Source organism: Leiobunum rupestre, chromosome 4, assembly GCF_980474605.1.
Source record: "Leiobunum rupestre chromosome 4, qqLeiRupe1.1.hap1, whole genome shotgun sequence".
NCBI lineage: Eukaryota > Metazoa > Arthropoda > Arachnida > Opiliones > Sclerosomatidae > Leiobunum > Leiobunum rupestre.
Window position 1 is genome coordinate 51830214 of NC_143387.1, and position 109683 is coordinate 51939896.

Below are 109683 nucleotides of genomic sequence, written 5' to 3' on the forward strand. Positions count from 1 at the left end.
TTGATTTGTCATTAATTTCATTTATCATTTATTTGATTTGTCATTAATTTCATTTATCATTTATTTGATTTGTCATTAATTTCATTTATCATTTATTTAATTTGTCATTAATTTCATTTATCATTTATTTGATTTGTCATTAATTTCATTTATCATTTATTTGATTTGTCATTAATTTCATTTATCCTTTTGATTTATTAATTTAATTTATCCTTTTGATTTATTAATTTCATTTATTCTTTTGATTTAATAATTTCATTTATCATTTTGATTTATTAATTTCATTTATCATTTATTTGATTTGTCATTAATTTCATTTATCATTTATTTAATTTGTCATTAATTTCATTTATCCTTTTGATTTATTAATTTAATTTATCCTTTTGATTTATTAATTTCATTTATTCTTTTGATTTAATAATTTCATTTATTCTTTTGATTTAATAATTTCATTTATCATTTTGATTTATTAATTTCATTTATCATTTATTTGATTTGTCATTAATTTCATTTATCATTTATTTGATTTGTCATTAATTTCATTTATCATTTATTTGATTTGTCATTAATTTAATTTATCCTTTTGATTTATTAATTTCATTTATTCTTTTGATTTAATAATTTCATTTATCATTTTGATTTATTAATTTCATTTAACCTTTTGATTTATTAAATTCATTTATCCTTTTGATTTAATAATTTCATTTATCATTTTGATTTATCATTATTTTAATTTTTCATTAATTTAATTTATCATTATTTTAATTTATCATTATTTTAATTTATCGTTAATTTAATTTATCTTTATGTTAGTTTATCATTAATTTATTTATTCAATTGAATTTATCTCTAATTTAGTTTATCATTAATTTATCTTTAATTTAGTTTATCATTAATTTTTTTATTTAATTTAATTTAATTTATATTCATTTAATTACTTATAATTATTTTAAATCAATTTAATTTATATTCATTTAATTACTTTCAATTCTTTTTAAATCAATTTAATTTATATTAATTTAATTAATTTTAATTATTTTTAAATCAATTTAATTACATTATTTTTAAATCAATTTAATTACATTATTTTTAAATCAATTTAATTACATTATTTTTAAATCAATTTAATTACATTATTTTTAAATCAATTTAATTACATTATTTTTAAATCAATTTAATTACATTATTTTTAAATCAATTTAATTACATTATTTTTAAATCAATTTAATTACATTATTTTTAAATCAATTTAATTACATTATTTTTAAATCATTTCAGTTTTATATTAATACAATTCTAAAATTAAGCTTTGAATTTTAACCTCAAGCCCCGCTAGATAGAGGACTCGATATTCCTAGAACAGACAGCGACGAAAATCTCTATATACTCTGTCTGCATATCCTGGGACCCAGTTTTTAGATATCCAAGTGTCGCTCTAGTCTTTGGCAACGGTGTCAACTAAAACGAAAGTAATGAAATTTGTCCATTTGTCAGAGCATAGCTCCGGCACCATCTTGGTAGCGCCGAACTAAAAAGGACCCTGATAGAACAGGGAAGGTGGCGAACAAGTGATTAAAGGGTCAAAGAGAGATGAGAAAGAGCGCCTTCTATTGATTGGGAAGAACAACTTGGATTATCATCTCTCGGCGAATGCGTGTCAGTTCACCATATTTGATTGATGACTTTTCGGAACTTTTCTCTTTCTCACTCCGCGCGTCCAATCGAGGAAACACGATTGTCGATTCTACGAGAGGTTTAGTTGACTGAAGAGGGAGTTAATGGAATATTCGAACTTGAGATACGGCTGCCGAAAAAAATGCCGACCTAAAATAGGTTTTGTACACTGCGTTACTAAAATTTTTAAAATTATAAAAATAAAATACATGATCGAAAGTAACTTTCTATAATAAACGGAAAATGGAAGTTGTAGTTGATTTACTCCACATAAAACGCGTTTACATTTAAAATTAGAAAAATGTTACCTCTAAAGACGAAGCGAATCTTTTTAATAACTTGTTCCGATTCCATAATTCTTCATTATTTCGCCAAAGTAAGCGTTAGTTTTCATTTTGAAAGCGTTTTAAATTCCGAAAAAATCTAAAAAAGCGAGCGAAGGAGATTTCGTTCCCGGAAGTATAGTTCCCAAAATCGTCGCCGGTAGGCGCTATTTCGATGCATTGTTACGTCACCCTGAAGAAAGGATGCGCCAAGTAAGGATTTAGTGTTATACTTACGTTTATAACGTGACTTATGACATTACTACCGGCACGCAAAGACAAAGAAATAAATTTACTTTTAAACGGTTTTCTTTCGCGGTTCACTATTAATTTGCATTTGTGGATTTAAGTTTTTCGCCAGCGTAACGCTATTTTTTAAAACAGACTGTACTGGACAACCGTTTAACCATATAATTACCAGTAAAAATACAGCGCAAACGCGCTACAACTTGTTTGGAAATTACCTATATAATCCAAAAACGTTTCATCTGCCGCTTTCAGAGTGAAAGTCTCCTCTTGGGTCACTTAATAATAGAAACAATTAAACGCTCATTGTTTACGTTCTTTTTCTTTCTTTTCCTACTCTCGACAAAAGAATGGCCCGAATCTGCCGTACGGCGAATACATTGTGAGGACTTGTAGTTTGGCCTATTTATAGAAAGCGTCATTTTGAGCCTAGAAATCCCATTTTCATTTTCTTCCCCGTTTTTGAATAGGCAGATGAGAATAAGACACCATATACGTTCATATTTATAGTAATCATGAAAGCCCAACCATAAGTTTATAATTATACTAAACTAAACGTAAGTGTGTCAATTCCCTGTATTCGGAGGGCCGGCGTTAGAGGGGGGTAAGCGGGTCAAAGGTATTAATACGCGCTCTTGCCTTGTTGTCATAGTGAGCGCTTGTTAATTGGTTTTTAAGTTGCGCATTTTACTCGCCAGAGATCAATTTCTGTTCACATAGCTATCATAAATTATTTAAACTTTGATACACTTATTCGAAATAATTATAGATTCGTGATCGAGGGCTCCAACATTCGTGCAAATCCCGTACATTCTAAAAAAATGATTTTAAAAATCTTGAAATCAACTTGAAATTCCTAGAATCGAAGCGAAAATCAGTTCCAAAAGCTCTAAATCAGCTCTAAATCTGATTTATAGATTTTTGAACACGAAGATTGTGCTCTGAAATTTCTAGTTTCTCATTTCTGAAATCACTTTGATACTGTATTAGCATCGAGCACTTTTTCAAACGCCCATTTCGCATCCGCCACTCGAAAGCGTGAAAATAAATCTAAAATATCTGTTTGAAACAGATCGACGCCCGACGCGGAAAGTGAAAAAGTGTGTAGCGAAAGCGGATTTTGTCGATTTTTACCCGCTACCAACGAGCATGAAAATGGGGCTTTAGGCCTCGCGCATAAAGCTTGGTTTCCACCAGCGCGCGTCAAAAAGCGACACTCAGTTTTGAAACGTGCTTTAAGCTTGGTTTCCACCAACGCGCGTAGGAGCGCGTCATAATGTTAATTTTTTGACGCGCGTAAGAACATTTGCACGTTTCAAAGCTGAGTGACGCGCGCTGGTGGAAAACAAGCTTAAAGCTTGTTTTCCAGTGGCGCGCGCAACGACGCGTTTCTCAGCTTTGAAACGTTCAAACGTTTTTACGCGCGTAAAGAAAATAACATTATGACGCGCGCTAGTGGAAAACAAGCTTTAAGCCCCATTTTCATGCTCGCTGGTAGCGGGTAAAAATCGACAAAATCCGCTTCAGCTATACACTTTATCACTTTCCGCGTCGATCTGTTTCAAACAGATATTTTAGCTTTATTTTCACGCTTGCGAGTGGCGGAAGCGAATTTTGCCGACTTTTATCCGCTACCAGCGAGCATGAAAATGGGGCTTTACGCGTTTATTTATAGGTTTTTCAAATCATAGGACTACAATCCGCTACATCTAATTAAAATTTTTGTCGGCCCCAAATTGGTCACAGAAAGAGCCCCACTAATAATTCATCATATGGGTATTATCTACAATTATAATTGTTTACATTTACTTACAGGTCCCGAAGGTTTAAACTGGTTTGAGCTGAACCAAGAACGTACTACAAGAAATGACGCAATTTGCGCATCGGACAATTTATGCGTTTCGTTTTCGCCCACATATTTTCTAAACCTATTCGCGTCTATTCAAATAATGACACCTTTTTTAAAGTCACGTAAAGGCCAAAACGCCTTTTTGTTGGGCGAGTTATTTCCCTATTGCCACATTTTTGTGTCAATATATAAAGAGACTATTTACACACAGCTCCCTAAATAATTAAAATTTTCTACATTTCGTAGTGATTTATATGTATTTCAAAGTAAAAACAAATTAATTTGGCATGTAATATTTCTTATTGACACACAAATTAGACAATAAATTTCTTATTGACACACAAATTAGATAATATATTTCTAATTGACACACAAATTAGATAATACATTTCTTATTGACACACAAATTAGATAATAGGCCTATATTTCTAATTGGCACACAAATTAGATAATATATTTCTAATTGGCACACAAATTAGATAATATATTTCTAATTGGCACACAAATTAGATAATATATTTCTAATTGGCACACAAATTGATTTTAATACATAAAAGGTTTCACCAGTCATTCTTACAATTACCAATGTAAATGAGTTGATGTATTATTTAATTGTTAGTTTAATCTAAAAATTTGAAGGATTTGGTAACTCTTATTAAGTACATGTTTAAATAACTGATCAATATATTAGTCAAATTCATGCGGATGTGAATACAACCTAAGTTCTGAGCTTCTATACATTCGGACTTCTATCGAATTTATGTAGGAATTTCAAATTAAACATCCATTCGCTCAGTCACTCTAGGAAGTGCTCGAATCAATGTGTCAGTAATTCGACCTTTAGAAAGTTCTAAATGTTTAACACTGTATTTTATGTTTTCCCCATGGCACCTAAACAAAACCTCGTTCATTTACCCGTAAATATTAGGGAAATTGGTGTGACATTTGTGAACCGTGATGGAAATTGGTGTGACATTTGTGAACCCTGATTACTATAAACGTTTTAAGTGCTCACCGAACGCAAATCGATCACCCACTTAATATTTTATAGTTACACAAATGTATTTTTGTTGAATAACAAAGTATTTATTTAGATACAGGCAATTTTATACGCAAAATTGTAAAACCCGTGTGTTAGTCACAGTACTCATTTTGGAACTATCGCCAAATGGAAATGGAGAAACCACACAATGAGAGCTAAATATCATTTGATAACACAATTAAAAAAAAATTTAAATCAAAGCTACGCGAGCCTTTGAAGGCAAGAAAAAAATTCAGCACCCGAAATACCACAGTATTTAGGTGCTTAGAAAAAGAGCTTGACACCAAAATCTGGCATTGTTTTGAAATAAAAATGATTTAAGTTCATAAAGTTGTTGTCTGTCAAATTAAATGAATACTTTCTATCTGGAGATTTCTTACTACAGTTGAAGCTAAACATATATTGCGCGGGAAATTATTACCAAAATATAAACTCTATCTTTTCCCCATTTTGATGATGCTAAAAATAAATAATATTACAGACAAAAAGTCGGACTGGGGGCTCGCGATCGGGCTTGGATCGTGGTTTGGGTGATATTTACAAAGTAATGACGCAATACCTAAAATTATCATCCAATAAATTTCGATCTATATTACGTAATCTTTTTTCTAAAAAAGTAGCGCAAATTGAAAGTTAGGCCACGAGAAAGAACTCGCGTGTTTCAAATTCGCATCTTCGCGTGCCTATATAACTTAAAAGAGTCAATCGCTTCCCGGATGAATTGGAAGTAAAAAGGGCCCGCGTGTTGTAATAGGCGCTTCAATAAAACATCCTTCAAAGAAATCGCCCAGAAGACAGTGTTATATCCGATTATCCGAGAGCCAGGAGATGCAAGTTACTGTTTATATAGGATAAGTTAAGAAATTAAAAAACTTACTAATAACTCGTACCAATAGGTCTTCGAGAAAACAAAAAACGCGAAACTCGGATCAAATAGATCTTCGAGTAATAAACTAAATTAAAACGGAAAGCCGAAAAGGGGGGGAGGGGTGGAGAATAGTATATACGATAAGTATATCTACTTGATCCGAGTTTCGCGTTTTTTGTTTGCTCGAAGACCTATTGGTACGAGTTATTAGTAAGTTTTTTAATTTCTTCAAATTTGTTTAGGATTTAGCTATATTATCCCTTTTAATTATGGACTAATCTACTTTTTCGCGTATTTTATCATCACTGTTTATATAGTGCTTGTTGAAATAATGGAAATTTCTCGCCTGTAAACAGAACGTTTTGTTTTTGTCAACTCTTAATTTATCAAAAAAAAAGCTAACTGGATAAAATGAAAACACTTGTTGCATACCGTACAGGTGAAATGTTTCCATTACTTCAACAAGCACTATATAAACAGTAACTTCTTGGCGATTTCCTTGAAGATGTTTTATTGAAGCGTCCATTGCGACAAACAAAAAACCTGTAATTTCGAAAAGGACCATTATAAAATACAATAAAATGAACCTTTGCTATCTACCTTTTGACGAATTTTTTTAACGGTTGGATTTATCTTAAAGGGAATATAACCTCTAACGCGTTCTTTACGAAATCTAGGAAGATGAAGGGTATACGCATCGGGGAATAAAAAATTGTATTCCCCCAATACGGGCTTCCCGATCTCTCAAACATTTGGACACACGATTTTTAGCGCCATCGCATGACATGACTACTTTTTTTTGGAATTTTGTCTGCTAGTTATTCTAAACTTTGGAATTTTGAATTTCTCAGGGAGGAACGGATTTTAGTCGCGAAAAAACTCTGAACGGATTTTAATGGTGGAAACAGATTCCATATGAGTGTTTAAATAGTTTAAGTAGAATCCATTAAACGTTAATAAGATGGGTAGTAAATACTATTCAAAGCAGCAACTATAGTTGTGTTCTTTTAGTAACTGTTCCAATAATCTATAACTATTAGTCTTAAAGTTTGTCCTTTTATTTATTTGTATGCCATGTTCGTAAAAACTCGAGAACGGTTAGCTCTAGAGCTTTGAAATTTTAACTCAATGTTCAGGGTCTGATTTCCAACTAAACGCGCCTAATTCCAAATACCTGACATGTTTATTAATCTAATTCAATTTTATTATTTTACCATAAGCCTATCATAAGGTCCCCATAAGCAAAGGTCTAGGCCAAATTTTTGACGCCGCGAGCCCTTAGCACCGTAGCCACGGCTTATTCGCAATTTTATCACTTTAAAACTAAAAATTAACACTCATCTTTGCAAAATGATTCATCAGAACCTAAAACTGCAGTGGCTATTAGAAATAAGAGACTTTGTGTTTCTGAAGGTATTTATTTTTCAAGTGTGAGATTTAGACGCGTTTTGTGTGGCATTTATCAACCCGAGCGTGGCTGCTCTACCAAGTAAGATCATATTTTAGATGTAGAAATTTTGAAAAAGAAGATGTCGCTATTGCCCTATCGTCGTAAGTTCATTTTCTCATCGCATGGACAATGCCGTTACCATGGGGCTTTATGCGAGACCTTTACTTATGGGGACCTTATGATAATCTTATGATTTTACTCATAATTCAATTTGATTTTACTCGACTTTGGACTTTCACCTCTTTTCTTCCCTTATCTATTTTTCCGGCTGGTCTCGGCTTCCAATTTTTTTCTCGACTTCCACCCCTTTGCTTCCCTTATCTGGCTATTAATTTTGTTCTCGACTTCCACCCCTTTGCTTCCCTTATCTATTTTTCGGAACTATTTGCGCCCGTCCCGTACTTTTTTAACGGGTTAGTGTGAAATTCGTAGAAGGGGAGTTATTGTGACAGAAAGGGACTTCGTAGAAGGGGAGGTTTAGTTGGGATTTTTAAGTAGTTCAGGACTTTTTGCTACGCGTGTTGCGTTTTTGCTACGATCGAGTGTTGCGTTTTTGCTACAGCTAAGCGTTTACCTATCTTAATCTAATTCATTAAAACTAAGACCCCGGGCGAAGACCTGTATTAAAGCTAGTATTTTATAAATAAAACCGCGCACCACGTTCAAATTAATAATCCGATAAAAACAAATAAACATTCCCACGTGTTCGAGACTAACAGCCCGATGAAAAGAACCGAAGCAGAAAATTTTAAAAAGTTGAAAATTTTCTACGCTAGATGTCAGTTTTTAACTGTCCAAGAGTTAAAGGTTGGCATTCATTCTGCACCCCAATTTCCACTATAATCCTCCTAGACGAAAGACCCCAGCAATTTTGGGGATGATCCCTACAATAAACCACTAAGCAGTGCCAGATTTATATGAGCGGCCACTATTGGAACTCTTGGGGGGCGACAGAGATACTAGAGGTTATATTCCCGTTAAAGTTCAACAAAAGCAGACTTGGAAATAGTGATATTTTTAACAGGGGTCCTAGGGGCTCCCGACCCCCATAACTTTATTTTTATTGAGGGCCACTGGCCCAAGGGGGGTTCAGAAGCACCGTAAAAAAAAAAATTTCCAGAAATGTCCATGATATTTGTAATATATATTTTTTATTTAATTTGGGAGCCCCGGTGGCTCACAACCCCTTTCGAATGATTTATTTTAAGGGCCACCTTATTTTTTTTAAGAGCCATTGGCCCCAAGACTCCCGCTATTTCCAAGTCTGAACAAAAGTATCGTGGGGAAAGCTACGCGGCAGAACATGCTCAAACCGCACAGTAAAAAAACAGTAGGAAATTATACCCAAATCATCATTGAAACTAGTATTTTTGGAGTAGCGTCAAAAGGGAACTTTCTTTAAACTAGATCATGCCATAATTTCCCGCTTTCGCTATTGTATGTCACGGTGCAGTTTGTGGGAACTCTCATTACTCATTCAAATGCTAGGATAGCATTTTCGTTAAAAGCTTCGAGCTTATATAACGCCATGTGCTATTAATATCCGTCAATTAAAGGGCAACGCAAGTGCTCATGCAGGGGGGGAACTATGTTTTCTTCAACAAGCCGTAAGTAGGTTTTCCAAGGATGATTTTATACAGCGCGAAAGCCTTATTCTCCTTGGTGTAGCCACGTGGCGCAATGTCGCTCTCATTCGCGAATTTTTCGATTTTCTTCGCTGAGTTTGCTCGCAGTTCTTTAGTTCTTTAGTTCAGTTTACGCCCGACAAAGGGTTATAAACCCATCTCGTCGAGACAAGGAGGAGCTAGTCGTACAGGTTCAGGTACGCAGCAAGGGCCTTTCGGAATTGGGCCCTGTTGGGGATATCTTTGAGATAATCAGGAAGGGAATTCCACTCCTGAACGGAGGAGGGAAGAAATGAATGCTTGCGCACAGAGAGTCGGAAGCCCGGAAGAATCATGGAGGTGGCACGATTTCCTCTGGGAGGGCGACGCCAGTCGGACAGGGCCACCGAGAGGGGAGCAAGCGCACTACAGGAGCGGTGAACCACACTGTTTCCGATGACGAGACGCTTTAACCGACGTCGCAAAGAAAGAGTGTTCCATTTTTTGTTCTTGAGTACGTTGGTCATAGATGTACTCCACGCGAAACCAACACTGGCCGCGAAGCGAAGGGCACGGCGCTGTATAGTGTCAACCGCGTGGGCGCCACTCACTGTTGACGGAGACCAGACTGCTGAGCAATACTCCAAAATAGGGAATACATAAGTATGAACTCCTAATGACTTTGTCGCAAAGGAACAGTGGGACAAGTGTCGGCGGATGAAGCCCAGGGCCCTGGCGGCCTTGGCAGTGACGCGAGAAATGTGGGTGGACCACTCCAGGGTATCAGTTAGGGTCACACCGAGATACTGTTGAGAGGAGACAGAACGAAGGTCAGCCCCTAGGAGGGCATATTTCACTGGGTGAACAGGTTGCCCAACTCTGTGAAGAGAGAGAACGGAGCACTTGGCTGAATTTAGCGGAAGCTGCCACTGCTCGCTCCAGTCGCCGATGGTGTTTAGGTCAGATTGGAGGACAACGCAGTCCTGTGGCGAGAAGATCGTCCTGGAGAGCGCTACATCATCCGCAAAGATGTAAAGTGTGGAGACGACATTTTCTCCGATGTCGTTAATGTAGATAATGAAGAGGAGCGGCCCCAGGACCGAGCCCTTGTGGGACGCCAGAAGAAGCCGGAAGCCAGTCGCAGCACCACTCGAAATTGCCTGTTTTCAAGATAGGCAGATAGCCAGTTAAGGGTACGACCCCTGACTCCGTATGAGTGAAGTTTGGCCTTGAGGAGCTCATGCGGAACCGAGTCGAGAAATATGATGTCGACTCGGCCAGCTTGTTCTAGCCCAGAAGTCCAGTCTTCGACACAACAGAGGAGCTGGGTTTCCGTACTGAACCCACTACGGAAGCCATGCTGGGACGGACTCATAAGGTTGTGCTGGATAAAGTGGGCCGAGATTGAAGAAGCAGTTACTTGCTCATCAGCTTCATCGGACGGTACTCCGCTGGATTTGACTTGTCACCACCCTTCGGGATCGGCGTGACGTTTGCCCGACGCCAGTCCTCCGGAATTTCGCCCGTATCATAGGAGAGCTGGAAAAGGGTAGTCAGAGGAGCGGCTAACGCATTAGCACACCTGCGCAGGATGACAGCCTGGATGCCGTCAGGGCCCGGAGCTTTATGTGGTTTGACCTTTTTGAGGAGTTGATGAATTCCTTGAACCGAGAAACTAATGTCAGGCATTGGCAGGGCCCGGGATTTCAAGAGGGGAACGGTCTCCACAGCATATGCTGGAAAGGAGCGTCGGAAGGTGGAAGCCAGGAGATTGGCTTTATCGGTTGCAGTGGAGTAAGTTCGCCCGGAGTCGGAGAGGTCAGGAACTCCAGTCACCTTCGCTTTCTTGAATACGAGCTGGTAGAATTGTTTCCTGTGGGTCGTGAGGTCGGAAGCCACCTTGTCCACGTGATGGGTTCGTGCAGCACGGAGGGCGTATTTGACAATGGCCCGATGCCGAGTGAAGGCTTGCGTGTTGGCAGCCGAAGGGTACTGTCGGGAGCGATTGTAGCGGCGCTTGGTAATTCGCATCAGACGCCGGAGAGCCGAGCCTACCCACGGAAGATTGGGACATGAGCCTCAACCGCCCGGGCGATGGCCGAAGTTAGATCGCTCCAAGCCGCAGCAATAGAAGTGGCTTTTCTCAGGTTGACAGCCGCCAGCGAGTCCGCTATCGCAGTGAAGTCGGCTTTGTTAAAATTTGGAACGGAGCGAGGGATGGTTCGAGGCTGTGGGCGAACGCCATGGATGTTGAGTAAGAGAAAGTCATGATCGCTGACCCCAGGAAGATTTGAGACGTCTTCGACGAGGCTGTCATCAGAGACTAGTACCAGGTTGATAATGTTGGCGACGGAGTCCTTGGTTCGGGTGGGTGCTGTGACACGTTGGGTGAGATGAGTGTTGGGTGTAAAATAGCGTAAACTTAATTTGTTTTTGTTAGCATATTTTAAGCCCTTTTAAAAATGACGCAAACGTAAAAAAACCAGAACATTGTGTAATTTTATTTGTATTGTATTTTTTAGTTTGTATATATAAGGCATTTTAAATTTAATCGTAGAGCAGTCTGGTCTGGTCAAGTCATGTATTCGTATCAGTAATGTAAATAATAAATTGTTTTTAAAAGTTAAGCTGACTGAGTAAATTATTCTTCTAAGTCCACGATCATTTTTGGTCCGTCGAGCCGGATACGAACGCATCGATTGAATTTACGCCTCAATCTCGTTGGTTCCAGCTATCATTTCGTGAGATACTTGGAAATCCTTAATTTCAACTCAGCAATCAGTCAAGAACGTTGCCAGTCATCATGGACGCAATCCTGAATAAACGTAAGAATATCAAAAGTCAAGTCACCCGACTGGAAAACAACATTTTACAACCATTGACCACGAGTGAACTGATAGCCCTGACTGACTCAGAGGTGCTATTTTATCTTAACAAGATACAGAAGCTGACCGCCGAGCTAGACAGAGTCCAAGAATTAATTATGCATAATTGCAAGCCAGACGAATCAGATGGTCACGATACAGAGTATAACAACATCATGACGAGATCAGAGACGATGGAACGACTCCTTCTAGATGCCGATGCCAAGAGATCAGCGGCGGCTTTAGCAACTGCTATTGTACCATCCAAGCCTACCCCCGACATTAGACTCCCGCCAATCGACCTTCCAAGATTCGGTGGTAATTACATCGAGTGGTTCCCGTTCCACGACTTATTCGTCGCCACAGTACATAACAACACGCTACTATCAGGGGCTCAGAAGTTGCACTATCTAAAGAATGCTACGTACAGTGATGCTGCGCTCCTTATTCAGTCGCTTCAGCTCACAGACGGCAATTATAATGAAGCTTGGGATATCCTCAAGAATCGGTACCACAATTCACGAGAAATCATAGAAGCACACGTTCGACGATTATTCAATCAGCCATCAGTGAAAGAGGAATCGTCCTCAGCTCTACGGCGGTTAATCGATACGACATCTGAATGTATTACAAGAACCAGTAGATCAATGGGATGCAGTACTGATTTACGCAGTCAAGGAAAAATTGGACTTCGAATCAAGGCGTCAATGGGAATTGTCGATGACTGGAACAAAACGTCCGAAGTATGAAGAACTATCTACGTTCCTAGAACAGCGGGCCCGAGCACTGGCTGCATCACAATCGTCCGCAGTAGCTTCAAGAACGAGATAATCTACTCATCAAAGGAAGTATATGACCTCTCATCATGGAGCCGTAAAGGGAAAATGTATCATTTGCAGCGATGATCACGCAATTTACAAGTGTCCCGAATTCCTGAAGGCCAACGTCGAAGAGCGTTGGAGCTTTGTGAAAAAGTACTCATTATGTTTCAACTGCCTACGGGGCGATCATCAGAGTAGCGACTGCAGATGGGGTACTTGTAAACTGTGCAAATTAAAACACAACAGCTTACTTCATCGTCCAAATCAAGAATCAAACAGTTCCAGCCCAGGAGTGTTCGCACATGTATCCAGGGAACTATCGTCATTATCAACTAAGAGGTCTGGATATTTTCAAGTACTCCTACCAACAGCGGTTATTCAAGTCGAGAATGACACTGGTCATTTTCAACCGCTACGAGCATTATTGGATTCTGGATCTCAAGTCACTTTTATCAGCGAACCAGGAATCAGAAGATTGCAATTAAAACGTACTCGCTGTAATCTATCTATCGGTGGCATAGGAGGTTCCGGCATTGGAACTTCACGGGGAAGCGTGAAGCTACACATCAAGACAAAGGCCAACCATATTTTGGAAGTAGAAGCCTTAATCCTAATGAAGGTTACCGAGAACTTACCCAGTCATTCGATCCACTCGAGTCATCTACCACACATAAAGGGTCTGAAACTCGCCGATTCAACATTCTGCGTATCAAGTCCAGTCGATGTCCTTCTAGGCGCTGATGTTTATTTCAACGTCATCGAAGAAGGGAAACGTCAAGGAAAACGACACTTACCAGTAGCCTTCAAGACTGTTTTTGGCTGGGCGATCGGAGGTTCATTATGCCAAGAAGAAGTATCGGTTCTGACGACGTCCATCCAAATCCATGGCTGTACCCTGGATGAGCAACTGGCGAAATTCTGGGAGATAGAGGAGGTTACGTCCCCGCAGCTACTGACGATCGACGAAAAACGATGCGAGCAGATCTTTGAAGCCACTTATACTCGAAACAAGACAGGAAGATTTATCGTTCGTCTCCCGTTTAAAACAGATCCAAAGGAACTCGGTAATTCTCGGAAGTCAGCAGTCAAAAGATTCCTGTGTCTGGAACGTCGCCTACAAACCAATCCAGACTTGTACAATCAGTATCGCACCTTCATGAAGGAATATGCAACGATGGGGCACATGAAGTCAGTAATGCCAAAGCAAGATACCGAGACGGCATACTACTTGCCTCACCATGCGGTCATCAAGAATTCAAGCACGACCACTAAACTCCGCGTCGTCTTTGATGCTTCCGCAAAAACTACGGCTGGAAAATCACTCAATGACACGCTACTGATTGGACCGAGATTGCAAGACGATCTCATCAACCTTCTACTTAGATTTCGTTCTTGGCCAATCGTGATGACAGCCGACATTGCCAAAATGTTTCGACAAATCCTGATTCACCCCGATGACACGACCTGGCAGCGTATCATTTGGAGAGACGATCCAGCAAAGCCATTAGAAGAACAGCAGCTCGTAACCGTCACATATGGTACAGCGTCGGCGCCATACTTAGCGACCAAGGTTCTTCAACAATTGTCACGAGATGTAAAAGACGGGTTACCTCTAGCATCAGCATCGTTGTCCGGTGACTTCTACATGGACGATTTGATGACGGGTGTCCAAACAAGATCCGAAGGGCTACAACTTCAGAAAGAACTCCTTCAAGCAACAGGAGATGCGGGTTTCGAACTCAGGAAATGGACATCTAATGATCCGGTACTAGTGGAGAATCTCCCACCGGAACTCCGAGAAAGTCAAGGGTCGTTGCTGCTGGACGGCGATGAAACCGTCAAAACATTGGGCCTACAATGGACTCCGACGCCAGATCATTTCACGTTCACAGTCACGTCTCCGGAAGCCAGAGCCATCATTACGAAACGCACCATCCTATCAGACACGGCGAAAATCTTTGACCCTCTGGGACTGCTCGCTCCAGTCACGATCGTAGCGAAGTTATTGCTACAAGACATGTGGCAGTTAAAGAAAGATTGGGACGAAGAGTTACCGATGTCCATGATTCGAAAATGGCAACTGTTCAGAGAGGACTTAACTAACATTGAACAGATTACGACAGCACGATATATCTCGCAGGAAGAAATACAAGAACAAAGTTTGCACGGTTTCAGCGATGCATTTGCGGCTGCAATCTACCTAAAAACTACTTCAAGAACAGGTCAGGTCAAAATCCAATTGATAGTAGCGAAGACGAGGGTCGCCCCGCTAAAAAAGACCACCTTACCAAGATTGGAGTTATGCGGGGCTCTCTTGTTGGCGAGTTAGAAGAAACCACCTATGGACTGTGAGAAGGATGATAAAATACGCGAAAAAGTAGATTAGTCCATAATTAAAAGGGATAATATAGCTAAATCCTAAACAAATTTGAAGAAATTAAAAAACTTACTACTAACTCGTACCCAATAGGTCTTCGAGCAAAAAACGCGAAACTCGGATCAAATAGATCTTCGAGTAATAAACTAAATTAAAATTAAATAAAATAGCCAGAAATTCCAACGGTAGACCGGTTTCGTTCTATTTGGAACTCATCAGTACCGTGCGGGAAATCTGGCTGGCGACTGTTAAATCTAAAGGAGAAACTAAGCCTAAACCTTAAAAATTTCAAAACGCGTTGCATATAGCAACGGAAAGCCGAAAAGGGGGAGTGTGGTGGAGAATAGAATATACGATAAGTTAAGTTAGAAGAAACCACCTATGGACTGTGAGAAGGATGATAAAATACGCGAAAAAGTAGATTAGTCCATAATTAAAAGGGATAATATAGCTAAATCCTAAACAAATTTGAAGAAATTAAAAAACTTACTACTAACTCGTACCCAATAGGTCTTCGAGCAAAAAACGCGAAACTCGGATCAAATAGATCTATTTCTTCAAATTTGTTTAGGATTTAGCTATATTATCCCTTTTAATTATGGACTAATCTACTTTTTCGCGTATTTTATCATCTCTTGTTGGCGAAACTAATCCAAGTCGTTCAAACCTCAATGAGAAAAAGATTCTCCACCGTTCATTGCTGGACTGACTCCACGATTGTTTTGGCATGGATTCTGTCGGCGCCACAACGCTGGAAAACATTCGTGGCCAATCGCGTGGCTGAAATTCAAGAGCTTCTCCCAACCGCACACTGGCATCATGTGTCCGGCGACTCCAATCCCGCCGATTGCGCCTCTAGAGGTCTCCAAGCAATAGAGCTACGACGACATGAACTATGGTGGACCGGACCAATATGGCTGCGGAGTTGGACACCCACAGAAGCTAGGGTATCAACTGCAGAGCCGACAGAATGCGGTGCAGAAGAGAAATCGATTATACCGATCGTCACTCATTGTCGAGTAAACAACGATCTCCTTCAGAAGTACTCCTCGCTAAGTATGCTGATCAACGTCACAGCGTACCTTAAACGAATAGCTCATAACGCACGACTTCGTCACGGCGTCAGAGAAGCCAAGCATACTAGACCATTGTCCACAGAAGAACGGAAAAACGCACTACTGTTTTGGATCCCACGAACGCAGCAGGAGACATTTGCTGAAGACTACGAGCGACTAAAGCAGAAGAAAGATTTGTCCAGGAAAAGCAAACTTTTGACATTATATCCATCCCTCGATCCGTATGGGATTATCAGGGTCGGAGGCCGTCTTCAAAATACTCAATTGTCGCCAGACAAGATTCACCCGATGATATTACCAAGACGAAGCTGTTTGACCGATCTCATTATCAACTACGAGCATGTAAAACAACTACATGGCGGTCCCCAACTATTAATGGCCTGTCTACAACGAAAGTACTGGATTCTGGGTATGCGGGATGCAGTAAGATTTCAGATTTGTCGCTGCGTTCGTTGCACTCGTCAACAAGCCAAAACAGCAAAACAATTGATGGGTAACTTACCGATGACCCGAGTCTTTCAAACCCGAGCCTTCCTGAACTGCGGAATCGACTACGCTGGACCATTCCAAATAACCATGCGAAAGGGGCGTGGTCAGAAGTCTCTTAAAGCATACGTAGCACTCTTTGCTTGCTTTGTTACCAGAGCGTTACACCTAGAACTCGTAAGTGATATGACGACTGAAGCGTTTTTAGCAGCCCTAAAGAGGTTCGTCTCTCGTCGGGGAAAATGCGCAAATATCTATTCGGACTGCGGATCGAACTTCATCGGAGCAGATCGCGAGTTGAAGAGTTTCATAAAATTCCTGTCTTCGAAGTCAACCCAGTCTCAGATAACCAGATGGTCAACGGAAGAAGAAATCCAGTGGCGTTTCAATCCCCCAGCTTCCCCTCATTTCGGAGGACTTTGGGAAGCTGGAGTCAAATCTATGAAGTATCATTTAAAGAGGGTTACTGGTAACGCTACACTAACGTATGAAGAATTTCAGACGCTGATACGTCAAATTGAAGCGTGCCTTAATTTGAGACCGTTGACGTCTATGAGCACGGATCCCAGCGACCTTTCTGCCTTGACGCCTGGCCATTTTTTGGTTGGAGGACCGTTAACCGCCATTCCCGAGCCTGATCTAACTGCAACTCCGATCAATCAGTTGTCACGATGGCAGTTCAGTCAAAGGCTGTTGCAACAATTCTGGAAGCGTTGGAGCCAGGAATACCTGTCCCGTTTGCAACAGAGACCGAAATGGGCAGCACCTCATCCAAATCTCAAGATCGGGCACCTGGTCCTGTTGAAAGACGAGAACATGATGCCAACCAAATGGAAGATGGGTCGAATTCTGGAGGTGCACCCGGGAGCAGATGACCGTGTTCGAGTAGCCACAATCAAAACCATGGATAGTCAAATCAAACGACCAATAGTAAAATTATGTCCTTTGCTACTTGAATCGAGTATTTAAAATCAAAATTTTCAAGACGGGCGGAATTTTGGGTGTAAAATAGCGTAAACTTAATTTGTTTATGTTAGCATATTTTAAGCCCATTTAAAAATGACGCAAACGTAAAAAAACCAGAACATTGTGTAATTTTATTTGTATTGTATTTTTTAGTTTGTATATATAAGGAATTTTAAATCTAATCGTAGAGCAGTCTGGTCTGGTCAAGTCATGTATTCGTATCAGTAATGTAAATAATAAATTGTTTTTAAAAGTTAAGCTGACTGAGTAAATTATTCTTCTAAGTCCACGATCAATGAGAGACCAAAATTGTGTGGAGAAAGCTGGAAGCCTCTGACGAGGGACTCTCGAGCGTAGGCCAGTCAATGCTGGGAAAGTTGAAGTCTCCGACTATGATGAGGTCAGACTGGCTCTCAGTGAGGCGCCCAAGGAGAGAGTTAAGTCGCTTGGTGTAGGAAGCCTTGGCTGACGGGGGCCTATAGATGCAGCATAGTCTGAGGCAGGAGGGACCGATGTTCACCCTGGCGGCGACCGCTTCGACGTCGGTGTTTAGGTCCAGGGGGTAAGACTTGAAGTCCCTGCTGATTGCCAGACATACACCACCGCCTTTCAGGTTTCTGTCCTTGCGGTACACTTCAAAATCAGGACCGAAGAGCTCAAAGGAAGAGATGGAAGCGTCCAATTTGCTCTCAGTCACCGCGATGAAGGGAGTACGGAGGGCAAAGTGTTTAGTTTTGAGAGAGTCAATGTTGGTGTACAGTAGGGAGAGGTTTCCGCGGCCGAGTCAATGAGCCGCGGGTCGGGCGTCAGGCAGGCCCGGTGCCAGACCCGTGGGCGCAGGGCGATAATAGGCGTGACAGAAATGTGGACTTTCGAGATTAGAAGTGTTTTTGAAATTTTGGCCGCCATCGGAGAGCCGTTTATGGCCATGTTGGTGCCCCATTTCATCGGGGGACGCAGACTTGAAGCTTTTTCACTTTTGGAAAAAGAAACTCCCTCTGGTCATGTAGTGGGGTCCAGAGCTGCGTCAAGCTGGGCGGGACTGACGTCAAAAAACATGTCTGGAAAGGTTGCCGATACAAGGTGCGAAGTCGAAGTCCGAAGGGGCTGATGCCGTGGCCTTCGAGGAAGGTCTCAAGGGCCGCGGAAGACAACTCAGGGTGAAGTCTGGAGACGTAGATGCCTATGGTCGCCTCAGCAGCCTGGAGAGTTGTGGTTCCAGTGGGAGCCGCACCTTGGATTGAGTGTCGGCGCTGCGGGGAAGCCTCGGAAGGCGCGGAATTAATCTGTTCCCGTGGGCGTCTCCCCTTCTTCCGAGAGACAACCTGCCAATCCTGGTGAGGGCCTTTCGGAGGGATGGGCGGGGCCAAACCCCGTTCGGTATCCCTCAGTGCTGCAGTCTGGCGAGGAGCCCGAGAAGAAGCACTGGCGGCACGTGCCGGTCGATAGCGGGCTGGGGGGTTGCCGCGAAAGACAGAGTCCCCTTTCGTAACTGCTGGGTTTCTAGGAGTTGTCGACGGAGAGCTTGGTAATCCGTTTCTAGGTAGGCAGGCCAAACGGGCAGTCAGCGTTGTGATCCGCTTCTCGAAGAGGCGAAGTTTCTTGGAGAGTTGATAGGGGAGGACCTCACAATTGGAGCATGCCCAGATGCCATGGACCTTGGTTTGCGGTCCCATGTTGTTGCAGGCCATGTGGAACCAACGACGGCAATATGCACATGCTAGCATTTTTCCAGCCTTTTCGTTTTTACGATGCATTGCACAATCTTGATAGCAATGGGGGCCGTCTTCGGGGGGGAGTGGCGGAGCGGGATCCGCCTCAGTATCCAAAGCGGCATCTTGATTGTCAGCTGCTGTGTTGTCAGAAGCCTGGCACTCCCAGCCGGGGGTGTGGAATCACTCTTAGCGGTGGTCGCAGCTGTGTGCGACATACCGTCTCGGTGACGTCAGCGGCTGGGAAAAGCGCGCGAAGAGAACTAACAAAGACGAAGAGGCGATGCACTAAGCCTAGGCTCGGGGGACGGAGGGGAAAGCTAATGTTTTAAGGATATAGCAACAGACCGGCACGCAGCGAAACACAGTGGGATAATTACCGATAAACTCAGGATGCCGAAAAACTAAGTTGAAAGCAACTGGAAACATTAAGACTTACGGAAAACTGGGAAATCGCGGAGCACAGAAAGACACGCGACTATCTAACGATTGGTTTTACAAAATACTCAAAAACGAAATCAAAAACGCAATCAACGAACCCAGGAATTTAGGCCTAGCTTAATTTATTTATTATGGAGAAAAGAACTGGGTTAGTTTCCGAGAGTTGGACTTTGATATTTTCGATTTAACAATGTTTTGGAATAAAATTATTTGTGAATTGAATATTTTTAATAATGGAAGTTGAAACATTAGGCCTTGGACGCAGTAAATCTCTGCCGCTAGCCTCACATTGGATTAAGAAAATTCAACACCACACACACTCCTATATCCCGTCTCCCTTAACAATTTCCCTATTATTATACCCCGACAGAATATTTATCTTTTTTTATTACATTTATTTTGTAGAAGTTTAGGATCCGATTTTGTCGGTAAGCACGGAGACTTCACTTTCCTCGGCCATTTTCGCGACTAAAGAATACATGGATTTTGCGTAAAAACCGCGAGAGGCGCATTTATACAAAATAAATTCGGCAAATATGGTTCTGCTTTTTTTACAGTCGTTTTTTTTATCTATAAGATAATTTACCCCCCTGTATGGTCACTTGCGTTGCCCTTTAAATATGTGATGAAATAGCAGACGTTTTTTGAATTTCAAGGTTTTTCGTTTGAACTTTCAGCTGTTGTGCAGAGATAATTTTGAACGAGCAGACAGTTTTCTTAAATTCAATTTTAAACTACACACGAAGTCCAAACACAGAAAAATTACAATGTGCCCATTATAGTTGTATTACGTTGTATGAAGTGCCAATTTCAATTATCATCTTACTACATGTACTGTTTTGTACTAATGCCCTTTTGAATGAACCGATTTGGGGCCACAAATATACGAATCACATTATCCACATCTGGTATCACCTTTGAATTGAAAACTATTGCAATGGAGTAGCCAAGGTTTTAAGTTTATGGCCGCTTAAACAATAAGCTAGCCATTCCTGCATCCCAAAAATAATTCAAGTAAGTTGAATTTTCACCTGTAAACAACACTTTGTGTTTTTTCTGAGCCCTATTAGATCCAAAAAAGCTACCTGGTTAAAAGGGAACCCTTGTTGCATACCGTATAGGTGAAAAGTTTCCATTATATATAAACAGTAACTTGCAGGTCCTGGCTCTCGGAAACATTACTTCTTGCCAATTTCCTTGAAGATGTTTTATTGCAGCGTCTATTGCATAATCCAGTAAACCTATTTGACTAAATAGTTTAATAATGAAATAATTAAACTTGGTCATTTTAAACATCGAAATCGAGTGTTTCGAAAATATTTTTATTATTAAAACGGGCTGGTGGCAGCCCTGCTAAACGTTTCGCGTCTCAACGTCACTGTCGTCTGCGTTCTAGTCTGCGATTTCTCAAAATACAGCTGAGAGTTGACATCTAGACATCGCTCGTCAATAAAAATTAAAAAATAGATAAACTTCAACTTTAAATTTCGAATAGAGTTTAAAAAGATCCTAAATTATAGAATAAATATGTCAAAGAGGAAAAACGAATCCAAATCGGAGAACTCCGCGAAAAGGCCGGCTAATCAACCTTGGCAAATGGGTCTTCTCGCTTCCATGAACGATCCTGAATTGAAAATCAAGGAAGACGATAGAATTGTCATCATTAAAGATAAGTACCCCAAAGCCAAACATCATTTCTTAGTCCTCCCGAAAGAAAATATCCAAAATTTGAAGTCTCTCGAGATAAAGCATCTGGATCTCTTGAAACACATGCACCGAGAGGGTTTGAGTGTGGCGGAAGAGCAGGGAGGCCAATTTCGATTGGGTTATCACGCCGTACCCAGTATGTCCCACTTGCATTTGCACGTCATTAGTACGGATATGGATTCTCCCTGCTTGAAAACAAAGAAACACTGGAACTCCTTCACCACCGAATACTTTGTTGAATCGGAAAAAATTACGAAAGAGTTGGAAGACCATGGTAAAATTAACTGCAACCACCCCGGTAAAGCCAAAGGTTTTTTAGATTCTCCTTTGAGGTGTCACGTTTGTAAAGAAACCCAAAAAAATATGCCTTCCTTAAAAATTCATATTAAAAAACATTTTTGAATTGAATGAACCCTTTTCCTCGGTAAATAAAGTTTTCGATTACCCTAATCTATTGGTTCATTTAACTTTTGTTCAGTGGCGTAGCTAGGGGGGGGGGGGCGGTGGGGGCGGTCCGCCCCGGGTGCCACCCGTTTGGGCGTTATTTGGGGGTGACACCCAACCGTGAAAAAAATAACTTACACAAACTAGAGTCTAGTAAGTAGCACACCATGATATCCGCCCCGGGTGTCACCCATGCTAGCTACGCCACTGCTTTTGTTCTTTATCTACCAGTACAGTTTCCTCATTCATGGTTATTGTCAAAGATTGTAAAAACAACCTTACGGTAGCGGAGTAACTACGGTGTCGCCCCGAAATTCGTTTTAGGGCCCCATTTTAAATTAGGATAATTTTTCCGGAATGTTTTTTGCGCCTCTTATTTTTCTAGGCCCGCCCGCGCTGTTATTTAACCTACTGACGGTTTACTTAAAACATTTATTGCGAACCACAAACCGTAGCGCGAATAAGCCAACACCCCTCCTCGAGCTAGGAAGAGCAAACGATACGCTATAGAGGAAAAACTGGGAGACGAAAACGCAAAATATAACGACAACGGAAACCGTGGCGCCATCTTTCGTTAACAAACTATTCCATTACAAAGGAGTGTAGAAGATCAAAATTAATTTTGAATCTTGAAACCAAAACTGATTTACGGGCTACTCAATGAAATTAACGTAATAAGTATTTCAGTAAGTCCTTTCTGATCTTGGAAATAAAATACAAAAATATTTCTAATATTAATATATGATTGAAATTATAATTGAACTGTATTTTTCACATTATGATTAGGGCTTTTTCACCCATACAAAACAGTACTATTCTTCATTAATTTTGTCCAGGAAAAAATCAAATTACATTTTTAGTCATGCAAGGTTTTCAATATCTTAGTTTTAGGGTTTTTTCATATTAGACAGATTAAGCACTCGCTAGAAAACGCGTAGGGAACGTATAGGATTGTAGCTTTATTGCTTACAGCCTGTTTATCCTTACGCGTTTTCTAGCTCTGGCAGGCCGACTACATAAATCTTCGGTTTACTCTGTCTTTCATTGGAAGTAGGCTTACTGCAATACACGTGTGCCATGCAGTCAGCCTACTTCCAGTGAAAGACAGAGTAAACCGAAGATTTATGTAGTCGGCCTTTAACATCTCTATTATTCCAGTACTTTTTTAGCAAAAGAATGATATTTACAAAATAACGACACAGTTATTCACAACGAACTAAAATGTTATACATGTACGATATATTTCGCAGAATTGGTATTTTTACAAACGTTTAAACCGAATCTCAAAAGAGTGAAGTACAATCCTGTACTTCTCGATTCCATACTCGATAACAATTTGAATAGTTTTGACGATTTCTAGATGGTTTAATTTAGTTAATTGGCCTCTGATTATTTTATTTTGGATAAGTGGAAGACAAAAACGTATCTTTAACAGACTAGAATGTTCTTAGTTTTAACGTTTTGAACTTATCAAAATCTTTAAAATCGAATTTTACAATGAAAACGCAAAATATTAATGATAAAAGGCTATAGTGTGAGACGACCGCCTGGTTGGATATCCGGCCGGAGTGGGTTAAGAAACGTGTTTTACTACTCTGATGAGTTTTGTTAATAGAATTATTATTAAATTTTGAAACATAATAAAAAATATTGTTATTTCTGATTAATCTATTTGAAATTTTTAACACAGTTTCGCATTTATAGTTATTATTTTTAATTATGTCATAGCCTTTCAATTGAGCTAATATTTCTAATTTAGAGAATGGGGAAATAATTATTTTCTAGTTCAGTAGTTAAGTGTAATTTATGGCACAGTTTATAGTGTAGTTAATTTTTTGCATTTTCAGTTGCGGTTCTCAATGGTATAATAGTAGAGCGCGTTTTATTTAAATAAATTATAAAACAAAGATGGTTTGTCCGTAAAGTTATCACGCGCGCAAAACACGAAAATGAAACCTAATTACAAAGATATTTACATTCGAAAATTCCGATCATAAAATAATACATTACTTTGTCCAAATGTTTTCGTTATATAATATGGTTAAAAAAATTCACTTTAATAAAAAAAAATCGAGAAAAACAATTATTTATATAATAAGGAAAGGCACAGGTTAGAGTTTCTGAACACAGCAAAACGTACTCTGTGCCTAGCGAATTTGATTTTTAGTCATTCTAAAACTAGTTAAAGCTGCCATATTTTACATTAGTTATCGTCAACAAATAGAGATGAAAGTGTTGATACTATCACGTATCAATAACCACAAGGTTATTCATTTGATATTTTGTAAACAAATAAGTAACAATAACAATAATTTCATGGTTTTTTGTTAAATAACACGATGGACTACAAATGAAGTGACGAGAACCCTCGGAAATTATCAATATCGTCCGCTCTTTAGCGCTAAGGATCGATTTTAAAACTACCTTTGACGATTTTAATTGAGATTTTTGATCTGGTAACCCTGTCGAAAAGTATGAAGCAAGCAGCGTCTGTTAGCATGTTTTCGTCTGTAATCCATTAGAAACTCGGGGATACAGTGGCGTTCTCCGAAATTTTATTTGGGGGTCATACTGTGTAGAGTTTCAGAGGGGTCGAGAAGAGGTGAAAATGTAAAACAGTCAAAGCTACGCCTAAGGGACAAGGAAGCCAGCCCTCCTGATACACTACTTCATGGATGAAACGTACGTTTTGAAAAACAATTTTAACGAGTCACCATGAAAAGAAGAACTTGGGACCATAGTTTACAGCTTCGGTGATATGCTGTTATACCGACGCCCCGCCCCATTTCAGACTCCATCTTGATTTTTAGGTCTAGAGCACCATCTCTTGAACGGAATAAGAAACATTTTTCCTAATAATTATTATTTTATTATAATGAAATTATATGTTATTAATACGTTATATATTATATTTGCATATCGCGTATAAATAAGATTGATAATTAAAAAATTTAATTTATATTTATGAATTATTTTGTAGTTTTTTATTTATAAGGTAATTTTATTCATTATTAATTAATATTATAAAAACATTAGTTTATAAAAATAATTCGTTACAGCAGCTGTATTTTTCAAAAGTATATTTAGAAGTAGCTACAAATTTTTAAAATTTAGAATTTGTGAAAGTTGCCATTATTAATACTTCCGATTCCGCTCACTAGATGGGGGCATCTGACTCTTACAAAAATATTGAAAAAATTGGTAGAACTACATGAAAATGAAAACTGTGCCGGTTCCAAGTTCTTCCTGGCCATGATGAATCCATGAACAGACTGAATCAACGCTTTCTCTCAGGTAACCAGACCATTAAAATTACAATTAAAACCTTCCATAAGCAGTTTCCATCGGTTGGCGCTACCATTTTCGAGTCAAATTCTGTTATTTTAAAAAAGCCCTCGTTAGAATTTCTAAAAATCAAATTTCTTCTAATCTACCCAATTCTTAATGAATTAATTTTTTCTTCAATCTATGTACACGAAATAATAACAAGGCGTAAATGTTAGCCAAGGAACAAAATTTGATGGGGAACCTCATTTTTGGCCGTTTTAGAGTTCAAAAGGTCCTTTCTCCTCGCCCTCACTTTTTAGCCAAGTTTTTGTGCATACATTGAACTAGGCCTACAGCAGCTAAGGCTGAACTATCTCGATAAATCCTCTCTTATCTCTTTCCGGGCGACTCCGCATTTGGATTTAATATTAATAATTATTTAATTCGTGCTTTCACTATCAACATTACGCGATAAATATTAATTTTAAACGGAGCGGCCGGCCGTCTCGATTCATTCGGAAATCGGGGTACGAAGAAAACCTGGTGTCGCCACCTCGCGGCGAAGGGGCGCACCCCCGCGCGCCGATAGAAAGCTGGGATTTCGATTAGCTACGACGTCACTCCTCGCGTAGGCGTGGCTCTCGGGGAGGGGGGTGCGACGCCTATTCCTATAGGCCAGTTTCTCTCACGCTGCTCGGAGGCACAGTTAACTGAAGTCCCATCTCGGACTCGGACGCCGTGTCGTCGTTTCCGGTAAAACTACCGCTTCCATTGACAGAGCGGTAAAAGTTACCACCGTTGACGTAACCTCCGTTAGGAAATTTGGGGTAATCGTCGGGATAGTCTATGTCACCGTCCATGTCGTCGTTGGGCAAGGCCAGTGGCACCTGGGAATCAGTGTGCTTGGGACTATGCGTCTCGATGCGATGTTGTTGCAGTCGAGGGCCCCAGTGTTCTGTTGGCTTGCTCAGCTTGACGATGCGCTAACGTAGAAAATAAACACGCGTCCGTAAGCCTCGGCTCGAAAAAACAACCATCGTAATAGTCCTAGTCGATACTACTCCGTAAAATTTTCCTTTGGCCGAAAAAAGAATGTTCGCCATTTTTGGTGTAATTCAAACAAAATAATTATAATATGGCAACACTGCAGGCTGTTAAACATTTGCCTGGCTGCCCTGTTCTTATAGAAGGAAAATGGCGGACGTTTTCGGCGCACAGTAAAATTAATTGAATTGGGAATAGTACCGCTAGAATGACCATTTCAATCTGCCTTCCGCGAAACAAATTTTTCAAAATTGAGAACTCTATCATTTGTCGGTGGCGCTATCCGCGGCGGGAACTATATCCCATACAATTGAATTAATAGTACTAGTGTACTTTGAAAGCGATAGATGGCGCCAGCCGTATAATGATAGAGTTGATGGCTGAATGCGCCGACTCTAAATTTCAGAATTTGTTTTGCGAACGCGCCTTTTTCATTCTAGCAGTACTATTCCCAATTCAATGGTAAAATTTATCCTAAGCCGTGATTCGACCAATGAGGTAGAATAAATACAGATCCAAATCCGCCTACCAGGGCCGACAGTTGGGTTGGTGAGTCAGGCCTAGTAAATGAACTTAATCAAATAGTGTTGGCGCCATCTATCGTGTTATTGGACAACTACACCTTAATATATTTTGCAAAAGTGTCTGCTTATAGAAACAGATGGCGCCAAAACGATTGGATAAAGTTGAGACTTAAGCCTAATTCTCCTACTCAAATAAAACGTGTCCCGTGAATTCCAGATATGTTTGTATCTCTAGTTCATATTCTACCTCATTGGATTCGGCGGCCTTTTTGAGCGTTATTTTTAATTATCGACTATGACGATAGCAGAAGCGAGAACCAACCTGCCAAATAGATCCTTGAGCCTCGTAAATCTTGAAGCAGGCCACAATAGGGATAGCCGACACGGAAGTAAGGGAAAACATCCAGCCGATCGCGGTCGCCCAAGGAGGGTAGACGTAACCGCCATACTGAGTGGGCTTCAAATCGATGCAGCTGAAGATTAGGATGAAGAGGATGAACACCGGGACCAGGTACTTCCAGAGCACCTTCCAGTAGAGACGGTGGAAGGGGTAATGACCCAGCATTACCTTCATGTCCTCCAAGAATCGGTCGATACCTTCAAAGTACCAGTAAGCGATGAATACCCATACGTCGATCAGGGAAAAAAAGGACATTGGATATTACCATAAATCCACGAAATAACGACGACTTCGAAAAAGCCAATGATCAGGGCCGAGAAGCTAGCGCAGTAGTTGTCCATCAGTTGAAGAACGTACATTCCTCCCTTAGTACAGATCGACAAACCACCAAAGAACATAACGATACAAACGCCTAATAGGACGAAAGACTTGCGATGACGCAATCGTTCGGGCCAGGTGTCAACCAGCGTCGTCACCACCGTTTCGATCAACGTAAACTAAATCGGTTGAAAACGGGTTCAGTATCTACGCTTTTTTTTTCTGAACCCTACGATTGACTCTTACCTGAGTACCGAGTCCCAAGGTCATGAGCATGAAGAAGAAAAGGATGGCCCATAACGGCGAGACGGGTAGGCGAGCCACAGCCTCCGGGTAAGCCACGAAAGCTAGTCCAGCACCTTCCGAAGCCACCTTAGAGACGGGGACGCCCAGTTCGTGGGCCATGAATCCGATGATGCTGAAAATGACGAAACCAGCGAAGAAACTGGTGCCGCAATTTCCGATTGATATGAACATCATATCCCTAAAGTAACGGATAATCTCGGGTTCATTTCAAAGAGGAATAAATGGCTCTTTTTTGGAAGCTTTTTGACAAACGCGTTTCCATCTCAACTGTTTTTGTTAGTGAAATGTAATCATAAAGGAATGTTTCCTTAAGCTCGGACATGGAGAAAAGGTAAGACAAAATAAGTTAAGGCGTCCCTGTAATAGACCTTTCCATAAAATGTTCGTTACGGTAAAAGTGGGAAGGAAAACTGTTTTTGCAAGGATGATTTCGATCAACGTTATATATATTACTCCTTGTTTTTACCCTGGCTCGACTCTTGAGCTCGGTATGTCGTCTGCTACCAAGTGTAAGTATTTACAAAGTAACAAAACACGGCGCATTAAAGTTAATCCAAGTGATATTAATAAATTTGTTATATCAAATATTTAAAGTATAAATATATTTTGTTTATTTAACTAGTCATAAAAGGAAATGATTTAAATATTTAAAATAACGAAAAATTTAGCACGGTATCGATGATGTTTAACAGTTGATGTTTATAGCCTTGTAAACTAAGGCTTAACATTTCATTGACAGCCACAGTAGTGTATCAGGTAAAGATTGTTGTTTATCATAAAATACTAGCTAATATATAGTATTAACAATACTTTAACAGAGTTGATATGAGTATTGCAATAATAATTAATTTAATTAGTATCAAAAATAAATTTAAATCAGTTTGAACTACGAAGTCATTAAGCCTAACCCGAGCTCCGTGAGTCCGTATAAAATGTTTGGGGAAATCTTACCGGAAAATGCAAAAAGTACAGCCAACTTTTTGTTTAGATTTAGCGAAATTGGTGGTGGGTGACGTAGAAATATTTTATGGAAAGGCCTATTACAGCGGGAGAATGGTGGCTAACTCAAAGGAGGTCAACACGGGTTATTTTTTCGTGAGTAAAGCAGCTGCGTCAAAGTTCCAAATTCGCCACTTAAACGTCATCATGGGTGTCGACTCCTTTTTGGTCAGCCTCCATTATCCCGCTAGTCTCCCCTTATTTTTACCATTCCTCAACAGTTCTTTTCTCCATGCATCGGTGTAAGTTCCGTACTAAAAATAATAATCAATCTAATTTATTTTGGTTTTACTTTAAGCGTACGTTGTCAAAATTAATGGAGATGATATTTATCAAAAAAAAAGCCTTCAAACTACATCGTGAAAGGCACTTTACTTGAAGCAGTTATTGTGAAATCGGTTGTAACTGGCCAAAGTGATCAATCCACCCCAGCAAGGAGACAAGGAGAAGAAGATCTGCATGGCCGCGTCGCCCCAGACTCGAGCCTCGGACAGTCGCTTCCAATCGGGGGTCAAATAGAACATGATTCCGTCGTAGGAGCCCTCCAGAGTGGCTCCGCGGATCAAAAGGATGACCAGGACCACGTAGGGAAAGAGCGCCGTGAAGTAGACCACTTTGCCCATACTCTTGACGCCCTTCAAGAGACAGAAGAAGACGATGCACCAGCAGGCCATCAGACAAAGGACCAGTTGCCATTTCAAGCCGCCCAGGTCGTGCAGCCCGTCCGTCAAGTCCAGGACGTAGTTGTGAAAGTACTCGTCGCTGGCCATCTTCGTGTTGTCCGTAGAGTTCTCCAAGGTGGCCCACACCTCCGGCGTGACTTCGCTCTTGTAGAAGCAAGTCCCGTTCGAGATCATGACGCCGTCGTGGGCTGTGCAATTCTTATTGTCGAAGCGACGACAAGCTAACGGAAATAGACATTTGTCAGCGCGTGTCAAACGAGAGCGACTCAACTTGAAACATCATCTAGAGTGCTTCAAGCGAAGCGTTTTTTCAACGTAAAATCCAGCAAGAACCAAACTTCGTGAAAAATATCCTCAAAGCAAAGAGTAGTACGTGAACTAGAAACTACCACAGGAATAGAAGGCCCTGCCTTTGTACGTGATTTACTAGGATGACACGGGCAAAAGGTTCTCCACTCATTTCCGGTTATCTCTGGTCCAATCAAAAAGAAGCTTTGGAAATGACGGCCAATTAGATTCAAGCGGAAATGAACCGAGAACCTTTTGCCCGTATCGAGCCCGTAACACTTTTCATCGACTCTTTCTATTCCTGCTGTAGTTTCTATGTGTTGACGGAGCCTTAGAGGGGGATGGAATGCCGATGTTTAAAACCCCAAATCACAGTACCGCAGCGCCACTACGGTAGCCTTCGGAGACGTTGCGCCCTTTAGTTATTGAGAAACAACTTAAAGAACGATTTATACCACAAATATTCCAAACCAAACTAGAAAAAAGAATGAAAACTAAAAGAGGTAAATATTAACGTACGAAAAGATTTGAATAATCGTGATTAGCGCAGAATCCGGTAGTGGCGCGGCACCCATCTAAGCTCACTCTAAGGCATTATAGATTACACCCTACCCCGCGATTTCATCTCTAGTACACGTACTCTTTGCTTATAGCCCGAAAGAAATGTCTATAAATTGAAATATAAGAATGTTTGAGAAGACCTATACTTTTCATATCAGTAGCAGTATTTCGGCAAGATTCTTAAGCCGCCATGAAGGTATATCTTGCTTAAGAACTGTTATTGTGTACAGGCATGACGTCATATCTTGCCGAAGTATTGCTATTTAGTACCACCACGACAACATATCTTGCCGAAGTATTGCTATTTAGCCTACTACTATCTTCTACCACCATGAAAGTATATTTATCCGAAGCACTACTATCTTGTACCGCAATTTAGGCATATTTTGACGAAGCACTAATTACTTGTACCGCCATTTTGGCATGTTTTCCCGAAGCAGTACTATCTTGTACCGCAATTTAGGCATGTTTTCCCGAAGCACTACTATCTTGTACCACATTTTCGGCATATCTTGCCGTAGTACTACCATCTTGTACCGCCATTAGGTTATAACTGTCGGAAGTACTACAATCTTATACCACCATTTCGGCATGCCTATCCAAAGTACCGCGATTTTAAAAATATATTCTTATATTTCGACCGTTGTGACTATATATATTTTTGTTTAAAAAAATTGATCCACGCTAAAAATTTGAAACGACTAATTAAAACGTGCGTCAGAAACTAATTAAACTAATTTTCGGTAACGTTTCAAGAAGCAAAGCGAAATTGTAACGAAAAAAAATCCGGAAATATTGAGAAAATCAGTCGATTAAAAAAAAACAATTTCTGTTACAATCTAACGCCCTTATTTCAATCTAGATTCTCAAAGTAAATTTAATGGTAATTACTAATATTACAATTAAATTTCAGCGCCAATCAAACAATAACGTCGTAGTGACGCCACTTTGTCTCAATATTAAAGTATTAATTGAATTCGTCCCTTATTTAAAGGAAAAGTCCAGGTTGGGTAAAACTTGGGTCTATTTGAAAGATCATGTTTAAATAAACTCAAAAATATCAGTCGTAAAATTGTATCTTTTTTTAATGACGAGAAATTAATTTTTAAACGAGCGAAATTTACCGCCAAGCGAGCTGCCATTTTCTTTCGCCTTCCCTCCGCAGACCGCACGCGGAGCAAGCGCGCGCGGGGAACAGAGAGCTGGTAAAGCCTGTTATAGCGCGAACAGCGCCTAAAACGTCACCCCGAAACAAAAAATGGCAGATCGCTTGGCGGTAAATTTCGCTCGTTTAAAAATTAATTTCTGGTCATTAAAAAAAGATACAATTTTACGACTGATATTTTTGAGTTTATTTAAACATGATCTTTCAAATAGACCCAAGTTTTACCCAACCTGGACTTTTCCTTTAACAAATCATAAATAATTAAATACGTTAATCACGTTTAAATAGTTATCTATATAATAAGAGTAACTACGCTTCGAAACTTGTCCGAATAATAAGCTGAAATGAAATCGAGCGTTAATCGTTCCGCTTGTTTCGGGAGATCAAGATATAGACCTAGTTGGCATCGTCGAAACCAGTAAAAACCGGATCACGAGCGAAAAAATACATTTAAATTCGAGAGTGAATTCGACCTCGACGTCTGGCGATACGCCTAAGTTCGCTTTCCGCCGCCGCCAGATCTAGTTTTTTGGAGACTAGAGGAATTCCAATTGAGAAAATATATTTACATAAGCCACTTAATTGTTAACGGAAATGAAACCAATTTTTATCTTTTACTCGCTCTCCGCTAGACTCGATAACCCGCCTTAGATATTATTGAGGTGGTTGTTTTTGGCAGTGGATAATCTAGGTTGAAGTTGTCGGGAATTCCCCGTCTAATGATGAAGGAGAGTTTCACCGCGAATGAGGTTTGTAGAGACACGCCGAGAGAAGGTAAAGGAGTCGTGCTGTAAAACAATTGGCGAAACTATGAAGTCCAGGGGGGCTGAAAAGATGGTAGTCAAGTAACTTTGTGGAGAACCGCAGCGCCATCTATCCTAAGAAATACGAACTATTATTCACGTTATTTTGCTAATGTTGGTTTAAATTTTGATCGATGCGTCTAAATTATCTGTTTATTATTATTATTATTATTATTATTATTATTATTATTTAAAACATTTTGTAATAGAAAAGTGTAACATAATTAACGTTTGGTTTGGTTCCAGCCTTACGCTGTTGAATAACAAAGAAGTACAAGTACACGAATTATTGCGTAAGTTTAAACTTACGCAATAATTCGCGTACTTGTACTTCTTTGTTAGAAAAGTGTAAGTTAATTAGCTGTCTGCAGTTTGCAGTATCTGGAAGGAATAATTTTTTTCTTTAACTTCGCACGGCCAACTATGAACACGAGTTAATGAATCGAAGTTGGCTGTGAAAAGGTAGTCACGTGATTTTGTTTTCCCATTTTAACAAGTTGGTTAAGACCAAATTTACTTTATAGTTTCGCCTATTCGAAGGCAGCCGGGGAATGAGGGGGCTGGCAGTAAAGGGGTCGACCCCGGGTCATTATAGGCACGTGACGTTGCTTGATGACGTCAAAGAAGTAAAATATCCCACCACTGGCTCTCTCTCTTTGACGTCATCACGCGCGAAAAATGACCAGGGGGCAGCCCCCTCATTCGCCGTGAACCCTTTAAGATTGTTTCGCTACGCGACCACGATAGGCACTTTTTACGCGACACTACAAATCAACCAATGACGCCATGGGAAGCTAAGGACAAAGGCTGATAACAAAGTGAACAAAGGGTACGATACCTTCGGTATTCCACCAGTTGTCGCAAGAGCTCCAAGGCAGATGCGTGGTAAACGAACTGCACAAGTAGAACAAGGCCCAGGCCAGGACCATGTTATAGTAGACGCCAACCAGTCCCGACATTAGGAACATGGCGTATCCGATGCCTACAAATATTCAAATTCACGCTCAAAGTCAAGAATTTTCCTATTCTTTCGAAATACCATCGAAAAAGCGCCCTAATTAAGCCACGCGTAAACCATTTCAAATATCATCTCAGGCAGATTTTAATGCTTTTTTTACGTATAATGGATTAATTAACGTATTTTGAATAAATTTCGACATTATACTTTTACATTGATCTTTTAACATTCGGCAATTCAAAAAGGTAATTTAGCTCGATTAAAGAGAAGTAACACTGTTGCAGTTTTAAAGTAATATTCAGATTTCTTTGTCGGCACTGTCAAATTACCTTTCATACCACGTAAATAAGATTAAAAATATTGAAGTGACGATAAACAGATGCGTATCTACCGGGTGCAACTTGGACCGGGCCAAACTGTTTAACGACCAATTTTGGCGATAAACGTAATTTGGTCAAGTATCTTTTTTAAATAAGGAGCGACATTCGGACAGGGGACCCTCGATAGGCCACTGAGCGTGTATACGAATACTGACCTTGAAAAAGCGGCGAGGCCTTCCATATCGTGATGGGTCCTTCGCTGGCGTACTGCCCGAAAGACAACTCCAAGAGAAACAGAGGCATGCCCACAAATATTAACATCAACGTGTACGGAATGAGAAAGGCACCTGCGCCCGAGATAAACCTCCGTTAGATCGCCGGACTCCGGGTCAGCGCGTCACCAACTGATTGCACTCACCAGGAGACTACCCGAGGTGGCTATCACCGATTTTGTTGAAACTCGCGGGTTAGGTAGACCTTATGGTAGTATGAAAATTTCCAAAGGGAACAGTTGCAATGGGCTTTAGTTTTCTTATGGCAACCGAAAATGTTTTGACCTCTCCATTTAGAAACACTTGTTATTTTCTCGGTTATCAAAATTTTGTTAAAATTTAACCAAAATTGATCAATTTTACTCAAAATCCTTGATCAATTTTACCTAAAATAGGTCAAATTTATCTTTTTGGGTAAGTTTTGAAAATATAATTTTTTTTTAAGTAAGTAAGTACCCTGTGAGAAAATCCCATGCTCTTTTAATGGAGATTTGTTTGTTTTGAGAGATCAAACACATTTTCGGTTTCCATGGGAAAACTAAAGCCCATTGCTACTTTTCCCTTTGGCAATTTTCATACTACCATAAGGTCTACCTAACCCCAGAGTTTCAACAAAATCGGTGCTAACCACCTCGGGTAGTGTCCTTGTGAGTTGGCAAATAGACTTACCTCCGCCATTCCGGTAGCACAAGTAAGGGAACCTCCAGATGTTGCCCAGGCCCACGGCGTAGCTGAGGCAGGAGAGCAGGAACTCGACGCCACTCGACCAGTTGCCTCGCTCTTTGTTCTCGTCGACGTCCACGCTCCGGGTGATGGTCACTTGAGGAATGTCCATCATCTGCGACGGATTGGGCATCGCCACTGACCGGTGCAGACCAGCATTTTTCTCCTGTTCGAATTAACAAATCGGCGAGGATCAAAGACAATGCGCTGACAGTGTTTATTCGAATTGTTTAGTTTTTTAAAGCTATTATTTGAACGGGCATTTCCTGTTTTGGAAAATCCATTATTCCCGAAATGATAATAAAGGAAGTGTTGAAATCATAGTCATTTGATCTAGTAATAACAGTTTTTGAGTTCTTTCCGCATTTGCCGCGTTTCGTATTTTAAGATACCGCGATGCTGATAGAGATGGCGTTAGTAGGCCAAATCCTGTAAATTAGCTTCTTTCTGAACGCCGAAACATCGCGAGTGGAACACTTCTACAGGCGGCACGCTGAAAGAGCTTTTTAGCTTATCCCGGGAGAAAATAGAAGTACTACGATCTCCAAATATAAATCATCACGTAGCGCTTGTTTACTTCCGAACATTATTCCTGTGCTTTTAATTTTTCATCATGGGACAAATATTCATTATTTTTCACAGAATGACGTGGTTTTCTTATACAGGGTGTTTCAAAAGGTTATGCAAAAATTTAAAGGAGTTGTAGGGGGTGAGTAGAGAAGTTTGCCTGTTTTTCCCATTTTCCTACGATGAGTTAAAAGAGCGCCAGAGAGCTTCAAAGTGTGGCCTATAGCCCCTGGAAGTAGGCTGCAACCAGCGCAAAACCAAGTAGCAGGGAAAGGCGAACATTAAGGTTTGGGTTCGTGTGATAGGTTAAAGAGGACTTAGTAAACAAATCGAGGTAACAAGCGTAAAAAAGTAAACTTAAACAGTATTTAAAGTCGTGATGGACCGCGATTTCTCATCACTTTCAAACTGCAACAATGACGTTCACTTCGGAAGAACTGGCGGATATTCATTTCGAGTATGGACTGGCGGATGGAAATGCTTTGGCTGCTAAACGTACGTCTCTACCAGGAAAGGTACCCGAACCGGCGCATCCCCGTCTCACGGACTTTTACCAATTTCCATCGTCGATTACGTGAGACCGGCACATTCTGGGTACGTTACTTAATTTTTTACTTGAACTTCTCCGCGACTGGTTCGTTACAAACGTATTGTTCGTTTTACAGAACAGGAACGGAGTAGGTCGACCACGGGTTCGAAGAAGAGGTGCTAGAGGCTTTCAACGACAACCCGTCAACAAGCACACGTGCTGTAGGACACGAAATGGGAGCCAGTCATTCGTCCATTTGGCGGGTCATGCACGAGAATCTTCAGTACCCTTTTCACAGACAGAGAGTACAAGCGTTAAATCCGGGGGATTGGCCATTGCGAGTGGACTTCGCGCGGTGGTTCTTGGAGCGTTCAGAACAAGATGTCTTGTTCCCTAAAAGCGTCCTTTTCACTGAAGAAGCTACTTTTGGAAGAGACGGCCCATTCAACACTCACAACCAGCACGAGTGGGCGCGAAAACCCGCATGCCACGTTTACACGTGGTTTTCAGGAGCGATTCTCGGTTAACATATGGGCTGGAATAGTTGGAGACGTCTTGGTTGACCCTTACACGTTGCCGCAACGACTCACTGGGGTGTCCTGCAAGATATCTTGCCTAATCTTCTGGACGACGTACCACTAGTGACTCTGCGACGAATGTGGTTGCAGCACGACGGGGCTCCTGCTCAGTACGCCTTGGCGGTCCGGGAAGAACTGAACCAGCGATTTCCACGCAGATGGATAGGGAGAATAGGTCCAGTGTTATGGCCTTCAAGATCACCCGACCTAACTGGACTTCTTCTTGTGGGGATGGATGAAGGATCTGGTATACGCCACGCCAGTAGACTTTGACATTGATTTGGTGGAAAGGATCCAAGTCGCTACCGACCAGATTCGGAACACACCGGGAGTATTTCAACATGTACGCGATTCCATCCTTCGATGCTGTCGTCTTTGTGTAAGAAGAAACTTCGAACATTTATTGTCACTTGTACAAAATACACATTTTCCTACTTTGTTCTTCTGTGTTTAATTAAACTCATTACGCATTTCTTATTTACTCATTTGTTTTTTGTTATTTATCTCAATTCCCACGCATTCGCAAATTCATCGTACCCCTGAAATCGCATTTCCCTGCTGCTTGGTTTTGCGCTTGTTTCAGCCTACTTCCAGGGGCTAGTAGCCCACCCTTTGAAGCTCTCTGGCGCTCTTTTAACTCATCGTAGGAAAATTCGAAAAACAGGCATACTTCTCAACTCACCCCCTACAACTCCTCAGTGATGGGCATTTTTCAAAATTGTGTGATAACTCTCACTCCACCTCATCCCCTTTTCTAAAATTTAAAAATCAAACTCATCTCCTCTCACCACCATAAACTAACTTTTTATCACATCTCCTCTCATTGAATTTCGCTAATTAATCTACCCTCGCGCGCACTCCCGCTATTTTTGTTGGAAAATCTGATCTCATCTCACGCTCTTTTCCGTTTATGGCAGTCACAAAATATCTCCTTTCAATCTCCTCTCTCTGAAATTCATACTTTGTTAAACTCCTCTCACGCTCCTCTCCTTTTGAAGTTTTGGCCATCTCACCTCCTCTCAGATTCTCACACTGTTCTCACAGGGGTAGAACAACGACCATCACTGGCCGGTGGCCACATTAGATTTACTGTTTTTAACTTCTTATAACCTTCTCACGTCAGTATATTATGTTATTGTACGTTTGGTTTTTGTTATTATTCAAAGTTACATAATTATTTCCAAGAAGGTCATGTTTTTATATTTCCTTTGTTTTGGTTTTCTTACATCTAAACTCAAACTCCCCTCCTCTCACCACCGCAAACTAACTTTATAGCTGATCTCCTCTCATCGCATTTCACTAAATTAACCTCGCTCATACTCCAAATACTTTCTTTGAAAAATATTATTTCCATTCACTCTCCTCTCACTTAAATTCATAGCTTGGAAACTCATCTCACGCTCCTCTCCATGGGAAGCTTAGAGCATCTCACCTCCTCTCAATTGCTCTCTCTGATCTCACGGTGAGAGGAGAGTGCCCATCACTGCCACTCCTTAAATGTTTTGCATAACATTTTGAAACACCCTGTATATGATTATCATATCAATATACGCCAATAATTATATTTTAGTTAATATAGTATTTGATTGAGTTGTATGTTGTTCTATTTTTAATGTAAGAATAATAATAATAATAATAATAATAATATTATTATTATATTATATAATAATAATAATAGTAATACATTATAATATAATATAATAACAATAATAATAACAATAATAATAACAATAATACATTATAATATAATAATAATAACAATAATACATTATAATATAATATATTATAATAATAATAGTAATACATTATAATATAGTATAATATAATAATAATACATTATAATATATTACAATAATAATATTTATAAAATATAAATATCCAAGGCAAGCAGATAATATAATAATAATACATTATAATATATTACAATAATAATATTTATAAAATATAAATATCCAAGGCAAGCAGATAATATAATATTAATATAATGTAATATAACAATAATATAAAATAAGAATATGTTTGTTTACACTTTTCCAAGGATTTGATACTTTTTCGTGAAAGAAATCGGCAACTTAAATAGGAGGTGCCAAGGGTTATTGCAACCCCCCCTCGTGGCTGGTTGTCTACAGGGGACGAAGTTTAATCGCGAGAGCAAGGTTCGTTACACTGTTTGACCCTTTTAAACTTTCGGGTAAGGAATCAAAGACGGCCGACCGCGTAGGTTCAAAGGCTTTTGTAATTTCATTTGTGATTTTATGAAGGTATAACATTTCTTTACGTAAGCGTAAAACCGAGGAGCGTATAATGGCTGAAGTATTTTTCGAAGGTCTTGGATATTTGGATCGAATTCAACTTTTAAATTCCGGGAAATGAAATTTCCGAAGTGGGAGAAATAAATTTAAATAAGCTTCTTTAATTCCGTCGTGATAGAAAATAACGGAAAAGTTTGAAACAATGGCGACTACTTGAACTAGAACTAAAACTGGGATGGGGTTAAAGAGTCGGGTGGCGCCAAGAACAAAGGGTAAAAACGACGTCAGAGATGCCCTTGAAATTCAAAACTTTTAAAAACAATCCCCGACAGAAAATGCACGAATAGACGAACGAGATTTTTAAAAGTTCTAGAATTAAATTTCAACTTTTTAACGTCAAAACAAGCGCCAATAACACGATTTTGGCCATAACTCAATCGAGGATGGGGGGTTGTTTAAAAATGGAAAACATTTCGTCCAGATGGCGCTGATTAGAAAAAAAAGGGGTTATGAGGGTGCGTGAAGGCCAAATAACGGAATGAAATCGTGGTGAGAAGCCAAAAGAAGGTTTTGCCAAAAATTCCAGACGGAAGAAGAAGACACGCGTTTGGTGTGACGAGGCTAAGCCGACGCGAAGGGGGTTTGGCGCGTTAGGGAGACGCGGAGGACGGCGGGCGTCGACGCGGGCTCGGGTTCCCGGTGGCCAACTTGGCGGCCTCCGAGGACGACACAATTAAAAGTGGAATAAAGCCTAGTTGCGAGATCCTAATTACCACAGCATCGCGACTCATTATTCCAAAATGAAAAAATATAAATTCTTAAAAATAGTCGCGCTCTCACTTTTCCACTCCAAATCGCATCGACGCGAAAAGTTCCCGGAGGACCATTCCCACCTATGCCCTACCTTCAGACTTACAATCATCTTAAGGGGGAAGACTACAGTGGCCATTGTCTACTTTTGCGCTATTTCAAGCTGAACTCTTTAATTTTTGTATTTTAACTTATAAAATTAATACTTCAGTGTAGAACAGCCTCTTGTTTAGTGACTAAAATAATTTTGACAATTTTAAATTTAAAAGTAATAAAGTTATTACGTTTTAATTCGGCTAAACAAGCTGGGCAAGCGTCCAAACTACCCTTTAGTTAGGACCTTATATTTCGTCAACTATTAATATTATAATTATCAAATTGTTAAAACAGAAACGTGCAGCTTGAACGAAAAAGAGGCTTTTACTGTATTCTTCCCCCTTAAGGCTAGAAATAAGGTTTGGTCCCATTCGACGGAAAGCGATTAACATTGAGTCCCATTCGATCGAAAATAGCCCAATTGCGCGGTTTAAATTCGAATTAATTTTTACGTTTTTCTTATTTTTTATAATACATTGAACAAGTAACCTTATCAAAATGGTATCGTACGCTAAGTATTGGCTGCGCTCTCGTGCCACCCCAACCCCATTCTTCCTATCACGATGGGCCGTCTACAACGGTCTACAACGCGACCTAGAGGACAGAATCTAGCCATATCGTACCGAGTATTGTCCAACCCAATATTAACCAAACCTAACCTAACCTAAATATTGTCTCTATTCAGAAAAGCTATTTAAAAATGTATTTACAATACAAAATCCCAATGAACCTAAACCAGCCAAATGGGATATATTTGAAGAAAAAAATTCAGTCGAATTTGAATATACCAGACATAATGTTCAGGTTTATTTTCAAGATTTCTGTTTAACTTATCCCGCATTCAAATATTTTCGAACAGTGGCGTAGGATAATTTGGGGGCACTCTAGGGTACGGGAGGGCAGGACCTCCGCGCTCTAAATACTTGGTTTTCGAAAGTAAACAACGTGTTTTAAAATACTTGGTTTAATTTAAGGTGATAATTAACAAGTAATAAGACAGTATAGTAAATTTCAAGTATATTTTTAATTATTTTTTTAATTTATAGAAAGTTTTCTATAGCAGACGACAAAATTTGATTTACTCCTTTACACCCGAGGGGCTGATCACTCCGCGTAATCGGTGTACAGAGCCGTACCTTTGACTGTACTAATGGGATTACGCGTAATCTTTGAAGTCCCTGCCTTTGGCAGTGCTAATCTAAGGGTAATCCGGTGTACAGACTTTCTAAGAGTAAAAAGAGTAGCCCTGATACCCCGGAACAAGTTTATGGGGCGGATCAGGCGAATAAAACGTTTTTAGTTAAAAAGAGTACACTTTTAGTCCGAGAAACCACCTATTGTGGTTACTACTTTAACCAGTTAATTCGCAGTTTGAAACCGACTGAAACGTCTCCGTTTTCCAAACAAATTGTCGATAAATTCAATGTCAACAAATTTCGCGTTTTAATACAATTCCAAAAATAAAATTAAAGTTATAGTTTAAAAGAGCGAGGATAAGTAGACCTTTGAACGTTGGATTTGCCGCGGTCCCAGAGTGAAAACGTAATCAAAAACATTCGATTTCAGGAGTTTACATTTCCTAGAAGTAAAAAGGAAGAAAACAGACGAGATAAAAGTCCAAACTGGATCAAGTTCAATGTTATCCGTTTCCTCGCGGAGGGGGGAGGGAAAATCCGAAAATGGCGTCGAAGCTGTTATCCTCGCTCATTAGAAATTTACATAATTTGGAAACTGTATTATCGTCTTGGGAAGCAACACGCGCGGGAGATATTCGACACCAGAAACATTTGAAATCGCGCGAAGAGGAAGTCGACGCGATTGAAACCGATTCTTTTGAACTATCTCATCAAAAAGTTCCGACTACTCTGAAAGATAATATAGCCAGGTTCACACTTACCCCTAAAATCACTTCGTTTTAGATAACTACTTTTTCAAAACCAGCGTGAGAAATTGCTTCGTGTTGGTTCGGGAAGCAACTCGTCCAAGTCGGTTCGCTTAGAATCGCTTTCAAAACGACCAGGCGGGGAAGTAAAATTGCTCGTATTTTCAAAAATAATGTCAAATAATATTACTGTATTTATAGTAAACGTGATTAACTAATTGTTTTGGGATACATTTTAGTATTTTCAAAATTCTGGTCATGATTTGAAATGACGTTAAGCCTTGGCTATAAGCGAACCAGGGTGAAGCGATTTCCAACGTGTGAACCAAGAATAGACCATTCTATAAAATACTAATGTGCTTATTTACTTTTGTGTATAGAGAGGCAGAAAGTTTGGCCCGATTTTTCATGAACCAGGGAGGCTCATAAAAGGATTATCTGGCAAACCTGCCAACCTAGTTGCCAGTATAAATAGTGGATTTTTGATCAAATTCCTACTCATTTAACGGTTATAGTTTTATACAAACCATTATAAATAGTTAATGAACTATATCTCATTGATTTTGTAAATAGTTCAGTTATGGAGTTACTATATTTTGAAATATACTATCTTCACGTAGGCTACCTCAGCTTTATTTTGAAAATCAACTTTATGAGTGATGTTTCAGAAAGTACCAATCAAATAGGAATGAGCAGAAGCAGAATTTTTTAAACCAAAGAGTAAATAAGTTTGCAAGTCCTACTACTGAAGTAGAGCTATGTTGTCTTTGTGAAAGTGTTTGGCCGGTTTAGCTAGGAATTTATAGAAAGGTTTATTATCGTCGGCTGTCAAAACTGGCATGCAAACCGACCTAAACTGGGTTTTAAACTCTAGTGCAGTGGCGCTATTACCGTTAACCTTAGTGTAAAAGCTATAAATATTTAAGAATGCAAACCATATTAACAATGATATTATTTATTTCGAAAAACAACTTTACAAACCGCTACTCGGGTAAGAATTTTGAAGATATTAAATTGAAAAACAAAATTCCGAGATCTAAAAGATTCTAACTAATGAGACTAACGAGTGTTCTACATTCCTCCATAGCTGTCGTAAAAATATCTCCCATAGATGTCGTCCCTATCAAAGCGTCTTATATCCCAGAATTCCTCGCAATATCAATCGTATAGAAGACGCGCATAGAGCTATCGCCGACAGCTGCCACCGTCGGCGAGGCTATTTCGGGACCCCCGCGACTAACTACCCCTACACTCTTGAGTGACAACTTTCGTGGGTGTGAGACGGGTAGCGGGGGGATTACGCCGACGTCATCGCTCTCCGCGAGACCTCACGTGGCCCGGGGGGTGGGAGTGGGAGACTTTTTTATATTCGTAAGAGCATAAGTAACATAATAACAATAAGTTTGACAATTAACGAGATTTACAACCAAACTGATTTTCATAGTTATTGCGTAATCAAGATGTTTTCTCAGCACAGAGCCCTCTAGTGTCTAAAATACGCGAGACTTCCGCTAAGCCGAAATATCTGGTTTCCGAAAGATAGGCGCAATATTAGGCTAAAATGATAAAAACTAAAAAAGTTTTTCTCGGCGCCACGAGCTCGTGTTTTTTTATCACGCGTGATTCGCGCGCGGGCTTCAAAACCAAGCCAAAGCCCCTCGCGACTCCAGAACGTGCTCTCCGATATTAGGCTTACATTTTTAGCAAAAGGTAGTCATCCAAAACGGTAAGTCGCCAGTCCAAGTCACAGCTTGAAGAGAGTATCAGTGCCAAAAAAAGGTTCGGTTAGAAAATTAGCATTAAAGCAATAGGAAGTGTCATACTTATGGTTATTACGTTACTTATGGTAAGAGCAATGTTACTAATAATAATTTGTAAACAGGAGATGTAGTTCTAAGGCCACGCTTTGGGGGGGGGGGGGGGAGGAATAATTTTTTTTAGCTAGATTCGTGCGGCGCCAAGAAAAACTTAACTCCTTTTGATTGATAAGTTGCCAATACCGTGTCTAGTTACGAAGTAAAGTCTAATTGCCAACTTTCATCGAAAGATTCCTAAAATTGGATACAAAATGGTCGATTTTAACGAGGTATACGATCTTTGGATTCTTCATTGCCAAACAGACTTTACCCCTACTTTAGCTTTTGTTCTAAACTAAAAGGCAAAGCTACATTTTTGACAACATCTTTTTTGAAAAGGAACCTTTGTGGGACGACGTCATTTCCGGTACGTGTCTCACCCCACAAAAATGCGGCTGGTGTCTCAATCCCGCAAACACGACCCAGAGAACCATCCTGGGAAATAATCGTCAGCCAGTTTACATCAGCCCATTCCTCAGCGAAGGAGTTTCTGTGGCTGGCAGTTTGTTATTCGTCAATTATCATAAGACACGTACATTTGAAAGTAACGCGAAAATATGGACGATTAAAGATTTATTTCAAAAGGAATATTGATTTTGAATATTATCTCCCCACGGGTTAAAGGGGTTTTCACTCTGGTTCTTCGGTTTCCCCGTTCCATTAAAACTTGTTGAGATTAACGGTAATAGTGAGTGTAGGGAGCTGTTGGCTCGCGTGGCATGAAGGGCTTGCCACTACCCTCCTACGCGTTGTAACCCGGCCACCTTAATTAATGGCATTACAATTCGATAGCTGACTTGACATTAAGGTATTAGCCAAGCTGATTATTGACTTTGACCGGCAACCGAACTGAGTGGTATATTATCGTCCTTAGGCATATTTAGACACTAGGGGGCTCTGCGCTGAACTAAACCTTGATTGCGCAATAACTCTGAAAATCAGTTTGGTGGTAATTTTTGTGGATTGTCATACTTTATGTTGTTATATTACTTACGGTAATAAATACTACCATTTAGTGGGATGATGATTAAAATTGTAACCATGATTTAATCGTTTTTAACCTTTATACATCTGAAGCTACAAATTTATTTCATTTTAATCAGATTTAATCATACGCGGGTATCCAAATAATCAAGGGAATGAACCGAGGGGTAAGACAGTCTCAGATAATCTGTACACCGAGTTCGTGCATTTAGCACTGTTAAAGGTACGGCAGTGTACACCGAGTTCGTGCATTTAGCACTGTTAAAGGTACGGCAGTGTACACCGAGTTCGTGCATTTAGCACTGTTAAAGGTACGGCAGTGTACACCGAGTTCGTGCATTTAGCACTGTTAAAGGTACGGCAGTGTACACCGAGTTCGTGCATTTAGCACTGTTAAAGGTACGGCAGTGTACACAGAGTTCGTGCATTTAGCACTGTTAAAGGTACGGCAGTGTACACCGAGTTCGTGCATTTAGCACTGTTAAAGGTACGGCAGTGTACACCGAGTTCGCAGAGTGTCTTACCAATCGGAGTGAACCGCCCCTAGTAGAAAACGTATTTAAACACGAGTTCTGATATAAAATGCGCTAGGCGCCTTTTAAAAGCTTACAAATTGGTCTTTAAAATCGTGACCTGCCCGAAAAAAAAAAGTCAATATCTGAATTTGGGGAGGAGGTCAATCTGTCACTTGGAAATTATTCGGGGAGCCAAAAAATGCAAATGCAAATAAATGGGCCGACATAACGGCGGCGGGCACACTTCCCGAAGGTATTTAAAGACCGAGAGAGAGAGAGAGAAAGTTGAGCTGAAATTTGGAGTGAATGTTACATCAGCTTGCCACACTTTAACCTTAGAGGTTTCGGTCTGCTCGCTGACTCGGAATTACTTTTGTCTTACGAGATAATAATTTCATTTAGCTAAAAGGAAATTAGCTAAAAATTATTAAATTTCTACCGTGTAATAATTATATAATTAAAGTTCTCGTTCTAAAATAATTCGCGACGAAAATGATGTCAGTATCGTGCGAGTAAAAAGTATGATCTATTGTTTCGAAAAGAATAAGCTAGACCTGAAATTCTCTGGAATAATTTAGTCAAAAATTTTATTTAATTCGACGTTAATTTATTAGGAAGGAAATTAATAGGCTGGGATAACCAATTCTAGACCAACTAGTTGAACTAATTCGGGTGGTGGGGGTAGAAAATTCTTTAGAAAAAATAGTAAAACTTTTCGAAATACACGAGTTTGACCCCCAACGTCAAATTGGAGAAAGGGTACTTCGACTGGCTAGTAATTTAAAATGACAACGCGAAGGTGACGCCGTAGCTTTTACCTCGCCTTTCGCGTCGTTGTTACTTTTAAGTGACCTTCGATCAAAAGGCGCAAATTAACATTTAAATTCGAAACGATTTTGAGGTCTGTAAACTGGCGCGTAATGATCGCGGGGCCGACTTAAAGAAACGCCAAGTTGGCCGTTCAAAAGGCGCCGGAGAATGATCAGAATGTGATAACAATCATTATCGGGATTATAGTTAGGGAAATTGTAACTGTAGCGCCTCGCCCAATAACAATCTGCATTCCAACATTCTTCGATCCAAGTATAGTGGAGGAAACGCGTCATTTAGCAAGAAAACAGGTCTCTGTCACCGCGACGGCAGACTGCAAACCGCCTTTGCTCATATTTCCAGATAATTTATTCGTCAATGTTTACATTTTTCGCACTCACGATCGCCTTCAGCTTCAGGCGGATTAAACTAAATAAAAGACATATGGTGTTTTACCAACTGAAAGATAGATAAATTTCAGCTCGTTGAATATTATTTCCAGGAAATTTCTGAAGCAGATACGCGTACCTGTTCGATTCAATTATTCGTTTGGTTTTAATTATTGTATTTTATCCGCTCAAGTTTCATGGTTAGATAAATAATCGTATTAAAAATGTTTATCTCAGAAAATATAGTAAGAAACTAGATTGAAATTACACATTTCAATTGCCCACTAATTTGAAATGAACCTAAATGAACCTAGTATTATTTAATTACATATTTATTTCTAGTAAAAGACCAGCTACGACAGCCTTGATAAAACGTGTATATAGATAGTTGGCCATTTACCGGTTACAAATTTTTATTTATGAAAATCACGATAACGTTTTACTGTTTAAAATTGCCTTGGCTAAGATCTAAAATATCCGATTTCGGTAATTCGATTTTATACGTAAATTAATATATTTTCTTAAACAACCTATCGTGGGTTTAACCCTTCTATTTGGTCCTATTTATAAAAATAAAAATCGTGTAATAAATGAAACTTGCATTAAGTTTAAAGGAAAGCCCTCCTCAATCATTTCATCAAAACATTCCGAAAGCGTAATGACGGGAAGCAGCAGCGCCGTTGCGGCCAATTCGAGAAACAGTCGGCAAGGCTGCCAGACCCATTCATCTGGCCACACCGCAAAAGCCGCCGACAAATTTCTCCCAAAAGTCACGATATTCGAGAAAAAGCGGAAATCCTAGGTCTAATTTCCTCGATAATTTGGTGGATAGAGCTACCAAGGTAATAATTACGAAAATTAATTAACCATCATTTTAATCGCGCGCCAATTAAGTCGTGGTTTTTGATTTTTAATAGGTCAAGAATTACTTCGTTATTTTTAAAATAAAACTTTACTCACGAAATTGTTAATTTCATAACGATCGAATATTTAAATATACCACCATTATATTTTAATATTCTAAAAGACATTATTTTTTGAAATATTTATTATAACTTTGTAATACTTTTTACATTTGAATGTATCAATATTTATTTGTATTTAATTTAAATATAAATCATTTTATAAATAAGAACCAAATTACGTTACTAACAATAAACAAATTAGATTAGTAAGCTTAAATAAATACTTTTTACCTTAAAATATTTAATTGAAATCTGAAAAATAAATACCTAATTTACCCATTATAAAATTAATTTAAAAAAAATGTTTTAATAAATTAATGTTAATATTTATAGGATAATATATAAAATTGAATATAATATATTATGATTAATATTAATATTAACGTAATATATTATGAATATATAGTCTATTAATATTGACGTAATATATTATGAATATATAGTCTATTAATATTGACGTAATATATTAATATATTATGAATATATAGTCTATTAATATTGACGTAATATATTAATATATTATGAATATATAGTCTATTAATATTGACGTAATATATTAATATATTATGAATATATAGTCTATTAATATTAACGTAATATATTAATATATTATGAATATATATTATATTAATATTAACGTAATATATTAATATATTATGAATATATAGTCTATTAATATTAACGTAATATATTAATATATTATGAATATATAGTCTATTAATATTAACGTAATATATTAATATATTATGAATATATAGTCTATTGATATTAACTTAATATATTATGAATGTATAGTCTATTAATATTAACGTAATATATTATGAATGTATAGTCTATTAATATTAACGTAATATATTATGAATGTATAGTCTATTAATATTAACGTAATATATTAATATATTATGAATTTAATATATTAATATATTATGAATATGACATATTAATATTAACGTAATATATTAATATATTATAAATATAAAATGTTAACTTTAACGTAATATATGAATATAACATATTAATATTAACGTAATATATGAATATATCATATTAATATTAACGTAATATATGAATATAGCATATTAATATTAACGTAATATATGAATATAGCATATTAATATTAACGTAATATATGAATATAGCATATTAATATGAACGTAATATATGAATATAACATATTAATATTAACGTAATATATTAATATAACATATTAATATTAACGTAATAAATTAATATAACAAATTAATATTAACGTAATATATTAATATAACAAATTAATATTAACGTAATATATTAATATAACAAATTAATATTAACGTAATATATTAATATAACAAATTAATATTAACGTAATATATTAATATTATATGGACCACGAAAATATTTTCCATAAAATTGTAATAAAAAATAAAAAAAATCATACCTTTATAAAAATGTAACGTCTAAAATCGTTATCCATGGTTATATCCTCCAAACAAAAATAAGGCGAAAAAATCAAAGAAAATCAGTTCGTAAAATTGTCTTTGGCCAAAGTTCTCATGGAAGAGCGGAGATTCCGTTTTGCGAACGAAAATTCTCACGGAAGCGCAAAAACAAAATCCAAATAAAATATTCGCTGACAACAAATTTCCTCGCGATTTACAACACCATCTTTGGAAAAAAAATAAAGAGATATTTTAAACGAAATTAAATTGAAATTATAAAATAACCGAAAATGAAATAAGAGTGCAACAAATGTTAAACCGCGAAGTCTGAGCTCTGATTTGAGAATAACTGCGGGAGAGATTTAGAAAACTTGGCCGCAGTTTCGACTGAGAGAGAGATGTTTTCCGTTTATTTATAAACTCTATACGCCACGCTTTCTGCCTGTAGCGCATTGTGAAGGTAGATATCAGTGAAGCGAAGGGAGCGTAGCGGGATAAACTTACGTTTCACGCGCCTTTCATCATAGCCGTGAATATAGTAAATATTAACCGATTTTAATGAAATTTTTCGTATACTTAGGACTATAAAGGTGATAGGTCATAAGGCAGACCGAATTTTAAAATTCGATCTCTGACCTGAGATATTTGACGTTATACTAGAGTTTTTTTTTTATTCAAAGAAGAAAGGGCTGATTTGAGTTTGAGAAGACCGCGAGCCCGGCGAAGACACCATCTGATTAATCAGGGCGAGATATGTGTAACGGCCACGCCAACGGGGGGATACGTGGGGACAGGGGTGGAGACACCCGTAGCGGAAGTATTCCGACCACCCGTTGGGGGATTGGTGGTCGTCCTCACACGGCCATCCACAAACTCTGCCTCCCGGACGCCTGGGATTACAGGAGTGATATACTAGAGTTATTCAACTTGTACGAGGTCACAATAGGTCAGACTTTCTTAGCCCCTCCCCAAATGGATAAAATGATTCGCCCTCTATTGCAGATAAGTAGAAAATCGTAAAAAATAATAGTTTCGATAAATTAAGAAAAACGTTACTTAAAATATATATTTAAAAATAAAAATGAACAACGAATTTTTCTCGTGCACAAACGTAAAAAGTGTATTTATTATTTATTACTGAAAATAAATAAATGTAATGCGCAATTACTATAAAAGCGGGGTGATTTGGACAAAGCGAGTAACCCAACCTCCTAAAGTTAAATAACCCTGGTTACACTTTGCTATTAAAAGTCAATGTCACCTGACAATTAGGACAATGAAGTAAGCATTGTGGTCTTATGTAACAGCTATAATTGCAACCAAGCACGTGCTAAGCAAATTTTAGATCCTTTTTTAGGCTAATATATTAAGGAGAATGCATCCAAAGAAATACCACTTTTATCGCGGATGTTTTGAGAATTTGCCATTTACATCTATTTTCTATTATATTATAGCGTGAAAGCCGTGAACTGTCTACGGAGTCGGACGAGAAGCCTAATACCCTTTTCAGACGATCATAAAATAAGTCGAGTGACATATATTTAATGCCAAGAAACCTTACAGTTGTAATTTAGAAAAGTCTGGTTTAAAAATGACCTTCGCTTTAATAAGTCTAAGGGTATTTTTGGAGCTACGATGTTAAGAAACGTCTTTCAAGTAGTTCAAAACTCCTCACTTTCTCGTCCTTTTAGATAGAAAGTCCAGTATAATAAATAGAGCAATTAATTCTTGTGGGTAAAATAGTTCAGCAAACACTTAAATAGCTCGCTTCGCTTCAGTATCGGGTCGCTTGGGGGGGGGGGGGGAGGGGGGTAGAGAATTCTCGTTCCCTCCCCTCTTTCTTAAGCGACTTTCTTAGTTTTGGGGGCAGAAAACGGGTCGCAATTCGCTACAAAAATATTTATCTGAGTCAAAAATCATTTAATTAGCGGGAATTATCCCCCCCCGCGTTCGTGACGTAGCTCGCAGGAAAGGCAGCAGTAGCTCTACACTCGATTTCTTTCGGGGGGGGGGGGGTTGGGGGGCGGAGTTTCCTTTCGCAATTTCCCGGAATACACGCGTTGATCCAAGGATGAAAATATTGATATTTTGCTTTTTCAGGGAAATATTTTTTTCACACGTACCATCAATTATCAATACCTTATGAAATTTAAGATATTTCATACAGATCGATAACGTAATGTAAATTTAAATGAAACTTTATTAAATTTAATTACCATCACTTGATTAGTTTGGAATTACTACAGAAACTGTTATTATCATTTTTATAAAAATTTAATTTGTTTTAATTTCTTTTAAATATATTTTTTTTGTCGTAAACTTATTTATTTTATCCTATATTTTTAGACATTTAAAATATTTAACACTGATCGATACCGTAATGTAAATATTTAGATTAACCCTAATTAAATTTAATTACCATCACTTATTTGGTTTTGTTTGAATTGGAATTTGTGTAGAAACTATAAGTGTATTTAAGTATATTAAATCATTTAAATGGAAAAAGATTAAAATATGGAATTGAAATCATATGCCGGGTAAAATCGAATTAAAATTTTCAATCGTAAAGTACTAGCATCTAATAATAGTGTTGTAAGTCGGAAAATTTTCATTCTATGATTAGTCAAATATATTGTGTGCAAATTTAAATAAAGCGGAATTTTCGCCTCATGTTTTCGAATGTAAAAGTAAAACTGAACCTCTAGACTAGTTTTAACTGATTAACAATGTAACACTATTAATGTTCTGTAGTATGTTTACTGATCATATTAGACATTTTATATCGATAAAAAGTTAAAAACATTAAAAACCTTAAAAAAATTATTTCTGTTTCAATTTGTTATTCGGAAAATTTTCTGGAAATTTTTCCGCATTTTATTTAATATAGTAGTAAATTTCTAGTTAAAATTTATTTCGTCGAAACACAAGCTCACTGGCTCGTGATAAATTCGTAAAAATGGTAAGTCACGATGTTTACTAGCCGCAATTTCGTCATACTAGTCATTGCGAGTACGTAATAAGCGGCTATCAGCTCGTTGATAAGCCAGTAACACGCGGGGGTATTTACAATACATTTAGTGAAATTTCAGGGCTGAGGCCATTTGGCGGAGGCGGGGTTTATTTACGAGTGCGCCGAGAGAGAAAATAGATACGCGAAGTCATTCATTATTTATTTCTCGCTAGTTTTGAAATCCCATTTTCTTCGATGACGAGTATCCGCTTCGCCGCACGTGGGTTTTTTTGGCGCCAATTTTACGTCGCAAAATTACCCGGACTTATTTGGCTTTCTGGTCTAATGGCTTCAACGGCTGCCGGCGATAAACTTAAATTTTTTTTTCCACCTGGCATATTTTGACGACTTCAAAATGAAGCCTGTATTTTATTTTCGTGGCGAAAGTAATGCAGTTGCTTTTCTTGCAAAAACGCGAGTGAACGACGAATTTTTAAGCCTTTACTGTAATAGCGTTTTCCGTTTGACCGCGCTCGAGCGATCGAGATTGGCCCGTTCAACATTTCGCGTGTTCCAATTTCCCGCTCTCGAGCGCTCCAAATCGCTCGAAAATGATCTGCCGATTTCGACTCGGATCAAACGTTCCTCGTGCTCCTTTTGAGCGCGGGAATAAACGGTTCTAATGTTCAGTTTAGGTTCCGTTTTCTCAGTCGGAGTGAGACAATAACGTCACTGATGGATCCGGAGCAAATTTCGAGCACATCGAAAATGCTGTACGATTTTAGATAGAGTTGAACCGGTTTCTTATCCTACAAAGTTTGAGGCAAATATAAACTGGTTTCCTTTCTTACAAAACTTGAGGCAAAGATAAACTGGTTTCCTTTCTTACGGAACTTGAGGCAAAGATAAACTGGTTTCCTTTCTTACAAAACTTGAGGCAAAGATAAACTGGTTTCCTTTCTTACCAAATTTGAGGCCAAGATAAACGGGTTTCCTTTCTTACAAAATTTGAGGCAAAGATAAACTGGTTTCCTTTCTTACCAAATTTGAGGCCAAGATAAACGGGTTTCCTTTCTTACAAAACTTGAGGCAAAGATAAACTGGTTTCCTTTCTTACGGAACTTGAGGCAAAGATAAACTGGTTTCCTTTCTTACGGAATTTGAGGAAAAGATAAACTGGTTTCCTTTCTTACAAAACTTGAGGCAAAGATAAACTGGTTTCCTTTCTTACGGAACTTGAGGCAAAGATAAACCGGTTTCCTTTCTTACAAAACTTGAGGCAAAGATAAACGGTTTCCTTTCTTACAAAACTTGAGGCAAAGATAAACTGGTTTCCTTTCTTACGGAACTTGAGGAAAAGATAAACTGGTTTCCTTTCTTACAAAACTTGAGGAAAAGATAAACTGGTTTCCTTTCTTACCAAATTTGAGGCCAAGATAAACGGGTTTCCTTTCTTACAAAATTTGAGGCAAAGATAAACTGGTTTCCTTTCTTACCAAATTTGAGGCCAAGATAAACGGGTTTCCTTTCTTACAAAACTTGAGGCCAAGATAAACTGGTTTCCTTTCTTACGGAACTTGAGGAAAAGATAAACTGGTTTCCTTTCTTACAAAACTTGAGGCAAAGATAAACTGGTTTCCTTTCTTACCAAATTTGAGGCCAAGATAAACGGGTTTCCTTTCTTACAAAACTTAAGGCAAAGATAAACTGGTTTCCTTTCTTAAAAAAATTGAGGCACAGATAAGCTGGTTTCTTATCCTACAAAGTCTGGGTCAAGGCTAAAACAATAAATTTTTGAAAGCAAGATAAACTGGTTTCCGCGGAAATCTTAAAAATGTAAAAATTAAGCTGAAATTTAGTTCGTACTCTTTTAATTACGAGAAAAATAACCACCTCAAAATAATTTGTTTTGGTTTCTACGCTATAAATGTCTTATTACAAGAGGATATGAGAAACAAATACACAAAGGCAACATCTGCCTCATTTGAAAAGATAAAAATTTGTATTTAACCAGAAATTTCCAACTAGGAAGGAAATTAAAATATTATCTTGAACGGGGAAAACATCTATACTTTTAAAAATGTCAATGCAGTTTTTGTTACCGTAGTTGTTTTTTAGAATTATAGTGAAATTCTATACCCGGGGACCAATATTTTTTATTAAATTCAAAGGCAGTCAGTGTTGCCCAACGATATTGCGTAACTGGTCCTAAAATTGCACCACGAAAATTTACACAATCACAAAGAATTGATATTTTACGAACCTTCGAATAAAAAATGGGAAAAATATGGCGAGGAGATAGCCAGAAATATTCGCCTCCTTAAATCAATTTTTTTTTGTTAAAATAGGGAAAATTTGCCAATTCATCGCGTCGACGCGTTGCGTCAGAACATTTAGATTCTGTCGCTCTCCTAAATCAGTTGCGCGGTTCGAGAACGGATTGTTTAATTCGAATCTAGACCCGCCGTCAGACGGTCGGCACGAAAGTTACCAAATTCGCTAAATTTTTATCGTCGGCGATTGATTCAGCATTGGCCCCCGTCGACAAAAGCAGCTTAGATTGAAATTTACGGTTTTCCCCAACAGCATTTCCATCCCGCGTCAGAATCTCATTGATTCAACGAGATTATCGGTGGAAATTGTTACGCAACAAGCGGCGCCTCGGGCGCGTACTAAACGCCGAAATATGACCACGTTTCGCGATATGTTTTATCGCGTCAAATGGCGTTAATGAGCCCATTTCATTCATATCTGCTGTTATCGCCAAAATATTTCTTTTAACAGAGTTCCGCGTTGGTATCACTTCTAAGAAAAGGGTTCTACAGATTGTAAATATAAGTCAGTTTCAAGACAACGAAAGTGGTGTGGAGAAAACTAAGTGGCAGAATCTACGGCCACCGCACCGTATCGCAAGCTCCAGCGCCGCGGTACTAAAACCCCACGGTACAGTTTGAGCAGATTCTGCCACGTAGTTTCCCCCGCACCACCTTTGTCGCCTTTTTAGCGGGGTTTTCATTTGCAAGTGCTTTTGGGGGGAATCAGTTTTTTTGAGAACGCGAAAGAGTCTGTCACACGACGACCTTCGGGAATAATATTTCACGCCTTTACATAGAAAATCCGGCTTTATATACATAAAGCAATATGTTATATTAAGAAGTAACAAAAGTGGCTTGGTGTAAACTAAGCCGCAGAATCTGCACCTTTATTGCCCTTGAAAAGTACAATGAACTAAATAGTCTGCTAGGACGCGCTACAGCTAACGTAACTAGCGCCAATCATCTCTATCTTCTATTAAACCTGGTGACACAATTGTGAAATTCGTTGATCCATCATAAATATGGAAGTTCATACTCCGCTTAAAGATCCCGGAATATGATTGGCCGGATCAGATATCACGAGGTACGGAAAAGGAGAGCCTACTCGATTTCAACCCAGATTTTCCAAACGCCCTTAATTTGCGGGTTCTAAGAGGGGAAACTATTTGTACGACTTTAACCATTTACAGTTTCATGAAAGGCCTTTGCACGGTATAGGCGCGTTCAGGTAAACGTAGAAAACGCGTTGGTTGCATTGTAGAGGGATATCCCTACACGTAATCCTAGGAAAGAATGGCATAATACTCTGAACCCATTTTAAAAAAAAAAGGCCGCGGTGATAACCGTTTGGATTAACGTCAATGATCAATTAGAAAATAAATGAAATTTGTGGTCGAGACAGATCCCGCCAAAAGCGCCACTACCCTCGCCACGAGTCAACGGCTGATACGGAATATGAATGGAAAATTCACTTCATTATAGAGTTTCCCACCTGCCCGTTCTATCACGCTATAACTCCTCTACAACCGTCCTCTGCCACCAAATCGAGGCTACCACTACGACGCTTCGCTAATAAGGACACTCCGTATAGACCCGATTACCTTTGATTTACAGTGGGCGTCGCCATCTTGGCTCAAGCCTTGTCAATCTAAAAATACATTTTCTACGTGTTGATTGTTAGTTTTTCAAGTTCAGGCTTGTGGCTTTGGCTGTAATAAAGTGCTTACGTAACAGATTACCAATACGCCTCGAAATAGCTTAAATATTTTTGAGCCATTCAGAACCTTTTTCTCGATAAATTTCGAGGCTGAATTACTTCAGTTTGAACTTTTTAAGGATCTTACATTTAAGAATTCAGCGCAGACTAAGGTCACCCAAGGACGTGGGGCTAACCAAATCCAAATAATTCTTTCTAGAAATCTAGAAATCCACAATAAATATCATAAATATTATCACTTTCGGGAAATCCGTAGAAATATTAGAAATTCAGAAATACACTAGAAATATTGGAGAGGTAATGAAGTATTGGAAATATTGAAGATATATGGGAAATATTGGAGAAGTATCGGTAATATTTGGGAAGTATCGGTAATATTTGGGAAGTATCGGTAATGTTTGTGAAATATTGAAGAAGTATTGGAAATATTGGTAATATTTTGGAAATATTGAAAAAGTATCGGTAATATTTGGGAAATATTCGAGAAGTATCGGTAATATATGGGAAATATTGGAGAAGTATTGCAAATATTGGAGGAGTATCGGTAATATTTGGGAAATATTCGAGAAGTATCGGTAATATATGGGAAATATTCGAGAAGTATCGGTAATATATGGGAAATATTGGAGAAGTATTGCAAATATTGGAGAAGTATCGGTAATATTTGGGAATTATCTGGAAATACAGAAATGAAGTGGAAATATTATAAATATTTTTATATCAGAAATCTGGTGTAATTTTCTTCGGGTTGATTAGAAAGATCCATTTGCAGAGCAGTCTTAGATGGTTCGTGGATAGAATGTTTTAATGGAATGGTCCCGGGTTACAGAATTCAACCAAATTGGCACCTTACGTAATGAACCAGCCCAGACAAAGACACAACAATTCAAGGCGGTCGTGTAGGTCTATAAATATTTAAAAAGGCGTCAGGACTAGACCCCGACGCCGCCGATGATTTCTCGGCGCGCCGCCGACGGCTTATAACTTTTTTTAAACGGGGCTACCAGATTTTCCGTGGATATCAGTCTCTTTGGAGCTTTATCAAAAATGTAGATCTTTCTTTATCACGTCTGTGGCTTCGTGTTTCGTAGTAGGTTACACCTTTAGTCCGGGTTTAAGGCAAGTTTTTAAGCCTAAATTATCGCGTGAAATTTCATTTAAACGCCGCCACAGACAAAAAAATCGGCACTCCGCCGATGAAAAATCACCGGATCGCCGCCGCCGGTCAAAATTTCGCGGCGTAGCGGTCTAGTCAGGACAAGCGAATATTGGCACAAGACGAAGAAAAATGTACCACGGTCGGAAAGAAACGGGCGTGTGTGCTTTGGAATATTAATGCCTCCGAGATTTATTGGAGCGATTTAATTTACAATCGTCAGGGTTCCCACCAGACGGCGCAGTGGGTGTCCGCCAAACTTTCTCGCTCCCTCGAACGGTGTTCCGGGGAAGGGTGAAGGCAGGTCAAAATCCAACTCTAAACGAAACCACGTGACCCCAACCGGCGCCGTTTCGCGTCCACAGTCTAAAAATTCGCGCGCGGAAGCTTTATGACGAAAATGGGGGAAGAAAGCCCGGGGGTAGAGAGCTCCGGCTCGGGAGGGGAAGGCGCGGGGAACGTCAAACGGCGGCAGCCAATGGCAGAGAGCGGAAGGTTTCTGGAAATTTTCCATTGAGGACCTCGGAGCGTGCGCGAGGTTCTTTGAGCGCGGCGACGTAATGAATGGCAAATGACAGACCGATGGGAGACGCGCCGTTTCCATAGCGACTCCAATTTCAAGCCCTCCCTTTCCCCTCTTTTTCTAAAGATGGAGTTATTTTAGATGTGTGTGCGTGTGGTTGGGGGAGACGCGGCCCTGGGATTCGGAGAGAGCCAGCCGCGTTTCTTTTAATCGATTAAACTTTCGCAGTCGGTTAAACGACCGAGCGCGTCACTCCGACTCCCCGAAAATCAATGATATGTTTAAATAGCGCGCTCAAGCCCGGAAGCTCTTGAATAATGGATTATTAGCTCGGATAAGTTGTCCCACCAGGGCAGGGTTTACATTTAAGTGACGTCATTTTCAAGGAAACCTAGTTTAGCTAAAGTGACGTCATAAACAAGAGGGTTTTGGCTTGCGCGTGATCGAATGTGTTGGTGGGTTTGTGGGGTACAGTAATTTCGAGCGCGAGCTTGATGCCTCGTTTTCAAATGGTACAAACGAAAAATCCAGACTATTAAAACATGTACTTTCATGAAAGACTTTTTTTGAAATGGATAAATGATAGACAATTTGTTGGGCGACTGACTAATGGTAACCAAAAAAAAACCTTGATAGGGACCGGCATTTGATTTCACGGGCGTTGCTTTTTAACACCGTGAAATACTTGAATTCTTTTTAAGAAAAAGTGAAGGTCAAACATTAATTATACACCCCCCCCCCCCCTCCCGTTCTTTACCCCTTCTCTGGAGTCCAAAATTCTGTAATCCTTTAAAATTTACGTTTACTTCGAATTTTATAAGTCTAGTACCCCATAATGTTTTGGAAACAAAGAATTGGTTCTTCATATCGTCCCAAAATTCCATCCTCGCAGACTATTTCTTTCGCCACCAGGCGTCGCTTTGGCGCGGGACGATTATAGAACGCGTATTGCGAGAGTCTCCTCTACGGAGCTCCCGAAATGTTGTGATTTTATTTTTAGCGCGACTCCTATTGCCCGACGGGTTACCTGACATCTTCGTCAAAGGGGCCGGGAGAATCCAAACGATTCTAGTCTAGCTTCCAAGTGAAAGTGGAGCGTCGGCGTGTGGGGAAGCGGGCTAGACAAAGGCAGTAATTTTCTCGCGAAAGATGGCGATAAAAATGCTAATGCTTCTGAGGCATTGATTGTAAATACAAGATCCGTGTAAATAAACAAGACATTCCATTGACCGAGAAGCGTTTCTACCGATGTTAATTTATAGCCAGCCAATAAGGAACTGGGCTTTATAGACGGATTTACAAATAGCTTGCCGATAAACAAACAAAAAGTGGCGAGAATCATGATAGGTCGCGAGAGCTTTGACTCTGTTTCATACTAGATGGCACCACTTCAGAATTTAAATTTTTTCCGTCGCCCGCAGAATTGTCCGCTTATGTTTTCGAACGTGGAGCTTAAATGTAAAGAATAACTTGAAGTTGTTTATAACGCCCGGAAATAGACCTGCCCCTGTAGAAGTGTTCTAACCTCGAAACACCGGCGCTCGGGGTGAAGTGGACAACGGGGAAACGAATAAAAAAATGGAAATTAACTTATTCCGTAAAATGACTATCGGGGCTTGTTCCGGGACTAATGTGGATTACGTTTTAGTATTAGTATAGTATTAATTATGGACGAAGAAACGCTATTCTAAGCCTCGATCAGCACGAATAAGCTGATATTCAATTCATTTTACGCGTAGAACTAATTTGGCATTTCTTTAGATAATTTATACCGATTAAATCCTACATTTAATTTAAATTGAGTGCACAGGAAAACGTTCGTCAGTGGATCACCCAATTTCACATTCTTGGCTACCGCAAAATTATACATTCAGTTATCCGTTTACTATATTTATGATCGTGTGGAAATTGTGACGCATCTGAAATACGCTCTTAACTTCTAACAGTATTTTAAGTGACGTTTTAAATCAAGACTATAAAAAAATTCATTTCAAGAAAAATTAGGAATAAAAAGAATCACAAAAAATTAATATTTTTCACGGTTTCAGACTGTAACCGCCATGATCTGGTAAGACATTTGGTATTTAAAAATCGTACTATAATGGCGTAATAACCATAACCGTGAAAGGACAAAATGTGGATCGATTTATTCAGTCAGTGCTCCAACAATATCAAAAGTCATTTTAAAAACACTCGATACCGCCTTGAATCTCATTTCAGAGACAACAATTAGAGGGTTGGGGGGTTTCTACGCCACCTACGAAATAAAAAATCCTTGACAAACGAACCCAATTAAGTCAGATCGGTAAGCCTAAGCCGCGGACGCGTAACAAAAAATTTATGTCGGGACAGCCGAGCAAAATAGCTAGATGGAAAATTTTCAAGCGACAGAGAAAAAAAAGGCGTAATGACGAAGGGGGTAGAGAGTAATTGAATGACATTAACGCACGTTGGTCCGGACAAGCTCGGACGAATTTCGTTCCCGAGTAGCTTTTACCGGGCAAATTTGATGGGTGCCGGTCGAGACAAGCGGCGCCACAATGGAATGTTACCCCCCCCCCCCCCAGGCTGCGTTTTTTTTTGGGTGAAACCTCAAACTGAGTCTCTCTTTCTTCGAAAAGCCTTTAGTCATTTTTCACGATTAGCCGAGGACAAGGTCGGCCAAGGTACGCATCACGTTCGCGGTACACATTATTATTCCTACTCGGCTCTTTGGCCGCACGCGAAATCGCCTCGTCTGTCCGAAAGGTTTCGCCCTTGACTCCCGCCGCCTTACGCAATGCCTGCCTCGAGTATTATTTACTAGTGTTGTAAGCCGAAAAAGTTTCCAGAAAATGAACGAGGCTTTTTTTTCCGGAACATTTTCCGTATTTTTCCGAAATAAAAAGTATTAATTCCATGATTTGTCTAATATATTGTTTGCAAATTTAAATAAAGCAGCATTTTAGCCTAATTTTTTCTAATCTGAAAGTAAAACTAAACCTCTAGACTAGTTTTAACTGATTAACAATGTAACGCTATTAATGTTTTGTAGTATGTTTACTGATATTAGACATTTTATATCGATAAAAAGTTAAAAACAATAAAAACTCCTAAAAAGTAATTTATGTTTCAATTTTTAATTTTTACGATTTGCGGAAAATTTTCTGGAAATATTTCCGCATTTTATTTTTCGGGAAAATTAACAACACTATTATTTACAATTTGTCGGGCTCCAACTACATTTTCTATGTTTTCCCCAAAATTAAAATATCTGACCCCTGGTCATTCGAGCCAGTTATATTAGAAAGAAATTGCGGCGTGTGCTCGAGGGAGATTTAAAAGGAATCTTAGCGTCTGAAAAAACTACCACTACGCCCTCTTTGTTTCGCCATGGAAACCTAGATAGGTAGCGGCTAAAGCAAACGCTATTAGTTTTTCTTCATCGTTATTCGTAAATTTGACTTTATAATGATACTCGCATTTTAATATAATTTTTGCATCGTTTGCTTATATTTTGATAAGTTAAGTTCGGAAAAAAACGTTCTTGGGACTTTTTGAATTTGGCTGTAGCAGACGCTAGATCATAGGCGCTACCTCGGAGAAGCTAGCGCCGTTACGCCACCTAGACGCGTTTCGGTCGCGAATAACTTATGTTATCCCCAAAAGGCTTCCGATATTGACCGCGTAATGGTTTGGTGAGGGTTATATTCCCTTTAAGCGAAAACGAGGTATTTGACCAATAGGGAGCTAACAGTTCTACGTCACCCATGCTTTTTCCTATTGATAAAGAAATTCTACCCATGGCGGCCACAGCCAAAGCTACGGAGTGTTAGTTCCCTAGGGCCTATTTAAACACCCTAACGCAGGGTTGTGTACAAATTTCATTGGAATGCTGAACGTTTTACGGGGGGGGGGGGAGACAATTTCCGACGGCAACAGGCGTCTAACCAATGAAAAATGTATACAAGAAAATGCACAACTTCTCCTTGTGTGGGGTGCTGTGTTTGTTGCTCCTAGCTCAAACTCTCGAAATTGACAGACTGCCTAATGTGTGAGGTACTTATACTAACTATTTTTAATTATAGATAAGGCTAAATTGCAATCGCAACTATGGCTAATTTGACGCCTTTTTATAATCAAAAAATATTTTACTTTTACGTAGTCTAGATTATCTTTGCTTTTACCAAACTATTTTCGAGAACCCTTATCGAAAAGTTACTATATCCGCAACCTTTAAAAGGTAAATTTGAAGTTTGTTTACCTTCAGGATTAATTGAAATTACGTAAAAGAAGAAAAACAAGGTTTCGCGCGCACCCATAATATTTATGTGTCAAAAGGCACGGCACACGCTTCCGGTATTTGCCGCCTTTATCAGAGCACGCCAAGGAAGGCAACAAAGGTGGCGGGTTATAGTTCGGCGAGGGTGCAACTGGGGAAGCGCCGAAGCCTCGCTCGAGAGAAATCGACTCGACACTCGACCCACTATAGGAGAAAAAGCGCAGCTATGGCCAGCCTAGGGCCCCGCCCTAAATCGGATCTAGCGAACGCTCTCCTCTGATCGATCCGAAAATCGATCCGCTGGCGGCCATTTTTACTCTACTGTTTACATCGTGAACGATGACGTCAGGAGCACGAGGCGCTTTAGTGAAACGTATTATTGTTGTCATTGGCTGAGGCGTGCGCGGCCCGAATCACGTGGTTTAGTTTGGATTCGGACGATGTTGGTCAGTGACTTCCTACCTTGGCCCAATGATGAAGACATAATGACCGGGTGTATCAGAAAAATTGTCTAAATTACTTTAGTCACGATATAAATGGTCGTAGAAATACGACGCCTACTGGGAGGTTATAGCGCCTACGCCGTAAGCTCCGAACAATGGGGGGTTCGATTTTCGACCTTTCGAACTCTTTCGCGGCCGTACGAAGCCCCCTTAAAAATCGGATTCAAATTTAAAATGATCACTTACGTTTTTGAACGTCATCTGGGAAAACGTTTTCGATTTTAGTACGCAATTTAGTCACCGGGAAAACCTGAAAAACGGATCACATTTTAGACACGTAGACACATTGTACATTAATATACAGCTGCGCGTTCGAAATAAAAAATGATATATCGTGGAAAATGTTCTTCGATATAATACGTAAAAAAAAATCCAAAATTTATCCAAAAAATATATTCCTTAAACTTTTTAAAAAATTCTATCAAATTATAATATCTAAAAACAGTAATATCAAAAATCGACATTACCATTATCATCAAAGTGTGCAACTTACTACTTTTTATATAAAATGTATATTTTCCGTACGTAGGGCTTTTTTTTGTACAGCTACACTTTGGAGTAGCGGGAACGACTAAACCTAACACTGCAATACGTTAGCGATTTAAAAATCGAAATATTTAGATAGAATTTTTATAACTTGTTTATTACGGTAATAAATGCGATTATTAAATCAATTTCGTAATACGTTTCGCGATTTTGTGAACAAAATTTTCGGCGAATATATTTATTTTCGCGAGCGGCGAGAATCGAAATTGGAGAACCGGTGATTTTGGATTCGACACGAGAAAAGCCACGCTTATCTGTTATGACTAGCGCTCTCGCTTCGAGCCGGTGCCGGGCAGGGAAAACGCCACTACGCTCCTCTCTTCCCCCCTATTCCCGACGAGTACGCCCTTGCGCGTGCTTATCCCAGGATTCCCGCCATTTTGCGTTGTCATGGAGACTCCGACTTCGGCAGCCCCGACTCCCGGAGTTATTGGCCTAATTCTCCCGCTAGCTTGGACCAGTACTTTAGATTTACCATCGTGGACTGGTAAATCGAATTTTCCATACAGGCAGTAGCGACCCGTAGTGGTGGCGCTCGCAATTAACTGCGGAAACTTTACAGATGTTAAATATTTAAAAAAAAACCGCTGTTTTACATCATTATTTCGTTAAAAGAAAACGAGGGAGGGATTTATAGTTTATTAACTGGCAAAAACTTTATAACCTTGAACGTTAATGGGCACACGGGTAGTACTTATAACGTTTTACCATTTTTTTGGGTCAAAAGTGTGTAGTTCTTCCTATAAATTATTGTTTGATTTTCCAAAAAAAAAAGCCGAAGTAACAAATCGTTTTTAAAATGGATTTGGTGTTCTCGATTGAATTAGTAAGGAATGAAGAAAGTGCCACGCCCATATCCGTTACGAGAAGATGGGTGAATTCAAGATGGGCCCATTTCTCTTTATTGATCACCAGAAAGGGCTGGCGAAATGGCGGGAGGAAACACTGGGTGCGTCTTCCTAAGAATGCCAGAGCGAGATGCCACCGACACAGGGTGACCGGGCTAGGATCGGCAAATTATTATAGCCTTAAAAAAAATTCCAAAACGCTGCTCGCATATGCGACGCGAAAAGTTTCAAGATAAGAAATTCAAGAAACCGTTTCCAGTACTCCTTTCTCCAATTCGCAAAACTGCAGATTGAATCTATTAAAGTAAATGGCAAGTTGGGACGTTAAACTTTAGGTTTTAAGTTTTTACGATTTAAACTACGCGGTCATCGTGAAAAAACGATTGCCGGAGAAAGTGGTGAAATTTATCCCGTTACCGAGATGGTGTCGCCATCTTTTATAAAATATTAATAGACTTAACTCCAAATTTTCAGAAATAATTCATTTTAAACTATAATATTTATGGAAGGGTTTAAATTCAAATTCAGCTATAAAACACATCATTTTTGACGGATCAAATAAAAGATGAGGATTTTACGTACAACGCGAGGATTTTGAAAAACGTGTCCGACTAACAAGTGAAAACTTCGGAGATTCGACCCTAATTTGAGAGTGTAAAATGTTGCGCCATCTGATGAAAATATTTTGAATCTAGATATGGCTGAAAATAGCAGATACTTGTTGGATTTAAAAAAATATAGTTTTAAATTTTAAAGTTGTACAGAAATAATTTGGAATTAGCAGACAACTTTCCTACATTAAACTTAAAAATCTGCCGGCAGAAGACGACACTTCCGGAAAAAATTAATACTACGTACGACCATGGACCAAGAATCTAATGGCACTCACCAAGGATCCTATATGTTAGAAGGATATGAGGCGAGGGACGAAAAATGGCAGCGCCGTCGGTGGGTCATGCGCATAGATATAGGGAACGTATATAAAGGTCTAGATAAAATATTTCAAAGGGAGTGAATACGGAGGTGACAGCTAGCAGAAACGCGTAATATCTGCAGGCTATCCTTATAAGGCGCTATCTATCGGTAAGAAAGCTCGTGCTATCGTCGCGAGAGCCATTGTCTAATGCTTAAAAATTATACTAAAAGCATGGACTAATTAACTAATTAGTCCATGCTAAAAGTCACCAACAGATGGTGTCTAAAGACTACGGTCTGCGGAAAGGTCAAGCACTTCGTACTAAAATGCTAAAAGAGCTCGCGCTTTTGGTCACGTGCCTTCCTCGGTGTCTGCTAGGTGTCAATTCCGTATTTTATGTTAGGCTTAGACGCCCCGAAATTTATCTAGACCTTTATATACATTTCTTATATCTATGGTCATGCGCGATAGAGAATCCGTCAAGGACAAAACATGGAGAAAGCACCGCCAAAATTTGTCCTTGAGGGAATGGACGCTTCAATAAAAGATACTCGGTTTCTACTCCCCTCTAAAAATTCTTCTGGGAAGGAGCTATTTCCGGTCGGTCGGTTAAACGGTTAGAATGGCTAGCCACAAAGTCATATTTAAGTCAATTGGAGACGCGTTTTTGCTATCATGAGAATTTTGCGTCAGATAAGAAACGCGTCGGCTCACGTGTATAAGGAACATACTAATGTTTATTTTCGATAATATATTTTAAGGTAACATATATAATGTTTTTAAAACTAAGTATAAGAAGATAATATTATTATTATTATTATCATCCTCTTATGGTATAAATAATTAAAATTATATGTAATATTTTTATAATACCGGGCAATCTGCTTCTCATGGAGCCAGAGTTAATTCATTTCGTATAAAATTATCTTTTGGAAAAAGATGAAAACTCATTCCTTTAGAACTAAACATATTACTTTTGCAGTACGGTATGCAACAAGGGTTTCCTTTTAACCAGGTAACTTTTTTGGCATGTTAAGGCTTAGCATAAAACCGATGTTACGTTCGAGAAAGTTTCCAGCTTTCTAATATTTCACCAAGCACTATATAAATAATAACTTACGAGTCCTGGCTGTCGGAAATATTACTTCTTGGCAATTTCTGGGAAGATGTTTTATTTAAGCGCCTATAGAATCAAGACTTCACATGTTTATAGGTTCTCTTAATATCGACGGCGCTGCCGGCGTTTTGAAAACACGGGCTGGCCGGAGGGCTACCTATCCTTCTAACTCCCTGATATAGGATCCTTGCACTCACTCTACAGGCTTTAAAAAGCACGCATTAATACTGGGAATAGGAAAATCACGGTTAATTTTATTTCGATGTGGACAAACTTGGTGTCGCTGAAGTCGATTTTCAAAGTAGTTTCAGAGAATCTGGAGCGTTCACGTTCATTATAGTTCCTTTTATAAAGTAACGTGGACTTATTGTTTAAATGTTGCTCTTATGCTGTAACAGTCTCTTCAGCGTTGCCAGACGTACGATAATTATCGCACAGTGCGATAATTTAATCAAAATTTTTAGGGCGTACTATAATTTTCATGGCGTACGATATCGTACCATTATTTCGATAATTCTGCCTCAACGTACTATAATGTACGATAATCTTTAGATTTTTTTAAAAACCTACGAACGATTTATATTTTATTATAAATTTATATAACTTTTCTACTTAAAATGAATGATATAAATTTTCTGTACGCGTAGTCCAGAGTGGGAGTTTATTACTCCTAGCTATTACCGCATTTTTTAAAACATTTTTAAACATATTAAGTTCAGTTAATAATGATAATAGACATTTTGTTTATTTCCCTGAATTAAAATTCCTGTAGTGCTTTAAAAAATCATCTAAATTCAACGCATTTATGTATGAATTAAAATTTATCGCCAAAAAGAAATGTACGATAATTTTCCAGGAAAATCGATAATTTTTTGGCCTAGATACGATAATTTCAGATTTTCGATCTGGCAACGCTGAGTCTCTTGCTTTTACTAGTCTACGAGTGCGCGCTACAGTCGACAGAGGAATATAGCTTTTTCTAGTTCGCATGCAAATAGCTCGTGCGTAGAATATACTAATAAAGCTGTCTTGTGACGTAAGAGCAACATTTTAACAAGTTGCACAAGACCACTTTTTTATATTATAATAATAATACTTTATTTTTCAGGATTTAGAAAGTGAGGTACACTTATTGGGCTCCTGAGTACGCACATATATTATAAAATTAACTATTTCTTTCCCCCTCCCCCCAAAAATGACGTCCCTGCGTTTTGTTTGCTTTTGCCAAAAGTAGACAAATCCTGTGAATAGAGAAATAAGACAAAGCGACTAATATTAGCTGACTTTATTACATTTGTTCATTATGTACAAGATAAAGCATTTCTTTATTAATATCTAAACATTTTTAGGGGTGAGATGAACTTGAAAACTGAGGGGTAGAGGGCATACGACGCTTTTGGACGCCGTCTTTTTAATATTATTTTCAAGTTTTTAAGATTTAATAATTTCAGTCTGTATTACGAACAAAACTCGCTAGGGGGATTTCATATATTTTACAATTATTTCTACATCTCCAAGGGGTTTTTTTTAGTTTATAACCGGTAAAATTGTTAAGGGTATAGGATTCGTTAAAAACACAATTACACAAGGTTCCTTTTTCTACACAAGCCTGCCAAATCCAACAATACAGGCGCAACATCTCAAAATTTAAATAGAAGCTAAAAATGAAGCGTGATTTATATTACACTGATTTTTTTCCCGTATTTTGAGGAATAAAATATAATCTCCTATTGTTTTGTATTTTAAGATCTCAACTCGCTCTACACTAACGAAGATTTTTCTATTACGTTCCCCAGAAATAAGAATTGCAAATTAAAAAAACAATCTAAATTGAGAATAGGCGTGAAAAAGTGGGTCAGCGCGGGATTGTTTTTCGTAAGAGGAGGAAATATTCTGCCTACTATATTTTCTCATACACCAACATTTTTTAGGGGTTATTCTGTCTCCTATTAAAAAAGTTTTTTCAGTTAATATACCACTCAAAGTTTCTGAGAACATACATTCACCATATCATGGATTCGTGGAATGATTTCTTTTAAATAACATTGCATTTCTTTCTTCTATGTGAAAAAAAGTATAGTGGTGTAAATGCCAAATAATTTGGTACGAAGTCGTGTCACCATTTTCAGCAACAAACACTGTAGTTCGGTAGTTTCCAACACTCAACAATGACAGACCATTTTTAGTCGTTTCCCTCCAGAAACTGGTAAAATAAAACTTTCCCGCAGTCGTAAACCAACCAAAGTTAGAGAATTTAGTTTAAATCCCACAGTTTTTGTAGTTCGGTACCGCACTGTAAATCCACATACATGACGGCACAGCACACAATTTTTATATTACATTTTTCCTACCACTGGTTTTTGGCGAACCATATTCTCCGTTAATTTTAAACTATTTCGACTAAAACTGAACATTTTTCCTTTTAAAACTAAGAGCTCTTAGACTATGCGTCATAAACTCGCTGTTTAAGTATATTCGGGTTGACATAGCTCTAAATGTTGAGCTTTGAGGTAAAATTAATATTTTTTGAAGTTGAGAGAGAGAAAGATATCGTGTTATATCCAAAAATATCCGTATACAGTATTAGTTTTTTTTGGCTGTAGGAGTTCTCAAACGTATCCGCAACGCAAGTTCAGCTCGCACAAAAAATACCAACAAAATGATACAAATACGTTGCTGCGATATTAGCTCCTGCACCAAAACTTAATGACTACGTACATAAATTAAACTATTTATGGTTTTTAAATAAAAACCCCTAAAACGCAACCGATTTGTACATAACGAATTTAAAATATACAATATTTTATAATATATAAAGCATACATCTGAAACAGCTATGTGTATATTTTTCTGTACATTATTCATATAATAACCGTAGTTTTATTTTAAAGACGGATAATCGGTGGGGGTCCGAATTATGGCCTAACGGAGATAAAGACAAAATTTAGATGTTCCTCGCCCCCAATTACGATGGAAAGGGCAGTTGAATATGGCCGGCTATGTTGAAGAGAGCTACTTTAGATTTTCCTCTAGGCCTAATTGAAACTATAACCAGCGGGTTTACAGATATATATTTATTCGGATATGTTAATCATTATTGAAACCCCATAGAGAGCTGTTTTTAAATTTATAAATTTAGTTTATACCAGTTAACACCGGTTTTTTTCTACAAAATCTATTTTTGGATGGAGTATAATAGTGCATTTAGTCAATTTTGAACAAGCAATTGAATCAAAATGCCTTGTTTTTCATGTTTAGTTTACTGTAAGCTCTGGAAAAATTCTTTGTCACACGTTGAACCCCTCTAAAAACCAATTGAAAGACTAGATTATTATTGGCTTTGTATATTTTAACCGGCATATTAGAGAAAAACAAAAATCCAGGCTCAGCGTTTGTATTTTAATTTTGACTCGATGTCACGGTGGTACTTGTATTTGTCAAAATATATATCGTAAATTTTACCCCCTCTCAGTTAGAAATAGTTACCGGGTACACCTAATTCCTGACAAGCGCATTGCACTTTCTCAAGGTTTTTATTTTGAAAGATTTCTCCCAGCCCTGCCATGAGTTCTTATAGAATATATTACAACCATTACTTTTTTTAATAATTTTCTCCGTCTTTGTTTTCGACCCGAAGGATAGGATACAACTAATAAAGGGTGGCCAATTATAGAATGCAACAACTCGAACTACAGCACCCACTGCTCCGTTCCTTGCTCTTTTGACGTTGATCTGAAAATAATTATATAAGTTTAATACGGATATATTTAAGTATGTTGGAATGAGAAATAGATTTTTTACGCCTAGTAGTTACTTTTAGTAGTAAATTTTTGCTGGAACAGAAAGGAAAATGGTATTAATGGCATTTTTAGGGATAGGTGGAGGAGTGGTTAGCACTTTCGCCTCGCAGCAAGAAGAGCAGGTTCGATCCCAACTTGTCGCATTGGGTGAAAACTCAGAACTACTCCTTCCGCGGTGAGTTTGCAAGTTCTCTCCCCACTGGTTAAAGGGGTCCCCCCCCCCCCCTCTTTCCTTAAAAGCTTGCAGAGGTTAACGGTAATAGTTAGTGTAGGGAGCTGTTGGCTTGCCACTACCCTCCTACTAATAGTAACCCAGCCACTTGTTTAAAGGCATAAAGGTGGTGCCTTGGGTATTAGCTTAGGTTATTATTATTATTTTTCATATGAGCTATACCTGAAAATAGGTACAGGAGAGAAACTGAAATTATTGATGAGTGGGGAGAAGGGCGAGAGATATGCCCATTCATGTACTTCGACCAGTGCAACCCCAGACCTTATGATTTAAAAAGTCCAATATCCGACACAAAACAGAAAATATGTTTGGTTGGCATTTTATAGATATCAGAGGTTTCCAACTGATGCATACCAAGAAGCTCGAACCTGACAATCCCTACAGATTCCAATCAAGTAAAAATGTCTGTTAAGTAGGCAGTGGCCTGTTAGTAGGCCAATCACTCAGTTCTTTTGCTCTCTGCCTAGAGGCCCCCCCCCACCCTGTGTATAACTTTTGAACTAACCCAAGTACTTTCATCAATATTGAACAAATCTTGTCAATACCCTCTTCATACAATCATTGATTTGAGTTTCATTTAGGTTATGTGACACTTTTTAAGCAGATTGAGACTGTAAATTATGCATTTTTAGTTACAATTCCTGGCATAAAAATGATCCTTGGTTAATTAAACCCGTCTAAACAGTTTAATATGACTACTCTGCTGATAATTTAATAATTAAAAAAAAGACTTTCTTATTCCTAAACTTCCTTTGCATTGAAATCTAATAAATATTGATAATGATAGAAATCTAAACTAAGTTTTAATGAATAATTAGAACCCTACAGTCCTACACCTGTCCTCATTTGCCATACGCAAAGGGACAAAATTCTGTAAATCAACTCAAAATTATAACAGAGAAAAATTAATGATTTGGGGTAACATAACCTGCAAACGGCTACCAAATTGTAATATCAAATAATTTTCTTCACATAATCCCATCTATAGTATGGACCTAACCATTAAATGTTAAAATTACCATAATATAATTAAACAATACCTTGAGAGTTGGGCTCCGGTAAATTTTCACGAGGAACCAAATGCATTACTGTTGTTTTGCCTAGTGGTAATTGGAGGGCTGAAAAGAAATCAAATTTGTTAGTTATATATACTTTCTGAAGATGACGCAAAATATTACCTCCTAGCGTAACGTTTCCATGAAGAAACCTTCCTTGATATATCAGTCTGAGTATTTCAGCTTTGGAAACAGTCTCATCCACCCATTCTGAAAATTGGATAGTGTTAATACTAAACTACATACAAATATTCTCTGGATTGGGTATATTATCCATAAGAACAAAACGCACCTTCTGGCCAGTTATCGTACACAAACTGGGCAATATCCGCAGCAGAATCATTAGGACTGAAGAGAAATTCTTTCGTCTTGCCGCTGACTAAGATCAAGCGAAGATTTATCTGCAGGAAGAAAACAAATTTCAATAACAGCTCTGTTTGCTTTGGGTTTTCATACTAATGTTTTTGAAGATCACAAGTTTTATATTTGGGGTTTAATGGGATTTGCAACATTGCCAGGGGTGGGCTATCCACCCCTGCTACTTCAAAGATATCACAGTCAGGTTTGACCACAGAAAACTCGCAAATATCTTATAGGAATTACAGAAATTTTGAAGTTGATTAATAGGAGATAATTTTACAAAATAAAGGAAAATATGAGATAAGTTCCATTAAAATATATGTTTCAAGTACTAATGAAGTGAAACTTCATGGTTTTAAAAGGGAATTTTGTTTATTAATTTCTTAGAGCTAGCGAAGATTTCTTATTTTGTTCTAACTTTATAGATTTTGACTGTTTTAGTCCTAGGAAATGAATTATCATGCATACACATTATTTAAATCTCAATACATAAACTGGCTTATTTGATAACTTAATTTTACTAAGCCATATTAATAAAAAATGTAATAGTTTATATTTTATACCAATTTTTTTTCTTGGGATAATGGATCCCTTTTTTATACATTATTCTAGCATTTGCAAATGTCATAATTGCAAGTACACAAAAGCCATGATAACAGGAGACAAGTGGCGAGTTGAATAGGGTTGACATTCACACAACCACTATCTGATTACAAAGAACTATATGAGATGACACTGATGATTTAAAGTAACTGATGACTCAAAATGTCAATAAAGCTATTACGCCCTTTATCAGATCAGTCAAGTGTAAAATTATAAATATCTAAGTAAATTTTTCGAACAGAAAATATAGAAGAGGAATAGAGACTCCTTAAATTTATAGTGTACTTTAGATATATTAACTTCCGGTAATGTTATGTCTATTGAAATATATTAAAACCGGAAGTACCCATAGACCTCTTCTTTTTTTACAACCCCGAAAGCCTTGTACTCTTGTCAAAACCAGATATGCCATTTCTCTGGTATATTTTCTATGGTTTTACACCCTTTAGGATAGATTAAAGGTATATGACGGCAATTAAATCCTCCTTCAGTGTCAATGAACCTTCCCCGAAAACTAAACTAACCAACAACCATGATGCGGGTATGACACCTTTAGATAAATATTTCTTAAATTCAAAAACCATACAGGCCCGTAACCAGCCGCCAAAACTCGGGGGCGCTCAAATTTTTTAGGGGGGTGCCAATGCCTTGATACTAAAAATCGAAATTTTTAACTCACTCCTGAAATTAGTTAATATACCGAAATTGGCTTTATTTTGTTATTTTTTTAATTATGAATTTCGACTTCGTTGAAAACAGAATATTTTATTAAATGTACAGGAAACCGATGTTATATGATATTAGTTGGTAGTTGAGCAATCGATTATTTTTTGAGTCGGTCGGGTGGGGCGGCTCAAGTATTCATTTTGTGGGGGGGGGGGACTGATTACCCCCCCCCCCCATATACGGGCCTGAAACCATATCGATTGTAGCGATTTCGTGAACTATATACTTCCAGAAATGTAATCATGGATGTAGAAAGTACTTTCTATATCATGATGTAATCGCCTTCGCTTTGTATTATTTGGCGGCAAGGCTTAGCAAAATTTTAAAACGCTTTCACATTAAAAATAACGCTTACTTTACAAAATAATGAAGAATTATGGAAACTGAACGCCGTGATTTTTTTCGGAATGACTAATAGTAAAAAAACGGGAAAAGGTAGAATTTGCTTCCTTTTCGAATTTTTTACTTAAGTATTAAAACAATTTTCCAGAAAATTTAAAGATTACGAATTTTCCACTACTAATTAGTAATTTGTGAGAAAAGTGGCACCAAGAAAATAATGCATATCATATACCTTAAAATGTAATATTTGACAGTACCAAAGGTTATTCTGGATCAATAAAAATATCGATTTTAATTTAATGGTCCTTAAGCCTTGGTATGAGCGATGCGATTCGCGGGAAAATACCTTTACTTTTCTCGGTATTTTAGAGCCCAAAAAGTGTCAATAATGTATTGATATTAAACATTTATTAAAGGGGGTGGGGGGAGAAGCGCCAAGATTTCCCCCTCAAAAATATATCTCTCATAGTAAAGGGAAAATACCGAATTTTAGAATTTCAGTTTGGTGTGAAAATAGACTACCAGCAAGCTACCAGACCCTAAACGAAACGTGGTGCAGATGGCGATAAATCTTTCAGTGGGGCCCCTCCCCTGACACCCTTTAGTAATGTCCCCTTAAATTAAAAAGCCCCACCAACGAAAGAAAAAGGGGTAAAGGAGGAAGATCCACGGGGGTTTTATTGATCGGTAAACACGCTGAGAGAGTGAGCCACCAGCAGCCATAAACGGCAGCTCCAGCGGCTATAATAAATAACGGCGACACTCGTCACTGAGGAAGAGGGCCATCGGGGCCCCTAAACGCTCCATTGTCGCCAGGAAGGAACGGATTCCACCACGAGAGCCTCAAGGCCACGCTGACAACTTATGACGGCCATAAAGGACACTAAACGCCGTAGCGGTACGGCGCCTCGACGCGAGTCGAGGCTCGCACGCCCGTCTGGTCAAGCTCGAACGACGTCTGCCGCGCTAAGATACGGCGTTCGACGCGGCTGGAAGGCAGTACGTACGGAGCCTCGCGTTGAAAAATCACGCTTGATACATTTATAAACCCGAGGAATCTTGTTTCTTTAACCCATTTTAAATTATATCGTAAAAGTAACGCAATTTCGAAGCTTACGGTAGGATGTCGTGATGGCGGAAGTGAGATGGCCTATGACGGAATAAAATTGGAAAAAAGCGATTGAAGTAACTTATGTTTTTTTAATCAACCGCTTAAAATCCACTTAACTTCGTAATGTTCCTATCCTAAGCTTAAAATGAGTATAGTTAGTGGGACTGATTTCAGTTATTATATTTCAATTACATTTAGCAGAAGTAAATGAACCGAAGTAGCGCTCAGAATCGGAAAATGATGAGAAAATCGAGTCAAATAAAAGCTAATTTCCACCCCAGTCTTTTGGCGCCATAAATTTCTATGTATAAAAAATGGTTTCATAAAAACAAAAACGGCCTAAGAGAGCGCAAAATTTCAAATTCGAGATCAAAATGGAACTTCATAAAGAAAACGCCTCCAGCACGGGAGTAGAACAGTCTGATAACTTGGTTCATTTACTTTTGCATTTAGTAAATTCGCTATTTTAATTCGTTAACTTTTTAACTTTTGTGAAAAGTTGATTTAGTTACTAGGGTACTTCAATTGTTTTATTCGAAAACACATTTGCCTCGACAAAATCATCTTTTCCGCTTCGACGCACCGCTCTATTAAACTCGCCAAGCTGAAAGGATTTCAATTCAGAGTTTTAGTACGATTTCTATGCTTTATAACGTCTACAAAAACCCTTTTTATATTGATATAATCATAAGTAATATAATATTACTAAGTAATACTCTTCGCGGTGCTAACTTTTTAATGTTTCGATAATGATAAATTAATAAGAGGCTGCGTTCTGATAACTTTCCGCGGCCTGTTACTAGTCTTTGGAATTGGTAACGGTGCCCTAGAAATAGCTATATTTATAGGATCATCGCGAAGGATTATTGAAAGTTGAAACGCTTTTAACAGTTAAAATAACGTTTACTTTGTCAAAATAATGACGAAATATTGACTTTTAAATATTCATTAGTTTTTGAAGGTTTGTTTATCCAGGGTGACCAGGGAAATGCTTTGAAAGGAATAGGAATTTTAGAGGCGAATTATAGGAAACTAAACCGGCGAATTATATGAAAGTATAGGACACTAAATAGGAAAAAATAATAAGGTAATTATTGCATATCTGTATACTTTAACTCGAATCAACTAGAATGTTGATAATTTTTGGTACACTGCTTTCTTGCATTATTGGATCACTTAGCGGATTTACATTTCAAGAATTTGTTCGAAAGTGGCAGTGTTAGAAGTAGATGTTCTACAGGGTTGCCACAAAATTGAGATTCAAATTCCCTGACTATTCCCTGACCACTTTAAGAGATTTTCCCTGGCTTTTTAAGGCCAAATTTTTATTTTATATTTGACTTTTATCAGAAGTTAATAAATTTTAATGAACTTATATTTCAGTAAAAAGGTTATTGTAATGTTGAAAAAATTAGCCAAACTTTCAAGGAAATAAATGATAATCATAGAATTTGTCATAGATCTGGTCTAAAAAATAACCTTAAAAAGTGCCAAGATAAAATTTAATTCCCTGACTTTTTACAAATTCTAAAAAATCCCTGACATTTCCCTGTTTTTTTAAGGTCCATTCTTAAATTTCCTGATTTCCCTGACGTGTGGCAACCCTGTTCTATGACACGTACAGGAAAAGTTGTTTCATTTTCAAAAGAGCGTTAATTTATAGGAAAATAGGTGAAAAAAAAAGAAATTTATAGGAAGGCATTAAAAATATAGGACAATATAGGAATTATAGGAAGTCTGGTCAACCTGTTTATCTTACGATTACGCAATCACTGCACGAAAATAATCGAACTAGTTATCCGTCATACTTCCGTTTATTACGTTACTTATGATATAATAATGTATAACATTTACTCAACACACCATTATCGGACCAATCTACGAAAAAGATCTGTTGAGCGCATCAGTCCATAATCTCAATACGGGCTTCGCGAATAAAATAAAATCTTTTAATATTGTAAGGTACCTTAACCCGGTCACGACAAAACAGCGTTTCACCGACAATTATACCTAATAATATGACAAAAAAGACTTGTGTTGGATGACACGGCGTTTCTGGGGAAAATGACAACACGCGCCAGTTCGAGTCCCCCAAAATCGAGGAGATAGAGGCTAACTCTTTGATGAATATTAACGTTCTGCTTGGTTAAGCGTTAAAAGTAAAATTTCCCGTGAAAACGAGGTACAACAATTTTCCCAACACATTTCTAAGCAAAATAACAAAAATATTGTTAGGAAAAAATATTTAAACAGAATAGCAAAAAAAAAGAGAGCGAATGATACGTGATGAAAATTAATTCGTAACCTTCAGGGCGCATTTTTTGCACCATCATTATCTCGGCCTGTTCTGGCAGACGGAAAATTTCCGAGCCTGGCATCGTATGTGTCGAAATGGAAAAGTTTCTAGTCAAAAGGGTATCGAACTCCAATCTATTTAGACTTGCAAATGTCTAATACTAATAAAAAGTCTTTTCTTCCAATAGGGAACTAACACTTCGTAGCTTTGGCTGTGGCCGCCATGTTGGGTATAACTTTTTCAATAGGAAAAAGCAAGGGTGACGTCGTGTGACGTAGCACTGTTAGCTCAGTATTTAATATTTCTCTTTATATTCAAACTTCGCGAAAACTATAAGCGTTGCCACAGCTTTTTCAGATTCAAATAAATATTTCTTAAAAATAAACTGAACAAAAAAGAAAAGAAATAAAAAATGTTTCTTTTGCATCGCAAGACAAAGCTTAATTTATAAGTATAATCGTAGCACGCGCACTAGAAAATCCGAAATTCCTCGCGACTCTACCACGTGCTAGTAGCCTTGTAAAAGTATGAGACATTGACGTAACAAAACATTAAAACAAAAAGGCCAAGTTACTTTATAGAAAGACCAATTCCCCGACTTTTTTCCCAAACTATTTGCCACCAAAATTAAATTATCTGACATTTCCCCGACCTTTAGACCCCAGTCCAAAATTCCCCGACCTTTAGACCCCCAGTCCAAAATTCCCCGACCGCTATTTCAAAATATAATTTTAGTTTTAATTTACTATTTTGAAGAGAAAGAGAATAAACATTAATACCGTGACCTTCAACGCCAGACATTTAAAAATACGGTAAATTCCTTTTCTAAATGTGAAAGTTTTAGAGCATGACAGCTAGATAACACGCGCCTTACAATACGCTTTGTTGAACCCAAATAAACATGTAACGTTTCATTCAAAACGTATTTTTATACTTGAGAATAAACCTCACGATCTGCCAGTATGCTCCGCCCCTTCAAATTCAATCAACTCGTCGAGCAATCTCATTAGCTTCCTAAAAACGTACTACCTCACGATCTAGAAGTATGCTCCGCCCCTTCTAATCAATCAAATCATAAAGCAATCCCATTGGTTTCCTAAAAACGTACTACCTCACGATCTGGCAGTATGCTCCGCCCCTTCTAATTCAATCAAATCATCAAGCAATCTCATTGGTTTCCTAAGAACGTACGTCCTCTGACGAGTTGAAACACGCGGGTGACGTTTCAACTCTATCCTCTAGTGTACGGGGAAATGGCGCGATTTAACCGGCGAGGAAAATAACTCGTGATTCTTAGAAAAATAACTGTACTTTTAGAAAATTACTTGATAATCATAAAGGAATTTATTATTAATATTCTTATTTATTTTCGTTCAATCAAAAAGATGCAAATTAAAATTTTAGAAACTAAATTTCGCGCTAAGCCTTGGTAAACTTTGCCTGCAACCTACAATACAATTAATTTTTGAGCGGCCGCACGTGATCTAAGTCATAATAACCAAGCCTCCTCCCATCCTAGCGACTGAGGCTAGACTACCTAACGCAGTTCGACATTTACGGTGGAAATGAATACATTCATGACATTAGTTGAAGGATCTGGAACAGTGGCGGCGCCAGGGGTAGGCTTCGCAGGCTACAGCCTACTTTTATTTCGCTAGTAGGGGCCCCAAATCTAGAGGAAGGGGCCCCGAACAGCCCCCTAAAATGATTTGCCAAACTACAAATATCAAAATCCGAATTAAAAGCCTGCTGTTTTTAAGTTGCGAACACTGAACAGTGATTTCTAATATTGTTCGAACGCAGCCTTGATTCGTTGTAGTTGCTAAACTAGCTACTTCAAAAAGTGTTGCATCGTTAGACAGATGATAAATTGCGCGGTTTTCCGACTCTCCGAGTCCCAATTTCCAAAATATAGATAAAATAAAGCGTGGCAACTGGCAAGTGTTTTTGCAACAATTGTAAATGAAAATGGAGAATGCTGTTGGAGGATGTTGCCCATATGATCCTCGACTAAAAAAAATAACTTCCGAGTGCATTTAAACAGTTATGTACATTTCTTTTGTAAATAATTAAAAATAAACCGGTTTGGTCACAGTTTTGTTTAGTTAGTGTATGTAAAGGGGGGGCCCCCAAATTAAAGAATTAAGTAGCCTACCCATAGTAATATCCTGGCGCCGCCACTGATCTGGAACCGCTTAAAAGGAATTAGCCATTATTGTTTCGTTAATTTTGCCTATAAGAAAAATGCAATTGCGAAAACGAAGCGGAAAACAATTGTAACGGTTGCCAAAAAAAAATGCGTCGAGAACGTAGACCTTAATCTTTAGGAAACAACGAAAAACGAAAATGTTGCGGAATTCGTTAAACGGAGCCAGACTTTTCCCTATTTCCTGAGTTTTCCTCGCGGTAAATTGCGCAAAGTCAGAGAAGAGAGTTAAGCAGTTACGTAACCCCCCCCCGCTATTCTTGTTAAAGATAAAGGTCTCATTATGCAAACAATTATTCCGAGTAAGGATATAAACGCGTTAAATAGAAATCCTTCGGGGTTTCTCCGTATAATTCCCGGCTCTCACGCTTCTCGCGAAAAAGACGAGAGGGCGCCACGAGCGGCGGATTTCACGCTCCGGAAGGAAATCACGCCGCGTGAAGAGCCCCCCCCCCTCGTAGAAACCAAAGCTTAAAATTAAAATTTTACGCGTTTTTATTCGTCATGAAATAGGATAAAATATAAAAAAGGCTGCACCCAACGCGATTCGGCGTTGAAGTGTCAAGATCAACTTAGCCACGGCCGTTCGATAGAAACAATCAATGTGACGAAATTATTCAAGCTTATAATTAGGCGGCTAATTCAAGCAGATATCATAGACCGCCGCCCCCCTCCCGCGTTACGTACGCTATTTAAAAGATAAAAAAGGAGTTCGATTAAATCCTGGTGGTGTGACTCGATTACAACCGTCAAGTTAGCGATCAAAGGGGTCTCCGGGGTGTTCCCCCAAAATCCCGTACACTACGCTGAAAAAAATACAAATTTAGAAAATCTTGAAAATGCCGAAATCTGGTCAAATCCGGCGCTGAATTCTTGAAAGTCAGCTTCGCAGGGAACCCAGCCAAAATTTAAAATTATTAATAGCATAAATAGCCAATCGATCGCAGATTTAGTCAGGACGCAAAAATCGATCGCAGATTTAGTCAGGACGCAAAAATCTATTTAGGATCATGAAGGACTAAAATATAGGATTTTACAGGGCAAATTTCAGGTAAAAAACTTAACGTTTAAAAAATTTTAGAAATTAAAACTCGGGTACAACGATTTTCGCTGCCGAAATGAGCAAAGATAGGGCCATCTTTACTCGAAAGAGGGCGTAGCGAAAGTTTTCAATTAGAAAGCTAAATAAATAAGTATTACGGAAACACATACTAACTTCAAATTTACAAGACTTCATAGAACCTTTCAAGAAATTAAAGGCGAATATAGAATAGGTTTGGTTTAAAAAGAGGATTTTATTGGAAATATAGGGAAAAATCACTAAAATTATATGCACGTGAGTTTAATTCTCAAAGTGTACAGTCCAGGGTTGGCAAGTTTTAAACAAAATGTTTAAAACAAGTGTTTTAAACAAAACATAATATGTTTAAAACATTTAAACAAACTGTTTCAAACATGATTTTTTTTCAAGGGAGATTTGAGTAATAAGGTTAATTAGAGACAAGAAAGGTAAAGGACTTGAAAACGAAGAGTTTGATTAAAATTTCTGCTATGAAATTGCCTCGCGTTTTATTGAACTTCAGAGATTCTTGTTTTTAATAAAATCCATGAAGTATTTCGTAACGTTGTGTAGTAATATAGTTCTCTATACGCCACATGTTGGTGAGTGTCACATTGAGTTCATGATGCTATAAATTTTTAAAATTATAGACACTAGCAGATGCTTATAGTATAACCATTTTGGATAGACTCATCTAACTACTTGTTTTTCATTTAACATCCTTTTGACGAGTTGTGACTCACTGTCGCGAGGGGTCGGACATTTACCAAAATCCCGTACACTTTGTCTAAAATCGCAAAATCTTTTAACCCTCTCTATGGTAAATTAACATTTAAATCCCAAAATCACTACGAAATCCCGAAATCCCGTACAAAATAATGCCAAGTGTCCGACCCCTCGCACTGCCGTCCAAGTTTGAATAGACCAAATCAAGTCAAAAACAGTACCAGTGGCGTAGTTAGCATGGGTGACACCCGGGGCAGATACCATAGTGTGCTACTTACTAGTCTAGTTTGTGTAAGTTTATTTTTTTCACGGTCGGGTGTCACCCCCAAATCACGCCCAAACGGGTGGCACCCGGGGCGGACCGCCCCCCCCCCTAGCTACGCCAGTGAATAGTACGTTCATAAACAAACTTTTTCCTTTTTCAAAGGAGAGTTATATAAAAATGTCCCTATTCAGATAAAACGTCCGACTAGCAAACAAGAATTTAATCTACGTTTACAAAAAAAAATCTACCGAAACTTTCCCTGCAGCTGGAGTTTATTATAATCTTCTGGATTTACTTATTGAACTTAAATGCTTCTACAATTTTTCATTAATTTTGGTTATTAAATTTACGGACTTTATTGGTCTACTTTCTTAGCCTGGTCCATTCGCATATAAACGGTGTCTACCCCAAAAACAGAAGTCTATTTTATAATGTCAGACTTTGATTTAATGGTTTAAATTGAACAATAACCTTTTCACTGTTTTTCATTAATATCTCCTATTATCCGTGGCGTAGCCAGGGGGGGCACAGGGGACATATTCCACCCACCCGAAACGTATGGTCGTACGTACAAATATATATTTTTTTTCAATGGTGCCCCCCCCCCCCGAAACAAAATCCTGGCTACGCCACTGCCTATTATACTTATATAACGTAGCTGAAAGCTATGACGACGTAGGGGGCTTATTAATCTATCGCTAGCCCACCTGCCCCGCCATAAAATACTACTTTCTCTAAAAAGTAATCCTTCTATTGATAAGTATGAAGATGAGTTTAAAACGTTTTTTTTAGTTTAAATTAAAAACAGTTTAAAACAAGGAATTGTGTTTTAAACAATAAAAAACAGTTTTTGTTCATTTTGAAAAAAAAACCCCAGATTTTGCGAACCCTGGTCCAGTCTACTTAATACGTGGCACAGTCACGTGTCAAGCGGCTAACTATTCTACATCCGGGAAAAAGCGCAACATATCGGAATTATAATTTCACCCTAACCGAATTATCTTTGATATTTGACAACCAATTAAAAGAGAAACCGGAAATGACTGCCTTTTTTCATTGTACTCCGCTTTCTAAAGCCAAAACGCAGATAAACAATTGATATGAAGAGTGATAACTTTAAACAACGCCAATACGACGGAGGGAAGATAAGGAGAGCCAACTCGGCCCATTTTTGCATAAGTCGCGTTGTTTTGCCTTCCTAATTTTTCAAATTTACACCGGTCATCACTAAAATTTAAAATGAATAAAAGGCGATCCGGCCAATCAAATGCTATAAATTTTCTAGTCTTATTTCCAGTGTTGGGCATTTTCGTCAAAGAGCCGCTCACGCTCACGTCTTATTGAGCGGTAAAATTTTCGCTCCTCTCTTTTCGCTCTTTTTTGAGGGGTAAAATTTTCGCTCCTCTTTTCGCTTTTTTTGAGGGGTAAAATTTTCGCTCTTTTTTGAGGGGTAAAATTTTCGCTCCTCTCTTTTCGCTCTTTTTTGAGGGGTAAAATTTTCGCTCCTCTCTTTTCGCTCTTTTTTGAGGGGTAAAATTTTCGCTCCTCTCTTTTCGCTCTTTTTTGAGGGGTAAAATTTTCGCTCCTCTCTTTTCGCTCTTTTTTGAGGGGTAAAATTTTCGCTCCTCTTTTCGCTTTTTTTGAGGGGTAAAATTTTCGCTCTTTTTTGAGGGGTAAAATTTTCGCTCTTTTTTGAGGGGTAAAATTTTCGCTCTTTTTTGAGGGGTAAAATTTTCGCTCCTCTTTTCGCTTTTTTTGAGGGGTAAAATTTTCGCTCTTTTTTGAGGGGTAAAATTTTCGCTCTTTTTTGAGGGGTAAAATTTTCGCTCTTTTTTGAGGGGTAAAATTTTCGCTCCTCTTTCCGCTCTTTTTTGAGCGGTAAAATTTTCGCTCCTCTCTTTTCGCTCTTTTTTGAGGGGTAAAATTTTCGCTCCTCTCTTTTCGCTCTTTTTTGAGGGGTAAAATTTTCGCTCCTCTCTTTTCGCTCTTTTTTGAGGGGTAAAATTTTCGCTCCTCTTTTCGCTTTTTTTGAGGGGTAAAATTTTCGCTCTTTTTTGAGGGGTAAAATTTTCGCTCCTCTTTCCGCTCTTTTTTGAGCGGTAAAATTTTCGCTCCTCTCTTTTCGCTCTTTTTTGAGGGGTAAAATTTTCGCTCCTCTCTTTTCGCTCTTTTTTGAGGGGTAAAATTTTCGCTCCTCTCTTTTCGCTCTTTTTTGAGGGGTAAAATTTTCGCTCCTCTTTTCGCTCTTTTTTGAGGGGTAAAATTTTCGCTCCTCTTTTCGCTTTTTTTGAGGGGTAAAATTTTCGCTCTTTTTTGAGGGGTAAAATTTTCGCTCCTCTTTCCGCTCTTTTTTGAGCGGTATAATTTTCGCTCCTCTTTCCGCTCTTTTTTGAGCGGTATAATTTTCGCTCCTCTCTTTCAGCTCTTTTTTGAGCGGTAAAATTTTCGCTCCTCTTTCCGCTCTTTTTTGAGCGGTATAATTTTCGCTCCTCTTTCCACTTTTTTCTGAGCGGTATAATTTTCGCTCCTCTTTCCGCTCTTTTTAGAGCGGTATAATTTTTGCTCCTCTCTTTCCGCTCTTTTTTGAGCGGTATAATTTTCGCTCCTCTCTTTCAGCTCTTTTTGGAGCGGTAATAATTGCGCTCATTTCTAGCATACAATTAACTTATGAAGCTATAACTACATCTTCATCTACTTTCTACACACAATCCCTAGGTATGTAGGGGCAGTAGCGTATCTACCAGGAGGGCGAAAGGGGCCCCAGGTGCAAACTTATAAGAGCGGAGAGCGCGTTTTGAATGGTCGGTCGCAGATTTTCACGTGTACATTTTTATTCCTTGTATTTCAGACTTTCAGTAAAGTCTTAAGTTTAATTTCAATGTTTATTACCAAAGCAAATAATATTTGTAGTTCATTTGCCATAATAATTAATTAATTCGTCAATTAATTAATCAATACTTGAAGTCATTCAAATTATTATTAATTAATTAATATTAATTGTATGAGAGAGGCTAAGGTTTTGTCTTCCGCCCCGGGCGACCGTAAGTTTAGTTACGCCACTGTATAGCGATTGTCGTGTACTAGTTTCACGTATCGAAAACCCTCGTTGCCATTGCCAATTATTTTGAAATCGGACACTCAGAAGACAGAAGTTTAAGCGGAAAATTTTCGCTCCTCTCTTTCCGCTTTTTTGAGCGGTAAAATTTTCGCTCTCATTTTTCCGCTCTTTTTTTGAGCGGTTAAATCGGCGCTCCTCTCTTTCCGCTCTTTTTTTGAGCGGTTAAATCGGCGCTCCTCTCTTTCCGCTCTTTTTTTGAGCGGTTAAATCGGCGCTCCTCTCTTTCCGCTCTTTTTTTGAGCGGTTAAATCGGCGCTCCTCTCTTTCCGCTCTTTTTTTGAGCGGTTAAATCGGCGCTCCTCTCTTTCCGCTCTTTTTTTGAGCGGTTAAATCGGCGCTCCTCTCTTTCCGCTCTTTTTTTGAGCGGTTAAATCGGCGCTCCTCTCTTTCCGCTCTTTTTTGAGCGGTTAAATCGGCGCTCCTCTCTTTCCGCTCTTTTTTTGAGCGGTTAAATCGGCGCTCCTCTCTTTCCGCTCTTTTTTTGAGGGGTAAAATTTTCGCTCCTCTCTTTTCGGTCTTTTTTTTCCGCTCTTTTTTGAGCGGTAAAATTTTCGCTCTTCTCATTTTTGTTTTGCGCTCTTTTAAAAAGATATTTTACCGCTCATTTTCGCTAATAATAACAAATCCGCTCACAATGAGATGAGCGGTGCCCAACACTGCTTATTTCCGGAGCTAGTGCGGTAAGTAGTTAAATTCAAACGCGCCAGTGTGACCCTTAAATGAGAGTTGAAACCAGGGTTGGGTGATTTAAATCATTATGGAAATCAAGATTTAAATGAAGTGATTTTTTTAAAAAATCGTTGATTTAAATCACACAATGTATTTCAATGTGGGGATAAAAATTGGAAAAAATAGGTTCTTAAAAAATTAAAATACAGAAAAACTGAACTACCCAAAATATTAAATAGTACTTAAATTCAATTAAGATTGAATTTAATTCAAGATTAGCTAACTCAAAAGTAAAATATCCGTTAATTATACAAGTGCCATTAATTGTATAAAAATCAATAAATTTTATAAATAAAAAAAAATCAGATTTAATAAAAAACGATTTTGATTTTTACTAAAAAAAATAAAAAGTGGCAACCCCGGTAGAAACTAAATAAAGGAACGTAACTAGCGCTAATCAACCTCAGTTTGTTAAACCTAGTGGCAGAAATTCGAAATTCGTTGATCCATAATAAATATGGAACCTTACATACCTCATGCTAATACACAGTTACGAAAAGTCTATGCAAATAATATTTACATATTTAGATCAAGGAAATGACTAGGAGTGACGTAACGCAAAGATTATCAAGCGGAAAAGTTAGCGACACAAGTGGTTTCTTTGGTTGCCCTTAGTGACGTTAGCACCTGGGGAAAAATTCCCATTCACAAATTACTTTAAACACTTAATTATTGTCTATAAACTATAGGTTTATTTAAAAAAGGTAAATTATCTTTTTAAATGTTGGCTTAAAATCATTATCAGTTACAATGGTTACGTATAGAACCGCGTAAGGGCAGTGATTTCAAATTTCCTGACCATTTTAAGAGATTTTCCCTGACTATTTAATTTAAGGCCAAACTTTTTATTTTATATTTTACTTGTATTAGAAGCTAATAAATTTAAATTGACTTATATTTAAGTAAAAAAGTTATTGCAATGTTGAAAAAAAAATAGCCAAACTTTAAAGGAAATAAATGATAATCTTAAGAATTTGTCATAGATCTAGAGAAAAATTACCTTCGAAAAGTGTCAACAGAAAATTGGACTCCTCGACTTTCCCCAGACGTTTCACAAATTCTTAAAATTCCCTGACTTTTTAGGCCTATTTCTAAATTCCCTGCATAAGCCGCTAGCATTTCGTCTGCTAGCAAAACGATTTGCATTTCTATTAAATGAACCCCCTTAGCAGACGAACTTTCAACATTTTGAGCATATCGCGTTTGCCGCTACGAGCATCTTTTTATACTGAAAGGTCAAATTTGTTAGTTATTTTACAGTGACCACAGAAAACTCGCAAAAATCTTACAAGAATTATCAGGGTTCGTACAAAATTTTCGGAATTAAATTCCCTGACATTTCCAGGTTTTCCCTGACCATTTTTGTAGAATAAATGAATGGTTTGAGGTAAAAATCTTGAGAAATATTTTATTTCAAAAATGTATTTGGGGTCATTTTAAAACTACCTTACTTTTTGGGACCATTTAAAAATTCCCAGACTTTTCCAGGTTGTGTACGAACCCTGCTTATACGATTTTATAGGATTTTGCTTGATAAAGGAAAATATAAGAGAAATTCTATTAAAATTACAGCAAAATATAAAGTACTTATAGAATGAAAATGCATGGTTTTGAAAGGAAATTTGGTTTAATAATTGGTTGCGCGAGCGAAAATTATTAATTATTAATTATTTCTAACATTGTAGGTTTTGATATCAAAAGACAATTACAACAGGTGAGAACCTAAAAATTCCACAAATATAGGAATTGGGGTCACCCTGTCAAATACTACAGCTTCGTTTAATTTATCCGTATCGCGACGGGATCAAAGTAACCATAAACCTTTAGCGGAAATGGAAACAAAAACTGGAAATAAACAACGAATAGAAAAGCAACGCGTGAAAATAAAAATGAACTCGGGATGACTCGATAAAGCGTTTATTTGTGGCGGCACGGTTCCAAGTTTCCAACGGCTTAATTGCGGGCTTGATAAAGGCGAAAAAGGACTGATTATTTATGGGGTTCGCGAAGAGATGATGGGGTTTCATTCGCGAACGCACAAATTATCGCCACAATTTCCAGATACAAATTCCCTGACCATTTTAAAAGATTTTCCATGACTTTTGAAGGCCGAAATTTTTATTTTACACTTCTCTTTTATCAGAATTTAATACATTTAAGGGGACTTATATTTCAGTAAAAAGGTTATTGCAATGTTGAAAAAATTAGCCAAACTATCAAGGAAATAATTGATAGATTTTGTCATAAATCTAGAGTAAAATTACCTCCAAAAAGTGTCAAGATAACATGGAATAGTTGATTTTATAAAATAAAGTGGTCTTGCTCAACTTGTTAAAACGTTGCTCTTACGTCACAAGATACAGCTTTAATAGTATATTTTTCGCAAGAGCGATTTGCACGCGCTCGTAGACTTGTAGACTGTGACGTAAAGCCACATTGAAACAAGAAGGCCACGTTACTTTATAAAAAACTATTTCCCGACTTCTTATAGAGTGATCAGGAAAAGGCTTGGAAATTTTTATAGGAAAAATAGGAATTTTAGAGGCGAATTATAGGAAAATATGGGAATATAAATAAGCGAATTATAGGAAAATAAAGGAAACTAAATAGGAAAATAAGGTAATTACTGCAAATCGGTATACTTTGACGACTCGAATCACCTTGAATATTGATAATGGTTTGTACACTTTTTTATTGCATTATTGGATCACTTAGCGGACTTCAAGATCGAGTTCGAAAGGGGCAGTTTTATCACGCGTACTTAAAAAATTATCTAATTTTCAAAAGATCGTGAAATTATAGGAAAATAGGTGAAAATAAAGTAATTTATAGGAAGGCATTAAAAATATAGGAAATATTCGGCTGTCCCATGGCAAAACCTTTTAAGCAACACGATCGTAATTTTGAGATATTTGACTTTTTCAAAACCTAAGTTATAAGATTTTAACGTGGTTTTTAATGCGAAAATTAGAAAATCCAAAACCATTTTTTAAGTCATAAATAGTTAAATATTTATGATAGTGAGAGCGCATGGTTACAAAATATACCCTAATTGTTCGAAATTGGTATACAGCTCTGAAAATTGATATACACGTGCCTTGAACTATACTCTCGACTACCTAAATTTTATTTTTCAAAAAAACCGACTGGAAAAACTTTTATAAGCAAAAAACGCCCTTGTTGCCGAGGACGCGCGCGTCTTAGTTTAATTGTGTTTTGAAAATGACATGTTCTAAGTTGCACCGCATCTCCGCAACTTTTGGAATAAAAAATGGTAAATCAAGTGTAACTCGCGTGTTAAAGGTGGTAAAGTTATGAATTTTTTATGGTAATACGTGTCACAGTGCTTCTTAAAACCTGATATGGAACCACATCGAGGTACTTTTTTTACTTGACGTTTTTTACCATTTTTCATTTTTCTCCATAGGGAAAAATGGTAAATCGCGTGTAACTCGGGTGGTAAAGGTGGAAAAGTTATGAAATTTTTTATGGTGATACGTGTCACAGTACTACTTAAAACCTGATATGGAACCACATAGAGATATTTTTTTTACTTACGTTTTTAACGATTTTTCGTTTTTCTCCATAGGGAAAAATGGCATATCAGGTTTTAAGTAGTACTATGACACGTATCACCATAAAAAATTTCATAACTTTACCACCTTTACCACGTGAACTACACGCGATTTACCATTTTTTATTCCTAAAATTGCGGAGATGCGGTGCAACTTAGAAGAAAGTATTTTAAAAACACCAATAAACTAAGATGCGCGAGTCCTCGGCAACAAGGGCGTTTTTTTGCTTATAAAAGTTTTTCCAGTCGGTTTTTTGAAAAACAAATTAAGGTAGTCGAGAGTATTGTTCAAGGCACGTGTATATTAATTTTCAGAGCTGTATACCAATTTCGAACAATTTATCACCATGCGCTCTCACTATGACTTTTACCTGAAACTTTTACAGTACTTTTGTACATGCCTTAGTAATACTTATGCGTAAAAATCTAATTTTTAAAAAAATTGTTGGTTAAAAGGTTTTGCCATGGGGCAGCCGATATTATAATAAGTCTGGTCACCCTGCTTCTTACAAATTCTTAAAATCCCGACTTTTAGGCCCATTTTAGAAATTCCCCGATTTCCCTGACGTGTGGCAACCCTGTCGTTCCGTTGACTGTACTAATGAGATTACGGGTAATCTATAGAGTCTGTACCTTTATCAGTGTTGAGTAGGCGTAATCGGTGTACAGGCCATCTGACAGTGGTTAGCCCCTCGTAGGATATAGACCAATTTCTATTTGGCGAAAATGGTGTTTTCAGACTGACAAGGAGACTACCCGAAGTGTAACCCACCGATTTTGTTCAAACTCGGGGGATTGGTAGATCTTCATGTAACTTGAAAAATCCTAAAGGGATTTTATTCAATGGGCAACGGTTTTGCCATGGCAAAGAAAAGTGATTTGACAACCTAAAATGGAAATTTTCCCATTGAAAATAACATGGGATTTGGACTGTTAAGAATTTTAAAAAATTTAAAACAATTTAAAATACCAAAATTATAAAAAAATTGATAAAAATTGACGAAAAAAATCAAAATTGGTCACATTTTTATCAATTGTTTAAATTTTTCACAGGGAAATCTCTCAAAATCCCATGTTATTTTATGTTGTCAAAAACATTTTTTGTTGCCAAGGCAAACCCGTTGCCCATTGAATAAAATCCCTTTAGGATTTTTCAAGTTACATGAAGGTCTACCAATGTCCCGAGTTTGAACAAAATCGGTGTGTAACACCTCGGGTAGTCTAATTGAGTAAATGAATTTCCGAATTAAGATCCCCACGCGTGCCAGCGGTGTTTGCGTGACCGCCACCACATATTTTCCCGCTATGTCGTATTGGGGGTGGAGTTGTTTCGTCAGTAAACGTTTAATTTTAATTTTAGCAAACAAGCGAATAGAACTCTAGTAAACGAACAACTCGTGATACAACTCTGCAAATAACTAAATCAGAGTTCATAGAACTATTGACAAACAGATTTCCATGATATTTTCAAGTTTTTCACACTGATATTTATTGATTTTTACAGGTGCAAAGTTAACCTCAATCAGGAATCCATACATCTACTTGGAATGATTATCGCGGCAGATTTTCGTCTTGATGTGGCCGAAGGTGATTTTTTTCTCAGGTAGGCGGGGCCAAAGCCGTCAGAGTGATCTTACAATACGCGATACGGCAGGATAAGCAACCCAAGTAGAGGTATGGATTCCTGTCTCATTGAGTTACGGAATAACTATTTCATGAATGACATTTCAGCTAAATTTGTTAGTAATAAAATCAAATAATGAATAAAAACACTTCTTGATGTGATTTTGTACTCTTTAAGGCAAAAATTCTAAACCCTCATGAATTTCCCTGATTTTTACGAAATAGGAATTTCCCTGACTTCAATCTAATTCCCTGATATTTTTAGGTCCCTATGAATCCTCGTTACCCTCCAAGTACACGGGTCTTGGACCAAATTCCTAATAACAAATACCAGTCGACCAAAATTCCCAAATATTTTTCAGAACACCAATCAAATTCTAAAAATAACTAAAATATCAAAGTTTCTAATGTTTTTAAACGTTATTTATTATTGTATATAACAATTAACGGTAAAGGATGTACCTCAAACCATAAATTTCGTTTTGTTTAATTTCCCCCCTTCCATCCCCATGGCAACGCTGGACCTAGCGGAAGTAGATTTCAAGCGATATATTGGTTGGTAACCATGGAGATGGGTCCACAAAACAATATTCCGTTAGGTGGCGTTCGTGACAAATCAACCAGTTTTTCGTAACGGAGCTTTAAATTTCGTTTCGAAAAACTGCGCAGTAAAAGCAAATACGCGAAAATATGTTCATTTGATTTTGAAATAAAGGTGAACAGGTACAGTTTTGATTTCTTTTAAAAACATTACGCGAAATTGCCACCTGTATCAAAGGCATTAAAAGTCGCTAGATGACTTGGGCCTAAGCTGGTGCCTTGGGTATTAGCCTAGCTAATTATAATTATAATTATTATTATTAAATATCAGCGCTGTTCAGTGCAAACTAATTCGTTAACATCGGAAGTTTTACAAGTTTTTTTTCAGGGTACCTATCAAATTTTTAGATTCAAAATTTAATGATTTTTTTATAATTTTTTTTATTGATTTTAATTAATGTTTTTGATTTAATAGATTTTAATTGATGTTTTTGATTTAATAGATTTTAATTGATGTTTTTGATTTAATAGATTTTAATTGATGTTTTTGATTTAATAATTTTAATTGATGTTTTTGATTTAATAATTTTAATTGATGTTTTTGATTTAATAATTTTAATTGATGTTTTTGATTTAATAATTTTAATTGATGTTTTTGATTTAATAATTTTTTTAACGTTTGTCTACAACAATTAGACCATTTTGAACTTTACTTTTCATCAGAAGTAACGAGTTTACTGCAGCTGAGATCAAGTGAAAAGCACATTGTGAGACTAAACAAAATAATTAGACGTAAAAAACCCGGTTTAATTTATATTACGAATATAAATATTTTTTACGCCTCATTATTAATTTTACTTCAGCTTATATTTTAGTATAATAGTGACATTTTTAACTAAATAAAATTATTGGAACGTTTACAAGCGTTAGTTTTGTTTAACCCATCCTCATAACATGTTCACAATAAATTTAAATGCACTCAGGGTGGCATTTTTTTATTTTTTAATAAAAATCAGTTTTATTTTATTGAATTTAATTATTATACAATTTATGGCTCTTTCATTGTATAATTAACGGATATTTTACTTTTAATAGTTGGCTAATCTTGAATTAAATTTAATTATTAAATATTTTAGTTTGCTCAGATTTTCTATGTATTTTAATTTTTTAAGAACCTATTTTTTCCAATTATTATTCCCCCCATTGAAATACATTGTGTGATTTTAATCAACGATTTTTTTTAAAAACCACTATTTAAATCTTGATTTTTATTAGCCCACCCTGAATGCACTAACGTTTTACAAATTATTAAAATTATTTCTGAAGCCCATTTTTAAATTTAATTTATCTGCCTTTGTAAGACTAATACCGTGTAAATAGCTCTAGTCGTCAGATGGCGATACAGTAGCCACAATGAAATGTACAAGCCAAAACATGCCCGAATATCATTCAATTTAACGATCGGAGAGAGACGATATGACTTGATGTCGAGGGGGGAGGGGTATGTGTCATCTAATAAGGCACATTTATTCAATCTAAGACAAAGGGCGAACGCCGGCGGCAGGGTCAAGGAACCGGCAATTGAACGTACACTCTTCCAACACGGCCCGATAATGATAGCGACTGTATGGAGTGAAGGAGAGCCACGGGCGACGACGCTAACCGTATTAAAATAGTTCTCAGAATGAAATCGGCCTCCAACATTTAACGAGGCACCGAAACCCCCCGTGTTATAAACCCTACTAAAACGATCTTCTTGAATGGGGTAGTTGTCGATCCTGTTTTCTCGTTTCATGATTTTTTTTTTAAATTCGGGTGTTGGCTATAATGGCAAATTTGAAAGATGACCCCGACTGATTGCGAGATGGTCCCGTCCTCGCAGCTCGTACCGCCCCTCCCCCGTTCGGCCTCCGTCGCCAGGTAAGGTTCCTTGGCGCGGATCCCGTTTACCGAGATCATTAACGCGCGCTGCGACGTCTAACTTAACCCGGTTAATCCAGTCTCGACTTGAGAATGGAAATGTTGGATTTGTCGCGCGAAGATTATACGACTAAAATTATACGACTTGCGTGTCACCCTCCCTCCCGAGTGTTTTAATTACCGTCATTAAGGTAAAAAGGTTCGCTCTAACTTTGATGTAACTTAAAAAATAAAAACTTCTAAATAATTTTAGCGACTTTAAAAAAAAAATATTTTTGACTGGTGCGGTTTAAGAGTCGAAAATATTTTTTTAGAGATGAAGTACGAACACTAAAATGGGCAGATAGAACGCGTAGATAGTACTTCAAATATCAATATTTTGGTTTTTTATTCGTGTGAATAGTTCTTTCTATAAAATAACCTTGGCCATCTTGTTGAAATGTTGCCTCCCCGGTTCAGCTGTGGATCCGTTTTCTCTCCGACTAAAGGAGTTTATGAACTCATTCTTAGGCATTGGCTGAACTATTTCAGGGCAACATTTCAACAAGTTGGGCAAGCGTAAAGACATTTTATAAAACTATTGTCTGACGAAATCAGTGTTCATGGTTGTCAATTTTTTTTAATCTAATTACTTGATTTAAATCGATTTTAATGATTTTTATTCAGATATGTTCTCCAAAATTGATTAATAATTTACTTGCAGAGGGAATGTTAACTGAAATTTAAATTAATTTTAGTTAAATATAATTACTGTTTGTCATTTAGTGTATTTTGTATTGGCATTACCACAGAAATGACTTTCGTACATTTTCATAAATGCGAGATTTGAAATCACGATTGATTTAAAAACCCAAAACCAAAATAAAATCACCGATTTAAAAAAAAAAATTAAAATTAATGTAAAAACAATCAATGATTTAAAAAAATTAAAATTAATGTAAAAACAATCAATGATTTAAAAAAATTAAAATTAGTGTAAAAACAATCCATGATTTAAAAAAAATTAAATTAAAAACAATGATTTAAAAAAAAAAATTAAACGATTTAAAAAAATTAAATTAAAAACAATGATTTAAAAAAAAACAAATTAAACGATTTAAAAAAATTAAATTAAAAACAATTTAAAAAAAGCAAATTAAAATCAACAATTTAAAAAAAAGCAAATTAAAATCAACAATTAAAAAAAAAGCAAATTAAAATCAACGATTTATGATTTTAAAAAAAGAAAATTAAAATCAACGATTTATGATTTAAAAAAAGCAAATTAAAATCAACGATTTATGATTTAAAAAAAGCAAATTAAAATCAACGATTTATGATTTAAAAAAAGCAAATTAAAATCAATGATTTAAAAAAAGCAAATTAAAATCAATGATTTAAAAAGAGCAAATTAAAATCAATGATTTAAAAAGAGCAAATTAAAATCAATGATTTAAAAGAACCCAAACATTAACCCTGTTCGTGTACTACAGCGATTTTTGGTGCTTGATCTCCTTTTCCGTACTATAATTTTATCACAAAATTTATTTTACAAACCCCCCTCCCTAATTTGGATGAACGTCATTATTGTCATTCGAGCAAAATGTGACAAAAGAATCGATATAGAAAATATAACATTGCATTTCACTATTCGTTTAACCATTTTGGGAGTAACCTAATATTAATTTTAGTTTGGGTATTTTAAGATAGATGGAACAGTTTAAATCTAGATTCCTTAATTTGCAATTCGCGTGATCAAGACACACCTTAGGTTAAAAAATAAAAAATTATTGGTTAATATTATCCCTAAGATTCTATTTCAATTTGTCGTATTTAAAATGAAACCATCAGTTCCGGTTTACGCGCTGAGAAGTCGTTTGAAAAATTTAGTTTCCAACTATTCGGCTTCAAATAAATCTAAATGACGACTAAAAATAAATAAATAAAAGGTTAAGACTTATTTCATAAATGCTACAAGCCAAAAGAGTCCCCATAAAGAGATTTCAATTCATTTGAAAGTAGGAAAAATGACAAAAGTGGAGGCCGCCAATAAACCTTCGGCACTGGCCATAAAACCGAAAAGATAAAAAAAATCTTATTTCTTGAAAAGCCAAGCTGGCCGGCCAGGTACAAACTCTCTAGCCCGTCAAATGTTTCCGAAGAGAGGGCTTTGAGAAGCGCCCTGTTGGGACATGGTTGGGAGTTGAAATAAAATCGCCCCCCCCCCCCCCCCTCCGCGGGTGACCGGAGCGCTTATTCCAAAATATCACCGAAAATATCGTTCAACGCGATCTTTGAGAAAGGCCTTCAATGGCCAAAAGAACCCCCCCCGGGTTAGTTAAAACCCAATTGTTACCAATTCTGGATACTTTTGTGGTAAAACGACGCCGTCTGAAAAGACGAGCCCGGACAAGTTCTCAAATATCTCCGAAATCGGTTCTGAGCTAGGAGCGAACAAGTTCGATGGTTGGATGATATTTCCGAGGGGCAGATCACTTCCATTTTGGGCGCGTCTAATCATAGTAAAATGATTAAATCAGGTTAATCAAGATTAAAAAATCTAATCACTCTAATCACGATTTAAACGAGATTTAATTATTCTCATCATGATCTAATCTTTTTAATCAGGATGTAATCTTTTTAATCAGGATGTAATCTTTTTAATCAGGATGTAATCTTTTTAATTAGATTTAAACATTTTAATCGGTCGAATTGAGATTTTAACGAGCGCGGTAAATACAAAATAATTCTAAACAGCTCGTTCTAATCACGCACAATTATTATCATTCCATTCACCAATATAATCATTCTGATTCTTGTTCTAATCGCTATATAATCATACTAATCACGATTTAATCGTTTCACAATCAGGATTTAATCATTTAATCATGATTAAATCAGATTTAAACATTCTCTTAATATGAATTAATCAACTTAATCGTGATTAAATTGAATTTAATCAAAATAATCACGATTAAATCGGATTTAATCTTTCGAGGGGTGCGTCGTTAATCAAGGAAGTGACCTGCCCGTCGGATATTTCATCGACTTGGCTGCCTCGAAATTAATCGGTATATTAAACTTATCTTTCCCCGAATATAATTTTATTAAATAGTTGAATAGACGAACTTATTTGGTTCCATGAAGGATTGAAGCCCGTTTTTTCCTGTGGTCGAAGGATATGTATTTTTAACCAAAAAAGTGTATCCTCAAAATTTAACAAAAAACTACTTAAGACTCTTATTTCAGCTTGGCTTCATAAAAGTCTTAAATACATTTTTAGTAATAAAAATAAGCTACTTTTGAAGAATCTGATATTATTTGCTTTTACGTATTTAGATACATTTGACAAATTAGGGGCATCTCATTAAGCCCAATCAAGTGATTTTCATCATAAATTATAGGTAAAAAAATCTGCCGCATAGCAAAAGCGTATTTTCGAATTAAATTAAGCCCCGCATCATAATGAACCGCGTGTAAAACTGCGCCTGATACCGGCAATTTATCGTTAATAATTAATTCCTAAGGAATAAACAAAAACTCTAGCGTTAAATTTATAATTTAATTATCCTTAATGTTTTATGCAAAAACGAAGCCAAGACGCCACTTTTTCGCGAAGCCTTCGCCAGTTTATCGGCGTAGGTGCCTGGCTCCCCCCTAGACTAGAACACGACCAGACAGCGCGGTGCAAGGCGGAGAGGAGGGGTACGGCCGCTATCGTTTGCCTAAACGGACCACTACCCATCGATTGGAAGGATGAGCACGCTAGAAGTAGCTTCCTTTACTCATTACAGGGAGGGGGGTTCTTTATTGATTTTTCCCCAAACAAGAGATGCAGGACGGGGGAGGGGGAAACAGGGTCAAAATTTTAGTTTCTTTTCGTCCATTTTTTGGACGGAGCCAACAGCGGCAGCCGAGGGCCTTGGCCTACATCGAAGAAACCATTTTGACGGGATCGCACGCTTCTCGGCCACCGAAAAACCGCCGTTTTTGTGCTTAGTCATTTTAGATAGTTGAATAGAAAAAAAAATGTCTCGACTGTTTTGGAATTTCAGGCTGATACGATTCATTTATTTTGATAATGCCAGTTATTACCTAATTGCTTAAAACATTTCGCTTAACTACGCGTCTTTATCGTGTTAAAAATGGACGATTTCCTCGTCTACGATAATTCTCATTGTTTATACTGTTTTTATAAAAGCGATTTTTGACTAGATAGTCAAATTAAAGAACAAAAGACATAATTACTATTGGGAAATTGTTTATAAAATTGTAAATCATAAAATCGCGTGTACGACATGCCTTTTTTTTCTTCATGTAGGTTGATATTTAATGATCCTTATCAAAGAAATAATTATATTAATTTAGCGCGTGTAGTATTTGAAATTGTATCTATCGTCATGATTGTCTGAAAAAATTAGGTTTATAAATGCAATTCCGTTTTAATATCGAAATACTTTGTAATATTGAAAAAACCTACGAAGCTAAAATCTTAAATTATTTATCTTTACATGGATCACAGGGTTTAGTTGAATTTACGATGCAACAACAATTTCTTTAAATACTAGGGCCATTTTTTTAAATCTTGGGTGGTTTGCGTGTCTTTTGCCATTTGGGAGGTTTAGGTTTTTTCAACATTTCGTTGATTTTTGGGCTTTTGAGCGGCTTCGGTGTTTTTTTTTAACCAATTTAGCAAATTTTTTGACATTTGGGAGGTTTTTCTGAATTTTTATACAAAATTGATTGGGGGGGGGGGGGTTAAATTAACCCATTTTAATACATTTTATTAAGTTTGATTATGCCCTAAGCGTATAAAAGTCAGTGACAAAAATGCTTCAAGTCGAATTTGTAAAACAATTTAAGAGCGTTGATAAATAAACAATAAGTTAACAATTTATCACTTTTATTTTCACATTTGCATTTTACTCGGCCTAAGAAATAAATTCGTACACTTGCAGATTTTTCGTGCTGATATTACCCGAAGTTTTTAGGCCACTTTAAATTCCCCGACATTTTAGGCAACTTAAAAAATAAAATAAAAAACATAAAAAATGAGGGCTGAAATAACATTACTCAAACCATTTTAACTTCATATTTATTTAAAAGCGCTAACAATAATTCACGGAGTTCTACACGCTATTCGGTTCAGTTTGACAGCGATTGTGAATTATGAAAGTGGCGTTGGATGCGTGGGAGGGATACCGGACATTCCGCAAATATCGGGCTATAGATGGGTCAAACGCTGGAGCGCCACTAGCGCCACCCCATTACCGGTATATCCTAGAGGCGAAATAAAACAATAAAAAGGCAGCGATGTTAAGTTGCCGAGGCTTAACATTGACGCAAACCAGACCGAGGATTAGGAAGCGCCCCCTTCCGGGGACAAACCGCGGCTCACTTCGCGTCGGTGGCTGTTTCCAACCCGATAAAGCGCTTCCAACGAGAACGTTTTGTCGAAAAATTAATACTCGTCGCTAGGGGGCTCCCAAGAAATTTTTAACGCTGGTTCCTAAGGGTATCAAATGTCTTAATGAGCTTTAATTAAAAGAATGGCACCGAGAACAAACAAAAATGCTTCTTCGGTGGAAAAAAAACAGCTGTAATGGTTGGTTTCGCCCCTCACGTGAACGTATTAGGATTTTCATGAAATGCGCGGTACCCGTTGGCCTTGCAATGTTAATATACGCTTGAATTACGTAAAGTATCCAATTTACGAAACAATCGTTTATTCGGGAGAGCCGCCAATCAATTTAAATTTACTAAACAAAAATATTACTCCGTGTCACAACACCTTACCCCCCGCGGTGAGGCACCACCGAATTCAATATGTGAAATATGGAAAAATTCCAGATTGAAATATAGCAATGATTTTATATTTAACACGGTGGGGTTTCAAACTCGTCAATCTCCCACTCCTAGATTTCGTGAACACTAGCTGCAATCTCCCACTCCTAGATTTCGCGAACACTAGCTGCAATCTCCCACTCCTAGATTTCGCGAACACTAGCTGCAATCTCCCACTCCTAGATTTCGCGAACACTAGCTGCAATCTCCCACTCCTAGATTTCGCGAACACTAGCTGCAATCTCCCACTCCTAGATTTCGCGAACACTAGCTGCAATCTCCCACTCCTAGATTTCGCGAACACTAGCTGCAATCTCCCACTCCTAGATTTCGCGAACACTAGCTGCCATCTCCCACTCCTAGATTTCGCGAACACTAGCTGCCATCTCCCACTCCTAGATTTCGCGAACACTAGCTGCCATCTCCCACTCCTAGATTTCGCGAACACTAGCTGCAATCTCCCACTCCTAGATTTCGCGAACACTAGCTGCAATCTCCCACTCCTAGATTTCGCGAACACTAGCTGCAATCTTCCACTCCTAGATTTCGCGAGCACTAGCTGCAATCTCCCACTCCTAGATTTCGCGAGCACTAGCTGCAATCTCCCACTCCTAGATTTCGCGAGCACTAGCTGCAATCTCCCACTCCTAGATTTCGCGAGCACTAGCTGCAATCTCCCACTCCTAGATTTCGCGAGCACTAGCTGCAATCTCCCACTCCTAGATTTCGCGAGCACTAGCTGCAATCTCCCACTCCTAGATTTCGCGAGCACTAGCTGCAATCTCCCACTCCTAGATTTCGCGAGCACTAGCTGCAATCTCCCACTCCTAGATTTCGCGAGCACTAGCTGCAATCTCCCACTCCTAGATTTCGCGAGCACTAGCTGCAATCTCCCACTCCGATACTAGATTTCGTGAACAACTACTTTCAATCTCCACTCCGATAGTTAGTGTAGGGAGCTGTTGGCTCTATCGCGTGGCATGCAGGGCTTGCCTCCACCCTCCTACGCATTGTAACCCAGCCACCTGAATTAAAGGCTTCAAAAGTCGCTTGATGACTTAGGCCTAAGGTGGTGCCTACGGTATTAACCTAGCTGATTATTATTATTATACTAGATTTCGCAAACAACTATTTTCAATCTCCATTCCGATACTAGATTTCGCGAACAACTATTTTCAATCTCCATTCCGATACTAGATTTCTAACAACTATTTTAAACTTATAATCAATCCCCAAAATTTTTGCTATGTCAACTTTCAGTCACAGATTTTAAATTTTTACATTTCATCTCAAACCAAATTTTGGAAATATAATCAGATTACAGCTAGAACTCAATAATATTACTAAATATAAGATAAAAATAGAAAGGCATTTGTGATTTCTTGCGATTAAAATAGATCAATCAGGATTCGTACGAAAATTTCTGATCTAAAATCCCTGACTTTTCCAGGTTATCCCTGACCAATTTTTGCCAATATTCCTGACCTTTTTGGTTATATTTTTTGATATTTTTTTAAATTATTTCAGGTCAAAAAGTCTTTGTTAATGTGTGGTTTGGTTGACTAACTAAAATCCCTGACTTTCTACTAAATTATTTAAATACCTGACTTATCCCTGACATTTTTCCTCCATTTTACTGATCCCTGACTTATCCAGGTTTCCCAAGATATCCAGGTTCTGTACGAACCCTGTCAATCTTTGGCAAGTCAGGTAAACTAAAAACTTCAAAGCTTTTATGCATTGAAAATTCAACTAAACCCTACAGAAGGCCAAGTTATGGAGATCAAACATTATCTCATGGTTATATGGCAATAAATGAACGCCTCCCAGCTAAAATTACTATTGTAATAAAAATTATTTAATTTATCCTTCTAAAATGATGATATAATGAAATGTGATCATTATGGGCATAATAACAATTACTCCTTTAAAACGTATCAAGTTTCATCATTCAATAATATAAATACTGTAAAAATCCATAAAATTTGATAGACTAATTCAGTAAAGATGGAGTATAACATAAGGCAATATTTCTAAAATCTAATGTATAAACATTTACTAAAAAGCCATAGTGGATGTAACTAGCTAAATTTAATACCTAACGTAATTATATCAAACCCTTGTCCGCATAAACTAGGCCAAATCATGTTTTGGTAATTTTTATCTCTAATGTTACGAATATTTCTCAAAAACATCTATTAGTTTCTCATTAAATGATCCAGTTTTCAGAAGCTAATCAGGTAATCCGGCAAAAGTTTACCAAAATACTAATGATACGAATAGAAATGGTAAATACCTTATCACTGGGTATCTTGGAACCCATGTTGGTTTTCTTTTTGTTCGCCACTGTGACGTCACAAAATAACCGCAACCAGTCAACGTATGGACGAATCACGCTTATTCCTGCTTTGCTTTTGTATAACGTTTAATCCACAATCATAATCCTTGTTTTGAAAAGACCGCCCAGTCTATCCACACCAAAGGGGGTGCTCTTACGGGTCGAGTCACCCCCTTCACCAGCAGATCTCCAGGATCAAAAGATTGAACACCGGGGTCAACACATTCTTCCAATAACCAGAAAATGGTTTTCACTTTTCAAATTTTATCCCTTTTAGAAGGAAACAAATCCTGTGAATGAGAAATAAAAAAACTTTATCTTTATGTTTGGTATCTTATCATTATGTCTCCTCCAACATACAGACACAAATGGCCTAGGCCTATCAAAATTCAGATTAAGGTAAACAGTTACCTTACCTATTTTAACATCAAACCCAAAAGTCCAACTAATAGCTATACAATGTCATATAATAATACGGGTGTAAGCGATAAACAAAACTAGCATTATCATTTCACTACCTGACCGTGACTTTTAATAAATTTCAGCTTATTCAGCACTATCAAATTGACCTTTGGCTTTGTGAATATATTGCGTTAAAATAACTATCTCGTTTGATAGGTTGAAGCGATTTTGTTAAACAAACCTAATTCTTACGGTTCCGCAATGCGCCCCAAACAAGCTTAGGCCAGTATTAAAACATGATTTATGGTTGCTTAAGGAAATAAGGGTGAAGGAAAAAATTATGAACGTAAGCCTCGGTCTCGTGGTTATGGTGCAATAAGGTCCTTAAAAGATTTTCAATTCGTATAAATTTTACTGAGGAACGCGTTGTAGACGTATTTTCTGGCAAGAAATTAAATGCTCTAACCTGTTTATTTGCAAATGAACCAAGGCCGTCAAAACCTCTATGGCGGATTTATCTTTGATACGTCAAAATAGAGAAGGCAATCCGACAGAATCAGTGTTTTCAGTGGACGAACGATAGACGATTTGTCGTCCTCATTTGGATTCCGGGTTATGGGGGAAATGTTTTTTTCCTTTCTACGCGTTTACGAAGCCCATGTAGCTGGGTTCGTTTTTCGACTACTTATGGGAGGCTACTATTTAAATAACGCGACGAATCCATTTTAATAGTTACTTATCCGAGATAACGCGGTGAAAATATAACAAACGAATGGCTAATTACGTCCCAAGGAATCCCTCATTGGTTACGCGAAATTTCTCCGCCCTGACTAACTCAAAATGGCTGATTCTTATCGATGCATTCTGAGAATATAGAGGTTTTAGTCAAAAATGGAAGTTGTGGCGCCATCTAGCAACCCAATTTTCAACTTTTATTTTCTACGATTTTATATTTATTCAGATTGGGATTTTTTAAATGAAATTTAATAAAAAAATCCCAAGGTGTTATGAATCCACGTTCCTATAACTATTAAGTCTTCTATCTACTAAAACCACCGTTTCATTTGTACGTTTTTGCGATAATCTTATGAGACTCTACTTATGGCTTGTAAATTAGTTTACTAGTCTGTGGTCTGTACACACTCTTTTACGCACGTATTCAATGAACCTTCAATCCCCCATAACATGAAACCCTGCGACGTCACCATTGTAATTTGCCTATTGATAAAAAACGGTAACTGTTAACACTATTAACACTACAGCTGTGACATTACAAGTTTTCAAAATCGTATCAGACGACAACACTCTATACTAGGCCGCCATAACCGTAGATTACCCCAAAAAAGGTGTCTACGTGGTGTATCACGGCTATGCGTCGTCCCGTGAATACGCCACTACAATAATATAATATTTGCGAATAATTAAAAATATATATAACTGCCCAGAAAAATAACAAATTCGTTTCGACGCAGTGGTTACAGGGTGAGCAGAAGAATTTTGTATACCACAACTTATTTTTCGTCAAAAAGTTCGATTAACCTCAGGTTGGATGCACTGTTACGGTAGCGGAATAAAACTGATAAGCATTTTGTTCGCTCGCGTGGGAGTGTTACTGTTAGGTGAGAGTACTAGTTCCTAGACATTTCAACGCTATCAAAGGGGAGCGACGAATTAAATGTCATCAATTCAACGCCTACGTTTAGTTTTATCCGATTAAATGCCATTGAAATCTTGAACTTTACAATTTACTCAAAGGAACCCGGAAGCGGAAGCACCGTTATATAATGGCCATAGAGGGGTGAAATATATTGGGTTTGACTGAGAAATAAAAAAAAATTGAGAAATTTCGCCTTTTGTTCGAATTTATCCAAGCATGACGTCATTGATGGTCGGCTGGATCACGGTGTGGCTGGATTAACTGGTGAAAACAATCTACTTCAATCTGTAGTGGTGTTTGACCCCAAGGTCATAAACAAAAGGTTTCAGGGGAAGGTGAAGGATTCTATCCGTTTACCTATTCTTTGACTAAGGAAATTAATTTCTTTGAGTGCGAATGATTTTGTCTTGGGTTTCATAGTTAATGGTCCCCCTATCCTATCCTTTCCTTTATTCTTTTTCGTGTCATTTTGACCAAAAAACGCGAAGAATGCTTGGAGACTTCTCAATAACTTGCCCAATAACCACTCAGTGGCGCCGATTGCTTTTTTTCCCAATGGGGGCCGAAGCTCACTAATAAACTTGGAATGAGGCTGCTGGCAACACTTTCTTACTTAAAAGTAAATGGCCTTTAACATCGGCGGTTTTACCAATGGGGGCTCTGATTTGTCCCAATGGGGGCTTCGGCCCCGCCGCCCCCGTGGAATCGGCGCCACTGTAACCACTTCTAACTCTAACCTTAAATATCGTAATAGTCATATTAAGACCTTAAATCTTCGTTTATTCTGCTTGTGTTTAACTAACGCGTGCATGGCTGTGCTCCCTTAAATAAAGGTGAGCCACCCTGTTACAAAAAGGTTGTATATTTTTTTTACGGGCCAATAAACAAATCTTGAATCTTAAGACAATGACGCGATTACATTGCTTTATTAAAAGACTCCTTACTTTTACTCCACGTCTCTATAGAAAAGGGAGTTTATTAGTTAGGGAAAGCAAAAGTGGATATAAAACAGAAAGTCTGGGAGGAAAAGGGTTCGTTAGCTTTCTCAGTGGTTTCCTTCAAAAATGAGGAGCTGTTTCCCCTATACAATGATTGAGCCAATCAGGAACGACTCTGTTACGTTTGGCCTATGTCTCATGACGTCACGGTCAGAGGAAATAGTTCAGATGGGCGATGCTAGCTAACCTAGCGGTAAAACCAAGAAGCATTCCTTGGTAAAATTCCCGAAGACGTTGTCACATTGGTTAATTTATTCCTTTTTCAAAAATTTTGCCTCTGTTAAGTTCAGCGTGGCTCAAACTCGTAAGAAATATACACCAGAAGAGTTAGCTTTAAAGCCGAAATATAAATTTAGTCAGTGTAATTTATTTATAAAAGATTTGTATTCAATTGGTACTATACAAACCAGTGAAGATTTAAACCAAGGCTTAACTAAAATTCCAGTAGATAGGGATGTACAGACAAATTTTAGTATAGTAACATGGATTAAATAACCCTATAAGGTTATTTAATCAATGATAGTAATAACCAAGGTAATAATGCAGAATCGCAAACTGAGATTTTGGGTTCAATTGTATCTCAAGAAAAGGGGGATGAAATTAATTGTTTAACAACTAATACACTGTTGAAGAAATAAAAAGTGGATAACTGTACCCTGATTAAATTACTAACTTCAGTTGATAATGTCCCATGTCGCCTGTCGTGTATAATATTTTATATTGAAACTTTTCTCAATCACCGCTGGGACTTTTCGAATTATAGTTAAAAATGTTTCTTTAAATTTTAATCATTTTTCACAACTGAAGTAGTTTCTTTAATTGTTTTCCCTGGATTATTTCTACCAGATGAGAGGCGAAACTGATCCGATAACCATTTTTGTAACTGTTGACACATACGGCATTAGGGAATCATGTGCAATAAATAAACCTTCGTTGTTAATTCCCCTCAAAACTACAGGGATTTTATTGAGGTTTTTTGCCAAGCTATCCAATGTACTACATTGGAGAGTTCATTTGCATATATTGGGTCATAAATTATAACTGGGTCAATTCCTTCTTCATTAAGTACTAAATTGTATACCCAATTATTCCATGCGTACAGAAAGCCACTATCCCCCTCTTTCTTCAGAGTAATGCGAATGTAACAACTCGTGTTGAGAATACATATCTTCTAGTAGTTCTTTTAAAATTCCATTGTTTTTAAATTCGTTAAACACTTTAAGCCGCACACCCCATTCAAACAAAACAAAAATGTTTTTATCAATTATCTACCTAAGCCTTGCCAAACATGTGAATTTTCACAAAGAGCAGACGCACCAAATCCAGCCCAAAGACTATATAATCAGGTGGATAAGGAACTGAAGAAGAACTATAATATATCAGCCGATTTACGCAGGTACATGCGAGTAAAGCGCCATTTGTAATGCTCCGCCAAAGGGGGTAGGCACAAACTAGGGGCAGCTTGGGGGATCCTCATTTTTGATGGAACAGGGCTACCGGGTCCTCCCAGACTTTCTGTTTTATATCCACTTTTGGGGAAAGTAATACGCGCGGTAAACTGTGAGCCGTTATGCGGTGTACACATCAGGAACTTGGGGGGAAATTTTGTACCCATGGTATCTGCTTCAAGACTGCAAAGGTACAAGTTTCATTTTTATGGATACTTCTCTCGCAAAATATATATTATACACTTTTGCTAATAGGGTTTTTTGGAATTGTAGAAACTTGTCCACGGCCCCCTGCACGCGCTACTCTTTTGGTTGAAAAATTTACCAGCAGGTTATTTCGATGGCGGTAAATACAAACCAAAAAAAAGTTACGTCTCAAATTCGAATATAATTATCTTCGGAAACGAAAAACGAAGTGGTGAAGGCTTCATTGTCATCGTGCTCGAATGCACCCAGAGAAAGAGGCGGGGCTTACACTACCATTGATTGCAAGACTTGAAACTAATTGCAAATGCATTGGCTGGCAGTCATTGCAGTAAAAATGGAAAATATTCACTAGATAAATAAACTTATCAAAAGATGTTCTAGAATTTAAAATATTCTTTTCGAAATTAACCATTAATTAAAAAGAGCAAAATGATGAGGCCAGTAAGGGTTAATGTTGAACTTGAACGGAAAATCTCCGCTGTAAACCACGCCCATTCCTATTGGAATTGTCAATGTCACCACATTTTTAGACATTCCAAGTGTATATAATTTCCAGATCATTGTCAATTTTTGTTCTAATTTTATGATTAATTATTGTTATTATGGGAAGTGCTTTAATTTTCACTAAGCTTTGATGAACACCCATTGATTAATTATAGAAATTTCACTTCGTAGTTTTGGCTATGGTCGCCATTTTGTGGGTTTTTTTCTCTATTCGAAAAAGCATGAATGACGTCATGTCACGTGAGACTGAAATCACTGAATATCGTTGGTAGAACAGTGTGTCATCCTTGTGTCTATCATGTTACTTAGGATGATAACTCTTTTTTCCCCATTTATTTTTTTGAATCTTTGATTTTTTGATACTATTTATTTAACTTACTTAAATAAGTGAGGTAAAACATGCCTATAATTATATGAAACTATTACAAGCATTTTCAACTTACTATACAATTATTCTTTTGAACCTATTTGACTAAACCTATGGAAGTTGGATAGCATTAGTTTTGTTTTCCATGGCTTAAACTAAGCGTAGCCATCTCGCTATCATTAAAAATCATGTTGAAAACTTACGAAGTTCATAATAGTACAAATAGTAAAAGTTAAGATAAATCTAATTTCTAATCTTTGAAAACAATTTGATCAGAAACAATATCATGAATAAGATTAATAGTTACGCATCAAATGCTAGAACCCCAAAAATATATACTAGTATCTTTGTACGAATACAGCATAGTTATACCATTTTATCAAAATAAATAAGTTCTTATAAGTTATTTCATTTTTTGAGTAGGAGCCTTCTCTTTGACATTATCAGGGTAAAGTTGTTTCAACGGAACTAGACTGAGTAGCATAATGTGTCGTTGGTAGACGCTACTAGCGCGGAAACCAGAGTCCGTTCCATGCAGGCGGTCCAAAACACCCATAACACCAAAGTTTTGATTGAATCTAATGATAAAAATAAACAAACCAAATTGAAATATTTTGCTTTAGGAGGATATTATTGATCTTACGAACAAGAGCTGCGCAATTTTTCAGACAACTTTTTTGAAACTCTAAATTCTGTTTATAACAGATGTTTATTATGTAATTCAAAATTAGCCGCTCATCGATAAATAATTTAAGTAAGCAATAAAAATTATAAAACCATTTTAACTTTTTAAAATGCTTTAAACGAATATTTGATAAACTACTTTAGCTGTAGGGAGAACTTCAGAAAATGTGCTAGTCATTTCTTTTCATTCTCAACATCTTAATCCCGGTTATTTTACTTATTGTAAAGCAGCACTGCTATTGTTATGCGTCAACTTAGGTCTTAAGTTGTGATTGCCTAGTGGGGAACCTTAATTAACCTTTTAAATTAACAGAGTCACCTAGTTGTCAAGCTCCCCTAGCTAAAATAAGGTATGATCTAGCTTCTGAAGTCTGGCATCCGTGGCACGGCCAATCAATTATAATTAGTTAGTTAATCGAGAATTTTCTTATTTTGAAATGTTTTTCTAATTTACCGGTATCTGCCAATATCAGCTTCGCTTAAGCCAATATTGGCCGATACCGATATTTGAAAAATTGGTTGATATACCGATGCATCCCTACTTAGCAGATGAAAATCCAGCAGCTAAAGAACTTTTGATATTGACTGTAAACTGAAAGTCTAATTGCTAGGTTCTTTTCTTTAACCTTTTGATATTCTTTAAGGGCCATTCTCAAATGACATTAACTTTATAGAAATTAAAGACTTACTTTAAGTGATGATAGTCATGCGCTTCCGGTGACGGGAAAAATGGCATATGAAAACCGGAATGAGCGTTGAGGGTGGAGAAAATGACCCACGTAAACCATAGCCAAGTTGTTGCGGCATGAGATCCCATAACGAGAGGCCCAATATATGGGGGGAGTAAATTGGACAGGGTATGCTCCAATGGGTGGCAATAAATGGCCGTTATAGCAATTGGAGAAGTCCATTCGTGATGTTGTTTGTGAATGTGCTTGTAAATACGAGGATGGTGCAAAAGCCTGCGTGAAACATTTGTTAAGAATGCAGTAAGAGAAAATACGTATTTATGATCAGAAAACCTGTGCGAATAATAGAAGCCAATTTCTTCTATCAATATGAAAACGCTGAGCTCCAAAAGGACCCATTGGAATGTGGGAAGCTCTCCGCAATGGTAACCTCGCCATTTAAAAAACTTATAGCCAATTAAGGCAAATGGAATACCAACGCATATTTGGTTGAAAAGCACTTGACCAACAACTTTCCAAAGGCGCTTAAACTCAACCTAAATTCAATAAATTAAACTTTAAACTTTAATAAAAACTTAGATATCAGCAAGCTAAATTTTACTAACAGGATAATTTGTTGTATCCTGAATTTTGTATCTAAGAAAGAAAGCTGGCTTTCCAGTCAGATCAATGATAGTATAAAGACCCCCAATTCCCCAATACACCAAAAAGGCAACAATATTTGAAGCTGTAAAAATATAACCTTCTTGCATAACTATAAATCACATTCTGAATTAGTAAAATAGTTAACGCTATACCCCATACTGTGACTGTAAAATCATCTCGACCGCAAAAATTATATATAATTTCCCACTGGCTTTGCCAAAAGTTTCCTGATGCTCCCCAAAATCTTTGTAAATGCCTAAATAAATAAATTAAGTAGAAAATTAATAAACAGTAAAAGTTGCATATATATATTCGTAATTAATTTCAAATGATATACCAAGTTAAAGTGTTACGGAATGCAACAAACACCACGAGTATGGTGCTTAGAATGAATATTGTACTTTTCAAAGATGAGATCAACTGTGCTTTTTCTGGAACATTCTGACTCTTCGAAGTTAATGTTTCAGACGTAGGACTTGAAGATGGTCCAGCCACCTGTTTTGCCATATCCGAAATTGTCTTCGGCTCCTCACACTGAGAAAGTGTTTAATTGATACTCTGGTACAAATAAGCAAATTAGGGAACCAAGTTAGTAATGATTTTCAGTGCCCATATCCCACATTCACTATCGCAAAGTATTACCAAAAGTGGATATATCCACTTTTGGTATTACCTTATCTCAGCTACAAAAACGTTCTAAGAGAGTATACAAGCAAGACAATGGGTTAAGAAACTATGACTATCTTTACATAAAATTAAATTAGCAAAGGTAAACCTGTTTTGGCAAATGTTATTACCCCACAAGTTAGACAAGAATTGGTAAAATAGTAAATTTTTTTTAACCTGACATTCTAGTGCACATAATTTTAATTAAAACGTAAAGAGACAAACAAAAGAGAATGGCAATCTTTCCTACAGCTACTGCATAATTACTTTACAAGGTTACCATTAAAATCAACACCATAGTTATGGAAAGGTCAAATGTTGGAAACATATTTACCCAAATGTTGAAAATAATACAAAATATTTAAATGACGTTTGTTTTATTAGCCTCTACAATTCAGCCAAATCCATGGTAGTCAGTCCGAAATTAGATATTTACTGAGCTCAAGTGAGTTGGGAATAGGACTATACTAGAATTACATATAACGTTTCGCTTCGGTAATCGGGATGATTAGTTTTTTGTAAGACAGGTGATGAAAATTACGTTTGGACGTCGGACGGACATCTTTATTATTATTATTATTAGCCGGTGGCGACATCTAAGATGAGCTCACGAAGACGGCCCTTTTTTTTTTTGAGATACACAATATCGGTGTCGACCCGAGAACACACACAATAACTGATTAATCAGGGTGAGATATGTGTAACGGCCACGCCAACGGGGGGATACGTGGGGACAGGGGTGGGGACACCCGTGGCGGAAGTATCCCGACCACCCGTTGGGGGATTGGTAGTCGGCCTCACATGGCCTTCCACAAACTCTGCCTCCCGGACGCCTGGGATTACAGGAATGATCCACTACTCCCGGCTACGAAGACGGCCGTTCTATAAAAGTAAAACATCTTCAATTAAATCGCCAAGAAGTAATATCCGAGAGCCACGACCTGCAAGTTTCTAATTATTTGGTGATTGTTGAAATAATGAGAACTTTTCACCTGAAAACAGAACGTCGTGCTTTTGCTAAGCCTTAATATGTCAAAAAAACTACCTGGTTAAATGGAAACACTTGTTGCATACCATACAGGTGAAAAGTTTCTATTATTTCAACAATCATTACATAAATAGTAAATTGCAGGTTATGGCTCTCTGCAGGAATCCATATCTCTACTTGGAATGCTTATCTCGGCAGATTTTCGTATCGATGTGGCTGATGGTTTTTTTTCCGTCACTATGTTAACTTAACAAACAACAACGTGAGAGTGCAGCGCGCGCACAGGGGATTTTTTCTCTCGTAGCCGGGGCCAAAGCCGTCAGAGTGATCTTACCACATGCGATACGGCAGGATAAGCATTCCAAGTAGAGGTATGGATTCCTGCTCTCGGATATATTACCTCTTGGCGATTTCCTTGAAGATGTTTTATTAAAGGGCCCATTTACAACTGGATTAGAGCATAGACAGTATATATCCCTAAGGGGACGAGAATACGCTCTGATTTTTAGACCCCCACCACAGTCGCTTTGCGGCCAGCTGCAAGAGTTCGTGTCGATGCTAGGGCCCCAACCGAATAAAGACGGCCGTACTTTAAAAACGGGAACTTTCAAGGTTATTTGAAGCGCTTAGAAGCTTACGTTTGTTCCCCCCTCTTTCAATAACAGAGCGTCAGTGAGAGAAACAGCGACGTTAATGCAGTGGAAGGTAGGCGATTTCTCGTCCCCTTAGGGATATATACTGTCTATGATTAGAGATACACTTTTGACAGAAATGAATGTAGCGCACAACCGTCTTTATCCCTCTATCGGTGAAAATTGGCGAACAAACGGATAGGACCAAACACGCATGCGTGAAAAACACACCCAAGGGGATTCAGGGAAGAGAAAGAATTCT

At 37.7% G+C, this 109683-nt stretch overlaps 6 protein-coding genes across 10 annotated transcripts; 3 read left to right on the forward strand and 3 right to left on the reverse strand.

The window, feature by feature from the left end:
• The first annotated feature begins 12772 nt into the window (after positions 1-12772).
• On the forward strand, positions 12773-15070 carry LOC149948208 (uncharacterized). Its single transcript, XM_090171039.1, has one exon. The coding sequence runs from the start codon at positions 12773-12775 to the stop codon at positions 15068-15070; it is 2298 nt and encodes a 765-aa protein (XP_090027165.1).
• Positions 15071-15789: 719 nt separating this feature from the next.
• LOC149948209 (uncharacterized) lies at positions 15790-17649 on the forward strand. Its single transcript, XM_090171040.1, has one exon. It carries the CDS (start codon positions 15790-15792, stop codon positions 17647-17649), a length of 1860 nt encoding a protein of 619 aa, XP_090027166.1.
• Positions 17650-21207: 3558 nt separating this feature from the next.
• Positions 21208-22024, forward strand: Aptx (aprataxin). The gene has a single exon (XM_090172287.1). The coding sequence runs from the start codon at positions 21327-21329 to the stop codon at positions 21906-21908; it is 582 nt and encodes a 193-aa protein (XP_090028413.1). The 5' UTR covers positions 21208-21326; the 3' UTR covers positions 21909-22024.
• Positions 22025-22712: 688 nt separating this feature from the next.
• Positions 22713-62245, reverse strand: LOC149948211 (sodium- and chloride-dependent glycine transporter 1-like). Of its 3 annotated transcripts, XM_090173155.1 has the most exons (10): positions 62154-62245; positions 61847-61910; positions 34528-34747; positions 33802-33933; positions 33147-33290; positions 29184-29712; positions 27750-27987; positions 27451-27682; positions 27108-27382; positions 22713-26200 (listed from the first exon to the last, which is right to left on the reverse strand). In XM_090173155.1, the coding sequence occupies exons 2-10, from the start codon at positions 61859-61861 to the stop codon at positions 25886-25888; spliced, it is 2100 nt and encodes a 699-aa protein (XP_090029281.1). In that variant the 5' UTR covers positions 61862-61910; positions 62154-62245; the 3' UTR covers positions 22713-25885. The 3 variants fall into 3 exon arrangements, with proteins under 3 accessions (XP_090029281.1, XP_090029280.1, XP_090029282.1); XM_090173154.1 differs by lacking the exons at positions 61847-61910; positions 62154-62245 and adding an exon at positions 48235-48547; XM_090173156.1 differs by lacking the exons at positions 61847-61910; positions 62154-62245 and adding an exon at positions 46451-46596.
• A 4112-nt stretch (positions 62246-66357) lies between these two features.
• Positions 66358-100788, reverse strand: UBL3 (ubiquitin like 3). Its single transcript, XM_090173158.1, has 6 exons — positions 100403-100788; positions 99493-99824; positions 70467-70575; positions 70298-70384; positions 70160-70237; positions 66358-68819 (listed from the first exon to the last, which is right to left on the reverse strand). Exons 2-6 carry the CDS (start codon positions 99517-99519, stop codon positions 68755-68757), a joined length of 366 nt encoding a protein of 121 aa, XP_090029284.1. The 5' UTR covers positions 99520-99824; positions 100403-100788; the 3' UTR covers positions 66358-68754.
• Positions 100789-105108: 4320 nt separating this feature from the next.
• LOC149948213 (fatty acid hydroxylase domain-containing protein 2) lies at positions 105109-108371 on the reverse strand. Of its 3 annotated transcripts, none has more exons than XM_090173170.1 (7): positions 108136-108371; positions 107473-107693; positions 107288-107391; positions 107096-107217; positions 106824-107026; positions 106491-106763; positions 105109-105695 (listed from the first exon to the last, which is right to left on the reverse strand). In XM_090173170.1, the coding sequence occupies exons 2-7, from the start codon at positions 107640-107642 to the stop codon at positions 105521-105523; spliced, it is 1047 nt and encodes a 348-aa protein (XP_090029296.1). In that variant the 5' UTR covers positions 107643-107693; positions 108136-108371; the 3' UTR covers positions 105109-105520. The 3 variants fall into 3 exon arrangements, with proteins under 3 accessions (XP_090029296.1, XP_090029297.1, XP_090029295.1); XM_090173171.1 differs by having other exon boundaries at positions 107473-107760; XM_090173169.1 differs by having other exon boundaries at positions 105110-105695; positions 107473-107669.
• Between the last annotated feature and the right edge of the window lie 1312 nt (positions 108372-109683).

Excerpts from the sequence above, each read along its gene's own strand:
- LOC149948213 (XM_090173170.1), bottom strand. The coding sequence starts at position 107,642 with ATGGCAAAACAGGTGGCTGGACCATCTTCAAGTCCTACGTCTGAAACA. Across the intron at positions 107,392-107,472 it reads TTCCGTAACACTTTAACTTG|GCATTTACAAAGATTTTGGG; the intron begins GTATATCATTTG and ends TTATTTATTTAG. Across the intron at positions 107,027-107,095 it reads AGGATACAACAAATTATCCT|GTTGAGTTTAAGCGCCTTTG; the intron begins GTTAGTAAAATT and ends TATTGAATTTAG.
- Aptx (XM_090172287.1), top strand. The coding sequence starts at position 21,327 with ATGTCAAAGAGGAAAAACGAATCCAAATCGGAGAACTCCGCGAAAAGG.
- LOC149948208 (XM_090171039.1), top strand. The coding sequence starts at position 12,773 with ATGACCTCTCATCATGGAGCCGTAAAGGGAAAATGTATCATTTGCAGC.
- UBL3 (XM_090173158.1), bottom strand. The coding sequence starts at position 99,519 with ATGGGTTCCAAGATACCCAGTGATAAG. Across the intron at positions 70,385-70,466 it reads GTACGATAACTGGCCAGAAG|AATGGGTGGATGAGACTGTT; the intron begins GTGCGTTTTGTT and ends TCCAATTTTCAG. Across the intron at positions 70,238-70,297 it reads TGGAAACGTTACGCTAGGAG|CCCTCCAATTACCACTAGGC; the intron begins GTAATATTTTGC and ends ATTTCTTTTCAG.
- LOC149948209 (XM_090171040.1), top strand. The coding sequence starts at position 15,790 with ATGAGAAAAAGATTCTCCACCGTTCATTGCTGGACTGACTCCACGATT.
- LOC149948211 (XM_090173154.1), bottom strand. The coding sequence starts at position 48,270 with ATGGATAACGATTTTAGACGTTACATTTTTATAAAG. Across the intron at positions 33,934-34,527 it reads GTGCTACCGGAATGGCGGAG|GTGCCTTTCTCATTCCGTAC; the intron begins GTAAGTCTATTT and ends TCTCGGGCGCAG. Across the intron at positions 27,988-29,183 it reads TTTCACAATAACTGCTTCAA|GGATATGATGTTCATATCAA; the intron begins GTAAAGTGCCTT and ends CCGTTACTTTAG.